Below are 107,013 nucleotides of genomic sequence, written 5' to 3'. Positions count from 1 at the left end.
TAATTACTAATAATAAACTTATGAATGATAATATATCCAAAGCGGATACTGAACAAAAGGTGGCCAGTTAATTCCGAGCCTTTCCTGGGCAAGCAGAGATTCAAAAGGGCCAGGCCCTGATCTGGGTCCGGTTTTCTAAAATGAAAACTTTTTCTATTTTTCAAAAAATTAACCGCCTATTTTCAAAGAACATCGGTTTTTTACCCAAAAGCCATAACATTAAAAAATTAGCTTTTTTATTTTAAGGATTCAATTTTTTGATATTTGGGCTAAGCAATCAGGCACAACTGTAGCGTCCATAAACAGGTCAATATGTGAAAAAAGAATTGCATAACAATATGAAATACATGAGAACAAGGGAAGGAGGTTGTTAATTCCCTCAACTATAATTTAAGTGGGACCTAACATTGTAATTAAGTCTTTGAGCATTTCCGAACAAGAAATGTCATTGCATGATATTTACAGACAAGTTTAGTTTGCTTATGAGGAAATTAACTGTATATGCTTTTTGAATGTCAATGGACCAGGTTCGAATCGAAGGTGCTCTTAACTGTATATGCTTTTTGGATGTTCAGATTCAAATGGGAATGAAGAAAAATCATATCCATATCTGAATCTCATCCAAAACTATTATTTGAATTTACATCCAAATTGGTTTCCAAACTGTAAACCAAATCCAGCTGACTTTCACAATGTAAGGGCATTTGATATATGACATTTATTTAAAACTAAATCCGAATTGATCGAATATTTATGAATATCTGAATCCGATTTCTTAATGCAAATCCAATCGCATATACTTCACGATCACCAAGCCAGCACCCGATCGAGGACATCGGAGAAATGCCCACCAAAAAGGAGAATGTGATTTTCTCTTGCATGTCCACCAGATCTGTAGTTAATTTTGGCACATATGTTCATCTTCTAACTCTTATCAACCGCTGTAGATCCAAAAGACCGCTGGAACCGGAGAAAGTGACTGAGATAATTTAGGCTTGCTTGACGTTGAGTTGCTCTTGGTGGACAGTCTGTGCATGCATGCACTTACTAGTTAAATGCATGGAGACTTTTCTTTGCATTAATTTTAAGGATCCACTAATGTGGACAAACCATTATTATGTAGACTGAGATCTTCCAATTGTATACCACCCGAAATTTCCTTGCTTTTTTGGAACTTCTAATTTATTGGAGAGACATGAACTTTGAACTCTAGCACGGAGGAGAGAGGAGGGAGAAGATAAGGTTAGAGTGTGATTTTTTTATTAAAATGGTCTAGAATTTTTAAAGTTTTGTCACAAGTGTTGTTCACAGGAAAGTTTTTCTCGGGTATTTTTTTGACGCTTGATTTTCTAAAAAAAAAAATATCTTGATAAGTTAAAAGAAACCTAAAAATTGGAAAAGAAAAACTAATAAAAATAGAAAAAATTATAAAACACAAACAAATTGTGAGAAATTCATTTGTTGAGATTTTCAGAATGTCACGAGATTTTCCTGATATATATATATATATATCAGGAAATATTCTCGTAAATATTGCACGACTTTTGAAAATCTCGCCATATCCTTCCCTCTACTACAACTCTTAAAAACAACTTGGTCTCTGAAGAAGGAGGACACCTGGTAATCGAATTAAAAATTATTTAGAGAGAGGGAAAGGGAGTGATTACGTTTATATATATATTTTTAATTTGAAGAGGTGAAACCAACATTAATGATAAATTAAAAGAGAGACCAACATGGGTCAAAGAAGACTTGGACCAAATGATTTCAAATACGGGACACTGATGCACTTTCCTTGTCAATAGCTTCATCCTTTCAGGCTTAGAAAAGAAATTAAATTCCAGCTAAGATGGTTTATGACTTTCTTACAGTACTACAGTGTTGCAAACAGATCGCAATACAAGCTGGTCTCTCTTTGCTCCAAAAGCTGAACTTGAAGTAGTTTTACCACCAGCTGCAATTCTAAACCTGGATCAAGAGATTATCCAATCGATTGTCGTATCTTGGTTCAGAACATATCTATGAGCTGTAAATAGAACGATAAACGGCGACCAAAACCATGTATTTAAAAATTAAAGATGCATCTGTATTGTGTTCATGATACAACTCAAATGTTGGTCTCAATCCCTTAGGATATGATTGACAGCCTTGGATTTGAGATCGTGACGATTTGAGAACAGTGGATTTAAGATCAAACCCTCCCCCTCCGATCTTAAATCTGATTTTTCTCAATGCACAGAAATAAAATAAAGATCTTAGGTGTGAAATTTCCAGGGATTTAAATCTTTTATGTAGAGGAGATCGAGATCTTAGGTGTGAAATTTCCAGGGATTCAAATCTTTTATGTAGAGGCGATCGAGCCTCACGCTTTTATTGTTTCAGTATAGATTTAGTTCAGAGCCTAATGAGCATCTTTCTTTTGTCATTTTATTATTTGTAAAGTGGTTTTTTGTACAGATGGCGGCGTACTTGCAGCAGGTGCTTTCCGGAAAAATGGAAAATTAGTTAGCTGAGTACAGGAAGAAGGGGAGACGGCGACGGCAATTTCAGCAGTCGCATGGGCCTCCCCGTCCCAGGACAAAACCTGTAGTCATGGAAAAATTTGCGTGAAAGAAAGAGGGCATCGAATTTTTTGTTTTAAATTTTATGGACGAAGGATGGAATTTTTTATGGTAAAATATTGCGGCCTTTCATCCTCTCTGCAAAAAAATTCCGCCGTAACAGCTGCGGTGTTTCACGTTCGCCGGTGGCATTCATAATCTCCTCCTCTTCAAGAGTTACGGGAGTTTCGTCTTCTCCGACAGTGTTCTCTTCCCACTTTTTCCGACTTCTCCTCGACTGCTACCTGCTGTTCGTCCTCCAACATGACAAACTTCGTTTCGTCTTTGTTGAAATGGGAGAGAGGAGGAAGACGAAGAATTGAAACACAGATTTTACGTGGTTCGGTTCATAGACCTACATCCACGAAGAACACCAGAGCAGCAGCTCTTTGCTTTCCTCTATTTTCTTTCTCTCTATTTTTTCTTTGATTTACAAGGGCATATATAATATCTGATCAATATGAACGTTTGATGAACTTTACATACAAGATTAAAGATTATTGAGGAAACTAGCGAGAATGGTAATAATCCTTTCAACGTTCAATGGGCTTCAAAAGGCAAGATTGAGAGGAGCCGTTGAGTATGCTGCGCTGGCTGAAACGATTACTTTCAACACTCCCCTTCAAGTGGGGCGTAGAGATTCAAACAGTCCCACTTGCTTTTAATATCGTCAAATTGCTTTGTAGGAAGTCCCTTAGTAAATCCATCGGCCAGCTGCTCTGTGCTTCTAGTATATGGAGTTTCAATCTCTCCTTTTTGGACCTTTTCACGTACATAATGACAATCAATTTCTATATGTTTGGTGCGTTCGTGAAAAACTGAATTTGCTGCTATATGAATTGCAGCTTGATTGTCACAGTGCATTGGAATGGGAGACTTGATAACAAATCCAAGTTCTTGGATGAGTGATTTTATCCAAATGAGCTCGCTTGAGGTAGTCGCCATTGCCCTGTATTCAGCCTCAGCACTGGATCTAGAAACAGTGTGTTGTTTTTTGCTTTTCCAAGAAACTAGGTTATCACCAACATACACACAATAACCTGTCATCGATCTTCTATCTGAAGCACCAGCCCAGTCTGCATCTGAATAACCTTGTATGTTAACATGCCCATTCACTTTGTACCACAAACCTTGTCCTGGAGTCTTCTTCAAGTATCTGAGAATTCTTTCCACAGCTTTGACATGAACTGCTTTAGGCGAATGCATATGTTGACTTACCAGACTGACAGCATAATTGATGTCAGGTCGTGTGACCGTAAGATAGATTAATTTACTCACAAGTCTTTGATAGCTTGTCACATTTTCAATAGGTTCATCCTTAGTATTGTCAAGTTTAGGGTAGACTTCTATGGGCGTATCTGCTGGCCTGATACTTGTTTTCCTCGTTTCTTTAAGTAAATCAAGTATGTACTTCCGTTGGTTTAGAAAGATACCTTTCTTGGATCTGGCAACTTCGATTCCCAAAAAGTACTTTAGTCTGCCCAAGTCTTTGATTTCAAACGTATTGTGAAGATACCACTTTGTGTGATCCATCTCTTGTTCATCGTTGCCTGTAATTATTATGTCATCCACATAAATCAATACAACAACAATTTTATCGTCTGATCTCTTGATAAAAACTGAATTATCTGAGTAGCATCTGATGAATTTTTTGTTTTCCAATGCATCACTCAATTTTTGATACCAGGCTCTAGGAGATTGCTTCAATCCATAAATCGACTTCTTGAGTCTGCAAACAAGACTTGGAGTGCATTCCATAAGATGGCCTGGTGGCAGGTTCATATATACTTCTTCTTGAAGGTCGCCTTGTAGAAAAGCATTCTTCACATCTAATTGAAACAAAGGCCATTCAAAATTGCAAGCAATTGATAGGAGAATTCTGATGGTAGTCATTTTTGCAACAGGAGCAAAAGTTTCTTCGTAGTCTAACCCTTGTGTTTGAGTATACCCTTTAGCAACCAGGCGTGCCTTGTGGCGTTCAATGGAGCCATCACTCTTGTACTTGGTTTTGAAAATCCATTTGCACCCAACGGCACGTTTTCCCACTGGAAGAGTTACAAGTTCCCATGTACGATTTTTGTGGAGAGCATCTAGCTCTTCATGCATGGCTTCAACCCATATTTTTTGGTCTTTGGCTTCTTGGTATGTAGTAGGATCTTTTTGTTTTTCAATGCGACTAAGGAAGGCCACATGGTGTTTGGGTTGATTGCTATAACTCAAATATTTTTCCAAAGGATGAGAAACAGCGATGTTGGTGACAAAGTCTTTCAAATGTCTAGGTGGCTGAATGTTTCGAGAAGATCTCCTTAGAGTGGGTTCAAACGGGTGAGATTCTAAAGTTTTCAAGTAAGGTTCAATAGGATCTATAGCTCCACTTTCATTGCTTTGATCTGCTTGAGGCTCAAAAGAGACTTCTGTACTGTTAGGATCAGTTTCAAGGTTTTCAACGGTTTCTCTTCCTTCAAGGTCACTACGATGATGGGTTATGGTGATATTAAAATCATTGTATGGTAGACTATTGGGTGTGACCATGATGTCGTGCTTGGAACTATCCTCCCCTTGCCTTGCATCGTGAGAGAAATAAGACCTTTTTTCATCAAAAACTACATCGCGAGAGATATGGATCTGCTTGGCGGTAACATCATAACACCTGAACCCCTTTTTTGTCGATGAGTAGCCCAAGAAAATGCATTTTTTTGCTCTGTGGCTGAGTTTGTCTGCAGCTTTACTCTTGACATAGACAGTGCATCCAAAAATTCTCATGTGGTCCACTTTAAATTTCCTTTTCATGAGGGCTTCCAAAGGAGTTTTTCCAGCAAGAATTCTTGTGGGTGTGCGATTGATAGTATAACATGCTGTCAAAACTGCATCACTCCAAAAATGTTTAGGAACATTCATATCAAATAGTAAAGACCTAGTCATTTCTAGAAGATGACGATTTTTTCGTTCTGCCACCCCATTTTGTTGGGGTGTATCTACACAGGTGAATTGATGGTCCATCCCGCTCTCTTTTTTGAATTGTTCAAAGAATTGGTTTTTATATTCCGTACCATTGTCGGATCTAAGACATTTTATACGAGTTGCAAATTGAGTTTCAACCATTTTGTAAAATTCTAGAAATTTTGAAAAAACTTCATCCTTGGTTTTTAATAGATAAATCCAAGTGGTTTTTGAAAAATCATCAATGAAAGTGAGATAATACCGAAAATTTGAGTAAGATTTCACGGGGGCCGGCCCCCATACATCGGTATGAACAAGATCAAAAGGAAACATAGCATTGTTTAAGGATTCATGGAATGGAAGTCTAGACATTTTAGCATACTTGCAAGTTTCACAAACATGAGAGTCATAATTCAAATTTGGTAACAAAACATTCAAAACACGATGTGATGGGTGACCAAGTCTCCGATGCCAAAGTTCACCTTCTCGGTTGATTTGGGCAGTCAAGGCATATTCATTGATTTTCAGCATATATAGCCCGTTTTCGTGAGTTCCCTCACCAATCTTCCTCTTCGATATAGGGTCCTGTAAAACAACGTTAGTGGGAGAGAAAATAACTTGACAATTTAAATCTCTAACAATTTTGAAACGGACAACAAGTTGGTCGAGAGATCTGGCATGTAGAGCACTTTAGATTTAGCACCATTTCTAAGAATATCTAATTCTCCTTCTCCTTGAACATGCATAGAAGAACCATTAGCAATAACAACAGATTTTTTTCTAGTCATAGAAGAATAATTACTAAGGTTATGGCAGTTCATAGACATATGATCACTAACTCCAGAATCGACAATCCAATAATCAGATTTGAGTGAAGTAAAAGCGTTACCAGTAGCACTTGCTGAAGCTGCCGTACTGTTTTGATGTTCTTTATCATCGTGATTCTTGACATTTTTCAGCAGTTCGTTTATTTTTTCCAGCAACTGAGGAAGATCTGAAGTATCAAGAGTTTTGGTTGCAACATTCGCTACGGTAGTGGTGCTCCCCTTCTCTCTTTTTTCTGTCCTCATGGTGTGGGTTTTCCGTGGAGGAACCAACACCTTTCCTTGGTATGACCCTCCTTTTTGCAATGAGAACAAAATCGTTTTGGACGATTCTTCCATTTATGTTCACTGCTTTTATCGGCTCCATAGAAGGCAACCTGTTCTATATTGCTAGAGTTCTCTTTAAAAGAATCAGAATTTTGAAACATAACCTTTTTTCTGGATTCGTCTCTCATAAGAATTGAGCAAACAGTGCTAAGAGAAGGAAGCTCCAGGGACATTAAAATTTGGCTTCGGATGGGTTCATATTCTGGGCCAAGAGTCGCAAGAAGCTCAAAAATTTTTTGTTGTTCACGCAACTTTTCTCGAGATCTAAGTGTAGCAGACATATCCATAAGATAGTCAAGTTCGTCCCACATACCTTGGATGTCGCCTAGCAGGTCACCAAAATTTTTGTGGTGCTTTTTGAGATCCCGAATACCTTGAGAGAGTTGATACATACGAGCAATGTCATTTTTTTCACTATAGAGGTCTTTTGCCTTTCTCCAAATTTGATGAGCAGTTTCTGCGAAATAGAATCCACGTGCGACTTTAGGCTCCATAGAGTTAATTAACCAGGACATTATGAGATGATTGGTGGATCGCCATTCTCTATAAGTCGGATCTGTTTCAGCAGGTCTTGGAAGATCTTCGGTCACGAAATCCAGCTTGTTTCTGCCACTTAAATAGAGCATCGCCGATTTGGACCAAGCCAAATAGTTGCTGCCATTTAGAAGTACAGAAGTAATCTTGTTTGCAGGGCTTGGTTGCTCCTGCACGATAATTTTTTCTACCACTCTGGTGGTGGTTCCGATGCTTGAATCTTCTGTCATGGTGAAGCAAGCACTGATTGACGCTGGTGGCAGCTATCGCTCCTATCTCCTCCTTTGGATATTGGGATTTAACCCACTGATGAACAGGACTGATCGAGCGATCACAGGCTTGCTCCGCACTCAAAAATTCATTAAAAATCAATCGGAGGTCCGATTGCGCTGAAAATCGGTCCACAGCACCCTTGGATAGTTATGTTTAGACGCCCCAAAGATGAGCTCCAACCGAGCTCCCTACAGGAAACGCGATGCACTTGAAGTCCTCAATCTGTTGCAGTCGCAGGGCAGGTTCTGCTATAGACGATGAACAGGGGACGCCAGGGTAGGTTGCTACTCCAAAAATCCTTAAAAAACACCCAGACCTCCAAACGATAAGAGATTTGGACTGAGGGCTGCTGAGATGATGAGTATTGAACGCTCCAAAGATCTGGCCGAGATCTGTCTCCAGGGAAAAATAAGTGAAGGTTTTCTTCTCGCCAGAAATAGAAGTCACGCTGGTGGAGAGTTTTCCTGTTGCGCCTCTGATTTTCACCCAACTCCAATATGCTCTGGCGAACTAGGCAGATCTGATTTGATTGTCGTCAAAATGCAGTAGATTGTTCCCGCTAGATGAAAGGAGCTAACGGAATCGTCTCTGCCCACCAGACGGCCTCCAGTTGCTGAAAATCAGGTTTGATCAGAAAACACCCTTTTTTGTTGAAATTAGGTGCAGCGGTTAGATCTCCGGCAATGGACAAGAGGAACGGTGGAACCTGGCTCTGATACCATGTTGAAATGGGAGAGAGGAGGAAGACGAAGAATTGAAACACAGATTTTACGTGGTTCGGTTCATAGACCTACATCCACGAAGAACACCAGAGCAGCAGCTCTTTGCTTTCCTCTATTTTCTTTCTTTCTATTTTTTCTTTGATTTACAAGGGCATATATAATATCTGATCAATATGAACGTTTGATGAACTTTACATACAAGATTAAAGATTATTGAGGAAACTAGCGAGAATGGTAATAATTCTTTCAACGTTCAATGGGCTTCAAAAGGCAAGATTGAGAGGAGCCATTGAGTATGCTGCGTTGGCTGAAACGATTACTTTCAACAGTCTTCAACCTTCCAATAAATCTATATTGTATATGATGATAGAGGCTGAGGCAGTGTGCATGGGCTATGGAGCTCCTGGAACTAATCAAGAGGGTAAGGATGCTAGGTCTGTGCTAATGCTTTTCATGCAGTTCCCTTTTTCTTCCCTTTTACCGATTAGTTCATGCCAATGCCTGCTCGTTTTTTGTTGCTTTGTTCAGCTATGAGGAAATCCGTTGTCCATGGACGATGAATCGACGGCTTGATTTTGGAAGCTGCATGCATGCCGCCCACAAGTGCAGGAAGGGTTACGAGTTCTAATTCCTTACCGTAATGGATTTCCTCAAACCTGATTCATGAACTCAATTTGTTTCTTTTATTTTTGTTCTTCTGATAATTTACGTCACACAGGTGCTCCATGCTTGTTGTCTGAGTGGAATCACTTGGATCAGCCCCTTGCACAAGTTGATTAGTAGACTTGTTGACTTTGATTGCAGTGTCGTACCTTAACACCTTTCACTATTGTAAAATGACGAAGGCTAGGCTCCATTGGAATATAGAGAGAGGCATCTTTTTGTTTGCTTGAATTACGTTTGCTTCCAAAGGTAAAATCTGTTGGTTATTCCATTTTATCTATGAATTGTCGTGCAACAAACTAAAAGTGCTGTTGATGATGGCTTTGCTTCAGTGGACAAGAGGGTCCCTTGATGTTGCTCTTTATACTCCTACTTATGATGAACTGCCATGCATTTATTTTTGTCAATAATTTGGTTGCACATGTTATGGGTTTGACAAATATTTGTGTCTCTGATTTGATGAGCTATATCAACAACTCTTGAGAATATGCTTCGCTTTGTTTGGCACCCTTAGTAGGTTATCCTCTATTCCTTTTTTTTGTTAGCCGATATTTGAAAGGTAACAGGTAAGTTTTGGGTGGTCTGCGGTTGTTTATTAAAAGGTAATTTTCAGCTTGTATAACCGGTTGGTTGCTCTGTGGTTACGAAGCAACAATTGTCTGAATCAAAATGTCCTGCGTAGCTGATCCTAATGTTTCTCTTTTTCAGTCAGAAGAGTATATCAATTGGATAAACCACATTATAACTTCAGGTTTTTATGTTGTATTTGTGGCCAATAACCAGCAGCTACCACTGTTGTCCTTCTGTAAAAATTCTAGGTACAAGAAGGGAACAAAATCAAGAAAATGTGAATGTTTGTTAGCAGGTTCTAAGCAGTTTGACTATGTGCAGCATTCACCTCTGAGATGCCCGACTTGGAAACAGTAAATTATTTCATATTCTTTATTTGGTGCACTCATCTTCAATACATCTGCAGTGCTAGTAGTCCTTCTACACTGTCGCGGCAGTCTACCCTTTTTTATGAATAATTTTATCACGAGTACAAAGGCATAAAATCCAGCTTATCTTGCCTTTCAGATGAACTTTGGCAAAATTAACCAAGGTAAGCTAGTATCCAAACTGGAGGCAAACTGGGCTCGGGCTTTTATATGCTGTGCTATTTCTGTAGCATCAGAATCTCCAATGGTATGGGCCATTGGTAGATGTTTTTTATGATTTTCTACCAAAAAGCCTAATGTCATTGTGAAGCTCCAAGCATGGAACAAAAAACAGTGAAGGCTGGTGCCCTTCCTACTTACGAAGTTCATTCATGACTTAAGGTTTGTGTTTAGAAATGCCATTTTTAGTTTAAAAAATAAATGATCAATTTGGTCTACAAATTCGGATGCAAACAGCTGGGAGAAAGGACGAAATAAATTTACAAAAATATACAACAAGAAAGACAAAATCCTCAGAAGAAGCAGAAAAACAAACACGCTTGGGAAGACAAAATCCTTCATGCGTTTTCTTATTTTTCAAATGTTTCACAAAATATAAGGTATGAAGCCGAACAAAGGGTTTGGATGTGTCGGAATTACAAAATTCTATGATTGTCATGTATTTATTGTAAATTTTGGAAAAATTGAGCAAATTTCTAAAATCGCGCAAGTTAAGTGTGCTCTTCATAATAGCTCCAAATTCATTGGGTGATATGATATATCTTAGTTTTCAAGCATGTTTCTTCATTCAGCTAGGTTAATATTTTCCCGAATCGTGTCCTTTTCTTTGACAGGTGATTAAGAATTTTAATTGCTTTTTTTTCCTATGTGATTCAATGGGTGCCATAGAGGAATTTCACTTGAGGTAGGTTTCTATCATGTGCAATATATATATATATATATATATATATATATATATATATGGCGAGCAGCCCTATAACCAATTTGTCCTTCAAATTGCTGCACCAAATCAAAACATAAGCGAACACCATACAAGAACTAGCAGTACACAATTTATAACGTTTACGGAAATACAATTATAAGTGAAAAATAAAACAGCTAAACAAAATTAAGAGATATACCAAGCTGGCAAGTAGGGCTTGCACAGGCCTTTACCAGTCTGGCCTAATGCCCAGCTCTTACAACCCACTCTATCAAAATCAACTTTTTTTAAAAAAAATCTTGATTATTCAGTTCTTTCATATGTGGACTAACCAAACAAACTCTTACTTGGTTTAGCCAAACAAACCTCTCTCTACTTGCCTGAGCCATTATTGGTGTGGTAATAGGACAAGACAGTGTATACCGTTTCGACGGAAGCTAGCAATAAGAGGTACAGAGCGGCAGTAAGTGAGAGCATGGTCCACGGGTTAGCTAAGTAGGTATCCTTTAAGTGCACCCACCACCCATGGTGAGGAACGGATGCATAAGTCACCACCTCCTCCATGACCTCAAAAAAGGGACTACACATCTCAAGCACGCCGAGCTTGTTGAAGATTTTAGCAGCCGCCTCGTCGCTCCCCAGATTATTGGTCACGATTCCTGCATTTCCCAAGATGCTCACGTCTTCGGCAGTGTCTATCAGAGCAACCATGAAGGACATGAAGGACGTGATGCCTCTGTTAGACTGTGGGTGCATTTGCTCGAAGGCCACCATGTTCATCAACACTCCCTCTGATGCCTCGTTCAGTACGAGCTCAGGGAGGTAGAGAACTCCTTTATCAAACCTCACGCCCGACAGGCCGGTCTCGGGTTTGCTCTTCTTGAAGGTCACTCCGGATGCGCGAAGCGTCTTGGCAGACCGCAGATACCTGTCCCTTCGACGGATGGTCCAAAGCGTATCAAGTGCAACGCCCTGCAGGTTCTCTTCACGCGTTATAGCACCTGCCCCTGACTCCGCCCCAGATACACGGCGGACAATACGCGTAACTGCCTGTCGAGCGCTGGCTGCAAATAAAAAGTTATTCGGTAAGAAACATATCACTTTTTATCTAAGAGATTTTTGATTTAAGGACATAATAGATTTTTGAGTCTGTTAATGGTAGGCTTGAATCCAGCCTTAATGTTTTTTCACCCTACGTTTTTCCATAGCATTTATCGTAAGCATGATGAGTAGGATCCACCATATTTATTGGAACTAAATTTTCGTACGTCGATAAAGTGTGACATGACTCTCTCTCTCACTGCGCAGGTGTGTGTGTGTGTGTTGCACAAGTGACTGGAAATATCAATATTTGCTGGAAAATACAACTGAATAGAGATTCATGATGCAGTCTTCAACTTACGACTCCTGTTTCTTTTTTAAGGATAAGTTTTGTTTGTTGCAGGAACCTGGCAGATTACAACTTCAGTGGGATCATACCACCTTCACTACCTGCCATGTAACTACCCGGAAGAGTGGAGCGCCCGATGACGATGACCGGAAAACATTGAATAGCTATATAAGAAAAATGTATATGGAGGCATTTAATTACCTGAAAAAAGAGTGGACCGCGGAGGACTGGGAAAGCGGTTCTCACCCAGGAGGCTCATTCTTTGCAAGTTTAACAAATGCAAGGCTTGAGAGGACAGTTTCCCTCTTCTCCATGGCATTCGTAAATTTTCTTTTCCTGCAACATTCATCAACACCTCCAACACGAGAAGAGGAATTTGATTTTCTAGCAAGTGTATGTCCCGGATGAGCACGGCGTAGCCAGGGGTGTAAAGCAGCTCCCTGCGTTTGGACTCGTCTAAGCGCCCTTTCACTTTTTCGTCTAGTTTGAAAAGAAAGTCGAGTAAAAAGCAGCCATCAAGAAGCATCATCTCTATGAAAGATTCGGATGACCAGCTTCGAGCATCCAGCCCGTCGTAGTGATCGCGGAGCTCCTCCTCCACTTGTTTCAGGGCCTCGACAAAATTGGAATTTTCAAGTCCGCCAGACAAGTAGAGCACTCTGGAGAGCGCTTTCCTTTTATAAGCCTCCATGGGCAGTAGGTTCAATTGGTAATGGTGGTAAGGCCCAATCGCTACCATCTGAGGTACACGGGGGATGTCCTCTCCTAGACGTTTTACAAGATTCTGAGGCCATTTGAAGATGCACTTTCGTGAACCACCACGGTCGCCACTGCCACCATGGCTGGTAGCTACCCCATTATCCATATCGATTGTTGTAATCTCGTCCGCCATCGTCCTGTATACGAAGGGAAGGAAGGAGGGACGGAATGGGGAGTGAAGGATTGCAGGAGTTTCTATGGCTTTTCTCTCTCTTCTCTCATTCTCATTGCTGTGGCTTTTCTCGATCTTAAAAAGGAAAATGTGAAAAAGACCGCTGTAGAAAAAACTTTCGTTCCAATAAAAATGTGGTCACCGATGAAGATGGCCATTCCATGTGAAAAAAAAGGCCCTGAACTTGTGTTCCTTTCTTATGAACCTACCGTGCCCGCAAGGTTCAATTCAAAGAAGATTTGGAGCAAATGATGCCAAAAGCCGGAGACCGGGACACTCATGTACTGTTTGTTGCTAGCGATATGCATGTAACCTATCCACAAACCAAAGCAAAAAACGTTTTTTCGGGCATAATGCAGTAAAAGTGTTTTTGTGAAAAAACTTTAGAAAGATGTGGACAAATTTTAAAAAGTTCAAAAGAATAATCCCAACTATAAAATGTAAAAAATATGTTAATAGAAATGCAGCGTTAGAAAATGTGAAAAAAAACACTAAAAACCACATTTTTGTACGCGCTTCTTATGCGGCTTTTTACTTTTTCGCTTTTGTCGTCTTTTTTTGAAAAGGACGAATCTTGTTACAATTTTATACGACTGACCCATTTTTAAAAGATAAAATTATGTAGGCTGAATAATAAAAGGAGGGAGAGAGTCGGGACCGGCTGTGTTTTGAGATCCAGGCCATACGGGGAGGGCTTAGAGTAAGAGGTGGGAGAGTCGCTCGCCTTGATCTCACTTATTAAACAAACAAAAGCAGGAAAGGCTCTCCTGACCCCGTGTCCTCCACACGTCCGTGGCCTTTCACTGGTTCCGTCATCTCCTTTCTCCAATAAACAAATAAAATGGGGAAGAGGGTGTATAGAGTTCTTCGTGACGATCATACTCTTGCACGAAAAAGAAGAGACGGGTTTTCTCTACACGTCCGTGGCCTTCCATTGGTCAAGTGTCACATTTTCCTGAAAACCATGTGCGATGGGAATCTTGAATTCTACGTAACCATGTGCGATGGGAATCTTGAATTCTACTACGTTCTGATCTTTGTTTTTCATATACATGCTTAGAGGAAGCTAAGGATTATTCCGGATCTACACTGAGCTATTGACGGTGCTTCTCAAATATCGCAGAACAGAATGTCATACTAGAGATATAGAATGAAATAGAAACAAAGATGGGAAACAAGTTACCTATTTGGATTTAAAAATTGATCAGAATTGGATTCAGTTTTAAGTAAACATTGATCGGATTCAGATTCAGATTTGGATCAGATGTAGCTATGAAAAAAGTGCTTCTTGCACTCACTGTAATATCGTTTCACCAGATTCAGATCAGATTAAAATTTCGAATTTGGAATTCAAATTAGAATATAGTATGTATGTTTTTTCTTAATTTAATCAAAACTTTCAGTCGTAGTTGGCTGGCAATTGAATAGCAGTTTGAGAGGTCAACCATTTTCCATCCAATTATAAGTGGCCTGTGCATAGTTGTTACATGTAATTTTCTATTAACTCTTATTTATTTATTTATTTTTGTCGAAAACTATATCTTGGCATCCAATCAAGGAAAAAACGAGGCATGATGTGCAAAACATGGTTTTCTTATCATAATCAGGTTTTTGCTCTCTCCCATTCAAACGAGGCTAACTCAAATATTTGCATCCATATATCAGCATTGGCCTTTTTCGTTTCAGATATCAAACGAGTTAATGAAAGCTAACAAATTATGCTTGCCTTTGTAGTGGTAGCATAGATTTTCTCATCTGATAAAATGGAAAGTTAAATAAGTCAAAGAGTTCATATCCACTATTCGGCTCGGTCGTGTGTGCATCCAATTATTTATGTTTCACGATAGATGGTTTATGACTTTCTTACAGTACTACAGTGTTGCAAACAGATCGCAATACAAGCTGGTCTCTCTTTGCTCCAAAAGCTGAACTTGAAGTAGTTTTACCAGCAGCTGCAATTCTAAACCTGGATCAAGAGATTATCCAATCGATTGTCATATCTTGGTTCAGAACATATCTATGAGTTGTAAATAGAACGATAAACGGCGACCAAAACCATGTATCTAAAAATTAAAGATGCATCTGTATTGTGTTCATGATACAACTCAAATGTCGGTCTCAATCCCTTAGGATATGTTTGACAGCCTTGGATTTGAGATCGCGACGATTTGAGAACAGTGGATTCAAGATCAAACCCTCCCCCTCCGATCTTAAATCTGATTTTTCTCAATGCACAGAAATAAAATAAAGATCTTAGGTGTGAAATTTCCAGGGATTTAAATCTTTTATGTAGAGGAGATCGAGATCTTAGGTGTGAAATTTCCAGGGATTCAAATCTTTTATGTAGAGGCGATCGAGCCTCACGCTTTTATTGTTTCAGTATAGATTTAGTTCAGAGCCTAATGAGCATCTTTCTTTTGTCATTTTATTCTTTGTAAAGTGGTTTTTTGTACAGATGGCGGCGTACTTGCAGCAGGTGCTTTCCGGAAAAATGGAAAATTAGTTAGCTGAGTACAGGAAGAAGGGGAGACGGCGACGGCAATTTCAGCAGTCGCATGGGCCTCCCCGTCCCAGGACAAAACCTGTAGTCATGGAAAAAATTGCGTGAAAGAAAGAGGGCATCGAATTTTTTGTTTTAAATTTTATGGACGAAGGATGGAATTTTTTATGGTAAAATATTGCGGCCTTTCATCCTCTCTGCAAAAAAATTCCGCCGTAACAGCTGCGGTGTTTCACGTTCGCCGGTGGCATTCATAATCTCCTCCTCTTGAAGAGTTACGGGAGTTTCGTCTTCTCCGACAGTGTTCTCTTCCCACTTTTTCCGACTTCTCCTCGACTGCTACCTGCTGTTCGTCCTCCAACATGACAAACTTCGTTTCGTCTTCAACCTTCCAATAAATCTATATTGTATATGATGATAGAGGCTGAGGCAGTGTGCATGGGCTATGGAGCTCCTGGAACTAATCAAGAGGGTAAGGATGCTAGGTCTGTGCTAATGCTTTTCATGCAGTTCCCTTTTTCTTCCCTTTTACCGATTAGTTCATGCCAATGCCTGCTCTTTTTTTGTTGCCTTTTTCAGCTATGAGGAAATCCCTTTGTTCATGCACGATGAATCGACGGCTTGATTTTGGAAGCTGCATGCATGCCACCCACAAGTGCAGGAAGGGTTACGAGTTCTAATTCCTTACCGTAATGGATTTCCTCAAACCTGATCCATGAACTCAATTTGTTTCTTTTATTTTTGTTCTTCTGATAATTTACAAAATTATATGAATGTGACATATTTATTGTAAATTTTGGCAAAATTGAGCAGATTTCTAAAAATAGTGCAAGTTAAGTGTGCTCTTCATAATAGCTCCAAATTCATTGGGTGATATGATATATCTTAGTTTTCAAGCATGTTTCTTCATTCAGCTAGGTTATTATTTTCCCGAATCGTGGCTCTTTCTTTGATAGGTGATTGAGAATTTTCTTTTTTTTTTTCCCCTAGGTGATTTAATGGGTGCCATAGAGGAATTTGACTTGACGTAGGCTTTTATCATGTGCAAAAAAAATAAATAAAAATAAAAATAAAAGAGAGAGACGAGTGGACGAAAGTGAAGGCGGGCAGCCCTATATCCAATTTGTTCTTCAAATTGGTGCACCAAATCAAAACATAAGCAAACACCACCATACAAGAACTAGCGGTACACAATTTATAATGTTATGGAAATAAAATTATAGCTGAAAAATAAAATGGCTAAGCAAAATTAAGAGAAATACCAAGCTGGCAACCGACAGGCCTTTTCAGTCTGGCCTAATGCGGAGCTCTTACAACCCACGGCTTCTTACTTGGCGAGAACAAACTCTTACTTGGCGAGATTGTGCACTGGCGACTGTAGCACATAGGCAAACAGACCTTTCTCTACTTGCCTGAGCTATTAGTGTGGGTAATAGGAGAAGACAGTGTATACTGTTTGGAGGGCGGTTAGAAATAAGAGGCAAAGGGCGCCAGTGAGTGAGAGAATGGTCCACGGGTTAGCTAAGTATTTATCCTCGAAGTGCGCCCGCCACCCATGGTGAGGAGCGGATGCATAAGTCACCACCTCCTCCAGGACCTTATCAAAGGGACTAAACATCTCAACCACGCCGAGCTTGTTGAAGATTTTGGCAGCCGCCTCATCGCTCCCCAGATTATTGGTCACGATTCCTGCCTTTCCCAAAATGCTCACGTCTTCGGCAGTGTCTATGATAGCATCCATGAAGGACATGAAGGACGTGACGCCTCCGTCAGACTCTGGGTGCATTCGCTCGAAGGCCACCATGTTCATCAATAGTCCCTCTGATGTCTCGTTCAGCTCGAACTCAGGGAGGGAGAGAACTCCCCCACTGAAGCTCAGGTGGAACACGTTATTGCTATCCTTTAACTTCTTGAAGATGACTCCCGCGGCCTCAAGCTTCCTCGCAGACCGCACAAACTTTTTTTTCTTGGGGAGGATTGCAATGATACCAGTGCTCGGACGATCAACCGGTTGGCCGGAGACTGACGCCTGCCTCTCTGGCCAAGGTGCAAATACTAAAATCAATCTAAAAGGCATAATTGTCACTAAAGTATGGACCTTTATGGGAAGATCGATCTTTTAACGAAAAAAAAAAGAGAAAGGCTTTGAGAGGCGAATTTAGATAGTATGTGCACCTTAAGAGAGAGAAATAAAGCGCTGAAAGATGAACATAGGAGAGAAAAACGCAAAAGAAAGACGGTGACCATTGGAAAAGGTGATTTAAATTGAGGATTCAAAAAGTGATTTTGAAAAGCAAAAGATCAAAAGAAAAGAAGAAAAAATCTCCATAATCTTGGAAAACCCTTGAAACAATTGATGTTCCTTTACTGCTGTGCCTTATTTTGAAGACATAGGTAATTTATGTTCCAACCTATACGTTTTCTCGTATAAACTTACTGTCAACAGGCAACATAACTTGAGTTTCTTTTAACGATTTGCTCTCATCTGCATGTATAATTTTCCTAAGTATAAGAAACTCAGGTTCATGGATGACGAACTGCTCTTTTGCTATCCACCCGGAGTGTATATACAAGGGGTGTCCATGATTGGAATGAGACCTGAAAAGTCAATCTCATGATAAGAGTTTATCATAGTCATTATATATATATATATATATATATATATATATATATATATGCCCCTTCAGATACAAATGTTTATGTTTCTAAATAGGTACCACTCCAGCTAATTTTTCTAGCTGCGCCACTGACTAAAACAAGAACAACTTGCGACAGAGATTTATGCTCGAGAGTGTCACACATGATTTAATAAGGGCTGGTGAAGTGTAGATCAAGATTTAATTACCTGGAACATTTGAGGGGCTGTCACATGACTCGCCGTCAATAAATGCCTTAGGATCCAACATAAACCTCCTCCTCACATAGTCTAGAAGGTGTAAAGCCTCATGAAGCAGCGGCCCCTTGGATGGGTCTGGGAAATATTTGCAGTTTCCTACCTTAACCAACACATCCAAGACGAGGCCGGGAATTTGATTCTCCAGCAAGTAAAATACATCCCGAACGAGCACATTCTCGCGATAGGTGTCAAACAGCTGATTGTTGATGGACTGGTCCAAGGGCGGTTCCACAAATGCGTCCAATGGAAAAAGCATGTCAAGCAGGAAGCAGCCATCGAGAAGCATCATCTTTATGAAAGAATCCGATGGCCAGTTTCTTGTGTCCAACTCGTCATACTGATCGCGGAGCTCCTGCTCCCGTTGTTTGAGGGCTTCCACGAAGCTAGATACTTTAACTCCGGGGCTCAAGCTGAGCACTCTAAAAAGCGCTTTCTTCTTGTGATCCTCCATAGGCTGCAGGTCCCTTCGGCCGTGGTGGTAAGGCCCAATGGCTACCAGCTTAGGTTCATGATCGATGCCTTTCCCCAGAAGTTGCACAAGATCATGCGGCCATTTGAAAATGCACTTGACCGACTGCCCACCACCTCTAGTTCCTAAAGAAACGTAGTCGTCGTAATCATTCGTGATGTCTGCTACCCAGTCGCTGATGGGTGCGGCATCTTCTTGTATTTGGATTGTTGTGTTCTCCTCCTGCAGCTCCATCATCTTATGAGGAGGATGGAAGGAAGGAGGAGTTACGCAAGACCAATAAATGCCACCTGTAATGGCTTCCCTCCTCTCACACTGGAAAGGAATGGCAAGCAGTGCATCTTGTAGAGATATGCCAAGGGTTTTTATATATGTGGGATATACATGCACTCTTCGCTTTTGCACAACGATTACTGCTTTTAATTAACAATGGACCACATTGCAAGGTAGTCCTAGCTGTTTTATACCATTAAGTTCGTTGTATAAATAATTTAAACTTTGGACATAACCATTACAAAATAGCCATTAATACTAAAGTGATTGATAGAGTCGGCTATGAAACCAGTATATAAATTGACTTAATTTGGACTTCGTTCTCTAGTAAACCTGGTTATAGGTGCCATACTTGTGTCCGAAACACCTGTTTACAATAAAAAAAAATAATAAAAGACAAAAATTAAAATGAAAAAAGTAAATAGTCTATAAAAGATGTACCTTTTCAAAAAATTACTACAAAATCCCCATAGTACTTGTGTTTCTGATATATTCCTTGTGTTGGGGCTATGGAGAAGCCTAGAGGCAAAACACGAGTGATGCTATACGACTTACTAATATAATGATGCACATGAAGAACTTTCTCTCTCTCTCTCTTCATCGACAGCATAGCTTGAATTCCACTACGTTCTGCATTTTGGCTGTAGTTAAGGTTTGAATATCATTTTGAGATTTCCCTCCTTTTGTCCTCCACTCCAAGTCTATTTATTGCCTCCAATCTACCAATATTTATATTTCTAACGGTACGTTTTGTAGGAAATTCGCTCCTGGATATAACAGCAATATAAACATCCAAGGTCATCCAAAGTTTTTAGGACTTTGTATTCGTATATCAGGATTGGTTTTTTTCTTGTTAGGTATCCGATGACTTAATGAAAACTAACAAATTAAGCTTGCCTTTGCAGTGGCAGCATAGCCCTTCTCGTCTGATAAATGGAAAGTTACTTAAGCCAAGTCGTTCATATCCAGTTATCCATTATTTCGGTTCAATAACGTGTACATTAAAATCCTATGGGGTAGCAAACAGATCGCAGTACTAGCTGCTTCCTCTTTGCTTCAAACCTGAATATGAAGTTTTACTACAAGATGCAAATCCAAACCTGGATCAAGAGACCATCCAATCCATCGTGGCTTCTTTCTTGCGTCAGAACATGACTAGATCTGTAGTTGCTTTTGACATATATATTCATCTTCCAAACAAGTAAGCTCTAATCAACAGCTGTAGATCCAAAAGACCGCTGGGATCCGAGAAAGCGACTGAGATAAGGTGGGCTTGCTTGACGTTAAGTTGCAATCGGAGATTTTTCTTTGCATTAATTTTAGGGACCCACTGATGTGGGCACACCATTATTGTATAGACCCTGACCTTTCAATCGTATATCACCTAAATTTTCTTGTTCTTTTGAAGCTTCTAACTTATTGGGGAGACATGGCTTTTAAACTCTAGCACCTAGAGAGAGGGAGATCAATCAAGTTAGTAGTGAGATTTTCTCATTAAAATGGCCTAGAATTTTTAAAGAAACATTGCCACAAATATTATTGTCAGGAAAATATCGGTAAGGTTTTTCTCGGGTGAACTTGATTTTATTAGGAAAATTTTGGAAAAAAACTTGGCAATTAAAAAAAACCTAAAAATTAGAAAAAATAAAATAAATGGAAAAACGAATAAAAAGGGAAAAAATCACTAAAAATAGTGAGATATTCATGCTTGTTGAGATTTTCAAAATCTCGTGAGTTTTCTTCAATATTTTTGTTTTATTTGTTTTTTCGTAACTATTGCAAGATTTTTCAAAATTCTCGCAATACCTATTTGTTGAGTGCCTTTTTTCGTCTTCCTTGAGAAAAATCTATTGCTAGAAGATTTAATGTAAAGTTGCCCCCCTTGTTCATCTCTTCATAACCTGTTTTCTTGGTGGAGGGGAAAGAGGTTTATCTCTGGTTGGTGAAGAATTGCTGGTGTTTGTCTTTTCCAATGATGATATGGAATCAAAGGAATGAGAGGATTTATAGGGGGGAAGAAGACTCCCTGTCCAGTATTATGTGAAGAAGACTCCCTGTCCAGAAATCTTCATTGTCATTGGACATCTTTGTTAAATAACAGGAGATGGTGAGTTTTGATCGAAGGAGGAACCCGCATCAACCACTGAAGCATCCATAGCTGAAAGTGAATGCTGGGTTCAAATCAAACAAGACTTGGAGCAAATGACGCCAAAAGCAAGAGACCAGGACACTCATGCACTGTCCTTGTCAATAGCTCCATCTTTTTGGTCTTAAATTAGAAAAGAAAAGCTAGCTAATGGTTTAACTTCAGTCAGGTGTCACATTTTCCAGAAAACCATGTGAGAAGGGAATCCTGAATTCCACTACGTTCTGCATAAGGGTTGGATATCAATTTGAGATTTCCCTCCTTTTGTCCTCTACTCCAAGTATATCTATTACATCCAATCTACCAACATTTATGTTTCTAACGGTACGTTTTCTAGAAAATTTATACCTGGATATAACTCAAACATAAACAGCAAATGCTATCCAAGTCCTAAGAAATCAAGCTATTGTGTGTAAATTAACTTATTTTTTGTGGTTTTATATTAAATTAACTTGATTTGGGCAAACATTTTGCTATATGTGGTTATAAATCAATCCATTTATAAATTAGCTTTAGTTGGCTATATGTGGTTATATATTAAATTATCTTGATTTGGGCAAACATTTTGCTCCGACGTCCTATGCAAAATGGACATATTGACATCCCTCGACATGAAGGAGTAGATCCAAATGGCTCGAAATGAAGTTTTCCCACAAAAAGTGTTCATATAATTCGGAGGTGGTACTGTAGGACTCGATACTCAATGTTGAGCCACTGAAAAAATCGTGAGAAAATCACGAGATATTCATCTTTTCTGATATTTTTAAAATTTGGCAATATCATTTTTGGCTAAATATCATAAGATTTTCAAAAATCTCTAGATATCAGTGACAATGAATTAAACTATTGAGAAAGGCTAAGTGGTTCGGCTCCAGTAACTGCTCACCATAGTCCGACGTCCCAAAAACTGAGTTTGCTGGCACTGCCTTAAAAACAAGATTCGGAAGGCATAATGTTTCAGCGGCCTGTTGATTGGCAACTTCATCAAATCTTCATTAATCAGTTCTTTGTTCTCTTTTTATTAATGGCAGAGCTGCATTGTAGTTGCCCGCACCAGCCTTGCAAAATTTACTATTTACATATAAAAGCTTCATTAAATTTCATTTTTTTACATATATCCTTTAAAGTTTACGATAAGGGCTTCTGTTCAGGGCTGCACACGAGCCGAGTCGAGCTCGAATTCAGCCAGCTCGAGCTCGGCTCGACTCATATTTAACCAGCTCGAGCTAGACTCGAGCTCGATACGAGTTTCATTACTTTAACTCGAGCTCCACTCGAGAAATTGTTTTGAAGCTCGAGCTCGACTAGAGCGACTCTTGTCCTTCACGGTGTTCCTCCAACACCTGCCATAAATGCGGCTCGTTTTTTTACAACACCAGATAATGGCATTGCATTAATGGTACTGGAGAAGAGAGATCTGAATAGAGAAATCAGCGTGGAGGAGAAAAAGGGAGACATTGACATTAAATGCCAGAAAAAAAGTGTGCGTGAAGAGAAAAGGTGAGAAAAAAAAAATGGAGGAAAGAAAAATGAAAGGTGTGCGTGGGGAGAAGATAAAATGTAGAGAAAAAAGAAAAAAGGGAGGGAAGAAAAATGAGTGGGAAAGAAAACGAAATGGAAACAAAAAAGGAAAAAGGGAGGAAAGAAAAATGAGAGGGAAAAAAAACGAAATGAAAATAAAAACGAAAAAAACTAAAAAAAAAATTAAAATCAAGTCGAGTCGAGTTTAATCGAGTCGAGTTCTTCCAACTCGAACTCGACTCGTTTATTTACTCGAGCTTAACTTTCAGCTCGAACTCGACTCGTTTATAAACGAGTCGAGCCCGAGTTGGCTTGACTCGTTGTGCAGCCCTACTTCTGTTGCTTTGAGTTCAGGACTCTCACTGCCAATATCATTCTGTTCCATCAGAAGACCACTTGTAAGGGAAGGTGTTTGTTGTTAATTCCCTCAATTATAAGTTAAGTGGGACCTAACATTGTGATTAAGTTATTGAGCATTTCCTAACAAGAAATGTCATTTCGTGATATTCACAGACAAGCTTATGAGGAAATTTATGAAAATAAGTGCTGGAAGTTAGGGATGTTAATGGACCATATTCTAATCGAGGGCGCTCTTAACTATATATGCTTTTTTGGATGTCCATATTCAAATGGTAATGAAGAAAAATCATATCCATATCTGAATCTGATCCAAATCTACTATTCGAATTCAACTTTAAACCAAATCCAACCAACTTTGACAACGCAAGGGCATTTGATATATAATATTTATTCAAAACTAAATCTGAACTGATCAAATATTTATCAATATCTGAATCCAAATTCTTAATCCAGATCCAATCACATCCACTTCATGATCACCAAGCCAGCACCCGATCGAGGATATCCGAGAATGCCCACCTAAAAGGAGAAGGCGATTTTCTCTTGCATATCCACCAGATCTGTAGTGATTTTTTGACACAGATATTCATCGTCTAAACTCTTGTCAACCGCTGTCGATCCAAAGGACCGCTGGAGCCCGAGAAAGTGACTGAGATAATTTGGGCTTGCTTGACGTTCTTGGTGGACAGTCTGTGCATGCATGAACTTGCTGGTTAAATGCATGGAGACTTTTCTTTGCATTAATTTTAGGGACCCACTAATGTGGGCACACCATGAGATCTTCCAATTGTATACCACCCGATTTTTTTTGCTCCTTCCTAATTTATTTTGGAGAGACATGACTTTTGAAATGTAGCACCGAGAGAGAGGGAGATAGATAAGGTTAGAGTGTCATTTTCTGATTTAAATGGTCTAGAATTTTTAAAGTATTGTCACAAGTATCGTTCTCAGGAAAATATCAGCAAGTTTTTTCTCGAGCATTTTACTAAATTTCAACAAATATCTTGACAAGTTAAAAAAACCTAGAAATTAGAAAAGCCAATAAAAATAGAAAAAACATTAAAAAAGTAACAAACGAATTGTGACATTCATTTTTGCTGAGAATTTTAGAATGTCACGAGATTTTCTTGTTACCTTTTAATTTGTGTCTCGTCAATATTGCAAGATTTTCTAAAATCTCGCCATATCCTTCCCTCTACCACAATTCTTAAAACAACTTGGTCTCTCAATAAGAAAGACACCAGGTAATCAGCTTAAAAATTATTTAGAGAAAGAGAGAGCCGATAAAATGGGAATTTATACCAAAATTTGGGGACAAGAAGTCCCCCAATACAAAAGCAGCCGTAAAACAAAAGCAAAAAGGCAAAATATACAATACAATGTACAGTAAAACAAAATAAGTGCGGTGGAGAGAGATTGGTGAGCCGGAGCGGCACAATCACCCAGTTGCAGATGAAGAGAGAGAGAGGGATTAAAAAAAAAGATGAAGAGTTGAAAGCAACGTTAATGATAAATTAAAAGAGAGACCAACATGCGTATCTATGATATTTATACGACGACCGGTTGATGACAAATATTATTGTTGTTGGTTATGGCTTTTCACGATCTCAGAAGGAAAATGCGACAAAAAGTGCCGTGGAAAAATCCTTCGTTCTAATAAAAATGTGGCCACCAATGAAGATGCCATTCCTTGTGTGTATTTTTGTGTTTTTTTTTTTTTTTTTTTCAAAAATGAACTTGGTATCCGAACTAGAAGAACACCAGGTAATCGGCTTAAAAATTCTTTTAAGGAGTGTTTGGAAGCAGGGCAAACAGATTTGATGCCAGGAAGATTTATCTTTAAGATATCGGAATGCAAGCTATGTGGTCACGAATGAAGATGGCGATTCCTAAGAAAAGGCCATGAAATTGCGTCCCTTTCCTAAGAAAAGGAAATCATGCCCTACCGTGCCAAACAAGCCACAAGGTTCAAATCAGAGAAGACTTGGAGCAAATGATACCAAAACCAAGAGACTGGGACCGTCACTTTCCTTGTCACTATGGGACAGAACAAGATCTGCATTGGCTAGAAATATCACTTTCCTTATTACATAGCATCAGCTCTGAACCCCATCCAAAGCAACTCATATATAGCTCGATCTTTTTAGGCTTAGAAGAGAGAGAACAAGCTAGCCAGTGGTTTAAATATACTCAGGTGTCACATCTTCCAGCGTTTATTTACCTCCAATCTATCAACATTTATATTTCTAATGGTAAGTTTTGCGGGAAATTTAGACCTGGATATGACTCAAATAGGAACAGCAAATGCTATCCCAAGTCCAAAAATATTAAGGCCTTTTGTATAGGCATGTCAATAAATCCAATTTACATTCGACATCCAACAAAACTGTATAACATAAATAGGATAATCGCCAAAATTTTGACATGCCATTAAGAACTCAGATCAGACACTAATATAAGAAATGTCAATCGACTCACAAGTGCCGGAAGGGTTAAGAGGTCTAATTCCTTACCGTAATGGATTTCCTCAAACCGAGTCATCGACTCAACTGATAATTTACGTCACACAGGTGCTCCATGCTTGTTGTCTGAGTGGAATCACCATTATAAAATGACGAAGGCTCCATTTGAATATAGAGAGAAGCTTTCTTAAGAAGCAACGGCGCCCCAGAGCATCCACCATAAAAGTTAAGCATGCCAAGATTACCAGAGTAGCTTTTCATTTTCTTGATATGCCATCTCCTTTTCACCCTATCACATCCATCCCCAGGTCTTCCTTTCCCGGCAGATCTCTCCCATCTTCCCACCAAGTTTGGGTTTCACAGACTCCCCCGCCTGTCGACTCGCCGCTCCCCAAGCGTGTATGCTAAATTCAAATATTTACAGCAGGACAGTTGCTTCAATATATCTTGGGCTTCTTATTTTCTGAAATATTGGTAGATTTTATAACCCACAGACACACATGAACCTCTCAACGCTTCTCATCTCACCACCAACTCAGATCCAACATGACAATGCCATGTTTGGATCTCGATCAACCTGGACCCACCTTAATCCCATCTGGATGCTGTGCTCTCCACTTACATAGACAAGATTGACAAAGCTTTATAAAATCTTCATGTCTTATCGGACCACATTCAACCGCTTTTATTTTTTCTTCACTTGTTAGTGGTTCTTCCAATGCCGCTGCATATGTAATACGTAATTGTTTTTCGCCTTTGTGAGAGGGACAAATCCTGTTGAATGAGCAAATACACCGGCTCATAAGAGCCAGAAAAGTGAAAGGCTGAGGAGCGACAGGTGCCCATTTGAAGGGATTGTAGTCCCATTGAGAGAGAACTATTGATTGTTCTTTTCTTCGTTTACCATCGAACTCGTTTAAGAGTTGGTGTGATGGGTAGTCATTTTCTGTTCTGAGGGGTTCCACCGCCTTTGAAGGCTTTCTTTGGGAACCTCTGTCTTTTAATAACAGGAGATGGTGAGTTTTGATCGAAGGAGGAACCCGCATCAACCACTGAAGCATCCATAGCTGAAAGTGAATGCTGGGTTCAAATCAAACAAGACTTGGAGCAAGTGGCGCCAAAAGCCAGAGACCAGGACACTCATGCACTGTCCTTGTCAATAGCTCCATCTTTTTGGGCTTAAATTAGAAAAGAAAAGTAGCTAATGGTTTAAATTCAGTCAAATGTCACATTTTCCAGAAAACAATGTGTAATGGGAATCTTGAATTCCACTACGTTCTGCATAAGGGTTGGATATCAATTTGAGATTTCCCTCCTTTTGTCCTCTACTCCAAGTATATTTATTACCTCCAATCTACCAATATTTATATTTCTAACGATATGTTTTGAAGGAAATTTTTACCTGTATATAACTCAAATATAAACAGCAAATGTTATCCAAGTCCCAAGAAATCAAGGCTTTGTGTGTAGAGATTGTGTCCCTTTCCTAAGAAGAGGAAATCATGCCCTACCTTGCCAAACAGGCAACAAGGTTCAAATCAAAGAAGACTTTGAGCAAATGATACCAAAACCCAGAGACTAGGACAGTCACTTTCCGTGTTTCACTGAACCCTATCCCAAGCAAATCACACACATATATATATAACTCGATCTTTTGAGGCATAGAAGAGAAAAGGCTAGCTAGTGGTTTAAATTTAATCAAGTGCCGCATTTTCCAGAAAACTATGTGCGATGGGAATCCTGAATTCCACGGCTTAATTTATTTCATCTACAGTATGGCTGGTGTGAGCTAAGTCTTAAAAAAATATGCCATACTATTGTATGAAATTTTAGGGCACCATTATGGTTAATGATAACAATACTCCTGCTTAATATAAAATGAAAACTTTTTGTAGGATAAAAAGGGAAACCGAAAAAATAAAAAATAAAAAAATACTCCTTTTTTAATAATTACCAAAATATCCAATTTTTTCTTTTGTTGTATATTAGTTGTGTGCACCCAGCAGTGCACGCAACTTGCTCTCCTCAAAGAGCTCAGCCAAAAAAATCTTCCCTTGGTCTTTGTCTCCGTCCCATGACTTATAAGTGGACATCCTGCTTGATACACAGTAGGATGTAAACGAAAAGTAAAAGGAAAGAAGAGGCACCAGAAATAATGTGGTCCCGTTCAAAGTGAATCTATGTCCATGAAAAAGGAAAGAATATTTTTGTTCAGCCACAACACAGAGTACACGATCTAAACTTTCCTTTCATAACATAAGGATTTATAGTAGCTTTCTGATCACATGTATTCATCCTAATTTTTGTTGGTTTTTATAACGTCTTCCTTCTTTATGTCATTGTAGCATTCAATTTCTATCCTTATTGTCTTCTTCCCAAATTTGCAGAACTCAAGATGACGGTTTGCTTTCTTCATCTTATTACAATCTTCACTAGCTTTGTCTTTACTCCCCATCAAATTGTGTCGATTGAGGAGGCCTAGTTTGCTCCTTAAGGCGTGAAATTAAATCATTGTTAAAGGTTTTGTAAAAATGTCTGCAAGTTGATGTTTTGAGGGAACAAATTTTGTGATCAAAGATCCTTCTGGATGCCATGGCTCTGTACTCCACCTCCGCACTTGATCTAACGACTGTACTTTGTTTCTTGGTACTCCAAGTAATACAATTATTGTCAAGAAATGTACAAAAGCTTGTAGTAGACCTTCTTGTCTCATGGCAACCAGCCCAATCAGCGTGGCAAAAAGCATATAAATCTAGAGAACTTTGAGTCATGATTTTCAGACTTACATCAAGAGTAACTTTTATATATCGAAGGATATGCTTCACCATTTCATAACGTTGTAACACAAGACTATGCATATGTTGGCTCACATAGTTGACACTAAAGGACAATTCGGGCCTTGTTATGGTCAAATATTGTAAGGCACAAACCAAACCTCTATAGTGAGTTGGATCTAAATAAAATTCATAAGAAGCTTCTTGGATTTTTTCCACCATCGGTGTAACAACAGGCTTGCAATTATACATATTTGCTCGGTCTAGCAAATCCTTGGCATAGTTTGTTTGCGAAGAAAAAGTCCTTCATGGGTAGGATGAACTTAAATGCCTAAAAAATAGTGTAATTTGTTCAACAGGAGAAAAAGTCTCGACAAAATCAACTCCCTCAAGTTAAGAGAATCCACGTGCAACAAAGCGAGCTTTCAATCGCTCAAGAGTTCCATCAATTTGCAGTTTTACCTTGTATACCCATCTTGATCCAATGACATTCATTTGTGGTTGATGTGATACTAGATCCCAAGTGTGCTTTTCATATAAGGTGGATATTTCTTCCTGCATAAAAGCCTCCAGCCTCAGTGGTTCAACGCCTCCTTAGTGTTGTGCGTCTCCTTAGGTATAGAAGCATATGTTGCAACATCATGAAGATTAACATATTTTGGATTAGGTTTTAATATCTCAGTCATGCTGCGAGTAATGATAGTGTGCTGTAATGGAGTTACAGGTTGAGGCGAACCGATAATGGATTGTCGCAAAATGGTAGGCCTTGCATCATCATTTTCTTCAACTACTGGTGGCAAAGGATCTGACATGTCATGAAATTCAATCTGAGAAACCTATAGATTAGATTCGATATCTGACCGAACCACATTAAAAAAAATAGGATATGGAGAAAATTTCGACATCCGACTAAGAACTCAGATCAAATTTAGATATAAAAAATGACATCCAATCGTATTCAGATTTACATAAATATTGATAAGAATCAGATTCAGCTTTAAGTAAATATTGATCGGAGTCAGATTGAGATTTGGATCAGATGTAGTTATGAAAAAAATGCATCTTATACTCATTGTAATATGGTTTCATATTCAGATGCTAATCTGAAAATCTGATTCAGATCAGATTCAAATTATGAATTTGGAATTCAAATTAGAATATAGTATGCATTTTTTTTTTCATTTGTTCAAAACTTTCAGTCGTAATTGGCTGAAAATTGAATAGCAGTTTGAGAGGTCAACCATTTTCCAGCCAATTATAAGTGCACTGTACGTAGTTGCTATTTCTTATTAAATCTTATTTATTTATTGCAAAACCATATCTTGGCATCCAATCAAGGGGAAAACGAGGCTTAATCTGCAGAACATGGCTTCCTTATCATAATCTGGTTTTACTCTCTCCCATTCAAGTGTGGCTGCCTCAAATATTTGTATTCATATAGCAGGATTAGCCTTTTCCTTTTCCGGTATCAAATGACTTAAAGAAAACCAATAAATTAGTCTTGCCTTTGCAGTGGCAGCGTATCTCTTTTCATCTTATAAATGGAAAGTTATATAAGCCAAAGCATTCATATCCACGATTCGGTTCGATAATGTGGAGGGGCGGAGGCCAAATAAAAGTTTTCAAATTTCGACTAGGTTTGAAATATTATTTTTTAAAAAAATTATATAGAACAAGTGAAATTTTTTAAAATTTACATGTATATTTTTTTTTTTTTAAATTGAGGTGAGGCCAGGTCAGTGCAAACCCTACCTTGGCTCCACCCTGATAAAGTGTGCATCCAATTATCTTTGACGATAGATGGTTTTTGACTTTTGTTACAATACTATACTGTTGCAAACAGATCGCAATACAAGTTGTTTCTTCTTTGCTTCAAAAAACTGAATATGATGTTTCACTATTAGATGAAAATCTAAACCAGGATCACGAAACTATCCAATCCCTCCTGGGATCTTGATTCAGAACATATATGCGAGATATAAAAGAACGATAAATGGTGACCGAACTAAAACATGTATCTAGAAATTAAAGATGCATCTGCATTGGGTACATGACGCAACCCAAATGTTGGTCTCAATCCCTTCTTGGTGATCCAAATCCAACAATAACCTGAAAATGGCCAGGAGATGGTGGGCAGTCCGCCACCCTATCACTTACGAAGAAATTACCCAGTAACCTGAGTTTCTGAAGGTCTCTATTTGTGGCAGGGAGATGGCGGGCAGTCCGCCACCCTATCATAAGTAGCGGCAGCGTTGTGAACTCTTTTCTTGAACAGATCCAAACCTTCTAGGATGAAGACTCGTTTTGACAGATTAAAAGATTTTTAATTCCTTGAAGACGACTCTTCTCCACCCCCGGTTAGGCTGCATAACTGGATCTAGGTAATTCGTTTGTTAGTTTGCCTCTGTTCTTCTTGTCTTGTTTAGTCATTTGCTTGGGTTTTAGTTAGTTTTAGGCGTCGATTTAGCTTAGTCGTGGGTGTGGATGGATTAGGAATCGTTGATCTCAATCCGTCTTGCATTAGTAGTCCTAGGAAATATAGTAGTCTATCATTCATTGTGAAGCCACTTTATTTTTTGTGAACCACGATGCCATATCTTTCATGTTTTTAAGCAATTAGACCTTCTTCTTATGGTAATTTTTCCCTTTTTTTTCTTTTAATGTATAGAGCTTCCTATGATAATAGCAGCATGATGATACTTTATGTAACAACTATGTTCCTGCCACTTATTTGCCGCTGATTAAAAACAAAGTGCAGCTCCCCGAGCTTCCCTATGTCATGCGACGTTGATTTTTCAAATTTTCGGCCAGTTATGGCGGAGACATTGGCAAAATTAGAATGAAAGCTTTATAAAAATTTTCCGGCCATTTTTGAGCTGATAGCTGGCCAGAAAATGGGCAGACGAGCGTGATGATCACCTAATTGCAAATGGCTAAATAAATAGCAAAAGAAACTGGCCACCAGTATAAGGGCGGAAAAGGAAAGGTTACCCTTCTCTTGCATTTTTCAGAATTGAGTTTTAACCATTTTTTTGAGAAATTTTGATTTAGATTATTTTTGTGTTAGTTGTCCCTGTGGTGTAAAAGTTGTCATTTCATAAGGTGTCACGAAATTTGGTAAAAATGTCAAACAAAAACCACATTCACTAAAATTAATTATTATTTTTTACAATCTAACCTTATAGATATTTCAAGAGTGGTTTGGTGAGAAACATATCTTAAGTTAGTTGTTTTTTAATTTAAAAAACATTTTTTAATAATAAAAAAAATTGCTTTTATTGTATCAAAATTTTGATAGTGGAAAGGTTTTTTTTTTTTTTACAAAAAATGACTTGAACAAATGCTTGATTTATATTAAATTAATATATATAAACAAATCAAAAAGTTTATATTTTACTTAAAACACTTTTTAACATCAATTTAAGAGGTCTAATTTTTATCTGTTACCCAAGTGATCTGGTATGATCTACCAATCACTGTATGTACACTAACAACACAATTATTCAATGCAAAAGAACATGACAAATAAATTCGTATTTTAAATTGAAAAAAAAAAACACCAAAATGACAAGAACGAAAAAAAAAGGCATTTTTACTTTTACATATTCCCCTTAAAATTTGAAATGTAAACTTAGAATGCCTCTTAACTACAATTCTTTTTCTACGCTCATGACAGCAATTTGAACCGGAGAATCTAAAGTTGCTATTGATTCTTTGATGACATCAACTATTTATATCTTATAGAAGAAGAATTACTAAAATGAGAATCTTCGGAGTGGATAGAATAGGATATGGGCCTCTGTTGGGATAAAATTGTACTTTTACTTCTAATATAATTTCGTTTTATCAAAACACAACTTATAACTAAAAGAGCTTGTTCCTTTCTATGTCATCCGACTCTTTTATTTTACTGCTGCATCCAAGTCACATCTAGTCAGGTGCACACCAGACATGGATGCGGCTTCGAGTCACGCCCGAGCCTAGTTAGAATGTCATATTATTTAATTACTTATACAATATATCTTGTTTTGATATTTTTTAATGCAATGCAATTATTCAAGTATGTTATATGCATTAATAACTAAATTGTAATAATAATATATACATGCTTATTTTGTTATATATAATAATAATAATAATAATAATAAAATACCTTTGCCGCACCTAAATTTTTTGAGATGTACCGTTCCAGCACCCACACCCTGCACTCCGGTGACATAGGTTCCTTCCTTCCACCACAACTCTGTATCCCAAATAAGAACTAATCGGCTTAAAAATTGTTTAGCTAGAGGGAGAGAGAGAGGTTACATTTAAAAAAAAAATTAATAAAATAGGTTGCTTATATTTTCCTCTTCCATTCAAAAATAATTTTTTTTAATAAAATCACAGCTAACTCAAGCCGAGTTCGAGTTTCTTTCAAGACAAATGGGCCGGACCTGACCCTTAATTGGCCCAGGTTCGGGCCCAATGAACCAGCCCCGGCCCATAACGAGCCGGGTTGGGGCCCAATGAGCCGGCCCGATGGGGGCTATCTTGGGCCTGGCAATAATAAAAAATATTTTTTTATTTTTAAATTTAATATTTTATTATTTAAAATCAATTTTATAATAGAGACAACAACAGGGGGCAGATTCTCAGGAAAAGAAATACTTGAAGTGAACCAAATTAAAAGCACCATTCTTTTGCAATTTAACTTCTGAGGTTTGCACTAAGAAAAGAAGTACTTGAAGCTTTGAAATACAACATACGTACATAACTCACGGCAGCTCACCAACTAAAGAAAAGAAAAAGACAGTCTTGGCAAACTGAACATACTTGAAACTTTGAAATACAACATACATACATAACTCACAGCACAAGAAAAAAGGGGGTTCGGCTACCAACAGCCAGAGGGAAGATGAGGAACCGTTCAACCCACGCCGCATCTCGTTGGTAAACTTTTGCATAGAGTCCTGATTGTGTCACATCTCGAGCGAACGCCAGTTTACTAACGGCACACAATGTGATGTTATAGTTGTTCACAAGTTCGTTCACTTGCAAACTTCAAGACTGGTGAAGTCTTCAAGTTTCCGACTCGAAACGGAGGAGGGAGCCGATTAAGCAAGAGGATGGGGAACGATCAAGGCATATGGCTGGAGGAGATCAAGAATGAGAACGGCGATTGGGTGAGACTGGTTGTTGATTTTTTTTTTTCCGAGTTAAGTCTTTGATATTGGTGTTCTTTTTTTTTTTCTGATTCGATATTCGTGTCATCCGAATATTTGATCGTATTTGGATTAGATATACTCTTTATCCTATCGGGATTCTAGAATAATCATATAAAATTGTCTCAAAACTTTTTTTTTTTTTTAAGCACAAATCAATAGGCAAGGACATCCACACAAAGGACGTTAAATGCATGGGAACAGTAGCTAGATGCCCCACCATGGATAGAGGGAGGCAAAAGAGGAGTGCAAAATGGATCAAATTCGGTGCTAAGTACATAGAATCGTGCTCGGATCAAATTCAAAAAAGCTTTGTTTTGGAGCTCAGATCTGATTCTATCAGGAATCTTTGTTTCAGAGCTCGGATTCCGGATCATTCATAATCCTTATGTATTTAGGCTTGGAGCATAAGAACTGTTTGAAAATTATTTTATTATTTTCTATAAGCTCCTACTTATACAAAACTTCAGATGAATTGTGACTGGAAATGGAGCGTCCACAGGATTAAATGAACCGGGCGTTAGCTTTATTTAAAGATGTAATGGGGGAACGGATGCATAATCTCAAGCACGCCCAGCTTGTTGAAGAGGGTGGCAGCCGCGTCGTCGCTCCCCAGATTATTGGTCACGAGTCCTGCCTTTCCCAAAATGCTTATGTCTTCGGCAGTGCCTATCAGAGCATCCATGAAGGACATGAAGAACGTGACGCCTTTCTCAGTCTGTGGGTGCATTCGCTCGAGGGCCACCATGTTCATCAACGCCCCCTCTGATGTCTCGTTCAGTACGAGCTCAGGGAAGTAGAGAACTCCTTTATCAAACCTCACGCCCGCCAGGTTTCCTCTTCTTGAGGCCACGTTTGATTGCCAGGGAAAATACTGTCCACCAATTGGAAAAAGGAAAAAAAATGTACGACTTTTACAGGTGTTATTAAAAATCGATAATTTTACCACGTAAATAATGAATTTGAGGGTAAATTTTCCGTAAAAAAAAGTCGAACCCGAGAGCAGGGGCAGAGGGAGGGGGGGCCGCCTAGGCCATGCCCTACCTTGGCAAAATGAAAAAAAAAAATTTACATTAAAAAAAAATTATTTTTTAATCACTCTATGTATTTTTTAGATTTAAATTTAGTTTGGCCCTACTTAGATCCAGAGGTTGGACTGTTCTGGCTCCGCCACTGCCCGAGAGGGTCAGACTTTTTTTCGGGAAAATTTACCCTCGCAGAAAGAGGAAGCCCGTTAGGGCTTCTTCTCGCTCGCCCCTACCACATTGTGAGCTTTTCCTCCCCTGCTACCCGCTTCCCTGTCATTCCTTGTTATCCTCTCTTCTTCATCCTCCCTTTCTCTTCCTCTTCCTCTCTCCCTGAGCTTTTCTTCTCTTCTCACCATGATTTTTCATTTCTCGTTCTCCCCCATGACAACCCCCCTTTTCCCGCCGATCGTCTCTTCCTCTGCGATAACCCCAAGTTGCTGAGCTCCATCTCTGCGCTCTCCAACTACGGCTTCTCATGGACCAAGCTCTGCTTGCTCTACAGTCATGACGCTTCGATCTTCGACATCGATGGATCGCTCCTCCACTGCCGACTGGACGCCATTATCGAGTTGGGGTTCAGCAGGATGCAGTTGGTCGGCATCTGTCTGGCATTTCCCATTATCAAGAGTCATCTCGCGGATTCGCGTTGCTTGGATTCGTGCTACGTTAATTGCAGGAAGGTTGGGATCTTTTACGATCTTGACAACGCTTTGGTATGGGAATCGAGCACTCTGAATTAGTGAAAATGATGCTTTTGTCCCTAAAATCCTTAACCAAACCGTTGCCATGGTCGAAGAAAAGATCGATTTCTTTCATAATGGATTGAATTTGTCAGTGTGTTGTAACGGTCAATAATTTTTTCTATGAAAAAAATTTCCTCTTTATCAAACTAATGATTTTTTACGCTGGAAAAAATATTCCAGGCCATCAAACATGACCTGAAACGAGAAAAAAAAAATTACGTTCATGATTAGTTTACAATCAAACGTGGCCTCAAGGTCGCTCCGATGCGCGAAGCCTCTTGGCAGACCTCAGATACTTGTCCCTTCGATGGATGGTCCAAACCATCCTGCAGCTTCTCCTCTTCACGCGCTATAACATCTCCATACGTCTCGGCTCGTGTCAGTGATATCTTTCTTTAAAAAAGGAAACGCCGTCGTTTTGCTTACGGTGTTGAAGTGGAGCAGCACGGGGTTACGGGTTGGGTTTCCTGGTAGGTAATGGTAGCGCACCGTGCTCTCACGAGTCGAGGCAATCAGCACTCACTGTAGCCAGGTTGCATTGGTTGAGGAATGTCGATGACACCACCCATCATTTTGTTAAAAATGCAGTTTTTTCGTTATTAATATTAAAAAAAAACACATTTTAAAATTTTAAAAAGCCATTTAATTTATCACGTTCTTAAAAAAATTGTGTTTTATGTGACTATGCGGCCTTCAAACCATGATTCTTCTGAACAATTAAGAGCCTATTCCAGCCTTTAACTTATGAAAAGCGAGTATAACAAATTAACTATGCCCACACTTATTAGGAGATATATATAGATATATATATATATAAACAGTGTAACTGTGCTGCAAGTGCACTCACAGTGAATTGGTGCAAGTTACACACTCCAGTTTTTTAAAATTTTTTTAATTCTATATTCTCAAATTTAATATTTTTTTTTGTACCTATATAAAGGGTCACACACGATTTAATAAGAGCTGGCCAAGTGTACATCAAGATTTAATTTCGTGGAACATTTGAGGGGCTATCCCATCAGGGGCAGAGTCAGGGGCTATCCCATCAGGGGCGAAGCCAGGATTTTCTTCAGGAGAGGGCTGACAATCCGACTTCTAAATCTGAGTATGGCCAAACTGTATTCTATTACAAAAAATACATTACCCAATTAAAAAATATTATTTTTTTCAATATAAAAAAGAAAAATTTCATTGGTTGGGGTGGGACCATGGCCTAGGCCAACCCTCCTTCCCTCCTCCCCCTTTATCCCATGACTTGTCAGTAAATGCCTTACGACCCAGCAAATAAAGCCTCATAAAATGTCGGCCTCTTAGATGAGCGTGATAATACATCAATCAACACATCCAAGACGAGGCTAGGAATTTGATTTTCCAGCAAGTATAATATATCCAAGTGAGTACAGCGTGGCTATAGGTGTAGATGGACTGATCCAAGGGCGGTTTCCACAATATGTCCAATTCACAAATGAAGTCAAGCAGGAAGCAGCCATCGAGAAGCATCATCTTTATGAAAGAATCCGATGGCCAGTTTCTCGTGTCCAACTCGTCATAGTGATCGCGGAGCTCCTGCTCTCGTTGTTTCAGGGCTTCTGCCAACTTCAAGTCCGGGGCTCATGGTGAGCAACCTGAAGAGCGCATGATCATCCATGGGCTGCAGGTGCTCTCAGCCGTGGTGGTAAGGCCCAATAGCTACCATCTGAGGTTCACGATGGATGCCTTCCCCCAAAAATTTCACAAGATCATGTGGCCATTTGAAGATGCACTTGACCGACTGCCCACCACCTCTAGTTCCTTGAGAAACGTATTCGTTGTAATCATTCATGATGTCTGCTCCAGTGGCTGGTGGGTGCTGAAATGGTATATGAAAGGTGGAAGTGTGGAACTAACTTTTGTTCCAGCTAAAAACTATCTGATATTAAGTATCCAGCATTATGATGCCCAAGTATGGAAGATAGAAGTATTCAAAATTGAGTGACAGTAAAAACTCGTATTCCAATGATCCACGCGAACCCATGCAATTTGCTTACATACATATTCATTCCGTATAGTCTTTTACTTATTTATATATTAGACCTTTCACCTTCTTACCAAAAAATTTGAAGAGTTTACGATTTTTTTTTGGAGGGAGTAATGGTTCTTATACGTTAACACCAGCAGAAAATTTCTCGGTACTGAATCTGATATTTATGTATGTTGACTCCGAATGTGATTGGATGTCATTTGTTAAATCTGAATTTGATCTGATTTTTTAATCAGATATGTTGGATATCCGATCCAAGTAAGATATATTAACATCTTTACAAAACGCACAAATAAAAAACAAAATGCTGATTGAATCCATCAGTAACGTTAACGTTCAGATGCTAAGACGTCTTGACAACAGCAGAGTCACCAGCCAGCTCAAAGGTTGAAAAATGAGACTTAAAACCCTGCGGTTGTTCTCAAAGGGACCGTTTGACACCCATAACAGACTGTTACCGCTATAGGAGCAAGAAGCCCAAAATCGTTGGTTGTGCTTTGACCCTGGAAACTCGATCCACCGGGCATGGATCCGAAGAGTGAAAATGAATCGACTTGGGACATAAAATCGTGCTCGGATCAAACACGGGATGCCTAAAGATTTGGAAAAACCTCCCACCTGAACGAGTGGATCAGATTCCATTAGCAACCTTTGTCTCAAATTTCGGATCCGCGACCTGTCCAGTGACTTATAAGCCTCATGTATTTAGGCATGGATAGTGAGAACCGTCTGAATAATATTTTATTATTTTCAATAAGTTCTTACGTTTAGATAACTTCAGATGAACTGTCACTCGAAATGGTCAGACTCAAATTCAATCTCAACTCGTTTCTATGTACTTGGATCGGTTAGAAAGTTGTATATCAAATTCAAAGATGACTTGTTCCCCAATCTGGATATTTTTTACCAGGTTTCACTAGAAGGGTCAAAATCGGACCAATAATTGGATATATCCAACTCATTTACATTCCGACCTTTATTACAAGGTACGTTCCCCCTTACGAGAGAAAGTGTGAGCAACAAAGCAAAACTGCTCCCTTTAGAGATTAATTTTTCAAAACACGTCCATACCACAAATCTATTCCGTTATTCTCTCTCCCTTTTTTTTTACCAATTCTAAAATTGCCTTCTACTAACTAATGCGAGAAGCTTGAAAACAATTTCTGAGAGAAGTTTGTGACCAATTATGATTTTATTTTTTGTCTAACAAGTGTGATGCTAACTTTTTGAAAAATAATTGCAGTTAATGAGATAGATGGAACAAACATTTACCTTTTCTAGTAGAAAGAGAAAGAGAGAGCTGATAAAATGAGAATATATAACAGAATTTGGGGACAAGAAGTCTCCTATATACAAAAACAAACCGCAAAAACAAAAGTAAAAGACGAAATATACAATACAATGCACAGTGAAACAAGAGAGATGTGAATAGAGAGGAAAGACGGAACGGAATAGTTACTCAGCCGCAGACGGACAACGACGTTTCAACCGAACAGCAAAATGGACATCCCACCACACAAGACAAGCCACCGAATCTGACGAAGAGATGGTGCTCCTGAAAATCCTGTTGTTGCACTCCTTCCAAATGTGCAACCAAGCTGAAATGAGCCACAAACACCAAACACGATTCCAGCAAGCAGACACATAAAAATGGAGCGTTCACACGATTAAATGAACAGGGCTTTTAGCTTTATTTAAAGATGTAATGGGGGTTCCGATTCAGACTTGGATCTACCCTTTCCTAAATTTGACTTCGCCGTAGTCAGACTCAAATTCAGTCACAAATCTGAATTTTATTTCCTAAGATGAAATTCAGCTTAAGAACCGAGTCGTCTGTATGTATTTGGATTGGTTCTTTACTAGAATTTCAGACCCAGATATGGATCGGTTATGGAGTCGTATATCAAATTCAAACCAAAATTGCTCCCTTTACAGATTAATTTCTAAAAGACAAGTCCACACCACAAAATCCATACTGCCATCGTCATTTTTTTTAACAAATTTAAAACTGTCTTCTGCTTACTAATACGAGAATTTAAAATTCAGAGTGAATTACCACTTTGTTTTTAAAATTGGTTTACCAAGTAAAAACCTAGAAAAATGGAAGGTCTGAACAAAATTAGGAAATTCACCATTTTAACTATTAATAAAATCGTTTTAAGATTGGTGCACAAAGTCAAAACCTACAAAAATGAAAGGGCTGTACAAAATTAGGAAATTCACCATTTCAACTATTAATAAAATCATATAATAATAATGTGAACACACCATTATTATATAGACTGAGATCTTCCAATTGTATACCACCGGAATTTTCTTGCTCCTTTGGAACTTCCAATTTATTGGAGAGACTGACTTTTGAACTCTAGCACGGAGAGAGAAGGAGATAGATAAGGTTAGAGTGTGATTTTCTGATTAAAGTGGTCTAAAATTTTTAAACCATTGTCACAAGTATTGTTATCATGAAAATATCAGCAAGGTTTTTTTCGGGTATTTTATGATATTTGATTTTCTAGAAAAAATTTCAACAAATATGTTGACAAGTTAAAAAAACGTAAAAATTAATAAAAAAAGAAAAAATTATCAAAACATCACAAACTAATTGTGAGAAATTCATTTTTGTTGAGATTTTCCGAATGTCACCAGATTTTCATGATAATTTTTTATTTTTTAAAGTGAATATTAAGTTGAATTTAGATTCAGCTTGGATTAGACATGGTTTTAAATAAATATCACACTTCTGTAAAGTGCTTTGGATTAATTTAAAAATCAGATTCAGACTTTAATCTGAAATTGAATTCAAACGGGATTCAAATTATAAATTAAGAATTTTGATTTGAATATAGTACAGATTTTTGTTTCCTCATTTAATCAAAATTTTCAATCATAATTGGCTGAAAATTGAATAGCCGCTTGTTGTTAAGAACTCAACCATTTTCCAGCCAATTATAAGTGGCCTGTGCATAGTTGTTACATACATTTTTCTATTAACTCTTAGTTATTTATTTTTGTGGAAAACCATATCTTGGCATCCAATCCAAGGAAAAGGTAGGCATGATGTGCAAAACATGGTTTCCTTATAATAATCATGTTTTGTTCTCTCCCATTCTCCCATTCAAACGAGTCTAACTCAAATATTTGCATCCGTATATCAGCATTGGCTTTTTTCGTACCTTGGTTACGGTAAAGTTTTATATCTCAGGAATAAAATGAAAAAAGTTTGGCATATTTTTAAAAAATTTTAAACATTTAATATATCTTAAAAATTATAAAAAATGAAAAATTAATAAAAAATGGCAAAAAAGGGGGAAAAACGGCAAAAAATAGGAAAAAAATGTTTAATACGGGTATAATATGGGTATTATACGAGTTTTTTATTTTTTGATTTTTTTTAAAAAAACACATTTTATTGCCGTTTTGTACTAACAGAGGGGTTTTTGGCGTATAATATGCGTTTTTGAAACGGCATTTTCATCAAACCCTCCTCCTCGGGTCATAAATCTGATTTTTCTCAATGCACACAAATAAAATAAAGATCTTAGGTGTGAATTTTCCAGGGATTTAGATCTTTTATGTAGAGGCGATCGAGCCTCACCCTTTTTTTGTTGTTTCTATACAGATTTAGTTCTGAGCCTAATGAGCATCTCTCTTTTGTCATTTTGTTCTTTGTAAAGTGCTTTTTTGTACATATCCCGTTTTTGTAAAGTGCTTCTTAATAAAAGGGATAGAGGGTATTTGCTGCAGATGTGTTTTTCAGAAAAATGGAAAATTAGTTAGCTGAGTACAGGAAGAAGGGGAGACGGCCACGGCAACTTCAAATGTGCGCGAAAGAGGGCTTCGAATATTTTGTTTTAAATTTTATGGACGAAGGATGAAATTTTTTATGGTAAAATATTGCGGCCTTTCATCCTCTCTACAAAAAAATTCCGCCGTAACCGCTCGGTGTTTCACGTTCGCTGGTGGCATTCATGATCTCCTCTTCTTCAAGAGTTACGGGAGTTTCGTCTTCTCCGACGGTGTTCTCTTCACATTTTTTTCCGACTTCTCCTCCACTGCTATGTGCTGTTCGTCCTCCAACATGACAAACTTTGTTTCGTCTTCAACCTTCCAATAAGTCTATATTGAATATGATGATAGAGGCTGAGGCAGTGTGCATGGGCTGTGGAGCTCCTGGAGCTAATGAAGAGGGTAAGGATGCTAGGTCTGCGCTAATGCTTTTCATGAAGTTCTCTTTTTCTTCCCTGTTACCGATTATTTCATGCCAATGCCTGCTCGTTTTTTGTTGCCTTGTTCAGCTATGAGGAAATCCCTTTGTTCATGCACGATGAATCGACGGCTTCATTTTGGAAGCTGCATGCATGTCACCCACAAGAGAAATCAGGTTTCAAATGGAAATGGTCTCGTTGACTTCTTCATCTCCTTACATAAGGAGTCACTCCTTTCCCTTTTCTAACCATCTGACATTCGTCACCATACTTCAGGAGTCTTTGTAGGTTATCTTTTGTTCTTCGATTGAAGTATATTTTTTTTAAAACATAGTGCACATTTTTTCTTGAGTATTTCATTAATTGATTTGTTTTTTCTTCAGTCCATGTCTTCATGTACACGGTTTCTTGGAGGTATTATTATATTTCATTTTGAATAAATTTTGATCGTCAATTTTGGCTTTATCATTGTCATTATTATTAACTGGGAAGTGATAAAATTGTGAAGGCCAGTGTCCGTTCTACTTCCGAAGTTCATTCATGACTCAACGGTTTGTGTGGAAACCAATTTAAATCTCTTTCTTTGATAGGTGATTGAGAATTTTAATTGTTTTTTTCTCCTAGGTGATTTAATGGGTGCTATAGAGGAATTTCACTTGAGGTAGTCTTTTATCACGTGCAAAAAAAAAAATAAAAAAAAATAAGAAAAGAGAGACGAGTGGACGAAAGTGAAGGCGGGCAGGTCTATAACCAATTTGTTCTTCGAATTGCTGCACCAAATCAAAACATAAGCAAACACCATACACAAGAACTAGCAGTACACAATTTATAACGTTATGGATATAAAATTATAACTGCAAAATAAAACGGCTAAACAAAATTAAGAGATATACGAAGCTGGCAAGTAGGGCTAGCACAGGCCTTTACGGGCCCGCTCAGTCTGGCCTAAATTGCCCAGCTCTTACAACCCACGGCTTCTTTTTTGTTTTTTTTAATCTTGATTATTTAGTTGTTTCATATGTGGGCTAAACAAACAAACTTACTTGGCGAGATTGTACACTGGAGACTGTTGCACATAGCCAAACAAACCTTTCTCTACTTGCCTGAGCGATTAGTGTGGTAATAGGACAAGACAGTGTATGTTGTTTGGACGGTGGCTAGCAATAAGAGGTAGAGGGCGCCAGTGAGTGAGAGAATGGTCCACGGGTTAGCTAAGTAGGTATCCTTGAAGTGCCCCCACCACCCATGGTGAGGTAAGGATGCATAATTCTGCACCTCCTCCAGGACCTTATCAAAGGGACTACACATCTGAAGGACGCCGAGCTTGTTGAAGATGTTGGCAGCCTCCTCGTCGCTGCCCAGTTTATTGGTCACGATTCCTGCCTTTCCCAAAATGCGTACGTCTTCGGCAGTGTCTATCAGAGAATCCATGAATGACATGAAGGAGGTGATGCCTCTGTTCTGTGGTTGCATTCGCTCGAAGGCCACCATGTTCATGAACACTCCCTGTGATGCTTGGTTCAGTACGAGCTCAGGGAGGTAGAGAACTCCTTTATCAAACCTCACGCCCGACACGCCGGTCTCGGGTTTGCTCTTCTTAAAGGTCACTCCGGATGTGCGAAGCGTCTTGGCAGAACGCAGATGCTTGTAGCTTCGAGTGATAGTCCAGAGCGTCTCAAGTGCGACGCCCTGCAGGTTCTCTTCAAGCGCTATAACTTCGAGAACGTTTGTTTGCTGGACGCCCTCGTTATCATCTCCGGGGTGTGGCGCAGAACACCCATTGGTCACGTCACAACCCCACGAACGCAAAATGTGTAGAGATACAGGTGCACGACAGAAAAAATGCTCAACTGCCCGTCGAGCACGGGCTGCAAATAAAAAGTTATTTAGTAAGAAACAAATCACTTTTTATCTAAGAGATTTCCGATTTAAGGACATAAAAGATTTTCACCCTAAGTTTTTCCATAGCATTTCCTGGTAGGCAAGGTGAGTAGGATCCACAATGTGGGAATTAATTAAATTCCACCACGCAGTCATATTTATTGGAACTAAATTTTCCTAGGTAGATAGAGTGTGACATGACTGTCTCTCATTATTGTAATTAGGGACTTTTTGCTTTTAAATTTTGGTATAAATTCTCATTTTATCGTCTCTCTCTCTTTATCTCTGAGTAGGAGTGTGTGTGTGGGGAGGGGGGGCGGCAAGTGACTGGGAATTCAGAGGTTCAGGATGCAGTCTTCAACTTACTGACTCCTGGTTCTTCTTAAGGATATGTTGTGTTTGTTGCAGGAACCTGGCAGATTACAACTTCAGTGGAATCATACCACCTTCACTTCGTAGGCCCTCTTTGAAGCTAAAGTGATTGACAGGCACATTTTTAGGAAGTGTACATTACATCAATTAGTGCTGTGACTTGGTAATCTGGACATTGTTAGGACATGCTCATTTCATTAGTTTTCCAACTCAGCTCGCATTCATCATGAGATTAATCCAATTCATTTGATAATGAACATAGCTTGTTTCATGAACTGTTCAACAAGCCAAGCTTGAATGCTGGAGCTTGTGGTTGTATGCCATTCAATGATAATGAGATTGGAAAAGTACAAAAGAATCTTGAAATTTGGGTATGATTTTTTGCCCATGAACTGACATATCTCATTCGTCTAATGATCCTAATCAAGCTATGTTTGAACAAACACTACCAGTTTATGCTCGTTTATCAGTTTAAACAAGTTGGCTCACATTAGCTCAGTAATTTGTTTTCAGATTAGTGCAGTACTAACTGAAGCATTTCAAGCCAGGAGACACTTGACTCATAAAACTTTGTCAAGTTTACTATCGTCAATCTAACCTGGCAAATTCCTCTTTGAGTTCACTTCCACTCATTAACTTAAACCTTATTGCCTGTACTCATTTTCGTAGCTACCATTCAGCGGAAGTCTTTTTATCAAAGGTACCTCCAAAAACCAAATTTTGGTCATCCAAACAAAAATCAGGTTTTCACTTTAGAAAAAACCTGGTTTTTGTTATGCTACCCAAATATTAAAACCAGGTTTTCAAAACTCTTTTAAAAAAATGGTTTTACAAAACTAGGATTTGACAAAAACACCTTTTTTGAAACGGTATATCAAAACACGCCCTTAAATTGTTAGAGGCCAACTCAAAGGTGCAGAAAACTTTCCCTCCATGTAAATGTCAAACAAAATTTGAACAAACACTTGATATGTAATAATAAAAAACCAAGCTTGTGCAACCATCATCTCAATCAACAAGCATATAATAAAGCAACAGCAACAAAAGCAAAGAAAAATCAACATTTAAGGCTTGGCAGAGAGCCTTAAATTAAAATTTCTTTTTCATTTAAGTCGCCCGTTAGTCTTAACACCAATAAATCTTATCTAAGAGACATTTAAGAAAGAAAGTTTGCAATTTTATTTAAGAAACAAAGACTTGGTTATGCTGTGCCGCTATAAATTTCCTTATTAGTGGTCGAACCACATCATGTTATTGTTGGAATATTGAAAAGCTCATATTAATTTGATAATATGCACAACCACATAAACCTCCTTCGCTTAATGCTCCGTTTCGAGGTTTTCTTTCTTCTTGAAAGGGTTGTTGATGAGGCCTAAATGCAGGAGTGTACACAGTCTCAAATGCGATTCTTGATGGGCTTTTGTTATTTTTTCTCCTTTTTTTTTTAAATAATGGGGGTTGAGATATTCTCCAAATTTTATAAAGAAATATATATTTTCAATTTTTAATCTTTTCATAATATTTTTTGTCCTTATAAAAACTATTTCGTTTTACATAGGAATGCCTCCAAAACCAGTTTCGCCGCTATGCTGCTAGAGTTTTAAGGGTCAGAATTGAATAGCTACAGAAGCGTGCATGGAGGCATGGAACTACCCGGAAGAGTGGAGCGCCCGATGACCGGAAAACATTGAATAGCTATAAAAAGAAGTATATGGAGGCATTTAATTACCTGAAATGGAGCGTGGAGGACGGGGAAAGAGGTTCTCACCCAGGAGGCTCATCCTTTGCAAGTTTAACAAATGCAAGGCTTGAGAGGACAGTTTCCCACCACTTAACGGATTTTGGGAGCCTCCTGCAACCTTCATCAACACCTCCAACACGAGTCCAGGAATTTGATTTTCTAGCAAGTGTATGTCCCGAATAAGCAAGGCGTAGGCAGGGGTGTAAAGCAGCTGCGTGCGTAGGGACTCGGTCAAGGGCTTGTCCACCAGTTTGTCCAATTTAAAAAGAAAGTCGAGCAAAAAGCAGCCATCCAGAAGCATCATCACAACAAAAGAGTCGGATGGCCAGATTTTAGCATCCAGCTCGTCGTAGTGATCGCGGAGCTCCTGCTCCACTTCTTTCAGGGCCACCACAAACTTGGATTCTCCAAGTCCGCCAGACAAGCGGAGCACCCTGGAGAGTGCTTTCCTCTTATAATACTCCTTGTTCATTAGGTTTTCTTGGCGATGGTGGTAAGGCCCAATGGCTACCACCTGAGGTTCACGGGGGATGTCCTCCCCTAGACGACTTACAAGATCCTGAGGCCATTTGAAGATACACTTTCGTGAACCACCACCGTCGCCACTGCCACCATGGCTGGTACCTGCAGCATTATCCATAACGATTGTTGTAATCTCGTCCGCCATCGTCCTGTATGCCGAGGGAGGGAAAGGGGAGTGAAGGATTGCGGGAGTTGCTATGGCTTTTCTCTTTCTTCTCTCATTCTCATTGTTGTGGCTTTTCTCGATCTGAAAAGGAAAATGTGAAAGACTGCTGTGGAAAAAACTTTCGTTCTAATAAAAATGTGGTCACGGATGAATTATTTAAGCCAAGTCGTTCATATCCAGTTATCCACTATTTCGGTTCAATAACGTGTGCATTACAATCCTATAGGGCAGCAAACAGATCGCAATACAAGCTGCTTCCTCTTTGCTTCAAACCTGAATATGAAGTTTTACTACAAGATGCAAATCCAAACCTGGATCAAGAGACTATCCAATCCATCGTGGCATCGTTCTTGCTTCAGAACATGACTAGATCTGTAGTTACTTTTGACATATATACTCGGCTTCTAAACAATTAAGCTCTAATCAACCGCTGTAGATCCAAAAGACCGCTGGGACCCGAGAAAGCGACCGAGATAAGGTGGGCTTGCTCGACGTTAAGTTGCTCTTGCAGACTTTTCATTGCATTAATTTTAGGGATCCACTAATGTGGACACACCATTATTGTATGGACTGAGATCTTCCAATTCTATCCCACCCGAATTTTGTTGCTCGTTTGGAACTTCTAATGTATTGGGGAGACATGAGTTTTAAACTCTATTACCAAGAGAGAGAGAGTGTGTGATTTTCTCAAGATTTTTTTTTAAACCATTGTCATGAATATTATTATCGGGGAAGTATTAGCAGGGCTTTTCTCGAATATTTTTTAACAAACTTGATTTTATGTGAGGAAAATTTTAAGAAAAAACTAGGGGTGGGCATAGGGCCGGGCAGCGCTGGCCTGGTCAGACCCGGCCCAAAGCCCAGGAGGCCCGATATCTTGGGTCTCGGTTTGGGCCCAACCTGGCCCGATCCGTTTGATAATAAAAAAATAATTTGTAAATTATAAAATAATTTTTTTATAAAATAAAATTTATTTTAATAATAAAATCCAATATTATTAAATTAATAAAATAAAAAAATATTTTTAAAATTGTTAATGGGTCAAATCGGGTCCAGTCAGGTCAGGCCAAAGTACGGGTACCGACAGGTACCCGGCCGGTAGCCCAGGCCAAGAAAAAACTTGGCAATTTTTTTCATTGCCGCCCCACAGCATACACCTACACCGGCTTTGAACGCTTCCCCAAGTCTTCTTCTTTCACATTTACTCTCTCTCTCTAGATTTGGATCCAATTGGACCTAAGATTTGAGGCGACGTAAGTTCTAGAGATCTTAGGTTTGAAGATTTTAGATTCTTAAGATTTATATAAGGAACCGGAGCTCGAAATCAATTTTGAGAAGGTGCGCGTCATATGAATTTGGGCGTCTTAAAATCCGCCAATCTCAAGTCACACTCTTCTCACCTTCACTTTTTCTTTTCATGAATTTGCGAGAGATTAATGATCAGAAATTTATGGTTGTCAAATATGCAATCGGCTGGAACCATAAAACCGAAGTGAGTGCCACATCAATTCAGGCCATGAGATCTAAAATCCATGAAAAATATCATACGCCTCATAAGTTCTCGTTAAAAATTTTACCAAGGATTTTCCTGCCATCGTTTTCAACCTAACTTAATGTAATATTATATATATAAGAAAGCCAAAAGGACCCCCAAAAAAAAATGTTGTGTTTCAATTGGCAGCAGAACAGTTGCTTCAATATATCTTGAGCTTCTTATTTTCTGAAATATTGGTAGATTTTATAACCCACAAACACACATGAACCTCTCAACGCTTCTCATCTCACCACCAACTCAGATCCAACATGACAATGCGATGTTTGGATCTCGATCAACCTGGACCCACCTTAGTCCCATCTGGATCTGTGCTCTCCACTTACCTACATCTGGCCCACATTCAACCGCTTTTATTTTTCCTTCACTTGTTAGTGGTTCTTCCAATGCCGCTGCATATGTAATACGTAATTGTTTTTCGCCTTTGTGAGAGGGACAAATCCTCATAAGAGCCAGAAAAGTGAAAGGCTGAGGAGCTCTCTCTGGTTGTGGTCAAGGACAGGTGCTCATTTGTAGGGATTGTAGTCCCATTGAGAGAGAACTATTGATTGTTCTTTTCTTCGTTTACCATCGAACTCGTTTAAGAGTTGGTGTGATGGGTAGTCATTTTCTGTTCTGAGGGGTTCCACCGCCTTTGAAGGCTTTCTTTGGGAACCTCTGTCTTTTAATAACAGGAGATGGTGAGTTTTGATCGAAGGAGGAACCCGCATCAACCACTGAAGCATCCATAGCTGAAAGTGAATGCTGGGTTCAAATCAAACAAGATTTGGAGCAAATGACGCCAAAAGCCAGAGACCAGGACACTCATGCACTGTCCTTGTCAATAGCTCCATCTTTTTGGGCTTAAATTAGAAAAGAAAAGTAGCTAATGGTTTAAATTCAGTCAAATGTCACATTTTCCAGAAAACAATGTGTAATGGGAATCTTGAATTCCACTACGTTCTGCATTTCGGCTATACTTAAGGGTTGGATATCAATTTGAGATTTCCCTCCTTTTGTCCTCTACTCCAAGTCTATTTATTACCTCCAATCTAACAATATTTATATTTCTAACGATATCTTTTGAAGGAAATTTTTACCTGTATATAACTCAAATATAAACAGCAAATGTTATCCAAGTCCCAAGAAATCAAGGCTTTGTGTGTAGAGATTGTGTCCCTTTCCTAAGAAGAGGAAATCATGCCCTACCTTGCCAAACAGGCAACAAGGTTCAAATCAAAGAAGACTTTGAGCAAATGATACCAAAACCCAGAGACTAGGACAGTCACTTTCCTTATCAATTGCAATTCACTGAACCCCATCCGAAGCAAATCACAATATATATATATATATATATATACATATATATATATAACTCGATCTTTTGAGGCTTAGAACAGAAAAGGTTGGCTAGTGGTTTAAATTTAATCAAGTGTCACATTTTCCAGAAAACTATGTGCGATGGGAATCCTGAATTCCACGGCTTAATTTATTTCATCTACAGTGTGGCTGGTGTGAGCTAAGTCTTAAAAAAATATGCCATACTAGTGTATGAAATTTTAGTGCACAGATTATGGTTAATGATAACAATACTCCTGCTTAATATAAAATGAAAACTTTTTGTAGGATAAAAAGGGAAACCGAAAAAATTAAAAATTTAAAAATATGCTTTTTCAATAATTACCAAAATATCCAATTTTTTCTTTTGTTGTATATAAGTTGTGTGCACCCAGCAGTGCACGCAACTTGCTCTCCTCAAGGAGCTCCTCAGCCAAAAAAATCTTCGCTTGGTCTTTGTCTCCGTCCCATGGCTTATAAGTGGACATCCTGCTTTGACACACAGTAGGATGTAAACGGAAAGTAAAAGGAAAGAAGAGGCACCAGAAATAATGTGGTCTGGTTCAAAGTGAATCTATGTCCACGAAAAAGGAAAGAATATTTTTATTCAGCCACAACACAGAGTACACGATCTAAACTTTCCTTTCATAACATAAGGATTTATAGTAGCTTTCTGATCACATGTATTCATTCTAATTTTTGTTGGTTTTTATAACGTCTTCCTTCTTTATGTCATTGTAACCTTCAATTTCTATCCTTATTGTCTTCTTCCCAAATTTGCAGAACTCAAGATGAAGGTTTGCTTTCTTCATCTTATCACAATCTTCACTAGCTTTGTTTTTACTCCCCATCAAATTGTGTCGATTGAGGAGGCCTAGTTTGCTCCTTAAGGCGTGAAATTAAATCATTGTTAAAGGTTTTGTAAAAATGTCTGCAAGTTGATGTTTTGAGGGAACAAATTTTGTGATCAAAGATCCTTCTGCTGCTTTTTCTCTAAGGGCAAAAGAGATCCAAGTTAACTCTATGGCAGTGGATGCCATGACTCTGTACTCCACCTCCGTACTTGAACCTCCGTACTTGATCTAAAGACTATACTTTGTTTCTTGGTACTCAAGTAATACAATTATTTTCAAGAAATGTACAAAAGCTTGTAGTAGACCTTCTTGTCTCATGGCAACCAGCCCATCAGCGTGGCAAAAAGCATATACATCTATAGAACTTTGAGTCATGATTCTCATACTTACATCAAGAGTAACTTTTATATATCGAAGGATATGCTTCACCATTTCATAACGTTGTAACACAAGACTATGCATATGTTGGCTCACATAGTTGACACTAAAGGACAGTTCGGGCCTTGTTATGGTCAAATATTGTAAGACACAAACCAAACCTCTATGAAATAAGATTCATAAGAAGCTTCTTGGATTTTTTCCACCATGGGTGTAACGACAGACTTGCAATTAAACATATTTGCTCGGTCTAGCAAATCCTTGGCATAGTTTGTTTGCGAAGAAAAAGTCCTTCATCGGTAGGATGAACTTCAATGCCTAAAAAATAGTGTAATTTGTTCAACAGGAGCGACAAAATCAACTCCCTCAAGTTAAGAGAATCCACATGCAACAAAGCGAGCTTTCAATCGCTCAAGAGTTCCATCAATTTGCAGTTTTGCCTTGTATACCCATCTTGATCCAACCACATTCATTTGTGGTTGATGTGATACTAGATCCCAAGTGTTCTTTTCATATAAGGTGGATATTTCTTCCTGCATAGCAGCCTCCAACCTCAGTGGTTCAACGCCTCCTTAGTGTTGTGCGGCTCCTTAGGTGTAGAAGCATATGTTGCAACATCATGAAGATTATCATATTTTGGATTAGGTTTTAATATCTCAGTCATGCTGCGAGTAATGATAGTGTGCTGTAATGGAGTTACAGGTTGAGGCGAACCGATAATGGACTGTCGCAAAATGGTAGGCCTTGCTTCATCATTTTCTTCAACTACTGGTGGCAAAGGATCTGACATGTCATGAAATTCAATCTGAGAAACCTGTAGAGTAGATTCGATATCTGACCGAACCACATTAAAAAAAAATAGTATATGGAGAGAATTTCGACATCCGACTAAGAACTCAGATCAAATTTAGATATAAAAAATGACATCCAATCGTATTCAGATTTACATAAATATTGATAAGAATCAGATTCAGTTTTAAGTAAATATTGATTGGAGTCAATTGAGATTTGGATCAGATGTAGTTATGAAAAAATGCATCTTATACTCATTGTAATATGGTTTCATATTCAGATGTTAATCTGAAAATCTGATTCAGGTCAGATTCAAATTATGAATTTGGAATTCAAATTAGAATACAGTATGCATTTTTTTTTCATTTATTCAAAACTTTCAGTCGTAATTGGCTGAAAATTGAATAGCAGTTTGAGAGGTCAACCATTTTCCAGCCAATTATAAGTGCACTGTACGTAGTTGCTATTTCTTATTAAATCCTATTTTTATTTATTGCAAAACCATATCTTGGCATCCAATCAAGGGGAAAACGAGGCTTAATGTGCAAAACATGGCTTCCTTATCATAATCTGGTTTTACTCTCTCCCATTCAAGTGTGGCTGCCTCAACTATTTGTATTCATATAGCAGGATTAGTTTTGCCTTTGCAGTGGCAGCGTATCTCTTTTCATCTTATAAGTGGAAAGTTATGTAAGCCAAAGCATTCATATCCACGATTCGGTTCCATAATGTGGAGGGGCGGAGCCAAAAAATTTTCGTGAGGTGGGCCAAATAAAAGTTTTTAAATTTTGACTAGGTTTAAAATATTATTTTTAAAAAAATTTATATAGAAAATCATGGCACTATTAGATGAAAATCTAAACCAGGATCACGAAACTATCCAATCCCTCCTGGGATCTTGATTCAGAACATATATGCGAGATATAAAAGAACGATAAATGGTGACCGAACTAAAACATGTATCTAGAAATTAAAGATGCATCTGCATTGGGTACATGACGCAACCCAAATGTTGGTCTCAATCCCTTCTTGGTGATCCAAATCCAACAATAACCTGAAAATGGCCAGGAGATGGTGGGCAGTCCGCCACCCTATCACTTACGAAGAAATTACCCAGTAACCTGAGTTTCTGAAGGTCTCTATTTGTGGCAGGGAGATGGTGGGCAGTCCGCCACCCTATCATAAGTAGCGGCAGCGTTGTGAACTCTTTTCTTGAACAGATCCAAACCTTCTAGGATGAAGACTCGTTTTGACAGATTAAAAGATTTTTAATTCCTTGAAGACGACTCTTCTCCACCCCCGGGTAGGCTGCATAACTGGATCTAGGTAATTCGTTTGTTAGTTTGCCTCTGTTCTTCTTGTCTTGTTTAGTCATTTGCTTGGGTTTTAGTTAGTTTTAGGCGTCGATTTAGCTTAGTCGTGGGTGTGGATGGATTAGGAGTCGTTGATCTCAATCCGTCTTGCATTAGTAGTCCTAGGAAATATAGTAGTCTATCATTCATTGTGAAGCCACTTTATTTTTTGTGAACCACGATGCCATATCTTTCATGTTTTTAAGCAATTAGACCTTCTTCTTATGGTAATTTCTCCTTTTTTTTTTTAATCTATAGAGCTTCCTATGATAATAGCAGCATGATGATACTTTATGTAACAACTATGTTCCTGCCACTTATTTGCCGCTGATTAAAAACAAAGTGCAGTCCCCGAGCTTCCCTACGTCATGCGACGTTGATTTTTCAATTTTTCGGCCAGTTATGGCGGAGACATTGGCAAAATTAGAATGAAAGCTTTATAAAAATTTTCCGGCCATTTGTTAGCTGATAGCTGGCCAGAAAATGGCCAGACGAGCGTGATGATCACCTAATTGCAAATGGCTAAATAAATAGCAAAAGAAACTGGCCACCAGTATAAGGGCGGAAAAGGAAAGGTTACCTTCTCTTGCATTTTTCAGCATTGAGTTTTAACCAATTTTTTTGAGAAATTTTGATTTAGATTATTTTTGGGTTAGTTGTCCCTGTGGTGTAAAAGTTGTCACTTCATAACGTGTCACGAAATTTGGTAAAAATGTCAAACAAAAACCACATTCACTAAAATTAATTGTTATTTTTTACAATCTAACCTTATAGATATTTCAAGAGTGGTTTGGTGAGAAACAAATCTTAAGTTAGTTGTTTTTTAATTTTAAAAATATTTTTTAATAATAAAAATTAAATTGCATTTATTGTATCAAAATTTTCATAGTAGAAAGGCTTTTTTTTTTTACAAAAATGACTTGAACTAATGGAACAATATATCTTGTTGTTCTGATATTTTCTTATGCAATGCAATTATTCAAGTATGTTATATACATTAATAACTAAACTATAATAATAATAATATATACATGTTTATTCTGTTATATATAATAATAATAATAATAAAATACCTTTGTCACAACGTCGCACCTAAATTTTTTGAGATGTACCATTTCGACACCCGCACCCAGGTGACATAGGTTTCTTCCTTCCACTACAACTCTTAAAAAAAACTTGGTATCCCGAATAAAAACTAATCGGCTTAAAAATTATTTAGATAGAGGGAGAGAGAGAGGTTACATTAAAAAAAAGAAGAATTTTTTTAATAAAATAAGGTTGCTTATATTTGCCTCTTCCATTCAAAAATAACTTTTTTTTTAATAAAATCTCAGCTAACTCAAGCCGAGTTCGAGTTTCTTTCAAGACAAATGGGCTAGACCCGGCCCCTAACTGGCTCAGGTTCGGGCCCAATGAACCGGCCCCGGCCCATAACGGCCTGGGTTGGGGCCCACTGAGCCGGCCCGACGGGGGTTTACTCGGGCCCGGCAATATTAAAAAAATATTTTTTTATTTTAAAATTTAAAATTTTATTATTTAAAATCAATTTTATAATAGGGACAACACAGGTGACAGATTCTAGGAAAAGAAATACTTGAAGTGGACCAAAATAAAAGCACCATTCTTTTGCAATTTAACTTGTGAGGTTTGCACTAAGAAAAGAAGTACTTGAAGCTTTGAAATACAACGTACGTGCATAACTCACGGCAGCTCACCAACTAAAGAAAAGAAAAAGACTGCCTTGGCAAACTGAACATACTTGAAACTTTGAAATACAACATACATACGTAACTCACAGCACAGGAAAAAAGGGGGTTCGGCTACCAACAGCCAGAGGGAAGATGAGGAACCGTTCAACCTAGGCCGTATCTCATTAGTAAACTTTTCCATAGAGTCCTGATTATGTCACATCTCGAGCGAACGCCAGTCTACTAACGGCACACAATATGATGTTATAGTTGTTCACAAGTTCGTTCATTTGCAAACTTCAAGACTGCAGAAGTCATGAAGTTTCCGACTCGAAACGCAGGAGGGAGCCAATTAAGCTAGACGATGGGGAACGATCAATGGAGGAGAGAGAACGTCCGCTGTTCCTTTTTCTTTTCCTGGTTGATGATTTTTGTTTTCTCTGTGGTATTTTTAATTTTTTCCGAGTTAAGTCCTTGATACTGGTGTTCTTTTTTTTTTTTTTTCTGATTCGATATTACTGTCATCCGAAGATTTCATCGTATTTGGATTAGATATATTCTTTATCGTATCGGGATTCTATAATAATCATATATAATGTGTGTCATTGTTAAAGCCCAAATAATTTTTTTTTTTACATATCCACTTTTTCTTTTTAGCAGTTTTAGTAGGATATCTGGATTTGTCAACATCAACCATTAGTGATTCGATTCCCTGTCAAATGCTTTTTTGCAAGTGAAGATGAAATCCGTATAAGTGATAAATTGTTTATTGATATTTATTAACTGGATCATCTCAAGTCGAAGTATACATTAGAATGTCTAATTTTTTAATTGGTGTCACCATAGAGAGTGTGTATGCCATCGGCAAGCGTGGTGATGAAGGATGAGGGGGCTCGGTGCGTTGTGTGCTTGGAGGGGTTTGGCGCAGGCGAGAGAGACACTCTGCAGGCATAAGTACCACGACGACTACATAATAAGTGGTTGAAAAAGCACAACACTTATCCTATCTGTAGGTTTGAGATGTCGTAGAAGATAACAAGCCGGCTGCTGGTGACAGTGTTGAGGGAGAGGATGAAGGGGGATGAAGGGCTGAGGAGGAGGAGGAGGAGGGTCAAGGTTGAGGATTTTTTTTAGCAAAGGAAGAACGGGTTCAAACTGTGAGAATGACATTTGCACGTTTAAAATGTTGAAGAACGTCTGAAAAATTGATTTTGGAGTAGTAAATTTTACCTTTGGACATGAAGCTAAAACAAACATGAACCGGTCCCAGTGAAAGATCATGGTCCTAATAAAAAGTTGGATTGTCCCAAAATTTTTTTTTTTTTTAAAGCACAAATCAATAGTCAAGGACATCCACACAAAGGACGTTAAATGCATGAGAACAGCCCCACCATGGATAGAGGGAGGCAAAAGAGGAGTGCAAAATGGATCAAATTCTGAACTAAGTACATAGAATCGTGCCCTGATCAAATTCAAAAAGCTTTGTTTTGGAGCTCAGATTTGATTATATCAGGAACCTTTGTTTCAGAGCTCGGATCTGACACCTGTCCGAATCATTCATAATCCTTATGTATTTAGGCATGGAGCATAAGAACTGTTTGAAAATTTATTTTATTATTTTCTGTAAGTTACTACTTATACAGAACTTCAGATGAATTGTGACTGAAAATGGAGCGTCCACACGATTAAATGAACCGGGCTTTAGCTTTATTTAAAGATGTAATGGGGGAACGGATGCATAATCTCTAGCACGCCGAGCTTGTTGAAGATGTTGGCATCTGTGCCAAGCTTGTAGAAGATGTTGGCAGCCGCGTCGTCGCTCCCCAGATTATTGGTCACGATTCCTGCCTTTCCCAAAATGCGCCCTCTCGTCAAATGCCTTGGCATGACCTGGGTGTTCCACTTTATTACCTGCGCGTCTCTTCCCTTCCATTTTGGGCTCTCCAACTATGGTAGTCTCTCCGCAGATGTAAGTGTAACCCTCTCTTGGTTGTACTGTTCACCGACATAAAACTGCAAGGTTGGTATTTCCATTTTCATGCACAAGCTACAGCCTAGGTCGAGAGCCATCGTCGATGTAGTTGAAAAAAAAATGATATTAATTGGTATAAGACAAACATATCGAATAAGGCTTCTTGAAAATTTTTTATGCGCCACGAAACTCTGGAATTCCTAAATGCCCCCTGAAATTTTAAAATAATTGCATATACCTATATAAAATCGTATGTTTTTTTCCGTCGATGTAGTTGGAAAAAAAATGATATTAATTGGTCGATGTAGCTAGATCTCGGTGGTATTTTTTTTTTCCGACGACCAATTAATATCACTTTTATTATCTGGGTGAACCAATGGTAACCTGTTAATGGTAACAAGGGGCGGAGGGAGGGGGGCCGCCCAGGCTATGGCCTGGGTGAGCCCAGAAATTTTTTTTTTTACATTGAAAAAATCAACTTTTTTAGTTTGGCTCGACCGGTCGCTAATCGTCGCTCCTTTTGGCCCGACCGTGACCTGACCCGCAAATCGTCTTGGCCCGACCCTAGAAAAACCCCTGCCTCCACCTGAATCAGCCTTAGCCTTACCCCATCTACGATCTCTCCCTAGTTTAGTTGATTGTGATGTTAATGGCTGCCACTCTCATCACATTTTGGAGCTTCCACATCTTCGACCCTCGCCCTCTGGTTTTGCCCCTTCTTCCTGGAAGGGGGGAAACTCCAGCAGCATCTCGAGCTAGGCGGGTCCCTTATGGGACCGGTTCACGCCAAACTGGGTTTTGGGCTCCATTAGGGCTCGTATCTCCTTGGAGCTCGTATCTCCCGATATCCAGGTTAATCGGTTTAAATCTGAATCCAAACCAGTTTCTTCCATCGTAGAAGTCCGAATCTAGTTACGCGGCCTTTTTTGGAATGCTTCCAAACTCACGTTCCTCATGCAAAACCTCCACCAAAGAGATCGTCCGCAGGGAGATGGTGGGCGGTCTGCCACCCAAGCATAAGTAGCAGCAGCATTATGAGCTCTTTTCTGAACAGATCCAAACCTTGTAGGATGAAGACTCATTTTGACATATTAAGAGACTTAAAATTTGTAGAAGACGACTCTTCTCCAACCCGGTGAGACTACGTGGCTGGATCTAGGTACTTTGTTTGTTAGTTTGCCTCTGTTCTTCTTGTTCGTTTATCCTTTGCTTGAGTTTTAGTTAGTTTTAAGTGTAGATTTAGCTTAGTCGTGAGTGTGGCCGGATTAGGAATCGATAATCTCAATCCGTCTTGCATTAGTAGTCCTCCTGGGAAATATAGTAGTCTATCATTCATTGTGAAGCAACTTTATTTTTTGTTGTTAGACGTCTTTAAAAAATAAGAACCCCGATGCCATATCTTTCATGTTTTTAAGCAGTTAGACCTTCGTCTAATGGTAATTTTTCCTTTTTTTTTTTTTTCCATCTAGAGAGCTTAAGATAATACCAGCATGATGATACTCTATGTAACAACTATTTTCCTGCCACTTATTTGCTGCTGAATAAGAAAAGTGCAGTTGAGCTCGCCTATGTCCCCGAGCTTCCCTATGTCATGCGACGTTGATTTTCCAATTTTTCGGGCAGTTATGGCAGACGCTTTGACAAAATGAGAATGAAAGCTGTATAAATCTTTTTCCGGCCATTTTTTAGCTGACAACTGACCGGAAAATGGCCAGACGAGCGTGATGAGCACCTAATTGCAAATGGCTAAATAGCCAAAGAAACTGGCCACCAGTATGAGGGCGGAAAAAGAAAGGTTACCCTTCTCTTACATTTTTCAAAATCGAGTTTTAACCAGTTTTTTGGGAAATTTAGATTTTCTCACTCAGATGGACACAACAGCCACCGCAAGCCTTTGAATTTTAAGGAAAAAGAATTGCACGAGTATTATTTTTGGTGTAAAAGTTGTCACTTTAGATGGTGTCACGAAATTTGGTAAAAATGTAAAACAAAAACCTCATCCATTAAAATTGATTATTTTTTACAATCTAACCTTATAGATATTTCAAGAGCGGTTTGGTGAGAAACATTTCTTAAGTTAGTTGTGCTTTAATTTTAAAAACATTTTTTAATAATGAAAAATAAATGGCTTTTATAGCATCAAAATTTTGATAGTAGAAAGGCTTTTTTTTTTCTTCTTACAAAAATGACTTATATTAAACTAATATTTATAAACAAGTCAAAAAGTTTATATTTTACTTAAAACACTTTTTAACATCAATTTAAGAGGTCAAATTTTTGTCTGTTACCCAAGTGATCTGGTATGATCTACTAATCATTGTATATACACTAACAACACAATTTTTCATTGCAAAAGAACATGATAAATAAATTAGTCGTTTAAATTAAAAAAAAACACCAAAATGACAAAAGCGAGAAAAAAAAATGCAGTTTACTTATTTTTACATATACCCCTTAAAGTTTGAAATTTAAGCTTAGATGCCTCTTAACTAAAAAACATGACAGCAATTTGAACCGGAGAATCTAAGGTTGCGATTGATTCTATCATGACATCAACTATTTATATCTTACATGACATCAACTATTTATATCTTACAGCAGAAGAATTACTAAAATGAAATGAGAATCTTCTGAGTGGACAGAATAGGATATGGGCCTCTGTTGCAAGCCAATAAGTTAGTACTTTTACTTTTAATATAATTTCGTTTTATCAGAAGACTTCTAACAAAATGAGGTTATTCCTTCCTTCACTATAATATGACAAAAAGCGCTGTGGAAAAATCTTCCGTTCTAATAAAAATGTGGTCACTGATGAAGATGGCTATTCTATGTGTAAAGAGGCCCTGAAAATGTATTCTGTTCCTAGGAAAAGGAAATCATGCCCTACCTTGTCAAACATGCGACAAGGTTCGATAGTCACAGAAAACATGTTTTTTTCGAGAAAGTGCAAAAAAATGTGATAAATTAACTAACCATTTAAAACAAAAAAAAAACATGTTTTTTAAGAAAAAACATTAAAAACGAAAAAAAAGGGTTTTTAACGTGTTTTTTTCTCTTTTTTTCAGTATTTTCATTTTTTCAGTTTTTTAATGTCATACAGTTTTTTTTTTCATTTTTTATGTTTTATTTGTTGCAAATCCACTTATGTTTTGATGTGTGTGTTATTAGTTTGTCACATATTTTATTTTTTCTTATTTTCAGTTTTTTAAAATTTTTAAAAAATTACTGCATTTTTTTCATTTTTTTTCAAACTCGCCGTATTATACTTGGAAAACCTAACTGTTTAAAACTCCAAGAAGTTATTTGTGACTATGAACCAAAGAAGACTTGCATATTCCAAAACCCAAAGACCGAGTACTTTCCTTGTCAATAACTCAATCTTTTTAGGTTTAGAAGAGAAAGAGATAGCTAGTGGTTTAAATTTTAGTCAATTATCACATTTTCCAGAAAACGATGGGTGAATGCTTAAGAGTGTCATTAAGAGTAGGAAATGATTTTTGAGGTTTCTGTCTTTTTGTACAGTAAAAAGTCTATTTTATCTCCAATCTACCAATGCTTATATTTCTAACGGTAGATTTTGTAGGAAATGTACAACTTGATGTAACTCAAATACAAACAACAAGTGTTATCCAAGTCCAAAGATACCAAGGCTTTGTTTGTAGGGATGTCAATAAATCAGTTATCGGAGTGAACAACATAAAAAATAGGATAGGGTCCGGAGATGAGTCTGATTCCAATTATGATTATATAGAACCGAAGCATGTCAAGTTCAGTAAAGGATGGATCCAACCCGATTCCAGAATTCCACGCTCCTAGTTTAAATGGCATGATAGATAAGCATTTGTGTGAATGGACTTGTGTATGGTTTTCATGCTGTTATATGTCCTCCATTTATGTTGCTCGATTCAAAACTGACCTCTTATGTATTTTAGATAATCCAAGCCCGAGGTCTGGAACCACAAGGACGTATAAAGCTAAGGCCTGCCAGTGTGTTGTTGATGGTGAGGTTTTGCAGTAAACCAAACATTGTACACTACTTGATTCGAGTAACGTGTATCATATGCTGTGCAGTTATACTCATTTCAAGTACACATTCGAAGAAATTCTGACTATCAGTCAGGAGAGTTTGTGGATTCCGAAGCACTAGTTCCTTCGGAAATGGTAAGATCTTCGGAACAAAAAACACGGGTAGATTGGAATCACAAGATTAATAGATGTCACAGATGTGAATCTTTCTAGCATGGTATGAAAGTAGTTCATATGACTGCAAGTGGCATCCTCTACGTAACAGTACTAAAATGAATGGGGCCGATGTTGATTCATTTGCTGCATTTGAAATCTTGATTGTGCATCCTAAACTGCAACAGAACCTTGACTTTCAATGCTGAAGCCTCTCTAAAAAAATGAGTACCTCCTCTTGCCATTTGTTCAGATCGAGTGAGGGATAGTGTCATTCAACTGTGGGAGGTGATAGAAGCTTATTCTTCGAAACTTGGATAAATTGCCCAGCCAGTCCGGCAGAGGGGCTAGCCTGGGGATATATTTGATTTCTAGTTCTTGAAGTTGGGTCAGATTTTTCATGCCTTCTGGCAGGCTTCTCAACTCTGGCAGGTGCCAAAGGTATAACCCCTGTAGCTTCGACAACTTGCCCAGCCATTCTGGCAGGTTGGTCAGCTTTGGGATGTTGTAGATGAACAATTGTTCAAGTTGAGTGAGGGTGTTTATCTCATCCCACAAACTTCTTAGCTCAGAAAGGTTCTCGAGTGCCAGCCTCTGAAGCTTGGACAACTTGCCCAACCATGTAGGCAAATGGGTCAACCTGGGGATTTCTTGAATCTTCAACTCTTGCAGCTGAGTAAGGGCTTCCATCTTGTCTGGCAGGCCCCTTAACTCTGGTAGATTATAGAGGCGCAGCCTCTGAAGCTTAGACAATTTACCCAACCAATCTGATAAGCAAGAAAGCCTAGGACTGTCCCTAATTTCTAAGTAATGCAGTTGGTGGAGATGTTGAATCCATTCTGGAAGATAGTCCACTTCATTTGACAACCTTATGCAAAGATGTCCTACCCTATCGCCTATGTTTCCAAACCCACTCAGTCTGACGCCCATCTCAACACAATCAACTTCCAACTCAAATGCAACTGAAGATCTCCCCCGGTCCATATCATCCATCAGAGATACAGTAGAGAAAATCTTGAGAAGGCGAAGGTTGGGGAGGTGGTGGCACCTAAATACATCTGCTACGGATTCTGCTACTGTGTGACAATCTTGCAAAATCAAGACTGTCACCTGATTCATCACCTGCAATGCCTGTTCCAGTGATTTTGACTCTACATCCAACTTCGGAAGTCCCTTGAGATCCAGCTTTTGAAGCATATTTGCAGTTTTGAGGCCATGTAGACCTCGTATGTTTATTTTGTTCAACGCACAGAGTTTGAGTTTTCTCATGTTCTCCAGTGATGTCAAACATATGGAATCAAGCATAAAAAGATTCTTCATTTTCAGTTTGTGGAGCCTGTTGAGTTGTAGGCCATCGGGTAATCTCCTTAATTTTGGGCAGTCATAAACTGTCAGATTTCTAAGACGAGGCATTGTTCTTCCATCAGCGTTGAATGACCACTCCTCTAGACTTTTCATGTCACGAATAACTAGCTCTTCAATCCTGGGAAACCCAACTTCTCCAAAACTATGGTGAAACCTATTATCAATTATCTTGACACTGGAAGCACCTTCTATCTCGAGTTTTACCAGGTTTGGCAAAAGCCCCAACATGGGTAGCTCTACCAGAAATTTGCAATTATATAAGGTGACGTCCTCCAAACCATAGTATGTTGTGGAGTTAAACCAAGTGGGAAGAGTAAGGCCCCCATAATTGTATATTTCTAGCTTTTTCAAGCTCATGGGAGGTTGAAGTTCTTCATATATGTCCTGTACTTTTTCTGCAGCCCTTCTGTCAAAATTTTGTGTGCATTTCCAGTCACATGATAACCTTAAGCATTCTAAGTATATTTTCTTCTCTAACTCGGCTTCTTTAGCCTCTTCTTTGCTCCTTACTCTTTCTATATTTTCAATGGCTATCTTTCCTCTTAAACAATTTAGGTGGCATAACTCCCTTATGCTGCTTCCACATTCACCCAACCTTCTACTGCCCACCAAAAAATTGCTCAATGTCAGTAAGCATGTCAGCCTTCCCATTTCCTTCGGCAAAAATTCCAAGGAGTATGCATTTTCCAAGTGAACATGCCTTAGTGCACGAAGTTGTGAAATGCCTCTTGGAAGCTCTTTAATGGAAGTTGAATCAAGGTCTAACCTTTGAAGGTCACCTAATTTTACAATGGATTCTGGCAATGAGCATATCCTTGTGTGAGAAACATTCAAGTATTTTAGCAGTACTAAGTTACCCAATGATTCAGGCAATTCAGATATGCTACTATAGCTCACATCTAAGACCCTTAACCAGTTTAACTTTGAAACTATTGTCATGGGTAACAGACGTCCCCCTCTAATCATGAGCAACGTGCGCAGTTTCGTGAGTCTTCTTAGAGCATCATCAGTAGGACATGGATCATACCTTGATGAAAAGAAGAAGCGTGGTTGATGGGACACAGTTGCTGAAGTTAAAGAAGCCGCATCTGCACAATCATGACCTCTTATGTAAGTAGCGAAATCATGAACAATGTCATGCAACCTATAATATGTTGTTTTGTACTGTTCTACTTGAACCAATGAGCAATTAGCCAATGCTTCAAGATACTGGCCAGCCAGAGCCTCTGTGTCTACTCCGTCTTTTGAAACAAAACCTTCTGCCTCCCATAACCTTAGTAGGAAATGTTTTTCAATCTTAAAATCCTTGGGGAATGTACATAAGTAAGTTAGGCACTGTTTTAAAGCAAAAGGAAGACTCATGTAGCTTAACGCTATAGCTGAAATTATACTGTTTTCATTGTTGCTCTGTTTCCAAGACCACAAGGGGCTGCTGACAACTTCTTGCCAAATTGGCCTTTCTCTCTTCTTGTGGCGCAACATACTTGCTACAAGACCTAAAGCAAGTGGCAATCCTCTGCACTTTCCAACTATGATCCTTCCAATGTCCTCAACTCTAGCAAGATCTACTATTAACTCATTTCTTCTTAATGTTTTGCTAATAAACAGGTTCCAGCTTTCTTCATCAGATAAGCACTTCAAATCGTGCAAGTACGCTGCATCCATTGTCTCTGCGACACTCTTCTCTCTTGTAGTGACTAAGACCCTACTCCCCAAGGCTCCAACTTGCAGAAGCCCATTCAATTCTGTCCACCAGTCATCATTCCAAACATCATCTAAAACGAGTAGAAATTTCTTTTCCTTCAAATGCTGACTTATCTCCGAGTGCAAGACATTCAAGCCCATTATTTTATCAGCACCACTTTCTTTTCCACCAGCTGCTTCCAATACATGCTTGAACAGATGCAATGCTTGTGGTATTTCTGATGCACAAACCCACATGAATTTCTCGAAATGTTCTTTTATGCTAGAATTATTGTAAGCCTTCTTCGCCAGGGTCGTCTTGCCGACTCCCCCCATGCCAACGATTGCAATGACTCGGGCGTTTTCTCCCCTTCCCTCACAAACCTCCTTCTTCAACCACTCTATTATCAACTCCTCGTCTCTTTCCCTTCCATAAACATGTGGCTCAGTGATGTAGGAAGTAGTTTGGCGGTTTGGGTACACCTCTGCAGTATGCTGTGGAGATCTCGAACGATCTCCCACCAACGGAACAAGGCCATAAAGATCCTTCTCTTTCCAAATCATGCTAAGCCTCTCATTGATTGCTTTTATCTCACTAGAAATTTCACTAAGAAAAGGGAGGTTACGGCACTCTGAAAAGGAGGGCAGAAATTTGGTTACCTTCCGCTTCTCGCCCCGTGCATCGACTGAGTTGGACTCGATCCTGACCCTGTAAAGATCGATTACATCTTCGGCATCATACAAGACCTCGTTCAGCCTTGAAATCCATTCCTTGATGTGCGCCGATGCGAATTGCTTGTCGTGAGCATCTTCAAGAAGAGGCTGGATAGCCTTCAATTGGCTACCCAGTTTCAGGAGCTCCCCACTAACAGAAGCAAGTTCTTCAGCCTTTCCGAACCACAAGTCCGTCAATTTCTCCAGCAAAATTGAAACAACTCCTTCCATCTTTCACTTGACGCTCGAAGAGGAACAGACAATTTCTGGTAGCGGAAATCCGAACGATGGTGGTGAAGGGCCTTCTGAATGCGAGAGAGAGGAAGGGGTTGACCTTCCTTCGGAGGAAGACTTTTTCCTTCTTCATCGACTGCCTTCCTTCAAGATCAAGTGGAAGATAAAATTATGCGACCACCTGTAGCCACGCATTGACGTAACGGGGTTTTTGGACGGTTAATTATTTGAAATAGTTTGTCAACTTTTGAAAACTAAAAATATCAAAATAAACTGTTTAGAGTATTCACTTCATTTCCAAAATTGAGTTTGACTATAGTGTGAGGAACCAACCTCAATAGACTGAATACGACAGGTGACTTGCTTAAACATCAAAATCTTCTTTTATTGAATGCATTATGAGAATTTGATTAATCAACATATGTTGCTGATTCTTGTTTCTCGTGAATATGAAATCCCCATGGTAACTTGCCGTCTTTTGGACACTCTACCAACATTTTTTTCTTATTTAATATGAGGCGAACAAAGTTAGCAGAAGGAAGGTTCAGCTAATTTCTTTTTACTTACTTTTTAACTGCAACTATTCCCTGTGAAAGCATTGCCTAATAGACCACTTTTACATCAAACGAAAGTTACCATGTCAAACGGAGAAAACAATATGAAATAACATTTACTTGTCATACGAATTTTCTCCTTACAACATCCCAAAAGAAAAGATAGACTTGCGGTTCTTGGTTTTATGTCTTTGAATGATGAAATCTTTTTTTTTTTTTTTTTTTTTGTGAAAAGTAATTGAAGGTCAATTTTGAAAAAAAAAAAAGGCGAGGGGGCCTACTTAGCACTTCCCCCTCTTTCACTTTCCCACCACTGTTACTGAGGTGGGTTGTTCCCTTTTATGAGTAGTCATTTCGAGTTAGGTGCTGGCTGAAGTAGTATTGTTCTCAAGAGATAATGCTAAGGATGTTAAAAGGATTTGAATCTCATAGATCCTTAATCGTATCCGTTTTGTTGGATATTCACATATTTGGATTCAAATAAGAACAAAAAAAAAGTTGTATCTTAATCTGAATTTAATCCACAATCCATGTTTATATTTATATCCAAACCCGAATCTGAATTTTTAACCGAATCTAGTCCATCTTCAAAGTATAAGAACATATGATATAGGATATTTATGTATAACTAAATCAAATCCGTATCTGATACAATATTTGTTTATATCTGAATTCAATCATATGTCATTTCTTAAATCTGAATATGATTTGATTTCCTAATCAAGGATTTTGTTTTTCCATATTTGATTTTGTCTAAACAGTTCAATCGGATATTCAATCCAAATAAAATATATTGACATCCCCACACAATGCTTGTTCAAGGGGGAAGACGGGCAGCGTCTGCCAGGGCTAAATTGCTTACATCCAGTTGCTATTAGGTTGTAAACATCAACTCTTCAGTTGCTACTAAAAAGTAACAAAAAGTAAAGCATCTTAAAGCTTGGAAAAAATTTGAGGTCACTTTAGTAGCATCTAAGGCAACACCAAGATACTGAATAGTAAATCCCCTGTTTGCTAGTTTTATAGATTGGCCACTCTGCTCTGAACATTAGCAATTTAGCAGCAATTTTAAACCCAACTAAAAAGCTGCCTGTTCTTATCAAGGGTTTCCCAGATCAGTCCATCCGCTCTTAATTCAAAACTCTTCTATGCATAGCTTGATGTTCATGATCGAATCATTAGATGATCAAAAGAGCATAAGCAACTTCTTTATATTGTTAACTTCTGCAATCTTTGCTATCCAGAGAAAACGAATGAGGGAGGACAATTTTCAGCTGAAGTTCCGGTCAAAAGCAAAATTTCAATCGAACAGCTTGTTGGGTAATCTGGAAAACCAGAGGTGGTTCTGCTGTTTAGTTAATATAGTTCTGGTAGCTTTAATAAAATCTTACCCATGCTGACCTGACCATTTGGACGAATCGTAATATCTGGGATGATATTTTTCATATGGCCAACATTGGAGTAATTTGTGCTATCATTTAAGAGTAACTGGAAAACAATAAAATAAAACGCTAGCAAATTGAGAACATCAATGTGCATGGTTTTTACCTTTAGGTGCATGCAAAAGCAGAGGAGCACAGTCTCAGTCTGCTCCCTCATGTTCCATGGTAGACCATGGAGCGAAGAAAACGTCACACTATGCTACCTGTTCAGTGTGTTCCTTCCATCAAATGCCTTGTTAAGTTGTATCAATATTTGCAAAATCAGGTCCGCCGCTACTTAACCACACGTTCCTTCGGTGTAGAGGAACAGCATCACATATGAAAACTTACTGAGGTGACAATTAGTTAAAACTGATAAATTTAACGATGACAGTCTCTTTCTTGCTTGAAGGATGGTACTTGGACATTTATAACATTGTAATGATGTTTTCAAATTAACTTTAAATTATATATAATATATATAGTTCCTAGCTAACTAATTAATCCCTTCGACGTTCTGGAACTTGTTAAGCAAAGCATTTTATGGACTCAATCCGGATCGGTTGTTTAATTGACATCATGATGGTTAGCGTTACTTCTAATAAACTTTATTGTACGTATCTGACGTGCATAGATTATGTGGACATTTTACTTATATATTACATAAACGAGTAGCGATCAGACTTTCATGTCAACATGATGAGAATCATTTGCGTCATTGATTTTAAGAAAATCATATGGTTGAAATTAAGCTGAAAAAAATAAACGTTTAATTATATTTTAGAGATATTAAAATACTCCATCCATGAATTTTGCTTCCTTATTATCTGGTAAAGTTGTCTGATCTAATGAAAGGGGAATTCCCCAACCCGATTCCATCGTAAGAGGCAGTGATACCTCTTAAAGAAGGCGAGGAATCTCATTAAAAAAAAAAAAAACTCGTGTTTCCTCCTTTGAGGGATCTCTGGAAGGTATCACTAAATTTCTATTTTTCTCAACGTAAACTCTAACATCTGATTTCTTTAAAATAAACAGTGTAGTTAATTTCTGTCAACTATGGCATATCAGGGCCTTGTGGCTATCGGTTTGCTCTATATAAACATAAAAATATAAATGACGTACTAGTCTAACTTGTATATCTATATACATGATGTACTAATCTAACTTGTAAGATCCAATTTTACACATTTCATATAACGAAACTTATGGATGGTTGGTGGACCAAAGGATAGATTATTGAATTTAAAATGAAAATGATAAATTAAAAAACTAGTAATTAATTAGTAGACACTGTCAAGGAAAGAATAAATTTATTTTGTAGTTATGGAAATATTAAACTCCTTTTGATGGTTTAAGTTGGCCAGTCTAATTAGCCGTAGTGAGTGGTTGAGAAACTTTATTAATTAATACAAATGTAAACTATGAAGATCAAATATTGAGTTTGCCTGAAAGTTTGGCAGCATGTAAGCCAAGATGCACATTCCATCTCTTCGTAGATATGGACGAGGATATAACGCGTAATCTAGTATGCCTAAGTTTGCGTGGTGGGAACATGGATTTGACTGAGCTGTACACTCGTGTCTTCTTTCACAATAATGCACACCCGGTAAAACATCAGGCATATCTACAATGACTCCTATATATATATATATATATATATATATATATATATATATATATATATAGACTGGATTAGTATTTTAATATTCTTTCTTCATATGAAAAGGGTACAGTACCACATGTACATGATTTATATGTGTGACTATTAAGTCGCTCAGCTTGGTGCCATTCTTCCCCTTCTTCTTCATGTTTCTGACCAAAAGGATAGCTTCGAAGCCGATCAATACCGCCATTGTTGAGGCTAAATGACTCCTAGGATCACTTTCGTGGTCTTATTTTCACTCTTATGCCTTGTGCCAACTTCATCTTTGCTCTTGAGCCTCCATCTCCAGGTTGCTTTCACAGTGCTTCAGGTATGGAGATCCACCATAACCCTTGATCTGCATAATGTATTGGAAACATGGGTTGGCCTTGACGTTTGCAGCTATACTGGAATCTATTGCGCCCAGACGCTGGCCGTCGGCGGCCTCTTAGTTGTGTCCGGAATAGACCTCAACCACTTTGGCCTTGCCGGAACTTTGCCGGAGGAGTTAGGGCAGTTGACCGATCTAGCATTCATCCACCTGAACTCAAACCAGTTCACGGGTTCCATACCCAAATCTTTCAGGAACCTCAAGTTGCTAACTGAGCTTGATGTGAGCAATAACCAGTTATCTGGCACATTTCCATCAGTGGTCTTGTCGATGCCGTCGCTCAGGTTCCTTGATATTCGGTTCAACGCGTTTGAAGGGACACTTCCGGCGGAACTTTTTGACATGAAGTTGGATGCATTATTTGTCAACGACAACAATTTCGCATCATCAATCCCCGAGAACTTCGGGAATTTACCTGCCTCTGTAGTGGTACTTGCTAATAACGACATATATGGTTGTGTGCCTGAATCAATTGGGAGGATGAGCTCCACTCTACATGAGATCTTGCTGCTCAATAACTCACTGTCTTCATGTATCCCCAAGGAGATAGGCAATCTGGTTGAGCTCACAGTTTTGGATATTGGGTCAAACAAATTTGTTGGGCCCTTACCAGAGAGCATGGGAGGCATGAGAAGCTTGGAGCAGCTGAATGTAGCAGAAAACAATCTTTCCGGTGAGATTCCCGCCGGCATCTGCGAGCTGCCGAGGCTTCGGAACTTTACATACTCGTACAATTATTTCGACGACGATCCACCCATATGCTTGAACCTGCCAAAATATTCCGATGACGGGAACTGCATCCCAGGCAGGCCGGCCCAACGGCCACAAGAAGAGTGCACCAACCAGAGGTTCCATGTAAGCTGTGCTACCGCTGGCTGCAACTTGGCTTGATCGGCTCGCAATCAGTATCGTCCACCAACACAGCGAACTGGACCACGACAGATCTAGGTCATATATATTCGAAAAAGAGTTAGGGACTGAACTTGTATTCTCCTTTAATTTTTTTTTTAAGTTTGACGAAAATATAAAAGAGTTGGAGTTTATTTCCTATATATATATATATATATATATATATATATATATATAGAGAGAGAGAGAGAGAGAGAGAGAGAGAGAGAGAGAGAGAGGATTTCAAGTTGATTCAATAATTAGCAAATTGGCTCCATATGATGTGAGGACCCCACTTGGACAGACGATAAAATATCGGATAGGCATCATTAATGGTCACATGCTATTGGATGGTGTCTGGATGTCTTATCTTATATTGTCGTAAGATGAGTTGGTGAGAGCAATTGATTGAGCACAAGTTGTGCATACTTGCAACTTTTAAATGGACAGTTCCCAAATGAAGATGGATTCTTCTACCTTTTGGGACAAGCTCTTTCCAGCTTTGCTACTTTCTTCCAAAAGATTCACCCCCACTTAAAGGTTCATCATCTAATTGTTTCAAGACGGTTCAGCCTGACATAAAAAATGGGTTTTGCCAAAACTCAATTTTAGCAAAACCAAAGCCTACCTCCCCCTAGATTTTAAATAAAAGTGATTTTCGCCTCAAACTCACCTGGATCTTAGTTACTCTCATATCACAATAGGAACTCTTAGAGATTTAACTCACCTGGATCTTAGTTACTCTCATATGTCAAATAATCTTCCTGTTGTTACAGATATATATATATATATATATATATGCCTTTCCTGCCATTTATTAAATTCTAGCTAATCTCTGTTTTGTTCACAAATTTCAGAAATTAATACGTATGAAACATGTACAAACGCATGCACACAAACAAAAATAAACATGTAAACCACCGAGGTACGTATTACATTAGAAGGTCCCCAGATTGAAAAAACAGAAGAAGCGAAATTGACCATAAGAAAATGCTTCCATTGCATGACAACATGAAATATTTGAAAACATGACATGGAGATCATTTTGGAAGATGTTTAATAACAAAGTACAGAGTTGATCTTTCTCACGGGTGATGCCCTACTGTATTTTCCCGAGCTTCTTCCCATAGGCTTTCCAATAGTGAGAGGTGGAAGTTGCTAGCTGTTTGAAAGCCTTTGCCGCCCTCATTTTGCTGCCTCTAACCTTTACTACAAGCATTCATGCTTTAGTATGTAGATTAAGCGTGACCAGTAGCACTTTGTTATGAAGCTTTTGAAGGCGCTCCTCCCATTACTCAAGAAAATTGACTAACCACATAGATATAATGCTGCCTAACCTCATTCACCAAAGGCTTAAACAACTACGTTAAGCCCTTTAGAACAGTAAATAAAAGTAAAACTAAAAGAAGGAACGAAATCTTATTAAAATTGGAAATGAAGGTAAGAATAGAACATAATTTATGAATATGTTTATTTAGGAAAGAAGCATTATTAGAACTTGAAAACAAAAAATATAAGATTAAAAATAATTTATTAGTCTTTCATTTAAGAAAGAAATCTTATTGACAATTGGAATTCAACAAGGTGGTGATACATATATAAAATGAAAACTCCACCCCAGGCACCACCACTATGTTTTAAATTTTGGCCTGACCCTCCTCCTCCTCCTCATTCTTTCGTCCTTTCCCCTCCTTCTCCTCCTCCCTTCGTCTTCTCCCTCGACACTACCACCATAGTCAGCTTGTTGCCTTCCACAGACATCTGAAACTTCAAGACATGGCAGGTATTGTATTTTTCCAACCACTTGTTTATGTAGCGGTTATGGTACCTATGCCTAATAAATATCAATAAACAATTTATCTCTTATCCCGATTTCATCTTAGCTTGCAAAAAACATTTGACAGGAAAGCAGCAAGAGAATTCCAATTACAATTAAGAGCATCACGAATAACTGATGTTGACAAATCCCGATATCCTACTAAAACTGCTAAAAAGAAAAGTGGATCTGTAAAAAAAAAAAAATATTCCATTAAGGAATCGAATCTAGTTAGGCTTTAAGAATGACACCCATTTTATATGATTATTCTATAATGCCGATAGAATAAAGAATACATCTAATCCAAATACGATTAAATCCTAGAATGACACGAATATCTAATCAGAAAAAAAAAACACACCAGTATCAAGGACTTAACTCGAAAAAACAAAAAATAACACAGAAAAAAAAAATCAACAACCAGGAAAAGAAAAAGGAAGTCTCACCAAATGGACGTTCTCATTCCCCATGATCGTTCCCCATCGTCTAGCTTAATTGATTATTAAGGGGCCGGGCTGGGTATCGAGCTGGGTCAACCATGTCCGAGGCCCAACTCAACCCGTTTTGTTAATTGTTGGGTGGGGCCGGGTCGAGCCAGTCAGCATCACCAAACTAGAATTCACACAAGAGAAAATGGATTCGAAGATGGCAATTGGCAAACAATTAACCGCCTTCCTAACCTGCCAAAAAAGGGTTCTACAACAACACGTGCTATACTGCTGCGATCATAGTCCCTAACCTGCCGGAAAAGGGTTCTACGGCAACAACACATGCTCATAGAGAGAGGGACAACGTGTTGCAATACCTCCTGCTATAGAAGGGCGACGCTCTTCCTTCTCGGTCTGCCTTCTCCGGCAGCAATAAACAAAGACAGAGACCTAAGAGTCTACTCTACGTTACCACAAGAGAAAGAAAGAAAAAGAGAGAGACCAAACAAAATGAAAATACATTAACAAACTTTAGTCACAACGAGCATACAGGGTAACTTAAAAAAACTTGAAAAACAGTAAAAGAAGATTTAAAGAGGAGAGAAGAAAAAGGGGGAAGAAAGCTAAGCCAAGAAGATTGCTGTCTATAGCTAATGTTCCCAATGGGCCCCAACAGTCCCAACTTAAAACCGGGACCCACCCAGCCCGTTTTAATGTCGGGCCGGGCCGGGCGCAACCGGCGAAAGCCTGTCTTTTGCAAATCACGGCCCGAACCCGGGCCCATTCCAGGCCAGGTACCGGGTACCCACCAGCGACCCGACCCAGCGCCCAGGCCTATCAGGAATGGAACTAGAAATTTTTCATGTGGCGAGTTAAATTTTTTTAAGTTTTGAGTAGGGCCAAAAATCATGTTTCAAAATAAAAATTTTATATAGAACAACATATAATTTTTTTTTTTTTTTAGATTCCCACTCTTCATACCTGGATCATTAGTAGCCGAAGGTTTGATTTTTTCATTTTAGGTATCCCGCCTTAAATCTCCCACTAAGAAAGAGTCTTGCAGCCTTGGCTCAACTTAGATGGTTTGCGCCATTTATAAGAGTGGAAGTAATTCTTAATGTACCATGTTGATCAGAGGATTTTAACCCTCTGGAATGTTCGTCTCCATTCTGAATGCTAGCCATCGGTAAAAAAAAATCGCCTTGCTGCTTGGGTTGATTTCTCCCTTGCGGCTTTTTGGTAAGGTGGAGGACCGGAGGTGGCTTTCTTTTGACAGGAATTGGTGGGCGAGCGGAATGATCCCCTTCTTTTGAAACGGCTACCAAAGGCAAATGGCGCCAACTAAGGAGATGGGACTCTCTAATATTATTAGAGAAGAACGTGCGAGAGATCCTCCCGCGTCTCCCTTCCTTTTTGAAGCGGTTGGCTTGCCCACAATATCACCCGATTACATTGCCCACAATATCACCCGATTACATTACAGGGAGGGCAGTTTCCTTTTTGGTAGTCCCTCCATTTCTCACACGATGACATTTGGCAGACCCATATAACGGATGAAGAGGTGGCTGCTGCTAGTGTCGCCCCCTCTCAAGTAAAAGGAAAACTTCAAAGAGGTGCAGTGTGAAGAAGGGCGCACCAGAGGAAGATGGGCGTTCCACCAAACTGAATTAGCAGAGGATGATCGTGCGACGCCGGAGCGACGGGCGGCCTCTCTCTCTCTCGGATGACCCTCCCAAGCTTGGACGACACCGATGAGGGTTTTTTTGGGCGACGCCGATGGAAGCTTCAATGGGTGACGCCGATGGGAGTTTTTTGGGCGATGCTGGTGGAAGCTTCAATAGCAGTGAAACGCAGGAGAACTTTCTGCTGGAACAAGGTTGATCCAGCGAGCACTCTTTCGCAGAACTTTCTTGGCGTCGCAGCACTCCCACTGGCTGAAGGTTGATCCAGCGGCACTCTGGCGCAAAGATAGCGGTACTCTTATTTTTGCACAGACGTTGAAGAATATGCTGTGGGAAACAGAGGATGATGTGCCCTCCTCCTAAGGCTAATACCGCTAACTCTCGTCACTCTTGAACCTCCTGCACTTTTGGCTAGAATCTGTCACAGGTGTCTCACGAGCGATCTTGCAGTAGACAGCAAGAATGCTCCCTTTCAATAGGAACTTGGCTTTGATACCATGTTAAAAACATGAAAACGAAAGACACAAACATAAGCATGTACATGGTTCGGCAATTCAATGCCTACATCCACGAGAATAAGAACACTCCTTTATTTCTATGTGATACCTTTTGAGAGAAGACAACTCTCTCTTTTATGGGCTACACACCAAGCCATATTAGTCAAGAGAATCATGCAGGATTCTTGTGATAAATAGGGCAACACAATTTTGATGGATAAGAAAATTATGAGATAAGGAAACGGAGAGAGAATCTTGATTAGGCAGCTGTAACCTTCCTTAACAAAGAAGGTAATGGAGGCAATCCCTGTAATCTTGCTAACACAATTGTCTTCTAGATAATTTCATAATCTGATGATGGGTAGTGTTTTGACTGATTACACATGGCTTTAGGCCAAATGAATGAAGCTTTCAGCGTGACATGGAGCATGAAAACAAAAAATTAAGACGCACAGTTCAAGAAGTACAAAAAAATTGAGAAGAGATCGTCTTGTTACCTCTTCTGAAATGTTGCTGGACATCATTTCCCAGCACAAGGATCTCTGTCCTCCTTTCTGTCTGCCTGTCTCTCTTGCTTGGTCCCTCGTCTTGCTGAACTTATATTAAAAACTTAGTTACTAAATCAGAAGTTTTTTGTTAAGACACGCTTAGTTTCTTTTTCTTAGTAACTAAGTGTTACTAAGTTTTTTTGCTTGTAAGCTTACTAAGTTTTTGCTTAGTTGAAACGGGTTGTGCATCTCTTGATTGAAAGGTGCATTAGTAGAATGGCTTTGCGGATCTTCTCTCCATTGAGGAAAGGAAAAATCACTGAAGCATTCTCTTCGTTCTAAAGTATCTTGTGTCGGGTGAGAGAGGGAGGGAAGGAGTAGAAGAGTAGTGTCAGGCGATGCCGTCGGCAGCTGCACAGAAATAGATGGTGAAATAATTCATCCATCTTCAGCGCCGCTGCCCAGTGCCAACGGGCAGTCGGGACTCAGTTGTAATCGGCAGGGGTGAAGTCAGAATTTTCTTTACAAGCAAGCCCGAGAGTTTGATCTGTAGGGCTCTACAAACTGAATTTTAATACAAAAAATACATTATGCAATTAGAAAGTAATATTATTTTCAATGTAAAAAAAAATTCATTGATTGGAGGAGGGCCATGGCCTAGGTGGGCCCCTCTTCCCTCCATCCCTGCTCAACGAAACCCCAGCCGGCCTAGTGCAAAAGCAGATGGTTTTCCACTTATCTTAACAAGAACAACAAAGGAAAAAAGAAGTTGAACAAGAAAGGGAGGAGGCCGCGAGCACCCTTCCCTGATGACGGAGCTTGGACAGGACTGGTGGCTGGTATGTTGGAAGAAGTTTGGGAAGAGGGGGGTTGGAGAAAGTAAATAAGGAAAGGGAAGAGATGGAGGGAAGATAGGGGTCGGTAAGAGGGAGAAAAAAAAATTTTAATGGGACATGGTGAGAGACGTCTTAGTTCATCAGTTGTTTATTTGACAAATTAAGACTGGAATTATGGTGCAGTATATATATATATATATATATGGTCTTGCTTGGTGGTTGTTCAAACTGTTCAGGTCTATTTGTTTCCAATCATGTAAGAAATTGGGAACAAAACTATATACTTTTGAAGTTTACATACCAAACCCTCATTTTATACTGATCATTTCCATGACATCGTCTTCTTATGACCCTGACATAAGTTAGGGCCGACAAATTTTAAAAGCTAATCATAAAAAAAAAATTATTTTAATTTTAATTTTTTAATTTTTAATTTTTAATTTTTAATTTTTTAAAGCAAGTTGTTTGTTATGATCCTTCTCAGCTGTACCGCATGTCATCAAAGTAACGCCCAAGTTGCTCTCTTTTTTTTTTTATCATAAATTTGAATATGAACTCCATTTTTTTATTCATTTTGGTGCAGACTTCACTTTCGTTAATAACTGTAGAAAAGCAAAGCCTAATGAAGCTATGACATGTTAGGAGATGTCAAAATTCCTGATTTGATTTTTAACGTTATCCTTTGTGGATGGAAAAGTAGGGTCATTTGACTTATTTCCCTTATCGTCGCTCACATTTGCCTTTTAATTGATAACTATCAGTTATTACTTGAGGTTCGCGTTGGAGAAAGCACAAACATGAGGCCTGTATTTCAGTTTATAACTAAAATGTGGTCCCTTAAATAAAAACTTAACTGTGTCAATATTTGATTAGGTGCAAGTAATGCCTCCAATTTGTTGAGGATGACTGGACCCTGTCCAATTAGGTTAGCCGATATTTGACTGCCTTGCATCTTAGATTCAAGTGTCTTATATTTTAATAAGGGGTTCACTTTACGTCTATGATATTAACAAACTATGGCCTTTGAGAACTAAAAATATAAAATCATCATTGTCTTCAAATTGCATTGTCCAAGCATAATTTCATATTATAGTCAAGCAACAAGAGTCCGAAATTTTCTAATATCAAATCTTAAGTGATCAAACGCGCCCTTAACAGTGACTAAAGATGAAGACTGGTTTTTTCAAATGTCCGCTACTTTGACTCATTTAATTTCGTATTTATAAGCCTTAATTTTTGGGTAAGCTCTAAGCTGGATGCGTCATACGGAATTGGATCATTTCAACAGCATGGGTGACTCATCAAATGCAAGAACCAAGAAACTTTTTGTTCCGCGTTTGGGCTATAAATCTATTAACTTACAGGTATTTACCGGATCATTTTCTTGACCACAACATGAAGGAAACAGGAAAGTCTATGGAACCAACCTCTCCTCGCGACTTATAAAATCCTTCCATCCCTCCCTCTCTCCATCCCCAATTTTATCAGCTGATCTTCCATTGTCCTCTCTCTCTCTCTCTCAAACATACACGATCAGGTGGTGGCGGGCAGCAGGAGACAAGTAACAACATGAAGGGTGGCGATGTTGAGGTGGGAGTGGCGCCACCACTGTACCCGGGGATGATGGAGAACCCGGAGCTTCGATGGGCATTCATTCGAAAGATCTATTCCATCCTCACCGTGCAGATCCTCCTCACCGTCGCGGTCTGTGCCGTCGTTGTGGCCGTTCATCCGATAGCGGACTACTTAGTCACGACGACCCCCGGACTTGCCATTTACATTGTCAGCCTTGTTCTTCCTTTCATTAGTGAGTACTGCTGTCATTTTTTCTTCTAGAATTTTTGGTTTTCCATCTCTTCCTGTTGCGCCTGCTCCTTTCACCCATTTCTTATTTCTCTACTTTTCTGTATTCCTGATGATTCTTTCTTGAATTTGCTGCCAGTTCTGTTTCTAAGAAATTTGCTGATTGAATTTTCTTTGTTCTTTGTTTTGGCTGGTTCAGTTCTGCTCCCCATGTACTTCTGTCGGCAAAAGCACCCGTTCAATTTTCTTCTACTCGGTTTCTTCACTGTTTCCATGAGCTTCCTTGTGGGTTTGACCTGTGCCTTCACCAGCGGTAAGCTAAACCCCGTTCTTCCTGCAACTTGTTTTGCCTGATTGGAGTAGGCCGGGTCACCTTGACCTGCCCTCGAATCGTCACATATTTTTAATGTTATTTGATTAACGTTCTGCAACTATTCCTAAGAAAATTTCATTGAATCCCTTACATTGGTTGGAGCAGGCAGGGTCATCTTAGAAGCAGCAAGCGTGACGGCAGCGCTGGTCGTGAGCTTGACTCTCTACACATTCTGGGCAGCAAGACGCGGCCACGATTTCAAATTTCTTGGGCCTTTCCTCTTCTGCTCATTGGTTGCTCTCATTTGCTTTGGCATCATCCGGGTAAACAGTCGACAAAAATATTCCTAATCCTTCGATTTCCTTTCATCTTAATGGGCCTGAAGTTTTGAATTCCGGTGATATTTTGTTTGGATCAGATCTTGTTTCCGTTCGGCAAAATCACCAACATGATCTACGGCATTCTCGGGACGATCATCTTCAGCGGATACATAATCTACGACACGGATAATCTGATTAAGAGATACAGCTACGACGATTACATCTGGGCTTCAGTCAGTCTTTATTTGGACGTCATCAACCTGTTTCTCAGTCTGCTTAGCTTGTTTAAGGCATAAGCCCTGATTTTCTAGTTCTTATTTTAATCAGAAGCGCTACTGCCATTCTTTTTTCTTCATGGTGTCCTAAGGAGTTGGCCATGCGCGATGTTGTTTACATTTTTATTCTTATCATATGAAGCGCTGTACATGTATGAATGCGCGTGTGTGACTCATTCATTATTATTTAATTTGCATTCATTTTCTTCACCTACCTAAACGAGGATGAAGATAATGTGTACAATTTCAAATAAAAAGTATTTGTAATGAGTTGTGTGTGAATTATGTACACGGAATGATTGCGTCTCTCTCTCTCAATCTGTCACCGCATTTTATTTTTATAAATTTTCATTTTGTCGGCTCTCTCTCTCTAAAAAAGAGAAAACCGTGACCACAAACTAATTTTAGGCACAGTGGCTATGGGCAGGGCTGGTAGCTGCTTGCCGAGATGGTTCTGGTTCTAAACCGTTATAACAAGATTTAATAGTTTATAGCTGCGGTTTTAAGCATCCCTAAAAACTGCATCATAAACCAAGGGCAACGCTACAAAGCCAGACACTTATGCCAAGGATAAAAACCAAACCCATTTACATTTTGCTAAAAAGTTATCTTAAATAAAAGATAAACATCATAATATATTTATGAAAAATTGATATAAAATATGTTTTGAATCTAGATGTTTTTATGAAAAATATTGATTTTTCTATTATCAAAATGTTGATGCTATGAAAGCCATTCATTTTTGCTTATTATAAAACGATAAAACCAAAAAAATAATCAACGTACTATATATTGTGCATCAAACTAACATTAGTAAGGTTAGATTTCAAAAAAAAAAAAAACATTTCAAATGTAATATTTAAAGAATCTGGTTTTTATCCCCTGACCTATTGATATATATATATATATATATGTGTGTGTGTGTGTGTATATATATATATATATATAGCTGTAGTTCCAATATACTTAGATCCCCTTTTGAAATGCTTATCACGAGGACGAATGCCATACTTAGGAAATAACTTGGATTCCAGTAGTCCAACTATATTGAAAATGGGATCTGAAGGAATTTGATGAATAAAAGAAAAAAAGTATCAGATGCCATATGCTATTTACTTCTTTTGGTGTTCAGTTGAATGCTATAAAGAGATTCCCACTTTTAATTATAAGCACTGATGGAAGCTACAACATATAGTAAGAGCAAAATAATTTTGAATTCTAGTTGTTCAGGCTTTTGTGTTAAAGGAGGCCAACTATTCAACCTGATCTGGTAGAAGTCTACCAAACTGCAGCTTATGGATACCAAGAAAGAACTTCTATATTTTGAAAATGCCATTTATATTATGATTGATGATTGGATGAATAATAGATTAATACATCATACACATGATAATGCCAAAAAATAAAAGTGCTTTGATGTGCAGCGCCAGAGCTGCACTATCTGTTGCATCAATATAAGGTAAACTCTTTCCAGATCATATAGTGAATGAGTGCCAATATTGTAAATCATAAGGTTCATTGCTGCCCATGATTCGTTAAAATGCTTTGGATATCTATTGTTGATATTTTATAATTTAATTGGAGTTTAGTGCATGTGTTTGAGCAAGTCTTCACCAGCTATTCATATTCCGTAACCAAATGATTTCTCTGCTCATGTGAGTGTGTGTGTATCTATATATATATATATATATATATATATATATATATATATGTGTGTGTGTGTGTGTGTGTGTGTAATGGCTGTATAACTGCATTCCAATCATTGATGTTGCTGGCAGCTGTATATAGGTAGCATTTGATTAGTTGATGAAAAAAAGTTTTGGCATTAAAATCTCTGGTATTTAATACTGGTTCATTTGTGGGGTGGATCAAAAAGTTCCAGGTTCCATAACCCCAATGTCTGCAATACTTGATATTTTTCACCTAGACATCACATTTTCATGTTTCATTCAATGCGGTATAAAAATTCATTGTTGTCTCTTAACTGTTGAAAAAATTACTGTTAGAGCTAGCATTCCATCTATGCAACTTTGTAGGAACTTCCATGATTAGTGGTGGAGCCACAGGTGTAGGCAACTGCCAACACTAGTCTTTTAAAATTTCTTTATTTTTAAATAGGCATCTTTAAACATTTATCCTTATATATATAAGGGCCCCACCAAATATAAGTGTTTTTAAACGAGTGCCCCTCCAACTATTTTTTGTAACTTCTACACATGATTACCATATTTAATTATCTTAATTATAAAACAGAACCAATCCCACCCCCGCCACAAACAAGAAATTATCAATGGGAGAAAATTTTCACAATCAATTTTAGCATAAATAATTACAAACATTTCCATGCCATGCAAAAAGAATTCCCAAGAAAGATTAAACAACAATAACAAGCCAAATGATCAAACAGAAAGGATTTTTGATATCAAAATAGTTTTTATAAGTATCTTAACATGTTTTTATTTTACTTGAAATATTTTTTTGAGAAAAAATTATAGAGGCTGGTTTTTATCCCCAATCTAAGTGTCTGGCTTCTACCAGTTTCTCTAAATATTCGAGTGATTAGTAGAAGCCAGACCAACAAGCCATGGACAAAAACAAGCCCATTAAATATGATATTTAAAGTGATTTTTTGATATCTAACCTTACCAATATGACCTTAAGTATAAGTTGTTGCAAAATATATATTAAGTTGATAATTTTTGTGTTTTTATAGTGCTTTTATAATGATAAGAAATGAATGGCTTATATATATATATATATATATATATATATATATATATATATATATATATATATATCACATATATATATATATATATATATATATATATATATATATATATATATATATATATATATATATATATATATATATCACATAGGAACATAGATACAAAAGACTTTTACTAGTGTTTTTTAATAAGCAGATACAATTCTATATGATTTTAATTTGCTTTCATCATTTTGGTTTAACACAACCTACATGTATAGATACATCCAATGTGCCCAATTTTCAAACCTGGTGTTCTGTATACACCAAAAAAAAAAAGAAGAAGAAACAATGAAATCAAGTGGAGAAATATATATCTATGTAGCTTCTTAACAAATAAAATTATCATGTTATTTGAAAGGGAAAAACAGAGATTAAGGTAAGGATATCAACATATCCGATTAGGATTGGGGATATTTGACCAAACCATTCCCACAAAAAGTTGGATATAGAAAAAAAATTAATATCTGATTGAAAAATCGGATCAGATTCGGATTTGAGAAATGACATCCGATTGAATTCTAATATACATGAATATCTGATGGGGTTTAGATATGGATTTGGATTGGATTTATGTTTAAACAAATACCTTATATCTAATTCTCTTACATTTTAAATATAGGCCAAATTTGGTAAAAAAAATTGGATGTGGATCTTTATATAAAAAAATTGGATTATGATTGTAAAATCAAATTTTGAATTCGGATATGATTTTTCTTTCCTCTTATTTGAATCTGAATTTGCATTCGACTACATGAACATCCAATAAAATGGATACAGTCGATGGTATATATCTCATTCGAACCCGATCGGTTGACATCCCTAGATTATGGACATCAAAGAACAATGAATAATATTGCACAGAAAAGATAGTAATTATTTTCAAAAGGCATGATCCAGGTGGACATGATTTCCAATAAAAAAATTATGAGAAATTAATTTAGTATAAAATCAGTTAAATTGTTTGTATATATGTATATATATATATATATATATATATATATATATATCTTTTTTCTTACAGTAAAACTTTAGAGGCTAACTTGGAGTTTACTTTCTTCTGTGTCGTATGTGTGTAATTAAACTTTAATGAGATTCACTTTTATCTGACCTAGCTAGTCCGTCTAACTCCCACCACAGCTTGTGTTGCTATATGCAAATCTAATTGCATGAAAACTAAAAGCCTTCTCATTTCCCTTGTCAATAAAGCACAGAGTTGCATCCATGTTTGACGGAGCAACAACACTGTCAATTAGGTACCTTGCATCACCCCGTATCTAGGGATGTCAATGTATTTGATTTGGACCATATGGCCAACCGATACCATTCCGAAAAAATTGGATATAAAGGAAAATTTAATATCTGATTTAAAAAATGGATCATATTTGGATTTAAAAAATGACATCTGATTGGATTCAAATATAGATTCATATGTAAATAAATATCCTATTAGATATAGATTTGGATCGAACTATATATTTTTAAACATACATCCTATATCCGATACTCTTACATTTTTTAAGTTGGTCAAATTCGGTTTTTCGATTTCGTTATAAATGTTAAATTCAGATTCAGATTATGAAACTGGATTTCGGGTTCGAATTCATATGTGACTTTTCTTAGTTCGTATAAGAATGCGAGTTTGTAAATATATGCAAAAGCGGATGCAGTTAAGGGTATATTGAGTTGAATCTGATGAGATGATATCCCTACTCATACACCATAGAGATATAATGTGGCCTAATCTCATTCACCAAAGAATTAAACAACCATGTTAAGCCCTTTAGAACAGTAAATAAAAGTAAAATTAAAAAAAGGAATGAAATCTTATTCAAAGTGGAAATGAAAAGGTAAGAATAAAACATAATTTATGAATATGTTCATTTAGTAAACAAGTATTATTAGAACTTGAAAACAAAAAAAATATAAGATTAAAAATAATTTATTAGTCTTTTATTTAAGAAAGAAATCTTATTGACAATTGGAATTCAACAAGCTGGTGATACATATATAAAATGGAAAATCCACCCTAGGCACCACCACCATGTTTTAAATTGTGGCTTGACCTTCCTCCTCCTCCTCATTCTTTTGTCCTCTCCCCTCCTTCTCCTCCTCTCTTCTTCTTTTCCCTCGACACCACCACCAACAGCCGGCTTGTTCTCTTCCATCGACATCTGAAACCTATAAACAGGGCAGGTGTTGTGCCTCTTCTACCACTTATTTATGCAACGGTCGTGGTACCTATGCCTAATAAATATCAATAAACAATTTATCGCTTATACCGATCATCTTAGCTTGCAAAAAGCATTGGACAGGGAAGCAGCAGAGAATTCCAATCAAGGGCATCACGAATGTCTGATGTTGACAAATCTGGATATTCTACTAAAAAGAAAAAGTGGATCTGTCAAAAAAAAAAAATTATTTGATTAAGCAATCGAATCTAATTAGGCTTTAAGAATGACACCCATTTTATATGATTATTCTATAATCCCGATACGATAAGGAATACATCTAAACCAAATACGATTAAATCTTCAAATCACACGAATATCAAATCAGAAAAAAAAAACGCACTAGTATCAAGGACTTAACTCGGAAAAAACTAAAAATACCACAGAAAAGAAAAAACAACAACCAGGAAAACTAAAAGGAACAGCGTCTTCAGGACTCTAACGCATCTAGAATTGATTATAACGTAGATAATAAACGATGTTTCTTCTTTTGTGTATAGATGTAAATATCGTGTTTTCTTAGTTACTAAGAAAAAGAAACTAAGCTTGTGTAACAAAGTGTTACTAAGTGGGCTGGCATATACAAACAAATCTGTTTGATGCCATGGTAGATGGAGAGTGCTGGTGCCGCAGGTGTTTATATATCTAAGTGGCTAGTGGGTGTGATGTTCTAAATGTCACGGCACTCTAATCCTCCTCCTCTTTTGGACGTGCACACGAGGGACTGGGATCAGGGGCGGACCAGGATTTTTTTTAGGGTCGAGTCAATACGATTTGCGGGCTGGGTCAGGGTCGGGCCATATTAAAAAAAATTTGATTTTTTCAATGTAAAAAAAAAAAATTCCTGGGGTCACACCGGCCATGGCCCGGGCGGCCCTCCCTCCCTCTGCCCCTGATTGGATGTCTTCAGTTTTTGAATTTAGATATAAGCAATCCAGACCCATTTGTTGGTCGAACGCACCGTGCAATTTAGGACTGGACTACATCAGCAATGCCAAGCCTATGGGGTGCTTCATCTTGATTCACATGGGTCCACTTCTTTCGAAATTACTACTGTGACGACATCCGAAAGAGGTCTGCCCTACTGGGCTGACTTGGGTTCGGTAATATTAAAAAAAAATTACTATGTTTTAAATTTAATAATATATATTTATTATTTAAAAACAAATAATATCAAAAATTATTTTATAATTTCAAAAAATAATTTTTTATTAGCAACGGGGCAGGGCCCAGGCCAGTTCGGGCCCGTCGCCCGACTTGGCTCAACCGGATGTCCACCCCTACTACAATATTTTCCATGTTTCTCTGTTGGTGATTTTTAAGAGTTACAATCCGTATAATATATTTCATCCTCCTTTTAGAAAGCAAGCTGTGGAGGCGGCGGCAAGCATGGTGGTAGAGAATGAGGAGGCTTGGTGTGCTGCGTGCTTTGAGGGATTTGGAGTAGACGAGAAGGCGAGGGAGACGCCCTGCAGACATAGGTACCACGACGGCTGCATAATCAAGTGGTTGGAAAAATACAACACCTGCAATGTGTGTAGGTTTCAGATGCTGGTAAAAGAGAACAAGCCGGCTGGTGGTGGTGGCAGCCCATGCCGCCCAGTGATGCCAAATATCCGAGACCTCAAAGAAGTCTTGGACCAAATGATGACAAATTCTATATATATACATTTTTTTAGTATAAATTGTTTTTACATAATAAATATATATTATTAAATTTAAATCATAGTAAGAAAAAATTAATATAGATATATTTTTTAATATATTTCACCTTCCTCTAAATGAAGAAGCTTGGTGCGCTGTGTGCTTGGAGGGGTTTGGTGCAGATGGGAAGGGAAGGCGAGGGAGATGCCCTGCAGGCATAGGTACCAGGACAGCTGCAGAATCAACTTGTTGGAGAAGCACAACGCCCGTCCTGTCTGTAGGTTTGAGATGCCGGTGGAAAAGAACAAGCTGGCTGCTCGTGGTGGTGTTGCCAATGCCCAATGATGGCAAATTTTAGAGACCTCAAAGAAGTCTTTAACCAAATGTTGCCAAATTCTATATATATATAATAATTTATAAAATAAATTTTTAATATAAATTATGTTTTACATAATAAATATATATTATTAAATTTAAAACATAGTAAAAAAAAATTTTTTAATATACATATAGTTTTTTAATATATATTTTTTTAATATATTTCGTCCTCCTTTTAGGATGCGATGGAGACGTCGGCAAGCGTGCTGCTGGAGGATGAGGTGTGTGCTTGAAGGGGTTTTGTGCAAATGGGGAGGCGAGAGAGACACCCTGCAGGTATAGGTACCAGGACGGTTGCATAATCAAGTGGTTGGAGAACCACAACACCTGCCCTGTCTGATGTTTCAGATGTCAGTGAAGGAAACAAGCTGGCTGTTGGTGGTAATGCTGCCAATGCCTAGTGATGCCAAATACCATATACCTCAAAGAAGACTTGGACCAAATGATGCCAAATTATATATATATAAAATAAATTATAAAATAATTTTTTAAATAATAAATATATATTATTAAATTTAAAACAAAGTAAAAAAAATTAATATACATATATTTTTTAATATATTTCATCCTCCTTTTAGGAAGCTATGGAGAAGTTGCCAAGCGTGCTGGCGGAGGATGAGGAGGCTCGATGCGCTGTGTGCTTGGAGGGGTGTGGCGCAGATGGGAAGGTGAGGGAGACGCCCATGGAGACTGGAGAGTGACCAAGTTTTTTGGCGGCTGCCTCGCAGCCATTGCAGTAAGCAATGGTCTTATATTTCATCCTGGAATTTTCCCCTTACCTCTCAAAGTCAAGGTGGGAATTCTAGAAAGATGTTTGGCTCTTGTTTGATAAACAGGATGGATTTCAAAAAATTGAGTGTTATTTCTAGGTGTATAGTAAATTTTCAGGCCATCAAAGGGGGCCCTAAAAAACTTGGATTTTCATTTCGGATGAAACAGTTGATTTCTAGGCCAGGTCCCTCACATAGTTTCAGTTTCTCGTTTATTTTCTTATGCTACTGAGACATCTTCTGGCCTCTCACAATCGCCGCACCATCCATTTTCATTGATGCACCGGACAATATTATGTCGGGTTTACCTTCCCTATTGTCGACTAATATTCTATCTCCACAAGAGTTGTGATCTACAGTCCAACTATAGGTTTTTGCTGATGAACCATGTATTGTTTTGTTTTGTCTTCATGAACAATAATGTTTCTTGTCCACCTCTTGATGATTTTGAGAACAAAACACTATGTTTCTCTTGTCTAGTGTTTGTTTCGCATATGTCTATTCTGTCTATCCTTTTTGGCGTTTGTTTATATTGTGTTCCATAAATCCATTACGTCTGATGTTTGTGTCTTTTATGGGTAGTTCTGTCTGGTGTTTATTTATGTTCTCTACGAATTATCTATTCTATCTAGTGTTTGTATCGTCTATGATTAGTTTTGTCTATCATTTTTTGTTCTAGTATTCAAACCTCCACCTAGAAGACTTCTGTCTCTTATATATATATATATATATACACACACACACAACAGAACTCAAAAAATAATGCGTAGATGGTTTTTCCATTGACTATATAGAATAAACTCATGGGTTAGATCTGCATGGTTTACCTATGTCGCAAGTATGCACATAGTAGATTGGTCACTTGCAAATGTTTATTTCCCATTAAAGTTAACTTAGCATAAGCTGAAAAATTAAATGAACTGAATTCAAGGTGGAACCTTCCAGCCTTCCAGTTTCAGGCCATGACCAGTGCCAATTTAGCTAGATTTTGACATGGGGTGCAGCCCTTTGATTCGTCATTGTAAGAAAGCAAAGGAATTAAACATTAAATTTATGAACTGCTTCTAGATGTAGTATCTAAAGCCACAAACCTTAAACCCCTTCTTAGGAAAGTTCATATTTAAAGGGAAGGAGAAATCATGTTCAGACCCACTTTATTTGAACAAAGAGTGAGTGAAAAACAAAGACTAAAAATATGTGAACGAATACTATATTCAATTTCGTACAAAAGAAGTCATAATTTAAATGATTTCACATTCTGAATCTGATTTGAATCTAATCCAAATCTGAATTCCGAACAGAATCTATCCAATTTTCAAAATATAAGAGCATTGGACATAGAATATCTATTTAGAACTAAATCCAGTCTTAATCCAAATCCAGATTTAACTTAAAATCCAAAAGAACGTCAACACGTACATATTCAAACGCTCCCTTTATGTACAAAAATAAGAATACAGTGCAACGTGAAAATTAGCTTGAACTAGGAATTTGGCGTAAAGCATAAATTCGAAAACAGTTAATATATGTGTGTGCTTATTCTTTCTGTACTTGGTTACATCTTGTCACACAACTAAATTAATGAATTCTAAATTTCATGTGTATGTGTCTCATGCAGATAACATGCGAACATTAAAAAAAAAAAAAAGATTAAAGAAGGAAAAGTGACGAAATATTTTTTACCCAATTAGTTGTTTATCCTTTATTTAATTTGATAATTTTTTTATAGAATAATGACTTATAAAATAGTAATAAATATGTGAGATTAATTAACTAGTTTAAGATCAAACAACGCAAAGAGACGAATTAGTTTTTTATCCTTTATTTGATTTGATAACTTTTTGACAGAATAATCATTTATAAAAAAATAATAAATCCGTGAGGTAAATTAACTGATTTAAGATTGGTTTCTATTTCTACTTCCAATGGCTGTTTCTATTTCTTCTTGAAACGTTCGAATCTGAACCATACTGTTGCAGTACTCTATGGGCATTCAGATTTGGTTTGGTAGAAGTTATCTTGTCTGGCTTCCGATTTTGAACTTTCGTAAGTATATTGGAGTTGGATTTGGATATGGATATGGACGCTAAGAAAGTAGAAGAAAAAAAAAAGACTGATCACGTGATATATTGGAGGTGCACAAACAGATAGTTTTCACCCCGTATCGGGCCATATTCATATCTTGATCTTAAATGCTAACATTGACTCTTTCTTGGACCCAGATCCAAGTCAGATCTGATTAAGTACTCAGTCCAAATTTAGATATAATTTGACACGGTCCCAATTTTTCTTAATATAGTACAAGGCTTCAAATGCACACATTTTGGCTGCAAGTCTTGCTAGATGCAATAACTTCTCATCTGACTTGTAAATCGAATCAGATTAGCAATTTTGGATCTGAACCAAAGCAGTTTTAATTTGGTAGGTTACACGAAACTGCCCCAATCTTTGATCGGGGGATACATAGAATAGTCTGTCACTATTTACATTGCCAAAAGACTCCCTTGAATCTCATGTCCAACAATTCCGCTCCTGAAAAGGATTCGACCCGATTATATTTAAATATCGGTTTTCATTTCTATGGGTTTCATATTTAGTTTTAGAAATGTAGGTCTGAGTCTGACCTGAATCTGGTTAATGATAAACTGTTTAAATTTATATTGAAGATATGTATGTGTAGATCTGTGTGTGTTATTAAAAACTTAACATAGAAAGGATAGTTGTGACAAGAAAAAATGAAAAGACGTATAAGTAAATGATAGAATGAGAGTGAAAGAGACTCCTGGAATGAATTGCTTCAAAGATTAGAGCAGACTCCTGGAATGCTAGAACTAAATGTTTCATGAATCTGCCCCAAGGAACGCTCATAAACGGCCATGTAGTGTTTTATCTTGTTGTGCGTGCAAAAGTTAGGTTGATCTTGGTGGTTGGCATTTAGCATGTCCATGTTGGACCATGGAGCAACCTAATTGGACCACCTCACATGGTTTGAACATCTTTGGATTTTTCTCTTCTTGGATCGACTCATGTTTACTACAAGACAGATTTGAACCCTAACATAAATAAAGATTGAAGATAAAGGGTAAGATGCCTTTGGACATTCCTTCGTTGGAATGGGCCCAAATTTATCTTTCTGGTTTGGACATGGCGATAGATCTATCCTCCCTCAACGAACGCAGACAATCGCAATACGAAGATCTCTTTGGGCAATTTCCCATTGTAAAACCTAATAGTTCAAAATAATGCTTCTTTAATCTTTTTTACTAGACGTGCGGACAAGTTTTTCCGTCAATGCCTTTTCTAGGATTAGAAGTTCCGGCTAGAAAAATTTCTTGTTTCTTTAATCAGGTAAGCCTTTCTGGTGGATTAATATATGGTGTCATTTGCTAATAGGAACAGTGGCATTACTGTTGCATTAACCTATAAAAAAAATTGTGGCAGATTCATAAAACATTATAACAAACTGTTACTATTGCTAAACACCCCGTTATATGTCACATTGAAGAACTCATTTACGGACACTAATGTATATTTAGTAGTTTGGCAGTGTGGGCACTTTCTGTGTGTCCTAGGGATCTCGCCCAAATATATGTGCATGTTCATGAAATAATAGTTTTAATATCTTATGAATGTACTTCAATCTTTAGGGTATAATTATAAGACAGAACTGTTTTTGCTGCTGAACGACCCCTTATAGTTATACACATAATATAAATTATGTAATACTAATGTGTCATATGTATGAGTGGACACATACAAAGACACTGGGAACATTGAACTAAGATGAGAATAATAAATGCCATCGAGAGCAAGCTAGAGCAACTTGCATTGCCTAGCCAATGCTCCCACTTTCACTGTTTGTAAAGAAAAACACAGAGAGCAGCAACTTTCACCACAGTGTGAACAGTTAAAAATCAAAGTAGTTGGTAGTATTAGAAGCTGACTTTTGATCCTGAACTGGATTCAACCAATGACATGACACTTTTCAAATGATAATGGAACAGGACGTTTTACCAATGCCATATGACAATAGGTAAATTAATCATGCCTTGAGAGAAAAGGAATCGGTCAATGCAAGCTCATTTAATAATGATCGAGTGACCTATCTTTCGCCAGTTAGACATGTTCAATAATTTTCCATTTGATAAAAGATAACAGTTAACTATTCGGAGTTGGGACCTTATGATATCAACCAGGATCGACTTGAAATTGATACTTCTTCAACCACTTCCAATATAATTTTTGTTAAAAGAAAATAAGGAAAGGAAGAACGAGAAAGTCAAGTAACTTGTTGAACTTAGCAAAATCATTTTAGTCTTCTACGCGGTTTTTCTCGAGGAAATTTCAGCCAAGGTTTCATCAAAACCTAAATTACATGGAAGTTTTTTATATTTTCGAAAGAATGAGCCTAATGCATACTGGCCTCATCAGCATAAATTATTTTCATGTTCATTAGCTTGCATAGGATATAATAATATTAATAAATCTCAAACTAAAATCTAGTTTTTTTTTTCTCATCAAATGCTACAAAAATGATCACAAACTAAACCTATCATGTCTGATCACAAATTTGAGTTTCATACTTTTTACACAACATAGTCTTCTCCTTTTTATTCGTCTAAGAATCAAAGCATAACAAACACTACAACTCAAAACAAAGACCATAATTTGGCAGCTGAATAATTTGGGAAAGATAAATTTCTAATTCCTTTTTAACTGACCAAAGAAAACATGCTTTCAATAATATTGAAAAATGAGACATGCTTCCGATCCATTACTAAAATCACTAGGTGCACATCAGAAAAAAATAAATAAATAAATTCCCTTTATGTTCGTTTAGGTCATTTAAGACGCATGTGAGTATGTAGCAATGAAGGGTGGCCCCTACATGAGGTGACGCTCGCCTTAAGGTGGCCACCTAACATGGAGAAATGGCTAGACAAGTAAACGTGATGTCATTTATGTTAGTGAAAGCGATCTTCATAAAAGGGAGAGAAAAATATCATTAAGGACTCATAGAGTAGGTCTTCGTCCATGAAGTAATCGATAGAGTTTCTATAGGTGAAGAGGGCTTCATTTGGGGTAGGTCTTTTTCTACCGAACCGAACAGATGAACTCGGGCTCGACTCGGCTCGTGTTCACTTGAGCTGGCTCAATTGCAGACGGGATTTTCTCAGCATTTTCTCGTTGAATCTCAAAGGAACATAAAAGGACTGTCTCCTCATCTTTGGTAGCTCATCAATCATTGTCAGATTCGGATTTGGATCTGAATCTGAATCTGCCCCTTTAGATTGGGATCCATTACTTTAGATCTCAAACCAAGTAGACCAACCAACCTTTAGTTGAATTTCCGGCGAACCAAGAAAACAGGAGGTCCATGGTATGGACTTAACTGGATATGGAAGTTCTACCAATGAAATCAAGAGATGCCGATATGTGTGTGTCTGTAAATTCTCGGAGGCGTGTGCGTGTGTGTGTCAGGCGTTTGTGCATGTTTAATTTCCTTTTAAATGAAGCATGACCAATGGTCGCCCCTCCGTCAGACTAGCCTCTTAATTTCTACACTGTTCACGAGAAAGTATACTTATTTTTCATGGTAGAATAAAGAGAGGGCAACATAGGATTCGAACTCATGAAAAGCCTTTATTTTGTGACATTTAAGGCTGCATTTGATTGTCTCGGATCTTGGAGATGAAGCAGATTTTAGAAACTTGGATCTGAGATCGAAGGTTTTAAAATCGTAAATTAAAACCCTTGTTTGATGCATTCCTTAGCCTTTTCTCTCTCCTTCCCTCTTTACTTTCGTGTGTGGACACTTGCCACCCCCCCCCCCCCAAAAAAAAAGAAAAAACAACTAAACATTCTATTGAATCTAAAATCTGCCCTTCTTAAATCGTCAGTTTGATAAACTTCATAGTCACTCTGCAACTCGATCCAAGGGTGTCAAACACAACCTAAAAGATTATGTCTCTCATCATATTAGTGAGCCATTTCTAGCTATATATTCACTTATAACTATGGTTTGCAAGTGGTCGGGAACCCGGTTTTTAGATTTGGTCAATTCATACCGGACCGAACATAATTTCAATTGACTTGTAATGCATTTATTGATCAATTTGCAACCATACTTATGACACAGTCAAATTAGGTGTAGAAAAAAGTTTGAAATTCAAATTAAGAAATGTTTGTCTTTCATTGATGGATCGCGTTAAAGCGATTCTATAATCAAAAGCGCGAAGCAAAGGCAAGAAAAAACATAAAGGTGAAGCTAAATTGAACTCCCGTAATGTATCCCACTTTCCTTCCACAGGAAACAAAATATGACACTATGAAAGCTATGTTTCACCCAATCTCGTTTTTAATGTTCCCCAAATAATTTTCCATACGTTATATAAAAGTTGGAGCAAGTTGAGCCACAATGAGCTGTATATACTATTCATGGGTCTCACTTATGTGATCCCTTAGCTATCGGCCATAAGCTGAGGTGATCAACTCATGAGTCAGGTTCCAATGCTACGCTTCATATTCGACCAAGCTGGTTAATTATATGTTATGTTTGATCACCAACACATCAAAGATGCCCCTCATATGTTATGTTTTCATATTTTGCCTGGTCAAGAGCGCCTCGAACACACCCTGACCACGAACTACAGGGTCTAGATCGACTCATACCCAAGCTTTACAGAGACCAGCTTAACTCGGACTCAAACTCGACCCTATGAGTTAGACTAGCATACTAGTTCACATTTACAAGTTATTACGAAAACCTTAAAGGACTTTATGCTCAACGCAGTCTTTCATAAGTAGATATTAAAAAAAAAAATCATGTACCCATCTTAATATGTCAAGTAAATGCATCTTAGATATATTTGATTTCGCGTAATAGCCAGATCCCATTTTTTAATTAGATATAATCAAACTAAACTGGCCTAGATTTCGGTTGGTAATCAGATAAACAACCCAAGGTCCACGCGCATTCCCTTTAAAGTGGGTAAAGATATCGTGCTTTATATGGCGCGTACTCTAGAGAAAATTTCATTTAGGGACCCAGCAATATCTTCTTATCTCAAAAGAAAGGCCAAGAATATTTGAATATTCTGATTTGTAAAACAAAGAGCCAAGGCCGACTCTCATGCAATGCAATAATGCTTTTCACTTAATCAGATCTCTTTATAAGCAGAAAATATTTTAAATTTGTAAAAAACTGAAAAGTATAAAACTATGGGGCTCCTTTTGGAAATTGTGATAAAATATTGTGGCCTTGCCCAGCAAACTGAAAACTGGCTCATTTGTACAACGACAAGGCAAAAAAAACTGAACCTCAATTGAAATCTTTCCAAAACTTTATAGAATGAATATCCCAAAGACATGAAGATGGAATTAGTCAAGCCAATAAAAAAACAAACAAATGGGAGCAGGTTTTGTCTTCATAAGCACATAAATCTGTGCATCCTTTACATAAACTCCTAAATCTCTGCTCGTTTGGTGCAACCCATTCTCTCTTCTTTCTTCCATCTTCTCCCTCTCGTTCCTCCTTCCTTGCTCTTATATGATTCCATGATCAGCTTCACATTCAAGGTTGCTCTGTGACCATTGTGGCCCCATGGTGCCCAAGTTCACCCTCCTCCCCTTCTGTTTCTTCCTCTTTCTCTTCCCCTGTTCTTCAGCTCAGTTCCTGAACCCCAGGCTCCAGAATGCGTACATAGCCCTCCAAGCATGGAAATCGGCCATATATTCCGACCCGAAGAACATCACCGGCACCTGGACCGGCTACGACGTCTGCAGTTACACCGGCGTCTACTGCACCAAGGCGCCGGACGACGGATGCACTGATGTAGTCGGGGGGATAGATTTGAACCATTACAATCTCGGCGGCCACTTGCCGGAGGCATTGGGCCTCTTGACGGATTTGGCCTTGTTTCATATCAACTCCAACAGGTTTTCTGGCGAAATACCGCATTCCTTCAGGAACCTCAAGCTACTCTTTGAGCTTGACTTGAGCAGCAACCAGTTCTGCGGCAGATTCCCCTCTGTCCTATTGTGCTTGCCGTCGCTCAAGTTCCTGGACATCCGTTACAATGCATTCGAGGGGAGCCTCCCGGAGAAGCTCTTCGACTTGAAACTAGATGCTTTGTTTGTTAACAACAACAAGTTCCGGTCGGCCATCCCGGAAAACTTCGGGAATTTGCCGGCTTCCGTGGTGGTATTGGCCAACAATGACATCAAAGGGTGTCTGCCCAAGTCCGTAGGGAAGATGAGCTCGACGCTGAACGAGATCTTGCTGCTCAACAATTCACTGACTTCTTGTATTCCCGAGGAGATCGGGTCTTTGACTCAGGCCACGGTTTTCGACATCGGGTTCAATGAGTTCGTCGGCCCTTTGCCGGAAGCCATCGGAGGCATGAAGAGCCTGGAGCAGCTCAATGTGGCCCATAACAGACTCACCGGCGAGATCCCCAAGTCCATCTGCGAGTTGCCGAGGCTCAGGAACTTCACCTACTCATACAATTATTTCGATGGCGAGCCTCCTGTTTGCCTCGAGCTGCCGGAGCACGGCGTGAAGTTCTCAGATCAACAGAACTGCATCCCGAACCGGCCAGCGCAAAGATCCGAGCAGGAGTGCCACTTATACTCGCACCCGGTGGACTGTCGCACCGCCAGCTGCTTCCCGTCACCACCACCGCCACCTTCTCCACCACCGCCGCCACCACCTTCACCACCGCCGCCTCCGGCACTTTGCTCTCTGCCACCTCCACCTCCACCTCCACCGCCGCCGCCGCCGCCTCCTGAAAATTACTGCCCACCTACGGATCCGACCCCTACGGACCCGTTCGGGCAGCCGTACCAACCTCCTGGTCCGCAGTGGCCATGAGAACGCCTCTCCTCTACCGACGAAGCTCGCCGACACTTTCTTTTAATTGATATTAATGCTCTATTCATGGCTTCTTGAATCATAATATTGGTTGGTAATCTCTGTAGCATGCAATTTTCTTCTCCCTCGTGATATTTCTCTCGTTCTCTACTACTAGCAGTAGTCCTCATATGATCCATAAGGTTTGGTATGTAATATTATTGGCACAAACTGTGTAAAATATGAATGTAGTATCATCAATTTGGTCGTAAATGATCTTATTCTTGATCTTTTACCTAACTCACGAACTGTGGTGATGGCAGCAAGGAAGAAGTAAGCTTTCATGGCGGTCGGTGAATTGACTTTGCATGTGAACAGAGCGTGTTCACTGTGACGTCATACATAATCTGCAACTGGCACCGCCAGAAATTCAAATTCATGGGCCCAATTCCACCAACTTGTCTGTGTCCAGTTGGTTTGCTTATCCAGATAAATGCATTTGAACACTTGGACATTAGAATATATCGACTCATCCAAATCCAAGGACAGGATTTGGTTTGCTTTCAAGGGCCATTTATGAATCGCATGAAAGAGTGGATGGTAATTAATAACAAGTAAACAGGTCGTAAAAGGACAGATAGAGTCTGGATGGTGAGGGTACTTTCATCTTGTTTTAATATAGGAGCTGGTGCACATGGCCTCTTTAAGAACCTTCCAAGGCTAACATTGCACGGGACCATCCCCTTTCACATTCCCTTACAATTAACATCTCTCTCTCTCTCTCTCTCTCTTTATTTATATATATATATATATATATATAAATTTAACTTAAACAAAAAATTCTTGGCTCTGCCCATGTTGATGGGGATAGTGTTGTCTTCTTTATTCGTCACTTGGAGTTGCTTATTACAAGCTCACTCCAAAGTGAACGGCTTGCGTACAAGATTTGACGTTGTAAAGATTTCCATGTATCCGATAAGAAAGCGGCTTATTATAATAGGCCTAAGAGTGCCGATTTACAATGTGATATTCTGGACATTTTATGCCCGAAATCATGAACTGAAAAGATCGAGACCAAGCTAACACCATGCAGAGCATGAGGTTTGATATCGACTTAAAACAACACGATGTGGCTTTAAAAGTGTAAACATGGAGATCAATACATTTTATATATTATTTCAATTTTACGAAATATATTTAAGTATGCATTTTTACTTTGCTGATCAGTTTGCTATACAAGCTTCTGGCAGACAAAATCTAAAAAAGCAAAGAGATTCCAGTTTTCTTAGCCATGCCTTTGCCAGAAGAACTTTTCCACATGCGTCCCTTTCATTTTTCTTTTTTCTTATTCTTACTTGTGCATTTTTAAACAAATTTTGGATCTTAATTTGATGGCTTCCAAGTTCCAACAATAAATGCGTCCTTCTAAAGATCTCGTGGCTTTTCTTGAAGCGAGAAGTTTTAATGTTTTCTTGGTAGACCTGTCAGAGATTAAGAAAGGAATAAAAAAAGGACCTCATTGGTAGGTGAAGCATAGAGCACGAAACCCCCAAGCTCATGTTCGTGTTCCGGGGCAGTAACCATCCAATTTTGATGGCATTCAAATTTGAAATTAAAAAAAGAAAAACTGAGGCAAAAAAACGATGAAGTATAATGAATTAAATAAATATAATGAACATCCACAGCAAAAAGTACCATAATAAATTTTAAATATCGACTGCCATGGCCGATGGGTCAGTGCCAATTACATAGAGAGTGAGTTGTGTGGACGAAGGTGGTGCACACAATTGATATTTATTGAAAAAAAAAAGAGGAGGAGATAAGTTATTTTAAAGATTTTTCAAAAGAAAAAATGCCTTTTTTTTAGTTTTTTTTTACTTCATACACTACCTTTTTTTCTGTATTTATAAAGAGCTTTCATTTTTACTGATAGGCAGCGGAGGAGTCAAGGGGGGCCCACATGGGCCCTGGTCTCACCGTAATTTGAAAAAAAAATATATGTAAAATTAAAAAAAAATTTACTTGTCAAAACTAAAAATGTTGAAAAATGATATTTCATTCATATCAAAATTTAAAAACTTTAATTCGGTTTCCTTCACAAAATTTTTTTTGCTTCCCCCCTGTTGATTGGTACTTTGTATACAAAGTGATGCATATTACCATTTATTATTTTAAAAAGTTTCAAAAATTGTTTAATTTACGGTAAGATATTTAAACTCCAAAAGAACGCGAATGGTAGCCCAAAAATTTTCTTCTTAGAAATTTCCCTTTTGCGCTTTTTTTTTTTAACTTTTGTTAACTTGAAAAAGAAAAATGCATCAAATGCGTTTCCTTCTTCAATATTTATCTTTCAATGAAGCTGTGTTTGATACATTGTCACAAAAAACGGGGACGGGTATTAAACGGCGAGGAAAAAAACGGGTATAATACGGTAAAGTTTTATATATCGAAAATAAAACGGAAAAAGTTCGGTAAATTTTTAAAAAAAATTAAACATTTAATACATCTTAAAAATTATAAAAAATAATAATTAATAAAAAAACGGCAAAAAACGGAAAAATAACGGTAAAAAACGGGTATTATACGAGTATTAAATGGGTATTATACGCGTTTTTTGTTTTTTGACATTTTTTTAAAAAAAACGGGAATAATACAGGTATTATACGGCAGAACTGTTTTTAGCGTTAAATACGCGTTTTTTTAAAAAAAACAGCGTTTTTTGTGACAATAACTTTGATAGCCTCATTCTACAGATTTGAAATCCGACAAGATGAGAGGGATGTCGATCTTAGATGCATGTACAGATCTGAGATCCTCAGCACAAATGCACCCTAAATTAAGTTTACGCCTTTCTTCCTTGTATATCCAATTCTAATATGCCGCTTAAATGGGTAAAACTGGAATTCAATTTCGACAGATAATATTAGAAAAAGTCACAGCTAATGTTTTTATTTCTTGGGACCAAGTGCTACGGGTTGGAAATGACCAAAATGCCCCTGATAGTAAAATGAAAGAACCCTTCCCTTGTTAAGGCAAAAGTGAAATGCAGAAGAGTTCCCTTGTGAGTAAATATCCCTTCGGTAAAACACGGGAACGTGTTTTCCCATGTTAGCTGGAACTGATTATACGCATACGCTAGTGCTTGGTTTTTTCCTCTCATTGTTATGTTTAATGACCAAAATACCCTTGATTAATAGAAAAAGAAAACTTACACCTTTTGTAAAAATAAAAGAACAAACCAAAAAAAATAGAAAAAAAACTAAAAGAAACATTTTTTTCAAAATACCCCAACTACTACTTTTTTCCTTTTCTTTTTTTTTTTGCGTATATGTCTTCGTGCACCGAAGTCACTCCCATTGTTAGCGCCATGCATTTAATGCTCTTCTTTAAACCCTTATTTAACGATTTTGATGAAAAGCACGTAGCAATTCAATTAAAAGTTTCTTTTTCAAGTATACACAAAAGACAAGCCTTTCACCCCATCTTTTTTACAATACTGACGTAATAAAAGCAGTTACTGTAGGCTCTTCTTTTTTTTTTTTGTCAAGACAATCTTATTCTTAGGTGAAAGTAATTTGGGTAGTAATTTGGACGGATGAAAATCTCTCTTGCCAGCTTACAAGCTAGCTCAAGGCCCACGCCCATCTGCCCATGTCGAGGTCAGCTAGAACTCACCGATTTAAAAAGTGTTTTATGAATCTGTCTCATTTTTTTATACAAATTTATTAATGCCAAACAGCCCTTGCAGGTCCCTCAAAAGTCCAGGCCTCATATGCCTTTTCGGGGTCCGCCTGAGCTGGCCGGATGAAAATAGGCTGCCCATGCCTCACATCTGCCCTTTCTGGGTCCAGCTAGGTCAGGTTGAGCTGGGTCAAGCCGGATCCAAAACAACGTTGGTTCGCCATCCCACGGTCTGAAACCCAAACCTGTAGATCCTAATCCGGCCAGGATCGTGCCTGTCGGCCACATGGTATGGTTTATGGTTGTTGTGCCAATTCAAAAACCAAGTTTATTTAGAGTTGGTTCGGACACCTGACCTGCTACTGTCAACAAATCTAATTACATGCAAGATGGGTCACAACCCAGCTAATACATACCTTATCATAAAAAAACCAAGGATTACCGATGGCTGAAAAACATGGGTAAACGTTTTACGGATGTTCGAGGTGGCCCACAATGAAGATAATGTCTGTGAAAACTATCACTGACATTCTAGAGCACGCGCCGCGTCATGTGTGTAGGTAAATAAAATTATTACTCACGTCTCGGTAATAAAACTTTTATGGACACGTGGCAAGCATCGATAAAACTTTTATTGATACATAGCAAGCATTGGCAAAAATTTTACCGACATGTTTGGACGTTGGTAAAACTTTTTATCGGAATATAAGTGGACGTTAGCAATATATTTATCACTACAATTTCATGCGTTGCTGAAGATTTGTTAATTTCTTTTATCGACTCATACATGTGTGCATTGCATTTATATCAAACATAAATAGATACAGCCAAACTGAAAAAAAAAGAGAAACAGAAAACCTAAAATGATTACCTCTAGTATAGAAACAGTAAGAAGACAGAAAAGACATGAACTAAATACAATAAACAACAAAAAGATATAGATGAGACATGAATCGTACAAAATAAACAAGAAGATAGAGAAGACATGAAACAAATAGAATAAAGCAACTACCTCACTAGTAGTAGTTAATGCTCGTTTCTAATTTGGCAACACTGTGCCTGCCGATTGGAGAAGAAGATTGAAATGCAAAACCACAAAAGCTTGAAGCAAAAAACCTAAAATTATTACTCTAAAACAATATCATAACCTAAAATCATTCACAAAGAAAAAAAACTTAACATTGAGTTTGTGCAACCTACCTTTTATCATTTAGACATAAAAAAAACACTTGCAATCCACCAAAAACTTCGGTAAATGCCGGTGGAAAGAAGATGAATGAGAAAGGAAAAGATAGAAGAAGAAGAAGAAAGGAGAAGAAAGGCTCGGTGGAGTTACAGAGTCAGGGATGACTTTATCGACACATGGAATGGGTCGGTAAATGTTCACTTAAAAACGTCAGTAAAATTTTTGTGCTAACTTTTATCGACGTTTTACATGTGTTGGTGAAAGAGACTTTCAGCAACACATGCATGGCCACATGTTGGTACAGCTTACTTCTTTTTATTTGATGTCTGCTAAGTGGACGTCGATAAAAGGGTTTTTATCGACGTTCTATTGTAAACATCGACAAAAGTAATGTGTTTAGCGACGTTTTTGAGCTGGTTGTTGTCAAAAGCTCAACTTCAAATGACAACCTAGCAGCACGCGTGGGAAAGACTACTTTTCATCAATGTTTTTTTTCACTATTGTCGATAAAAGTGACATGTTTATCGATGTTTTCGAATTGGACATCGGTAAAAGCTCAAATTCAATGACATCCTAGCAGTAAGTGTTGGTGAAAACTACTTTCAGCGACATCTTGCTCTATACGTCGATAAAAATTAATGTTCACACATCGATAAAAGTAGTCTTTCACTGCCGTCCAATTTTCCTACGTATCAATGAATCCATCTTTTTTCTGAAGTGTTAATCAAAGTATCACCAGTGGCGTGGCCACATTGCCCACACCAGCCTCTTAAAAGTTTTTTACTTTTATGTAGAAATCTTAAATATTTATCTTATATATATATATATATATATATAAAAGTGCCCTACCATATTTGAGTTTGTTTCAACAAGTGTCCTTCCAGTCAATTTTTCTGGCTCCGCCACTGAGTGTCACTATCTTCAGGAACATGATGAATCATTTAATATCAACCTAATATCTAGTGATTTGATCGCCTCTAATTAATGTCTGGTGACAGAAGAAACCTTCACATGCTTAGTGCTTTAAATCCAGATCTTTGACATGGACGTACCACCCCATTCGGCTGGTGGAGCCAGGATTTTTTTTTTTTTGTTAACAAACACTTTGAGTGTTCAACCATGTAGACTTAGGTCAAGTTTGACTGCAATGGTATTTTGGAAGAGTTGGTGTGGGCACTTGATGAGACTAGCCACACCATGGCTGCGCTACTGCCTCAGTCTTCCAATCCCTAGTCAACAAAACAAGGAACTTGGCATCATATATTATGGGCCCCTTTTTCCTTCAAAACCTGTTGGTTGTAAAAGAAACTGAATGATCAGACTGCTCTTGCTCCAGTACCTGAAAGATCGATACAACCTCGCCAGGAGGGGAGCCACATGTGGACATCCGTGGGCAGTTGCCGATACCGTCCAATAAATGTTTTTTATTACATATTGTTGCTCTTAGCTATTTGCTCATGGTGCACCTAACGGGTTGTTTGGCAGTGAATGTCCCATCATAAAATCTATCATAAAGTTTTGGTCATGGAACATTAGTTGTAGCATTTCATTCTAATCTTTGAACAGATACACTCACAGAATGTTCTTATACTTGCAGCTGGTATTTAAAGTTGCAATACTATACCATGATGATTTAATTGGGGAGAAAAATGTTATGCATACAATGAGAAGTAACCATTTAGCTAGAGCCTTGCCGCAAAATTTCATAAGCAGTGGAGAAGTGAGGCCAACGAGCATTAATCTTGCCAAGAAAAATATTGCTGGCTAGTAAATTTTAATGAAAGAGAGAGTGAAATAAATGGAGCCTTTAAAGGGTGCTTGGTAACATGCAGAGATGCACGCCATGTGTGTTAAATTTTTCAAATTACAGGAGGGAATCCAAGTACAATTACATGGATTTGGTAATTGCGGAAATATGACCTGATTAATTAAATCCAACAAACAGGCTTGCTCCCAAATTCAAAATCCGAATTAAGCTTAGTAAAGTTGTCGGATAATCGAGTTTTATTTCAATCAAATCCCAAGATTTAATCGGACTTCGTAAAGCTTCAAGATCTAACCGAAGTTCGACTAGATTTTGTAATGAACTCACCAAACTCAATCAGCCCAACCAACGCGAGTACATTAACAAGTGCCAGCAGCATTATTACGTCGTCAGCTTGATGGTTGTCTGACAATCCATATATGACACGCCATGTGGTCTGAACTATCAAACGATTAAGTTTCTTGCTCCTTTTTTGCATCGAGTTTATATTATTTAATTCCTTAACCGGACCAGACTCAGACTCAAATTTGGACTTGAATCTCTAAAATCGAATCTTCATCTCACAGAGGTACGTAAAATCAATCACAAGTTCAAGCATAATCGCGTAAGATCCTTCCCTGGTCTCTGATTCAAATTTGGATTTGGCCACCTACATCATATTCTGAGTCCGAATTTGATCAGGATGGGACCTAGCTGATTTCATTTACTCATGAATCCAACTAAACATGTACAATTAAGGGTCGGTAATAAGATCTTGCCGACCTATTACATTCCCTAGCCATGTGACTGGTCTGAGGCAATCGTACAGAGAACATGCTATGTTCCAGGAAAATGACAGTGAAAGGATTTATTCTTTACATGGTTCAGATACTCGATCAAAATAAATGTGTTTTACAGAAGATGATTACAGAAATGTGAGTTTATAACAAAGAAGAATATAATCACAGAAATCATGCTGATCTTCGTGCGAGATACATAGTCATATATTTGAACTGATCCTACCTCAGGGTACTTGTGAAAATATTTGCAGTTTCCTCCTTGCTCAATACATACTTGGTGCATGTTATTTCAGCTTGAATTTATTTTACTGTCCAAGATAATCTAATTTGATATGGTCGGTGTGCTTAACAAAAATTGGGTTCACAACTATGCATATTGCTGCTTGTTGTCACAATATAGAGTGAGTGGTGACTTTTGCTCACAACGAAGGGCTTTCAAAAGATAAGGCAACCATAATACTTTTTCTTGCTGCGATCCTGATACTACTGCTTGTTTCGTTGCTCTCTATGAGATAAGTTTTTCTCTTAAGAAAATGCAATACCCAAGTATTGGTTTCCTCGAAATAGAACAGCTTGCCTAGTCAGGACCTGTCAACCTAAAAATTCAACTTGTTTTATGCCTAGAACATGAGGCCTTGCCCTTGAGTTCCTTTTAAATATCTTGATAATTTGATGCCTGCAAATAGGCCATCTTAACTAGTCAGAGCTTCATGACAACCTAAATTCAACTCGTTTTATGCCTTCAACACGCTTGATGCCCTGCCCTTGAGACCCTTTTTAAATATGTTGATAACTTGATGCCTGCATCGCAAAATTGCTCCATGGGTACATGCATACATTGTTTATGGATGTGGACAGGTGAAAGATATGGGAGCTTATAATTGTCAAGTACATAAGCTGACCAACAAGTCGTCTGTAATTACTTCCATTCTTGATCAATTGTGCATGATTGTCAAACTTATTTTGTTGTTTTGTAGGAATAATGCTCAGTTTGGAGTCTAGAACGCCTGTCTTGTTTAGTAAGTCCAAGTATAATATTTCCGTCGATCAAGAAATACCAACCGTTCTTGTGATTGAGCAACTTTGTACCAGGAAAGTATTTCAACTGTCCTACATCTTTGATGTGGAATTTTTTAATAAGAAATTCCTTATTCTTGATGACGTCAAGGTTATCATCTTATATGATTTCAACAATATCCACATATGCAAGAACGAACATTTCTTTTCACTCTTCTTGTTTGCAGATAGGAGAATAATAACTTGCTTGAGATTGAGCAACACCAACATATGCGAGAGTAATAGAAAAATTGGCAAACCACCAACTTAATGTGTTTTAAGCCGCATGAGGATTTCAACTTGAGTCCACATGCACGAGTGTATCCTTGCAAAGCACGACAAGGAGGCAATTTCAAGTATATTTCGTTTACCAAACTACCATGTAAGAATGCATTGTTGGCATATGCATCAAGCAATTGTTGCATCATCACCAACTTAGCGACAGAAGCAAAACTGTCATAGTAATCAAGTCCCTCCGGTCGCGTATATCCCTGAGCCGTAAGTTGCATGCCTATAGAATCTTTATGCTCCCGTAAGAGTTCTACCTGACTTGGAGCCAATGGCATGTTTACCTAGGGGCAACGGCATGATTGTGCAAGCACTGTTTTGTTGATGGCAAATGTTATTTCTCATTGGCAATGATACGATTGCAATTAATCTGCCCATATCCAGCCTGCTATATATGTCAAGCAATAAAAGGTGAGGAAGTTTTGTCGACATCAGTCTCTGAGCAGGTAGATTAACAAGATGTAAATTTAGCACATGGAAGCAGTATGTGGAGAACTCCTTCATTCAATATATATAGATAAAAACAGTTTCCACATACGCAGGGAAGCATTCACAATATTTCTTAAGGCATTTTGACTTCTTGCAGTTGCACCCTGTCTTATGCCGAGCTGAAACTGAATGTTTTCTTCTTCCTACATAAGGCATCCTCCGAAAACAAAGTAGAATAGGGCTAAATGTTGAAACACTGAGAAGTAGCGAAGTAGATAATCTAACCTGCCAGCTAGGAAGTAGGAACAAAATATAGAAGACCAAACTTCGCCTCCATAGGTTTTCTAGTTAAAATACGGATGACTTCATGCACTGCTAGCACTCCTGTGGTTTACAAAAGGCTCCAGGAAGACCATCCTTCAACAATTCAAGATTGTCAAATGTAGGTGTGAAAAACCTTATAGATTATGATGTGCAATCACAATAGCAGGAGAGTCGGAGACCTGTTGCGAGGTTAAATATAAAAATGCCACATGACCAAGTCTGCTGAATATTCCTTAATCCATACTCTCAAATGCCACTTGTAAAAGACTTGCAGACATGCAAAACACAAGAACATTAACCTTATCCTATTTACACTGCTCTATACAACAAAGATTCATTTCAACCTCAATGAACATGATGATAAAAAGCATCATCTAACATACAATTGGAGGCATACCATTAGCTTTCAAATCAAGCAGATATTTGCAAGGCTACGTGCCTGTAGTGCAAATTTTTTGTGTCATTTAGAGACGAGCTATCAGATAGTGAGACTAGTTCCTGCGATGCTTATGCAAGACATGGTTTCAATTATGATGGATAAATATGCATTTAAAAATGGTATCCATCCAGGAACATTTTAGGGTTAGAAAAATGATGAAAATTAAGTTTACAATAAAGAAAATGATGTCTTGAGGTGTGATTCAAGAAGTCAACATCGTGCTATGACTTGATACCTTTTAACCTCGATGAAATACTATTTAGATTCTGAAGAAGATAAGGCATATTCAACACGTTCTTTTCCTCCAACTATTACACTAGTAAAAAAAAATTCAGTATTACAATAAATATGCTCAAGGAAAAAGTCAATCCTGTAGAAATTCTACGTTGTGGTAATCCCAGCATTAAGGTGTGATGCAAAAACAAAGAAATATCACCTTAGGACAAGTATTCTGCTAATAAACGGCTTGTGCCAGTTCACCGAACAAGAAAATCAACAAGTAAGAAGCTAGAATGAACAAAAAATTTGCTCTTCCACATATTCCAAGATTTAAAAATTCGGCAACAGAAATTGAGGCATTATGAGCAGAAATGCTTTGTGATGGTTGGGGAGCTACTCATCGTCCCCATTTGATAGCAGAGAATAATTTGCACTTTACATAGTCCAAGAACAAACCTTTTCAAGATTACCCAAAAGTATTGAAATGTGTGTTACCTTTGCACTCTGTTACCTTCAAAAAATGTCTGCAGGGGAATGCCTCTGTTGCCTTCATATATTGCAAATATATTTGAATCTCAATATCGAATACCTTTAAATTTTTATGATCTTTCTGCTATAACCATATTAGTAGCAGAAACTCTTCTCAAAATTTAGATGAACACATGCACTTTGCTGTGAAACTGGTGATTGGAGCTAATAAGTTCACCAATGGAATAGCAAGACTTTTTAGGTACTACCGTACTAAGTTCACCAACTAAGTAAAATGACAAGGCACAAAAGATCAGCAGGAGTCGATCTACATAGAGATAAGACAGAAATACTTAAGAATTAAGACAAACTGAGAAAAACTTTATATATTGTGATATTACTCTATCAATCAAAGTAAGCTTACAGAGTATAATTCCTAACAGTTTTAAGAAGAAAGAAAGGCATCTCACATTGTATGGTACTTGGAGGCCAAATAAAAGACTGAGTAGCCTTAGCACCCAGTTCTTCCGAAGATATACAAGGTCGAGACATCCTCAGTCTATCCAGCTCCAGCACAGTGAAATTGGGTAACAACCTGGATTGCACCTTTATAGTGAAGGCTTTAGATGGAAAACCATGTGCGTACAAGGACATACATAGACAGCATGTCATTAGTTAGTGCTACTTCCACTGTCAGAAGGAAACCTTGTAATACGTGAAGCAGAAGTTTCTTCTCCATGATGAGATAATTCAAAAGCAAACTCCAGACGCGTGGTGTAATAAGCTTAACTTAAGCTTTTCACAAAGACATAGAAGGAAAAAAAAAAGAATAAAGAAAGAAATTCACTAAAAGCTACAGAAGTAAAGTTACCACAGTCCATTCTAAGGATACTGAAAGAAAATTGAAGATAAACCCTGGATTGCTACTAATTCCGTTTCTTGCATTTTCTTTTACGATTTTGCAATGCAGCAGAGGTAAAGTTGCACACTTTCTCTCTAATAACAAAAAAAATGCATTTAACGTATAATCTTGGGTAAAAGAAAGGGTTTTATCTGCAACAGTGCAACTCTTGGATGCCACAAAGAAAAGGACTGGACACATATAATGCACTGGCAAATTAGTTTTGACCTAAGAAGATCAACACCACACCCGGGCATTGGAACACGTCACTTTGGAATTTGACGGTCTTTAGTTCCAATGGTCTCCCTGCAACACCCCAAGAACAATCAACAAACGGGAATACCATTCTAGAAGACAAATAGACGATTCGAAAAAAATAGAAAAACAAAATATTTGCTTCAACATGATCAACCATAGAAAAACACACAAACGAAGACACCATTTTTTAATATGAAAAAAAAAAACCAGTCCCTGATTAAAGCAAAAATTGATCACCGGGGTGCCCATTCTTGGATGCATTATGCAGAGGCCTGCAACCAGAGTTGCTCCTCGTCCCCAAGTTCTCCAGGCACGTTCTAATTAATTATTAAATGAAAAGGAGAAAAAAAAGGAAAGAGAAACCTAATGCACAAAAACGGTCTCTTCCGTCTTCGTTGAGAGCTCTGCTCCACCGTCTCTCCGCCTCGGTGAAGCATCCCCAGAAGCTGGTGTCTTTGCTTATGACCTCCACGAAGAGGGCTCCATCCCATCCAAAGGAATACCTTGAGTTCGTTACCGCCCACAAGCCCAACATCGCCGCTACATAGACTACACCGTCGGAGGGCCTTGCCCGGACGACGAGATCTTACCGTAGGAGCTCCTAATCAAGGGCAGCGAGTCCCTGCCCGGAAGAAAGTCAAGAAACGCCTGAAAAATCTCGGGCTTCAAGTAGACTGAGTTGAGCTCCATTATAGTTGACCCTGATCTCAAATAGTTCGTCAACGAGGTTTTCTTTAAAAAACAAATAAAAATTATTGACGTTTTTAAATAAATAAATTTTTTGAAGAGGGGTAG

The 107,013-nt window shown here is 38.1% G+C and overlaps 7 protein-coding genes across 7 annotated transcripts; 3 read left to right on the top strand and 4 right to left on the bottom strand.

Annotated features, from left to right (window-relative positions):
* Positions 1-11,115: 11,115 nt before the first annotated feature.
* On the bottom strand, positions 11,116-13,025 carry LOC116261673 (UPF0481 protein At3g47200-like). The gene is made up of 2 exons (XM_031640495.1): positions 12,335-13,025; positions 11,116-11,807 (listed from the first exon to the last, which is right to left on the bottom strand). Exons 1-2 carry the CDS (start codon positions 13,023-13,025, stop codon positions 11,116-11,118), a joined length of 1,383 nt encoding a protein of 460 aa, XP_031496355.1.
* A 3,654-nt stretch (positions 13,026-16,679) lies between these two features.
* Positions 16,680-19,249, bottom strand: LOC116252342 (UPF0481 protein At3g47200-like). The gene is made up of 2 exons (XM_031626541.2): positions 18,410-19,249; positions 16,680-17,601 (listed from the first exon to the last, which is right to left on the bottom strand). Exons 1-2 carry the CDS (start codon positions 19,164-19,166, stop codon positions 16,985-16,987), a joined length of 1,374 nt encoding a protein of 457 aa, XP_031482401.1. The 5' UTR covers positions 19,167-19,249; the 3' UTR covers positions 16,680-16,984.
* Positions 19,250-42,616: 23,367 nt separating this feature from the next.
* Positions 42,617-46,427, bottom strand: LOC116252337 (uncharacterized). The gene is made up of 2 exons (XM_031626517.2): positions 45,648-46,427; positions 42,617-43,533 (listed from the first exon to the last, which is right to left on the bottom strand). The coding sequence occupies exons 1-2, from the start codon at positions 46,324-46,326 to the stop codon at positions 42,761-42,763; spliced, it is 1,452 nt and encodes a 483-aa protein (XP_031482377.1). The 5' UTR covers positions 46,327-46,427; the 3' UTR covers positions 42,617-42,760.
* A 13,872-nt stretch (positions 46,428-60,299) lies between these two features.
* Positions 60,300-64,582, bottom strand: LOC116245927 (putative disease resistance protein RGA3). The gene has a single exon (XM_031617544.2). It carries the CDS (start codon positions 64,422-64,424, stop codon positions 60,681-60,683), a length of 3,744 nt encoding a protein of 1,247 aa, XP_031473404.1. The 5' UTR covers positions 64,425-64,582; the 3' UTR covers positions 60,300-60,680.
* Positions 64,583-68,142: 3,560 nt separating this feature from the next.
* LOC116266546 (leucine-rich repeat extensin-like protein 4) lies at positions 68,143-69,465 on the top strand. Its single transcript, XM_031647795.2, has one exon. The coding sequence runs from the start codon at positions 68,268-68,270 to the stop codon at positions 69,324-69,326; it is 1,059 nt and encodes a 352-aa protein (XP_031503655.1). The 5' UTR covers positions 68,143-68,267; the 3' UTR covers positions 69,327-69,465.
* Positions 69,466-76,527: 7,062 nt separating this feature from the next.
* Positions 76,528-78,068, top strand: LOC116267327 (protein LIFEGUARD 2-like). Its single transcript, XM_031649014.2, has 4 exons — positions 76,528-76,877; positions 77,073-77,186; positions 77,352-77,509; positions 77,605-78,068. Exons 1-4 carry the CDS (start codon positions 76,640-76,642, stop codon positions 77,800-77,802), a joined length of 708 nt encoding a protein of 235 aa, XP_031504874.1. The 5' UTR covers positions 76,528-76,639; the 3' UTR covers positions 77,803-78,068.
* Positions 78,069-92,970: 14,902 nt separating this feature from the next.
* On the top strand, positions 92,971-94,725 carry LOC116246074 (leucine-rich repeat extensin-like protein 6). Its single transcript, XM_031617803.2, has one exon. The coding sequence runs from the start codon at positions 93,178-93,180 to the stop codon at positions 94,444-94,446; it is 1,269 nt and encodes a 422-aa protein (XP_031473663.1). The 5' UTR covers positions 92,971-93,177; the 3' UTR covers positions 94,447-94,725.
* The last annotated feature ends 12,288 nt before the right edge of the window (positions 94,726-107,013 follow it).

This window comes from Nymphaea colorata, chromosome 1 (assembly GCF_008831285.2).
Source record: "Nymphaea colorata isolate Beijing-Zhang1983 chromosome 1, ASM883128v2, whole genome shotgun sequence".
In the NCBI taxonomy this organism is placed as follows: Eukaryota; Viridiplantae; Streptophyta; class Magnoliopsida; order Nymphaeales; family Nymphaeaceae; genus Nymphaea; species Nymphaea colorata.
The sequence above is the reverse complement of the archived record's forward strand: the minus strand, read 5'-3'. Positions and strand labels throughout refer to the sequence as shown.

Excerpts from the sequence above, each read along its gene's own strand:
- LOC116261673 (XM_031640495.1), bottom strand. The coding sequence starts at position 13,025 with ATGGCGGACGAGATTACAACAATCGATATGGATAATGGGGTAGCTACC. Across the intron at positions 11,808-12,334 it reads GCGGTCCACTCTTTTTTCAG|CCAGCGCTCGACAGGCAGTT; the intron begins GTAATTAAATGC and ends TTTTATTTGCAG.
- LOC116252342 (XM_031626541.2), bottom strand. The coding sequence starts at position 19,166 with ATGATGGAGCTGCAGGAGGAGAACACAACAATCCAAATACAAGAAGAT. Across the intron at positions 17,602-18,409 it reads CAGCCCCTCAAATGTTCCAG|AGAGGCAGGCGTCAGTCTCC; the intron begins GTAATTAAATCT and ends CACCTTGGCCAG.
- LOC116252337 (XM_031626517.2), bottom strand. The coding sequence starts at position 46,326 with ATGGCGGACGAGATTACAACAATCGTTATGGATAATGCTGCAGGTACC. Across the intron at positions 43,534-45,647 it reads TCCTCCACGCTCCATTTCAG|CCCGTGCTCGACGGGCAGTT; the intron begins GTAATTAAATGC and ends TTTTATTTGCAG.
- LOC116245927 (XM_031617544.2), bottom strand. The coding sequence starts at position 64,424 with ATGGAAGGAGTTGTTTCAATTTTGCTGGAGAAATTGACGGACTTGTGG.
- LOC116266546 (XM_031647795.2), top strand. The coding sequence starts at position 68,268 with ATGACTCCTAGGATCACTTTCGTGGTCTTATTTTCACTCTTATGCCTT.
- LOC116267327 (XM_031649014.2), top strand. The coding sequence starts at position 76,640 with ATGAAGGGTGGCGATGTTGAGGTGGGAGTGGCGCCACCACTGTACCCG. Across the intron at positions 77,187-77,351 it reads GACCTGTGCCTTCACCAGCG|GCAGGGTCATCTTAGAAGCA; the intron begins GTAAGCTAAACC and ends TGGTTGGAGCAG. Across the intron at positions 77,510-77,604 it reads TTTGCTTTGGCATCATCCGG|ATCTTGTTTCCGTTCGGCAA; the intron begins GTAAACAGTCGA and ends TGTTTGGATCAG.
- LOC116246074 (XM_031617803.2), top strand. The coding sequence starts at position 93,178 with ATGGTGCCCAAGTTCACCCTCCTCCCCTTCTGTTTCTTCCTCTTTCTC.